This window comes from Odontesthes bonariensis, chromosome 5, assembly GCF_027942865.1.
Source record: "Odontesthes bonariensis isolate fOdoBon6 chromosome 5, fOdoBon6.hap1, whole genome shotgun sequence".
Taxonomy (NCBI): Eukaryota; Metazoa; Chordata; class Actinopteri; order Atheriniformes; family Atherinopsidae; genus Odontesthes; species Odontesthes bonariensis.
The window spans coordinates 29,630,976-29,775,154 of record NC_134510.1 but is presented as its reverse complement, the minus strand read 5'-3'; the positions used below and the strand labels follow the sequence as shown (position 1 = coordinate 29,775,154).

Below are 144,179 nucleotides of genomic sequence, written 5' to 3'. Positions count from 1 at the left end.
GCTTTTTTGCTGAGAGAGATTAATGCTTTGCTTTAACATTTTCTTCTGAACCCCCCAGAATGTTAATCAGATCCTGAGAGCAGGAGTAGGGAGATTGGTCATTAGGTGAGTTGGAACACATTGATTTTTAATTTTGACATGCAAATTTGTTTGCTATCCCATTTGTACTGTAAACTGACCTGCTTGTGTTCTTCTCAGCACTTCTGAGCTTCATGGGATTCTTTGTTTCAAAGTGGGTGGTTAGTTTACTTTCCTGTGTTAAGCTGTGTTAAGGTATTTTAGTGTTAGTTAAGCTTTCCTTTGTCAAAATTAGAAAAAAAAACATTCTGAATTTGATGTCACTTAATTCTAATTCTCCATAACATTCTCAAAAGTATGTGAAGCAAAAAGATACATCCAATTTGTTGTAATCATCATCAGTCATATTTCCCAGAAAAGAGAATTTAAGAAGTGAATATTTCACATAATTTAACAACATCTTCTACTACATCCAAAATAAATTTCCACACAGATTACAAAAACAAAATTTATTTTAAAGAGAAAAAAATTAACACAGATTAACAAACTCAACTCAGCTTTTTTTACATAACAAAACATATAATTAAGAAAAAATAAAACAGAATAAAAGATGCACAACACTTTGCAATAGCATTGAAATATTAATATAAACACTAAAATGAGGAAAGGTTCTTTAGTTTTACTCGTAATACATTCAGCATTGAAATATTGAATTCATATCACAGAAATTATGCCTTGCCTGATGATATAATCATTTACAATAGTGTATTTGGTGTAAATGATGTTAAAAGGTGTAAAATGATAAAGAAAAAAGAAAACTATTCATTTGAGTCAGTGAATAAGTGTGTTTGTACAAAGTATGAAGTTTTCCAACCTGAAATCTACAGACAGGTGTGACAAAAGCAGTAACAATAAGGAATTTTGTTTCAGAAGTATATCTTTCTGTTGTTTGCATCAAGGACTTATTCAATTTATTTTGAAAAGAGGCCCTTGGAAACTTAAAACGTGAAGACAGAGTTTTACAAACAGCTTTACAGATTTACAAATAAGAAAGACAGCTGTGGACAGCAATCAATGCAGACTAAGGAGTGTTTCTGACCTCCGGAACGACCTCCTTAACGGGACTGAGCACCAGGCCTGGAAGTGAACAGGGGTCAGGCCTCTCAGGAGAAGTATATCACTGAGAGGAATAAACAAGAGCATAGAAGTAAGAAAACACACAACGTTAGCAGTATGAAGGGAAGAAAAGGGCGGTAGGAAAAGTTGTAAGTATGAGAGTGGATTGTAGCATAGACTCCGCTCCAGTTGATCTGTTCACCTTCTATCACACCCCTGGCATAACTGCTGCTGTCTCTGAGAAAGACCTGCTCTGTAAAAGTTTTGTCTTTGACTCTCCAAAACATTCGGTTCTCATTAAGACCTGTTTGATTGACCTATGTCACTCCTACTGTCAGAGGATTATCTGAAAGGCAATGAGGTCATTGATTTTAAAGGTGAGGAGAAGGAGGAGCTTTACTTTATTCAACTCCTCCGAGCCTCCTCTGAGCCTCTGCTTGCTTCACTGCACAGCTGGAAGAGCCGTAGCAGCAGAGAAACTCTGCCTGCCACTGCGATAGTTGCTCAGAAGTGTGTTAGCCATTCCAGAGAAGCAGATAACTCATGAAACCTGCAGTCTGTCAAGGCGCGTCCCAAATTTACCTCCGCATGCAAGAGTGCCTCTGGCCCTGTCAAGCAGAATTAGAAAAAAATTAAGACATCCATCCCAGAGATACTCTGTGAAAAGACAGGAACTGAAACAGGCACCAGTAGATTGACATATTTGCCACATATCCACTTGAGCGTGTTCATGGGAGCACAAGCGGTGTCAGTGGCAGCACTTTCTCACCTCAGTGACAGTGAAAAAGGCGCTGTGATCAGTGCAGTGGAAGGCGCTGCACGGTGGAGTTGGATTAGCTATGATAATATGATGACAGTAATTGAGCTTGTCATAATTGCTCAATCACTGAGCCTTTCCCCAGGGTCTGAAAGGCAACTGTTAGCGCTGTACAAGCCTTCATTACAGGGTTGTGATATCAGGATAATTCATTTATAGTAGGACGACTGGCACTGGGATCATTTTGTGTGTTACTGGATTAGGCCACAAAATATGGAATCATTTTAATGTGATTTATGATATCAAGCCAGGTTAAACATACATTTGAAAAACAATAGATTAAACCAATAAATCGTTGTATTAAAAGTTTGCTGTATATGTTGAATTTCACCAGCTCTCATCAGATTCATATTGTACATTTGGGCATCTAAATGCTCTCAAAAGTGAGGAGTGGTGAGTGTGATGATCAGTGGATTGCACTTACTTGAATGTCTCAGTGACAATTAGGGGGCCATGAACAAGTTCATCACAGTGTCCTCAACTCTCACTGTCTATCAAAGACTATGAGGAAAGAAGGAAGACAATGAGATTTAAGTCGGGAGGGAGGGAGAGAAACATTGGGACAGAGCCGTGGAGACGACAGGACCACCTCACAGAAGAATTTACTGTCAGATTTTCTCCACTAGCTCTGGACCAAAATCCCCTTTGCCACGAACGAGAGGACGAAGAGGGGGGAAAAAGAGAGAAATTGGAAAAAACAGCTGAGGGTGTAAATAATTCATGCAGACAATATGACTTTTTTATGTAAATTCAGTGCATTAACCCTCTATTATAATGATGGACGACAGATACGGGTGATGTTTCCTTGGTAAGAGCTAATGGATGACCATCATAAATTCACTGCACATTTTATTGTGTTGCCGGGAAAATTGTGCCTGCAGGCAACGTTGTTTACTTTTATGTCAGGGAGGAGGAGAAAAATCCTGCCGTCTTTAAAGGAGAGATGGGGTAAAAGAGAATGGGGAATAAAAATAATGGGGCCCACACAGTGTGCCTTGCTCCGTACCTTCTGCTATGTTTGGAGCAAGCGATCCCCCAACTGCCTCTGTGTGGGTTCTTCCTCCTTCTCATCCCTCTGCTTCTCCTCCTCGTCTTCTTCCTCCCCTCTAGCTCTGTCTTCCTCAGAAAACAGCAGGGTCTAGTCGCATTAGTGGCGCTGCAGTCCTCCACATCTCTCCGATTACAGATAACTCGCTTTTTGCTACCACTGCTACTCTTCAAATTTGGGGAGGTAAAAGGAACATCATTTTTCATTACTGTCATCTCTGAGCAGCATAACACTTGCTGGGCAGTTTGTGTGCACATGTGCTGCAGATGACATCAGTTTCCATTGTCACTTTTGCGCACCAAACCCTGAAAAATGAATTCTTTATTCCCAATACATCATAAAACATAATGGATTATCTTAAAAAATCAAATGACACTTGATGGTGTTTAAGACTGACTTTGAACCAAATAAGTGAGCAACACAAAGATTTTCTTTTGCCACTTTAGTTTTTCACTATTTATGAAAGAAAGAAAGCTGCACATGCTTGATCAACCTCTGGTTAGCCAGTCTATCATTCCCCTCTCTGCCCTGTAGGCTGCCCTCAGGCCCTTTTCAAATCAGCACCCTGCCCTCCCTCTATTCTCTGTTTCTCAGTGTGTCTTTAGCCTCTTTTCCTTTCCTCCTCCTCTATCCCTCCTCCCTCATCTCCCTCTCCCTCAAACCTTCCCTCCATCTCTGATTTATCTTGTAATATTGGCTCCCTAATTAACACAAGAACCGTGTGTCTCATGTGTCTTGTTTTGGGTGGATTTTTAGCATAATAACCACCCCCATCTCCCAATCCTTCTTTTTTTCCCCTTGAATTTGTTTGATAGACTAGATTTGCTTGGAGCAAATGATTAACAACCAAAGGAAAAAGCTAACATACACAAGATAGCATAGCTTTCAAAGAAATTCACATCACTGTTTCTATTACAGCAAGAATAAATGACAAAAGTCTAATTTTCCCAGTTTGAAAGTAACCATTGTGCTTACATCCTTTCCTGCTCATATAGCCTCTAAAATTAGTTGAATATAACATTTATGCATCATCTATTTAACTGTGGATAATACAGAGGGGAAAAAAGATCATGAACACATGAAAAATGCACGCACTTTCAATATATTCACATTCTGGCAGTGCTGAGGAAGAGGACTAGCAGATGGTGGTAACCAGCTGTTTCGTTCGAAGCTGGCAGTGGGCACACATGGAGACACTAAAAGACTCACATGTAAACATACACACATATCTGGTCCCCTGCGCATGAAGCTCCCAGCTGGATCTTCATGGGGTCATTCTTTCACCTTCCCGAAGGGCATCAAGTTACACTCTGCAAGGCCACCTCAACCACCCTAACATCACGCTATGGGTCACACACCTGCATCACAGTCCAAGGTGCCAACTATGGCTGACTTGCCAGCACCTGCAGCAGGGAACTGTTGCCTTTCTTCAAGCAGCATCCCCCTCATTCCCCACTAACACTCACACACCACGACACAGAGCTAAATGGGCCAACTAAGTGGTTAAGGCAGAAGTCATATATGTTAGCCTGCATAAGGGTGCCTTCCTAAACACATGATGATAATTACCACCCAGCTGCCTGGTGCCACGTGCCATAATAGGTCTCGCTTCAGCACTGGGTCCTCTGAGACTTTTCTCACCAGCACATTACTAATTTCTCAATTTGTCGGCCACATTTCTTTTCCTCATTTTACCACGCTTAACCTTTCCTATTGGCTAATGTGCATCTTCCCAGCCTCTTTGTCAAATCTGGGCCAAAGTGATACCTCCTAATGATTCTCAAAGTCATTCTGTAGACTCAAATGAACAAACAGGAGCTCAAATGTCACAGGGGGATTTAATTACTAGTACCATGTACTTAAGGAATTGATAAAGTGAATGGACAATGTGCTTTGTTCAAACTGCAAACAATTATTGCCAGGTATTTAGTTGGTTTTGTTTGAGCTTAGAACTTCCATCCTGTGCCCCTGGCAAAGCAGACACTTTGTACAGTGCAGGGCACTCTTTGCAGAACCCAGCAAGTGTCTGGGGAGCCCATCTCCATTGCCATTGCTTCAGGAAAACCAAAGCTTGGCGTCGTTTTCCCTTTTTCTTTGCGGGCACTTGGAGGGTGTTTGTGTAGAAAAGAATAACAACTTGTTTTATTCATGTCGAGGATGGGAGACACCATCTCCCCTTGAGAGAGGGGGCTGATGGGTATTAGTGGAAGAAGGATAGTCCTTTTATACCGTGCTTGCAGGTTTTCTTTAGGGACGTGTGATCGTGAAGTCCAGCAGGCAATAGGCTAATACCTTGGTCTCAGATTTATGCAAACGTTTGCCCCATAAAAGAAAAAACATTTTAGAGAAGCTACTTTCAACCCATGCTTTGGGTATAATTACACAGTCTAATATGAATTATTTTGAGGAGAAGATGGGCAATACTTATATTCTTTACTGTATTTTCACCTACACAACTCTTTCAAAACCACCAAAATTAAATTGGGTGAACATATGTTTCTACAATAGCTTGTAATTGAAAAATTACGAATGAGTTGTCTACATTAGCCGTTACATCTTTGTGTTTGGCAACCGCTGCTGCTACATTGGCTGTCAGTGTGAAAAAGCTTGTGAAACATGGTGTCTGACATTTTAAATCGGTAATCATATAAAAGTAAGTCGCTGTTCTTTGTACGTCTCACTCTCTGCTCATGTGGTATTTAATCTTTTCAATTAAAATATTAATTATCTTACTATTAATTAAGAAGTTAAGTGCTGTTTGCGGTTTTATTAGTGCCACCGTTTGGTAGTATAAGTGACAACCCTAATGGGGCCACTCTCAGAAAAAGACAGTAATTGGGTTTGGCAATTCCATTTCCACCACCAACTCTCCTCTCACCCACCCGCTTGCCCATCAATAATTTATCTAATTACTGATATTGTGGCATGAGTCACTATCAATTTAGGAGACAAACATGATTATTTAATAATAATAATGCTTCTAAACATATGCAATGTCTCCTGGCCTGCCTTACTCCCCTCAATTTTTAATGACTTGTTAACGCAATGGGCAAAAGAGACCTCAAACAGCACAACAAAAGAAGTCCATCAGTGACCTTTACTGACTAAATACCAGGAGTAGAATTACAATAATACAAGCTGCAAAATTCAAAACCGTCTCTTTGAATAAGCAAATGTGTGTGTTTGTGTTTATGTTTTGAGTGTATGTTGTACTGATAAATAAAAGCTGCAGTGGGAAAGCTTTGGTTACCTTTCATGAGAGGTCCCCAGAATTCAGAACTGCAACAAAAAGGATGTAGTTGGAGGGGGCATCTGACTGCTATCCACATCCCATAATGATCTCAATAATAACCCTGACAACACTCATGGACATAAAAATAGTGTGTGATATGATGATATGAGTGCCTCTTTGTGTGTATGTGTATGCGTGTGGTTGGCTTGGATTATGAGGAGCAGTAAAACACAGAGAAACTCAGTGAATATGCTGGAGGTAAATGAAGTCCCACAGGGGTAATTTTCACCTTGCTATAATAATTCTGACTCTGTCAAAAACCAGATAGCTTTGCTGTAAGTGTGTGTGTGTTTGTGTGTGCATGAAGAGTCTGCTGAAACTAGCACACATGCTCCTCACTGCTGCATTACGAGCCAAATCTAACTTCCTGTGTTCTTTTTCTCTCTCAGTGGCAAGCTCGACAACTGGAAACTGCACCTCAGTAGTCGGCTGAGGTAAGCAGGAGGAAGTAGTCATTCATCCAGTTTGTGTCAACCACAAGTTGTCTATGAGAATGAGCAGGGAAGCAAAGCAATATCTATTTCTGTCTCGGATGAGTGGGAATGGTCAGGGAGGCAAGGAGGAGAGCACAGACTTCCCACTGAGGAAGACACTGGATTTTATTGTGAGCTCCGGGGCTATAGGAAGCAGTGATCGGAAGGATGGATTTGTTGAATATGTGTGTGCCTGTGACTGTGTCCGTGCTTGCATGATCCTCTACATCCAAATGCAATGAATGACACTCATTAGCCTCATGTTAGCCTTCCAAGCTGCAATGCCCTGTGGCAATGTGGTCACATACAAGGTCATGACTCGATTACATTGTAACACACTTGCTGACATCAGTGCGCAAGAAACACATGCCCCAGACGCCAATCTTCTAACAGCAAAAATGAACAAACATATAAAGAAAGACTCTCACTTTGGCTCTTCATCTAACAGTTTTTAGTTCTTTTTTTATTTCTGTCAGCATATGAATAAAATAAATAAAATTTCCCTTTGGTATAACTAAGTATTTCATTTATTTTGATTTTCATGTTTTGCTGTGCAGATAAGTAAATAGTCTCAGTACTACTAACACATCTACTTAGTTTGATTTTTAAAATTTCAAATCTATTTCAACATATCAATACTATGTTTAGATACTGTGCTTAACATGTAGTTACCATGTTCACCCAAAGGGGACACCTCTGAATTTCTTTTTTTTTTGTATGTGTGTGCGTCTGCGTATGTGTTTGTGTTCACATTGCACATGTGGAAATGCTCTTACTGTCACTATTAAACATTGTTGCAATTTCTGTTGCTGATGTTTTTTATTTGATTTGACGGAACACTTGAGCAATCTCTGATCATAATATTTCATTTAATTCATAAGATTTTTTTCCGACCACATTTTTTCCTCAAAAATGATGGTTTCAATACTATCCTTTCAGGTTTTCATAATTCCTAATTTAATTTTATAATAGTTCTTAGCCCAATTTTAGTAGTTTCAGCAATCTCCTTAGTTATGTTCCCACAAATTGACCCTTCTGACACGGAGTAACATTTTTCCACAACTACAGGACGTGCCTTACAGGGTGACTGTTCAAAGAATGGGAAGCTTGGGGTGGTCCGTGGCGTAGTGGGTTGAGCAGGCGCCCCATGTACAAGAGGCTATAGTCCTCGCTGCATCGGATGGCCCTGTGCTGCAGGTCGTTCCCCCTCTCTCTGCCCCCTGCTTCCTGTCTCTCTGAACTTTCCTATCCATTAAAGGCATAAAAGCTAAATGGATTTTTATGTGCATATTGTTTTTCCTTTTAAGGATAACTTCAGCAAGTTTTGTAACCAAGTTTTTATGATTTGATACTCCATTGACATTCTATTGCTTTCAGATTTAATTCTATAAAATCAAAATATGCATTTGTCCTGTGAGGCTTAAAAATGTTGATGGTGTTGAGTTTATTGATCTAGAACAAGATATCTCACCAGAACTGACCAGGTTGCAATGGAATTCATTATTGAGAGGACAATTTCTAATGTTTTGGGTGACCCATAACCTTTAAATGCACTGCTCAGGCCAACTATTCCACAGATACATCAGGAATATGTATGATATTGACTAACCACAATCATACCTTCTAGCAGATCTGTTTCTGTTCCAGTCAGTCTTTAAGCTCTCCTCAATTACCACCCTCAGGCCAAAAGTAGAATTTTTTACCAAGTACTGATAAGGCTCATAGTTAATCAAACTTTTTCTGCTGGCTGGTTTGTCCATTGTCCTTCCTTTTGTGGTATATCCACCTACTTAGAAACTTACACTATTGGCTTTGTTGATACTCCAGCACATGTGCTGTTCGGCTGGATGTAAAGTTATTTCTTTAGCTAAAACTTTTAATAGAATCAGCATCAAGCACAAGAGATTTCTGTTCTCAGTTGTCCCAAAGAAAAGCAGATGTAGAAATATAAATCCATGTGAGAGAAAATGAGAAAGCCATCACAGAGTATTAATAAGTTTCATAATAGTATTTGGTTTTTTTTCTGTACATCTTTGCATTACTGAATTTTTTGGTCTATGTGTCTTTAGGCTTTAGACTGAACTTCTAACTGTGACTGCTGGCGAAACACAGGCGAGGCTCTACCTGAAATTAGTCTCTGTGGGAAGACAAGAGGCAATGCTCAGGCCTTCTTTTTTAGCCAGCCCACAGCTGCCCAACCACTGTCACACTGAGAAGCACATGTCATTGAAAGTAGACCTTAATTGCCTTGGTGCTATGGCACAACGCTCACTAGCTGAGCTCAGGTGCACCCTTGCTGCTGCCTTGCAAATGAGATGCAGAGTGTTGGCTACAGTAGCTCCTTCTCTGGGATAATTGACCCTGGGGATCCGCCTTGCAGTCCACCCACCCTCCTACTTTCCTTGCTTTCCTCCTCCTCCTCTTCTTCACCTCCTCCTCTTCTCTTCCACCCTTTGGTGCCTTCAAGACAGCACAGGACATCTTATGACTGGTAGGTGGTCAGCAAGATGGAGTTGGCCCTTTGACCCATAGTTTCCCTTCTCTTCTTCAGCACCTTTACCTTGCTCTTCCCCTCTCAGTTAACTTTACAAGGCCATTCATTTGGTCAATGGAGACTCAAAGAGAGGAAGCTGCCTGACGCTTCTACTACCTAGATCATCACTGCAACCTCTGTATGGAAGGTGTATGCATCTCTGCCTTCTCTATTTTTTATGTGCCCCGCCCCACAAACCCACTGCTTAGTCATGCTGTTTTTGTTGTCACACGTCCAAGTTTTAATGAGGTGAGGCTCCTTGTGTACTACTTTATCACTAGCTGAGCTTTAGAAGGCTGTACTGTTTATTTAAAGCTAAAGGTCTGTGCAGCAAAACATTAATCACCCCATACATCGCTCAATCACAGGCTACGGTATGGAAAACAAAGCTCCACCTGTATACCTGTGCATAGTGGTGCTGATACCAGACACATTTGCTGTTTTTTTTCTTTCTTGTCTTTCTCTCTATTCTTTCATTATTTCTTTTTCTTTCTCCGACTCTCTTTCTAGATTGTTTATTCTGTCCTCTTTTCACTTTCTCTTTCTCTTTCTCATGCTCTTTGCTTTTCAGAGCAAGGCAAAAGCAGTTAGTGAACGCATGGTAAGCCATTTGCAAGAAGCCTGCTGTTGAGACCGCAACCCCCTGAGCACAAGGTGTGGTGGAGAATGACACTGTTAATCTTGAAGGATTACTTTCTCATGGAGCAATTTTTCATGGGAAAGTCTATATTGTTTACTTATCTACTCTGTGCATATCCTGTACTCTGTGTCTCTTTGCTGATGTACATATGCACACTTGCTTTAGTGTGGCGGTAAAATGTTTCATTTCCACTCAAATTTAAGTGAGTAGTGGGCCAGCTTATTGGATGTTTATTTTTTTGTTTTAGCAAATGTATTTACACTTGTATGTTTGCATGTGCCTGATTTCATCTTAAAACAGGCGTATGTGTTTTATCTTCAGCCTTTAACTGGTTGGAAGCCGCCTCTTTGGTGGAGAGGCCAGCTATGGCAGTAGAGGCTGTGCTTAGTGTATTTCATGCTTAATTCTGTGTCAATTAGTTGACTGCTACCTTCCCTCCAGCAAAAGAGCAGGGAGAGAAACACAAGCCCACAGAAATCCTCTGGCTTTGACAGGCGCAGTGTTCAATCATTTATCCCAAGGCCCCGGGCCACAGAGCACTGTCAACAAACATTCCATTGAAATCATATCAAGCCTCTTCTGTTCCCTCATTTTTGTACTCTCCCTACTCTGCTTCTCACTCTTTCCATCTCCCTCTGCTGCTTTATCTTGCATGTTCTTTTCCCTCTGTTTCCTCTCTCAATATGCTTTTACCCACCTTCGCTTTTCTTTCTCTCTTCCTCCTCACCCTTCACCCTCTGGGCTTTCTCGGTCTCTGTGGCTGGGGCTTTAGCACTTGTTTTAAGCCGCTCTGCCTCTTCCTCCCTCCCAGGACTTGGCAGAAGAGTGTCAATTTGTTAAGCTGTTCCCTGTTTGTGCTAGTGTTACCCGCAACTTGGCATGCAGTCAAGTTTTGATCCGACCTTAAGATGAGCACCAGATATATATCAAGATTACAGAAAATTACGTATATATTTCTGCTCAAATTTGGTTCAGAGGAGATTTTGATAAGGCAGGAGTGGATGAATAACATTTTAACACAATGACTTTAATAAAGCCCTCACAAATGCAGTTGTTTTCAATATAGGTTGAAAATTAAATATTTCATCACAGCATGAGTGAGGATCCACATTTGCCTGTCATTAGATTATTATATTATACTGCATTGAGATTTCATGTCAATGTTCTCTTTAAAAGAAAATAGAAATCAGGCTATTTGGACTACATGGGCCAATTAGCTTCACACCCTCCATGCCTTCAGTTCCCCCTTCTTTGCTTTTGGCCCTGTGGAACTCTGGGAAATATGCTGATGCAGGAGGTTCTGTAGGTAAGGTGGACAGAGGCCAAATCTGAGTTTTTTCATGGCTTCCTTTGCTCTGGGCTACAAACACTGATGCAAAGCATGAAATAGAAGGGAAAAAGGAGAGGAATCTTCCACTCCCATACCTCCCCTGAGTGCTCGTCCCGAGAGAAGCTCAACTCACCTGGGTATCTCCATGGAGAAGAGTAATAAATAAATGCATCGGGTTAATTATTAAAGACAGCCTAAATGAAGACAGATATTATCCTTTGAAGGCACGGTTGTTCCATAAGGCTAATCTTGACTCAAACGTTGTTGTTTATGTTAGTTTGCCCCACTGGTGGTCACGAGACATTCGCTATAAATCTTCATATCTCTGTTCTTTCATTTCAGACTAGTTACTTTATTTATCCTGATTTGTTGGCCCCATTTTTTCACAAACAAATTTCACATACAGAATAGTGTGCAAAGAAAAAGCCGTCTTTCACCTGCAACATTGCCTAAATGTGTTTGAAATTAACATTGAATTTGTGACAAGTCTAATAAAATGGATCAAAGAGTATAATTGAATTGGGTCTTATTTACTTCAGACTTGAGGCCTTTGAACAATTTTCAGTGGGTGCAATCTCTTGCTCAGCACATGAGCCCCCACACACGCAAAAAAATATATTTTTGCATCAATCCTCAAAAATGCAAACTTTGTGTCTATTTTCATAATAAAACCTTGTGTCTTTGTGAAACAAAGAAATATCAAAAAGAAATTTCTTTGCAAAACTGTAAAGAATGATTACTGTAGTTCTATTTATGATCACTCAATAGAATGAATGCTTTCTCTTTGCATAAGCTATCCAAACAGCTTAAGCCTTCCTTATGATATTCTGGTTTACCTCCCATAGCAGAGTGCCTCTGCCTATGACATCTAGAAAACCAGAAGACAACAACAACAACGCCCTCATATCAGTCCCTGGACAAAGCCAAATTAATATTTAAAGATGATTGCTAATGCCCTGAAGTAAAACGCACAGTCTAGGTAATTAATTGATTGAGCTGGGTGGTCCACAGAGAGATTAGACCGGATGAGTGTTGTTTATCTCTGTTGTTATTGAAGTATATGCGATTGCTTTGAGCAAATGATTTCCTATTGAATGTAAAGAAGGCGGACATGCTACTGAATGTTTGACCTGTAAGGCATACAGCGAGTTCATAGTCTTAGAGTGATTTAATCAGTTGAGGATTATTTGTCTCTCGTGCTTTTCAACAGAATACATGTAGTGCAAATCTGCAGTGCTTGTAATTTATTAGACAACACAGTTCATATTGGCGTTAAGTGGGACCTGTAGACCTGTTTTCACAAGCTTATATAACAAGTAGATGGATTTCCTCTGTTGATAATAGCAGATGCACTTGGCAAGACAATATGGTGGGTTTTATATCACTTGGCTGACTTCCTGAATAAACTGTTGGATGTGAATAGAGTGTCAACAGAGTGCTAATTGTTGTTTGCCGTTTTGATTTATCGCCGGCACGAGCCACAGAAGAACAGAGGATAATTTTCTATTTGGCAGACTGTCCCCATTCCCCAGCAGCATGCCAATGGGTCTGTTTCCTGGTAAACTTCAGTGATTCACTATAGATGCTGACTAATGTATACAAATACTCTGTGCCCACTATGTAGTGTACACACTACTTACTCGATGCTGACTGTGTAATACACTGGCCTTTAAAGATTCTGTTTATTCAAGTGCGATATTTCATTTGTATGCTTTGCTCCACTACAGTTTAAAGACATTCTGGTTTATATAATCACATTTATATGGTAACTTTTTTAAAATTGCTTTAAAGGCAAAAAATTTTTTAAAATCCCATTAAAAACACACATGAAACTCTGTAACAGATCCTTAAAGGGATGTAAAACTGTTAGAAAGTAATGAAAACTTAAGTCTGAGTAATCATTATCTAAGGTTTGCATGGAAACATATGTGTTAAATGATTAGGACATTTTTTAAGACTAACATTGTGCTGCACTGAATTGTGGAGTGTGACTGTTTTTTTTAAATTATTTTCAGTTCAGGAGTTTTGGGTTGGGTCAGAAATACCAACTCCTTGCGATAGGAAAGAATGAATTTAAGCTGACCCCTACCCTAATATGCCTGATGCTACAATGCCGTGTACTGTGTGAAAATAACAAGGAAGATCTTCTGTTGTTTCAACTTTATCTCTTAGAGATCATCCTGCTGTTACATATTGCCAAATTTACTCCACAAAAATTGTTTTTAAGCTATTTGAAAGGTGATTTTGTCAGATGATAAGATTTTATTAGAACGGAGCTACAGTCTGCAAATGCTTGAAATGACTGAGTTGACACATTCTTAAGGAGTTGATTTTCAATCAATTTCTGAAAAAATAAATAGAAAAATATGTGAATGAGATTTATTGGCACTGTTGGCATATTCATTTTTAAAAGCTTGGTGCAAAAATTCAAACTTTTGTAACATGTGCTGAGCACCTTTGTGCACTTGAATCTACTTGGTTGAATCATTCATTTTTTCATTGCCTTTGGTTGAACCTGGCACAGATGTTAGGATTTTAGGCTACACACCTACTGAGCAAACCATAGTTACAGTTACTTTAATAACTACAGTCAGTAGTTTGACTTTTTGCAGAGCCATATTGATGGAGAGCTGAGAACCACGACCAACACCTGCCTCCTCTGCTATGATCATTTTTCTTCTGGTAATTTTACAAACTCAACTGAGACAGCTAGGATTGATGTCCACCATTTAGGAGTGTTTTGTCCAGAGCTGAAAAATATTTTGCATCTGCTTTTTGTGAATTTTCATCTTAGGAGTTTGGTTTATTTGAAACAAATTCAATTTGTGCCTGAGATTTTACAATCAGCGTCATCAGAGGATACACCCGGGATTTTTTTCAGTGCAGAGAGCACTGAGCACTCAATTTATCTTCAATTACAATTCATGTCACTTAAATAAAACATGTTGCTTCTTTACTGACTTCATTTACTTTTTAAAAGTATTATTGCTTTTTTCATAAAAATAAATAAATTTAAAAAAAGGTCACGCAGACAGAACAATTTTAATGTTGTTTTGGTACATTTAAAGCATATACTACTCCCCAAACAGGGTCGAAATTCTTCTATCACTTCTTGTAAACTTAAATGTTAGAAGAGTCATAGACAAAGTTGTATAAATAATGTTTTGGGCAGCATATAGAATAAACTTTCTGAAGTTTCCCCAAATGTCCTTGACTTAGAATACATTAAAAGTAGTTTCATTCTTTTTTTTTTTAGTTTTTTTTCTTTCCCTTTTGAAAGCATCTTGGGAAAGGAGCATTCAGAAATCACCAGGTTTTTCACAAGTTTTTAGAAATGCCTGTCATGAATGAACATGGCGGCGTATTTCAGTGCCAGCTGGCAGAAGAAGCCTAACACGTCCCTGAGATGAGCGAAGGGCCAGCTGGATACCCGCCGAGAGCTTTACACACTCCTCAGCGTTACTGCAAACTCTATCAGCCTGTCCTGTTAACTGACAAAACGCAGCACTAATTGTGCATTAATCAGTGAGTTTAGTTACCCAATCCCATCAGCGTGCGGTGCATTTCAGTGGTTGTGAAAAAGAGGCCTGATATTTGTGTTTTACTGTTGGTTTGTTGTTAGGTTATGTGGTTGGTCAAGAATTTTTTCAATAGATTTTAAGGTTAGAGTTTCATATTTTATTAATGATAATTAGCAATTGTTTTACATCTCACAAACATGATTTGTTTCCTTGTTGCTTATTGTTGGTGCTTTTGAGTTTTAGTTCTGATTGAAAGCATTTATCCATATTTAGCCTAAGATGACTATACTTTCAAAACTCCCCTGAAATGTGGCAACAGCCCAGAACCAGTCAGAGGTATGTGATTTAAAGAACATACTGTGAGAAAATGTTCATGACAAACATTACTGGCTGCTTCTGTGCTTCACTCATTTTTCTGCCCGAGGCGGTAATCAATCATCAAGTCGTTTATCTCACACCGGTGCTGAGTTGCTTTTATCATCTGCCAGACTTCTTCAGCTGCACAGTAGTTCTGAGTACAGGTTTGTTGGCTCAACTTGTAAAAATTACCACTCGATAACAAGTCAAGTTCCCATAACTAGCTGCCCTGTGTTGCTATTATGAACAATTTGATCCTACTGAGAGGGACATAGGCGTTTTGTAGTAACACTGTGGTTTTTATTTAAATTAATTAACTTCCAATAAGACCACACAATACTGCAGCTATTTATTAGCAACCTGGCAAGTTGAAAAGTTATAACTAAAAGGTTATCCAAGCAAATTGAGCATATTGGTTGTTTGTCTATACCCCTAAATATGACCCATAACTGTGTTCTGGGAAGTCCCGCCCGTACAAGCTGAAGCTCAGGAAGAAGAGCAGTTGCCAATCAGAAGGTCAATTATTTGATCGGCATCCACTTGTCAAAGTGTTTTGGGGCAAGAAACTGAACCCCATGTTGCCTCTGATGCATTCATCGATGTGAGATTATGTGACAGAGAAAAATCCCTGCCTTACCTGGAACACATAAAGATTAAGAGGTGCAGTATGAATGTGTATGAGTGGGTGAATGTGTGTAAAAGCACTTTGAGTGGCCAATTCAACAAGAAAAGCGCTGTATAAATACAGTCTATTTACCATTTACAAATGGAATTATGACTCATATGAGCATTTACACATCGGAGCAGATAACATTATCAAGTGGTTCCTTTAAGGAGCTTCAAAACTTCTTTAAATGTATAGATAATTTTGGCTTGCATGAACAAACCACCAATGGGGTCGTTTTTGGGAGGAGGTCTTGTTTCTGGAAACTACTGATATTTGTCATCACTCAAGCATCACTCATAACATGCATAAATGTGTTTCTTCTTAAACAACAAACCAGTCCAGTTTGTGAGTTTGAAGAGGGGGCAATTTAATAAATCCAGAGAACCTCAGTTCGATTCCAGTGTGAGACCATTCAAATCAAACAGTTCAAGGGTCTTGCTGAGATCAAGTGACACCCCTGTAGTTTCTCCTAGAGGCGCATGCCTTCAATAGCCAGCTAGCAGTTGGTAAAGGCTGGATTTGGCCAGCAGCTCTTTTCTCAGCAAATACAGTTTTGTAGAGTAGAAATTGCCAGCACTGTTGTCATGTGTCCTCCCAATAAATGTGCCTTAATGGCATCTGAAAAGTCTTTCCATAAAGTGTACGTTCCTAGCAGTGTCAGTGTCAGCATGATAAGGTGGGAGAGACAAAAGGCTCTTTTGATTAAAAAATATTGAGCTGAATGTATCTGTGGTTTCCAGAAACAAAATACAAAAATTTTATTCTGGTGACTGCTTATTTTAGATTGTTGGGTTTCTAAGTCATTATGTCGGCCATTGACTCAGTGCTATGGCTCACCTCCTGAACATCATCCGTTGCCTTAATCTCATTACAGGAGTTAAATATCAAAACAGAGAAACACATTCTTTCAAGCCATGTCGGTGCCATAAGTCACCACCATTTTTGGCCTTTTGTGTTGTTAACTGTCAAAGTCTGGCCTCTCCTCTGTGGGTCAAAGCTGGCTGTGTCTGGGATGGTAAAGCACCAAGGAGTGTGTGTGTGTTTTTTTTAAAGGGGGAGTTGGAGTGTGGGTGCTCACAGATGGTTGACAAGCCAACCTTTCAATTAGGCTGGAAGTATAAATATCCGTGGCTGATTGGAATGTGGCGGCTGCTGGCACAAAAGGCTCCGATTGGCCAGGCTCCAAGACCCCGTCGCTCACTCACTCTCTCAGTCATGCTGGAAGCCGCCCAAGGTTACTTCGAGATTGGACACAATAATTTCAAACTGTCTGTGTTTGTTGTGACCACCCTTTATATCCCCGTTTCCGTCTTTTCTGTGCCATCTTCTGCCAGCTCCATAGCTAACTTCACATTTGAAAGCAGCCTTCAGTTGAACCTGTTTGGAGATACTTCTTCCCTTTCTTCCTTGCTGTATTTTGTGCATTTCCCTGATTTTGAAATCCCATTGCAAAATGTGTTAACTATGTTTAAAGTTTCCAATTTTTCAACAAATTTCCCTTATGTGTACTTTTGTATGTACTCATATTTTTTTTGCCCACAGCGAGTGTTTGGGTTCCAGTCCAGCTCCTAATCTTATTTAGTTAATGCTGCAGGTGAACAGTCCTTGCATCCTGCCTGGGGAGGCCCTGTATATCCTTCACAGATTATAGGGATGAGCTCCCAGACAATTTATCCCCCCCGTCCCAAAAGCCTGTCACCGTAAGCTGTCTGAGAAATTATCCACACACCCAGATACATGGTGGTGAGGGTATGAAATGACAAAGCAGAATTTTTTGGGGAGAAGGATATGTTATCACTGTCACAGAACAATTTTGAATGTTGCTTAGTGCATAGTGCACAGCCCGCAAATAGGATTGAAATTACTCCTGTTGCCAGGATGTCAGAAGCTACTATCTTTTACAGTTGATTTTGCCATAGATATTTTGGGTTCAGGAACTTTTTCAGTTATGATTTCTGGGTTGTGTGAATTGAATAAGATGACCTCTGTTGGTACATTTAAACATTGTTTTGTGTTGACCTCCAGTTTCTCATGTCCCACCAATATTATATGCCCTTTGTTAAGAAACCTTTTTTTCTCCTTTACCCCTCCTCCACTCCTCCTGTCTGTAACCCACCTACCCAAGCTGTGTCAGGGAAGCCCCCAGACTATTATGCATCTCTCTGGAATCAGGAGAGATTAAAAATTAGGGGATTAGGTTCCCCTTCTAGCCCTGTAATCCAACAAAACAATGCTTTCTAACGTTGAGCGAGAGCTCTCAAGGCGTGGGTAAGTCCTCCCCGTCAGTTATTCCTTATGGAAAGATTTCCTTGGAAAAGACGCGCGCGCCCTTTTTCTGACTACCTCCTCTGTCCCAACCCCCTCTCTTTATGAACCAGGGCTATAATGAGTCAACATGGGAGATGGGGCCTAATATCTGCTAATAGGGTCAATGGAATAAACTGTTATATAGGGGTCACTGTTGGCACAAGGACGAAGGGGCTGCTAAATGCTTGTCTCCTCTGATGCCAGCTGTAATTGTAATTTTTTTTCTTTTCTTTTTCTTTTTTACAACAATGCAGTGTCAAGCAGCAATAATGATTTTGATATAACAGAAGAGTCCTGGTGATGTAAGACCCTCGCATGCTACTAAATTAAGACCCTGTTTTAAATATATCAATGCTACGCTAAGACTGGAGCTATAGCTGGCCATGGGATGCACTCCTTTAATCTCATCGCTCTGGCAGCTTTTATTAAAACCCATTTGTCAGAAAGAGGGAGAAAACAAGGAGGATAGAAAATAGTAGTTAAGGGGGTAGACACTAAGTGTGAGAGGAGAAACAAGCTGGGGGGGGGGGCGGTAAACAGGAAGATGTAGATGTCAGAAATTGTTGTTTTAAAGATGGGTAACTTTTTATAGTTGGATGGGGGAAGCAGGGATGGGTTGCCCTCAGCTTGGGGAGCAGGTCTTATAGGTGAATAACAGGGGTGTCAAGGAGAAGCTGGAGGGTCTGAGGGGCTCAACGGGAGTGATTAATGATGAATCTGGAATACAGTGGACCAATGGGACTCCCCCTGTCTCCATCCCCAACCTTCTCATCCACATTCCCCCGGCTTCTTACCCAGTCCCAAGTCATCGCTACCCCACCTTCATACCCATTTGTAACTGTCCTGGGAGGGACCATCAAAAGTGACCATTCTCTTTCTTGAAGACAAATATGGGGAAATACATCCAGAGATGTGTCACACCCAAATCTAAATCTTTAGATTTATTTTGGAGGATGGCCATCCATTAATGTCTGACTAAAGTTTAATATTTTTTTCCTCACTTCTTACGAGAAGAGTCTCTTCAGATCTCAACATTGTTTTCACATACACACACAAGCCGCACATTTCATTCACAGTAACATCAGCATGTTTTGATGTTTCCTTAATGAAATCCAAGTAGGATTACGTCCAAACCCTTGTCTGTAATTTTGAGGGTTTGAGGAAACCGTGAGCCAAGAGAGCAAGATATTTTATGCCTATCTGAATATGTGTGTGTGTGTGTGTGTGTGTACACTAGAGTGTGTGGCAGTCACACTTTTCTCACCCTGTCAAATAGCTATGACTTGGCGTAGAGTTCTGAAATTAGCATCAAAGTGGCCCACCACCACATTTCTACCCCATCCTGTGGTCCCTTACTCCCTGTCCTCTACCTCTAAACCCACGCACCCCAGCACCTACAATCAAAAGGAGATTGAATGATTCATTATATCTTCCCGCCTTCTTCACCAAGTAAAAACATGAAAAATAAAAGACAAGAAAGCGCTTTAAGAAACACTTTTACAATGCTTTTTACATTCCCTGTTCCCCTCATTTCTCTCATTCTAACTGAATAGTGCATGATGGCACTTGATGGAGAAGAGGAGGAGGAAGAGTAAAAAAGGAAAAAACTAAAAGAGAAAGAGTGACTGAGAGAGAGAGAGAGAGAGAGAGAGAGGGGTGGAATGAAATCATGTGTGACAACATATGAATTTCAAATTTCTGAGGAGACATCAAAGTGCGCCATCCGGGGTGTCTTTTTGACAAGGACACTTTCTGATTTTTAATTCCATACCCTGATTGTATCGCTGAGGCCCTAACGAAGAACGGAGGAGCAATGCCAGAGAGTGGCATCAGGCAGCAAAAGATAGAGCAGTAAGGGAGGGAGCAGATGAGGGGCATAGAGGAAGGAAGGAGAGAGTAAGTGAGATCAGAGGGGGGTTAGAAGAAATAGATAGAGAAGGAGGAGTAAGGAGAGAAGAAAGGCGCCTCATCCAAACACAAGCGGCTGGGCCCTTTGTTGTCGAAGCGATCATAGCTCCTCTTTCATCAGACAGAGATGGAGAGGAGAGAAAGGAAAAGAGACACTGAGAGCGAGAGTGATCCACTCCTTTTTCCACTGGGGTGACAGGGACATGGATGGAAGGAGGGCAACTTTTTTCACCCTTTGCACAAACCACATCAAGGTTGTTCTTCCAAGGACTTATGTTGTGCACATTTTGAGAGCAAAATGCTATCAAGTAGACCTGTGAGTGCATGTTAACAATATACTCACTTTAACCAGAAACAATTTGTCTGTTTACACTCAGTTGCCTGAGTATGTCAGCAGGCTGTCAATACAAACTGGTAAACATTGCTAATAACTGGTCCCTTTCAGCCATCCTCTGCTTCCTCATTCAGATGGCAGCTCACTACTGCAGCAGCCTAATTGCCTGAAAGAATCTCAGCAGGAATGTGGCAGGCTTTTGGCATTGCCTTTCCTGCCAAAGCTCTGTGCCAGCATACCGCAGTGGCAGCCTGCCCTGCCCTGCATCCACGCCAGGGGCCTCATAACCCTGAAGGATCCCCCGTGGTGGGCACTCCCTACAAGGCCTCTTTGGAAACGGATGGGAAACCCCAGGGAAGAAGCAGAAAGGTTGGAAAGGTCATGCTACTGGCAGATATTTGCATGTACCGCAATCATTCTTTCTCTCTCTCCCACATGCAGACACACTTACACACAAAACAGTGCATCTGCCATTTAAGAGTAATTTATATTTACTATCCAGCTATCCAGTCTATCCAGCATATAGACTCTGGCTTTTGAACTGTGTGCAATAAGCCAGAAGTTCCCTAATTTTTTTCCAGCCAGGTGTCCAAAATGAATTTAAGATGATTGATTCAATAGATCACAGGACAGTTTTCCACCTCACCTTAGTCCATCTCGGTCCAAGGTGGTGGCATTTCTGGATCTTGTTTAGTTTTGCATGGTAAAGTTTGAACTTTCATTTGTTTGATGAAGTGACTAACTGTGTTCACTGATAATGGATTTTAGAAGTGTTCCTGAGCCCTGATACTGTGGTGATCAGTTTGTACTGCAGTGCTGCCTGTGGGCCCGAAGATCACTGCCATACAGTGTTAGTTTTCAGCCTTGTCCCATGCATGCAGAGGTTTCTCTGACCTCTCTGAATCTTTTGAACATGGTATGCATTTTAGATGAAGAAATCCCCAAACTCTGTCAATTATGATGACACACTTCATTCTAAAACAGTTTTAACTATTTTCCCACACAGCTTTCACAGTGTTGAACTCTTCACTTTGTCTTTACTCCCAGAAGACTCTCTTGCGTTCTCTTTATATAATCATCTTACTAACTTGATAGTTGATTCTTGACTATAAACCTAATTAGTTGTAGGATGATCCACAATGTGTTTTTTTAGAATTAAAAATCTTTTCCAGGCTTTTGCTGTCTCTCTGCCAACTTATTTGAAAAGTGTTGCTGCTCAAACTAAGTGCAAAAGAACCTTGTAAGATACTTCAGTTTCACCATTTGACTGATTAAAATTATCCTAGAATTCTGTCCATTTATGTTACACATTTTCCAACAAACAGGGTTGTAAAAAATCATTATTTGTTTCCTCTTACCCCGAGTCCTCAAACTAAGATTTATTGTTTCACAGTTACTTTATTCCTTAAAAAGAAAATCAAGTTCTCACTGGTATTCATAATACTTCTGATGCAGTGATGTGAGTTTTTTTTTGTACATTTTCAGTAAAAAAAATCTACTTTCTTCTGCTGTACATTATTTGTCCCTAATTTCAGATGTGATAATGCTAATATGAGCATAAAGTTGTGTACTCTGAATTAGAAACAAGAACTTGATGTTGCAAACCTCCAATAAATTGTCATGGTTGGTGCACAGTTTAAAAGCAATTATCGTCGTTTTTAAAAAGGGATCAAAACCAGTTTACCTGGAGCCATCAATCTCATGACATTAATGGCTTATGACATAAGGCCTTTGAGCTTTATATATCTGGATTCCAGTGCTCCTGGTTCACACCAGCATGGAGGGAAGGCTACAGGCACCTACAGCTACACACCTGGCATTTATAGTCATGCGAGGATCACCTGCCATATTTAACTCAATAGTCAAAAGGGATCCGAAATACATGTGACACACTGAATATTTACCTATATGAATGTTTGTTATACTTTTTACTTCTGTCTGACTTTTCTAATAAAAATGCAGAAAATACTCAAGAAAGTCTGAAATCTCATACGAGATCTTACCAAGAGTGCTGACGAGGAAGATTCTCCCTGAAGTTTAGAAAAGTAATTTTGACTGCTAGCATTTAAAAATGATGAAGTATAAAAAATCTTGACATATTCAGCAATAAAACAATGCAAACACGCTTTTGACTCACTGGTAACATTCTGCTGTTTTAACAGCTCAGAGAATTACGACAGAAGGTCAAGCAAACCCCTGCCATACAAACTACATCGCCCTAACACATAGACACACACACTTAGACACACTCATAGGGGCCCCTCCTTGGTTATGGAGAGGGGTGCGTGGTGAAGCAGCTGGGAGACGTAGAGCCACAATGGCCCTTTAGGGCGAGACGGCCCTAATCCGTCCTGCGTCCGACAGCGCCAGTGAAAGGAGGCCTGTCAATCATAGCATGGCACCCTCGGGTCTCAGAGATGGGCTCGCTCAGATGTAGGATTTACTGTACCCCCTCTTTTCTATCTTATTAAAATCTCTTTGCAGACAGACTGAGATACATGTATGCACGTGGGTGCATGCGGACACACACACACACAAACAGCTTGCTGCCCCTCGTCTGTCACAGCTGAATACAATAGGATTGGGTACAAGCTAATGTGTGTGTTTATGTTTGTGACATAGAACAACAAACATAAATATGTTCTGAATTATGAAGTGACATATTTTACCTTAAGATCATAGCATGTCTTTATATTTCAGGAAACATGGCCAGATGTCTAAAAACTCCACATCAGACAGAATTTAATTCACATTTTTATTTATATTATTGTACTTACTCATTACACAGTTAAATTATCTTTCATTAGCTTGAATATATGGTAAGGACATTGTCAATTAATGTGAGCAGTTGTACATCAAGGAATCACATTACATGCTGTCTGTGTTAATGATGGAGACAGCCATGTAGAAGCTGGGAATGGGTGATCATTTTGGATACATTTCATAGGCTTACTGCTGCCTGACATTCACATATGTGCACACACACACACACACACACACATACACAGTCATGGATGGAGAGGCAGCCATAGAGGCAAATAAAATGCAATGGCAAATACACACGCACAGATACACACCCATACACACACACAGAGTAAACACTTATTTAGAGGTGTCAGACACTGCATGTAATATCCTCTGGCACAGTGGCTGTATGTGTGCATGTGTGCGTGTTGCAATGAGCCGTCAGCTGAGCTGAGCTGTGCGCTGTCCGTTGCAGTTGGGTGATGGTGATCAAATCTAACAGACAGTGAGGACCAGAGCACGCTCACTGCCTCAGAGACATGGAGGGAGAGAGAGGGAGTGCACCAAGACCGCCTCTGGCCACCATTATCTCTTCAGTGCATGACTGTGTCCATGTGAGTGTGACAGTGTGAAAAATAGTGTTTGTTTACTTACTGCATGTGTCTGTGTTTGTGTATGTGTGTCAGCGTTTGCTTGTTCATGTGTGTGTCTGTCAGTGGATGCAACTGAGTGTGTGTTCATATTTGCTGTTGAGTATGCTGAAGCCCATATAACTGACTGGGGGATAACTACTGAGCCAGATGACAAAGTGGGAAGATACTTCTTTTCTGGCCCTAATTCAGACCTTCCAGCCAGGGTTAAAGCTGTTTAAACTTTACCCTTTTTCTGTCATGGACAATAGGTTCATTCGTTATAATTGTGAACAAACTTCTCTGCAGAAATACATACAAAACAAGTTAAAACACCTGCTTGGGGAGGAGAGGGGAAGTTAAAACTTAGAAACAGCTGAATGCAAGTTGAAAATCATAAGTAAATTTGGGATCAACTTCTGAAATGTATCAATACTTATGATGCACCAGCACCAAGAAAAGTTTGGCTGTCTCAAACTGGATTATGTTTTGGACATGTGAGCATTTAACTGCTGTTGTCGTTGTCTTTGTCTCTGTTTTGTGCTTGCACTCAGCAGTTATGTTGTTACTTCAGAGTAAAATGTGGCAAATTTCTGTTTTTCCAGGTTTGTCTCTTCGTCTTGGGTATTTATGAATAAAAATTTGGGGATTTCGCTCATATATTTAGATAATATCAGCATCATTACTTAAACTGTTAAAACAAACCAAAGGAGAAAAAAAAAAGATCATCGGACTAAGAGATCTGAACACATCACACCAGTTTTAAAATCTTTACACTGGCTTCCAGTCTGTCACAGAATAGATTTTAAAAGCCTGCTGATGGTTTACAAATCCCAGAACGGTTTAGGCCCAAAATACATCTGTGATCTGTTCAGAGAATATAAACCCAGCAGAGCTCTTAGATCCAAGGACTCAGGTCAGCTGGTCCAGTCCAGAGTCCAGACTAAACATGGAGAAGCAGCATTTAGCTGTTATGCTGCAAATAAGTGGAACAAACTGCCAGTGGAGATCAAACTTTCACCAAATGTAGACATTTTTAAATCCAGGTTAAAGACATTTCTGTTCTCATGTGTCTATGCATGAAATATCTTTTAACTTATCTAGACTGTTGCTTGTTTTTAAATTCATTTAAATGATTTTATTTGTTTCTCTTTATATTATTTTATGTATTTTTAATGCTTCTTGCACTCCCTGCTGCAATGCTTTTATTTTATGTAAAGCACTTTGAACTGTTTGTACATGAAATGTGCTATACAAATAAATTTGATTTGATTTTGATTTGATCGTTTGCATTTTGCTGATCCGGCACTCCCAGTAGTTTGATGTAGACACAATATTTCTATCTTTTTATTTGTTAATGTATACCCCAATTTTCATATACATCAAATGAATGGATTACCAACAGGTCTGGCACATTGTGTGAAAAGAAATGTCTAATGGGGATTTAAAAAATCCTCCTAACTGAATTGCCGCAAGTTACGACATGACCAGAGCTTCCTGTATGTGTAGTTTGTTGTAGGCTGTTGAAAAAAAAATCTGATGCTATAATATATCCAACAAAACTGTGAGCAGTAACTCGTTAAGACAAGTTAAACTGAACTTCAACGATAATTCATGGAGAAGAAATAAACCAATGAAGCCAGCTTTCCAGTGATTACATTTGAAAGAAAAGCAGAAATTTACTTTAGCAGATTGACAAATTCAAATTCTGTAGACATGACTAATGCAGGTAGTTTACATCCTGGTCCATCAACTACAAGATTTATGACTTTTTTATCTCATGTATTTAATGTATGCTGTCTATTTTTCATTTCACAGATCTATTTTTATTTATCATTGTGTCTGTGTAAATTATTTTTGTCTTTTGGGACAACACAGTTATCCAAACTAAAATTTCTAAAGCTGTGATCAGTCCACTCTGGGATGGTGCTACCAGAACACAGCCCAGAGCTGGGCTGGCCTGGAGACCCAAATCCTTTAACATACTGCCAACAGCACCTTGCCTCCGCTGCTGGACCCCACACACTCCATCTACACATCAGTCACTGCTCGCTGTGTGTGTGTGTGGTGTGTGTGTGCATGTGTGTGTGTGCATGTGTTTGAGGACGAAACAGAGATGGATGATGGTCTAATCACTCACACAATGCAGAAAGGCTCTATAACAAAAACTGCTGATAAGAAAAATTTACATAAAACCAAAGTGGTACAAAACAAGACAGTGGACGTAAATAAAGAGGTTTTATGCACTATAAATCTCAACTAAAAACATAAACATATAAGACACACAAACGTAACTGACTGAACTCCTCGTTTTAGGCTGGAAAAAAGACCCTAAAGCATATCTGCTTCATCCTCATTTTTGCTTTTTTGCTAGTTCCCGCAGAGCTGGGTCCTCCACACATAGCACGGTGCAGCAACTTTTAATGGTAAATCAACAAAGGGCCGACATGAAAGAAAGGCTAGCTTTCCAGTTTGCAGGGTGAAGAATTATTCATCAGCACTGTAGTGTTGCACTGCAGGCGAAAATCCTGCAGCAGCGCTCCATTTTAATTGCCAGAAAATGACTGTAAATGATACAGAGAGAGAGGGAGAATGAGGCAAAAAATTAGACAGAGGGAGAGAGAAAGGAAAAAGAGAGTTGGAATCAGAGGTATAAAGAGCTGGAAGAAAAAAAAGGACACCCCCACTACCAACAGCTGCCCCCAAAATTGAAGGCCATGGTGATAAAAAGCTATGTGGCAATCAGAGAACAGTGCCCCCCCCCCCCCCCCAGCCTAAAAGAGAGATAGTGGAGGGAGAAAAGAGGAGAGGAGGGCGATGGGGAGTGCCATCAAAAAAGGAGTTGTGGGATTAGGTCTGAGAGAGAGTTTACTACGCTCTTTTTGTGCGCCGAACCTGCAGGATTAGAGATAACAAATGTTAGCCGAGGACGGGCACCTGCTGTGAGCTGAGAAGAGGAGGATGAGGAGAGGTGGAGAAGAGGGGAGGAGAGGATGGAAGAGCTAACCCGCTAAAACAGCAGAATGGGCTTTTGTCACCCCGTACAGAATTAGAGGAAAGGGCGCTGAAGGGGGGGGTGAAGCGGGAGGGAGAAGAGGGCAAAGAATAGGATGGAACTGGTACAAAGTAAATTTGTAATTGTCAAACAGATGAAGGAGCAGAGATTCTGTGGAGGAGTAAACATGGACCTTGCAAATCTGTGGTTCTCAATGCCCGCTCTGCTCGCAGCAACTTTTATGCCTTCACCAATAAATGTTTCTGTTTGCTTGAATCGTGCAGCCCAATATCAAACTTCATACCAGAAAAAGTATGAATTACAAACCAATTTTACAACTTCCCAGTATCTTTTAGCTCTTCATCCTCTTTGCTATGTCTTAACTACCTTTCTGTCTTCATCTCCATCTCTTTTTACCCGTCCACACCACGTATATGCCAAGTTTGCTGCTGGGGCCTGGGGACCTCGCCGTCTGTTCTCTGCAATGACCCCAACCTAGGAAGCACTCAGACTGGTCAATCAACAATTAAAAGCCTGTCTGTAGCCACTAATTCAATTCAACCACTCAGCTTAGTGCTCTGTTAGAGTCGAGGCACCCAGACAGAACTGAGACGGGCTCAACAGCATTGACCTCTGCACTCCTCTCACACACACACCTACACAGTTGTCCAAACTGGTGTGGTCACTCCTACACAGCCTTACCAATGTTTGAACCTCAAGGGGGATGCTTCAAACACATGCCTTCTTAGGTAAACACCAATGGAAGCACACGTGACAAGATGCAGGGGTGATTTACCTCGAGGCCTGGCACGGACAGAAAGCTCTTATTCTCTCTTGGTAGCTGCACCTCAACCTGAGGGCTTAACCCTGCTTAGCGTTCAATACTGAGTTTGACCTTTTCTTTGGTTTGACTAAAGGCATTTACTGTCGTGGATTGTGGGTCAGTGTGGGTCAAGTAATTCAAAATTTCACACATACAGACAGCACAACCCCTTAAGTGAGGGGAATATAAACATATGGATGCTGACTTTCACTCTGAAAACATACACACGCTTCATTCACCCCATATGTTTCTCATTTTTACTGTTTCATCATTCACTCACTGACTGCAAAAAGACTTGAAAATGTAATATAAAAACAAAAGCCAGAGAATAACTGCAGGGGCTGGTAAACGAAGCATAAAGACCCCGAGTGACCGAGGGGAATTATTTGGCTCCATTAAGCAGGCATTAACATGAATTACTATCTAATTAAAATTAAACAGCTCATTAATAACTTTGCGGTGGGGCCTTAGTGTGGAAGTTCTCTGGAGCGCGCGTGTCTGCAGTGCATGTGGGTGTGTATGTGTGTGTGAAGAAGAGGAGCTGTGTTGTGTCGTGGCCAAGAGAGCAATCAAGTGGGATAAAACTAAGCAGCTGCCCCAAAGGAAAGTCGAGGCCTGAGAGGGCATACATGTTGAAGAAGACTGCCCTGAAAAAAAAGGTGTTCCTCTCCAAATACAGTTAACTTTTTCACTGTTTGATTTTGCATTAGATTAAACTATCATCAGAGAATAAGGTGCCAACTGAGAACCTGACTGCTGCTTGTTGCGTGATAATCCACATTTTTTTTTGTTTTGTATAATTTCACGACTGTAAGTTCCTTTTTTTTAATACTTCAAAATAGTGGAGAGATCCCTTTAAACTTTAAATTTTTACATCCAAAAGTTCTCAAAGTGTGTAGCACAGTGTGGTTTTGTCAGGTGGAAAGTTGTTAGAACTTATATAAACTACTTTTTGCTAAGTGAACATGCACAAGCGAATTACACACAAGCACACACTGGAGATCGTGACATCAAAAGGAAGGGGCATGCACAGAAAAGCGATGCAATGCTTGAATGGATCCAGTGGAGTCACAAGCTTTAGGCTTTAGGTATTTGCACATTCGCACATACATATACATTGCAACAATATACGTGTGAGACACGTTGACTCACTCCAGCTGTGTCCATTTGGGGTCATGGCAATCGTGTTGGCAAGCTGTACGGTATTGCAGGGTCTGTCTGGAGAAAAGAAGACAGAAGGGAGGGAGGGAGGAAGAAAGAGAAGTGATCTGAATCTTAGATCATTATATTGCACATCTTGTCATTAGATAGACGAAAAGGGGAGAAGAGACCCAACAGTTGTAGGTGTTGAAAGGTTGTTATGTGCTCAGTGAAAATGGGATATTGATCACTGTTGTCACAATTAGAAGTTACATCTCTCTCTGTATACTGAAAAACAATTCTATCTGTTAACTTTAATCTACACTGATTTTGCTGCTAGTAAAAATATGGCCTCTGAGCCTGAAATCAGGACTCCAAACCCAACACCTCACATGCGTTGATAATGGAACCTCATCATCCAAATCCAGAAGATTGTCCAAAGCAAAACTCCACAAAGAAATAATGTCAGATAGTCCTCAAAGATGCTGAATGAATGACAGAAGAGAGGGATATGGAGTTAGGCCCCAAATGTATGCCAGTGCATGCATCAACTACCCTCCCTCCACCTCCCACCCCGTCTTCCTTCTGTTGGCCAGGAGCTGTTTACCTCTCTATCAGTGGTGCTCTCTGAAAGCAGGGACCCCATCCATATTCACCGGCCTCAAATTCCTCTGCTTATCTCCCCCCAACCCTTGAAAAACCTCCTCGTGTTCCCCTCTGCACATACATACATACATAAACACGTCTTTATGGAGGCAAGAGGCAAACGCGCTGGGCCAGGAGGGGGTCGGGGATAAGAATCACCTTGAATTCAAAGCAGAGGATTGTGGGTCCTAGGCGGGCAGACGGACAGGCAACCAGACACATGGGCTAAGGCGGCACACACTGGAATGACACACAAGTCAGTAAACAGGTAGATGGAGGCTTTAGTCAGTGGGTCCAGATGTGTGCACCAGGGGCCATTAGTAATTCAGAGGATTTTGGACAGTGAGATGCGTGTTGTCAGATGATCTGCCTCATTAGATGGTGGTCGCATGTGCAGATTTATGTGTCAGTTACTGCTTTAAGCATATAGTTTAGGAGTGAATTTTCTGTCAGTCTTTTAAAATTGATTTTATCTTTTGTTCATGTGTCAAAAAGTGAATCCAAAGAACTCCAAAAGCTCTTCTCACATAATAAGAATTGGTTTAGCCAACCTCCGTGGTAATTGACAAATCTAATTGGATTAGCTGTTAGTCCCAACATGGACATTTATATGAAGTGGTCAAATCACTTATGATGGTGGCTGCTTTGAAGGGGAGCAGAGAAAGTACAAGTTAGGGCTCAAAGAGTGCTTCAGCAGACGCAGAGACACATGGAGCAGGGGGGACCGCTACCCCGTTCCTCCGCAAGCTGCCTTGTTTGGGAATTGAAGTTGGGAACTCTCTCCTCTACTAATTGCACGCCGGTGCTTTTCATGAATATTCATTCTGGCATGTTCAGACCCCGCCTAATTAGCCAAGAGATAGAGGAAGAAACTCGCACCTTTTACCCCAAGAGAAACGTTTCTCCCCCCTGTCGCATTCTCAGGGGGATGCTGGCAGAATAGCCCAAGTTCATTAGCCAAAAACGAAAGGGAAAAAAGTTACCTGAAAAGCACGGGACGACTTGGTCTTCAAAATGTGTGGGCAAACAGAATTTTTGCGATTGCATATTTAGTGCCTATTACGCATGTCTATCAAAAAAAAAAAAAAAAAAAAAGAAGTGGAAACGAAATACAATTATCTGATTGAATGGGTTGGTGCATATTATTCCACTCTCTGTAGTTGCATGCATTTTAAATTCTAAACACACTCCTATCGAAATGTTCCCCCTGGAATTGATGAAGACCTGTATTAAACATCTGATATAAGTCCGTTTTAAGGATATGTCTTATTTGAGGAATACTTGTGGGGACAGACACAGATTGAAATGTTACTTCGGAAGCTATGTGCGCATATTTATAGCCTTGGAATGAGGAAGAAAATAACCTGCTCTAAAGTCTCAGAGTTTACTTTTAAAACCACTGAATTCAGGATTTGAGATCGGATTCTCTTATATGTTATTGTTGGTTTCTTTTTATATTATTTCTATCATATTAGATGCGGTGACCAAGTCTCTTCCTATTATATTTTGTCTTCCCGGTGCACTGTACTGACACCGAGGCACAGTGGAAAATAAGTCGGGGACTTCGTTAATTGAAGGGTCGATGGGGTCCTATTGGTTGACTCGCGTCCTGACAATAACTGCTGCATATAAAGCAGAGTGCATGGAGAAAGGTTTAACACGTGACTGACTGAAAAGACAAAAGGCTTTTAATCCGAATAAATAACCCCCTGAATTACAGGGATGCAGGAATACACTCCCTGCTTTACTGTAAGTTTGTTCAACAAAAGTGCAGAGTTTATTTTGTTTCCTGATTAAACTAAATTTTCTAAGTTTGAACTTGTCAGTTTCTGCACATTTTGTCAAGCTATGCTACAGTTGTATCTAAGCACAAAATGGGCAAGAAATTAAATAATAAGTCAGATAATTGTGATCTCATGGTCATACAAAAGAGGCTTCTCTCTCGTAAACGAGGTCGCCCAACTTCCTCAACACTCATCTCTGCGGTACATACTCAGCGTGCTTCGTAATTTAATCCTTTTGGTCCTTCTGTTTTAAAAATCCATCATATCGTATTCATTTCCAGCATCTGTTCCTGTGCGGCCTGTCGTTCACCACTAACTTCTGTGTGATCCCTTTCATCGAGCGCACCATGGAAACCTAGTGCGTCTTGGCAAAAATGCACCTCAGCGCACACAAGGCCACGTTCTTTACAAAAGGGCCAAAGCATCTGGATCTTTCTTTTCCAGCAGCTCGTCACTGGCATGGCAAAGCACAAGACTGCGTCTGTGTGGCAGAAACCGCTGCTTTTTATAGACTGGGGGACAAGAATGACTGAATGGCAAACGCGTCTTCATTAACTGAGAGCCTCGTGGAGCTTCGGTCCCTTACAGCGGTGACACTGGAGTCTCTCAGGCTGGCTGGGATTTCTCCAGAGGATCAGTGTCCATAATTGTCATACCACTTATTTTTATTTATTCATTTTCTGCTTCATATTAACGATTGATAACACTGGATAAGCTTTACCTTCATTAAAGCATTTGGAAACAATTTTAGATACAGAGCAGTCTGTTCCATGAAGGAAAAAAAAACAAGAAATCATGCAAATGAGCGTTGTTTTTTTTTTAACATGTATATAAAGTTTGACATATCCATAGGAGAAGGTGTTTCTTCAAAAGATTCAGATTCACATCGCCACGCAAAATGAAATGAAATGATGAAAAAAAAAATATATATATATATTTATATACACAATATATCTTGAAATCGGAGTTTGCCACCGAAAAATTATCTGAAATAACACACAGAAAACTCTGTGGAGGACTGTCTCCCACTCACCCCAAAATAAATATATAAAGGACGGGTGGACAAAAACCACGCCTTTCAAGAGATGATGACGAGCACCTGTGACCCGGACAACATTTTCCACGCACACACTCGCTACATTGTTAACGCCGGAGACAAGAGTACAGCAAGGACGAAGCCACAGCAGAAATGAGACAACTTACCTTTTAGTCATGTAGTCCCGGATTAAAATGAAGAGTAGAGCTGAGTCCTCCTGTAAATAGAAAGAGAATAGTCGCATGGGGAGGATGACAACAAACATACACGCGGCAGAGATAAAAGGCAAAACATTGCTTTCAGGTAAATGATTAAAATGGGACTGTTGCGCCTGAAACACCTTCCAAAAAGCTCCAGTTTTAAAAGGAGCGGGACATGCGCCTGATTGCAGAGTTTTAGGCGAATGGAACGGGAGAGATGTAAGATTTGTTTAAAGCCCCGCATTTCCATTTAAGAACGTGATTGTGTTTGCAAAGATCCCTTTCAATCTTCGCATCCCCCCCACCTCCTCTATCTACCCCTCAGCGTCTCTGAGGCTGCTTTGCAATTCATAGAATTGGTAATTTGCTATTGGGACAAAACGTGAAGGGAAAAATAATCAGATCAACCGGGAGAGGTAGTGTGGAAGGAGCCGGGAGGAAGAAACACAAGGTTTCTCTCTTCAAGTTGCTGCTTAGTAAAATGCTTCTAGAGGTAAATCATGGAAAAATGTTGCCTGTTTTGTTCAATCAACATTTCCAAATTTGGGAAAAGCTACTAAAACGACTTAAAGAGCTTGTAGTGGGCATGGTGTCATATGGAAATTGATTTAGATTGTTTTATAATATAGATAATAATTACCAGGTAGTTTCCCTTTAAAAGATCCATAATTGAACTTTTAGGACTCAAAATAAGGTGCAGAATAATGTGTATAAACGGTGTGTGTCACCTGTGTCACCTGCACTCTGCAGAGTGAGAGGAAGTTCAAGGGGGAGAAGGAGCCTAAGATCCCATCTTGGCCTATCATAACTAAGTGGGTGGTGATGATGAGATCATACAACATTGAAAATTACCCGAGACAATACAAATAAATGACAGACGCGGAGGCTTTGAAATTGAGCAAATGCTCTCAGATTTGTCACACATTTTCAGAGGCATTCACAGACACATCACATCGGCTTATTTACACGCTTCTCGTTGTGTGGGTGGCTGCTGCGCCTTATAATCTATTTGAAATGAGGAGCGCTATAATCATCAGTGACCTATTATAAAGGTGCACGGGTGTGTGTCTGTAAGTGCGTATGTGTGAGTCGGAGGCAGACGGGGGGGCACACCTTCAAAAAGATCTCCGTACTCCCCCACGTGGTTATTTGCAAAACAACCGATTCGACCTGAGGAAACCTAATCAAACCCCGCTGCTATTGAGAGAGTTGGATAACACACACACACACACACACACACACACATATATATATATATATATATATATATATATATATATGTGTGTGTGTGTGTGTACATAATAAATTGACAGGATCTGTGAACAGGTGCATGAAACAAGAGCTGTACTGTTAAAAACTCAAAGAGACATTTTATAAATAGAACATATGTTTTTTAACATGTAAGATCGGACTTCTATCCATCGTGTGCGAAAAATGCGCTGCACCATGCTCTGAAACCCTGCGCCTATTGAATGTGTCCCCAGTGGGCTTGAATCGGAAAGGAGCCAATACAAGCAGAGGGGAGGCGTGTCTTCGCGCTTCCCAAAGACCTCCCAGAGCAGGTTGTTGCGTTTTGGCTCTAAAGCCTGGAGACCTCCGAAGTACTCGTCAGTTTTCGAAGTCGGAGCCATGGCGACAACAGCTCAGTATATTCCGAGGAATAACTCCTTACCGTCTAACCCGCTCATGCATCCGGATTCGGATAGGATGCATCAGGGGACGACCTACAGAGAGGTGCAGAAAATGATGCACCACGAGTACTTGCAAGGGCTTGCGGCTACCAACACGGGGCACCCGATGAGCCTGACGCACCACCAGTGGCTGCCCACCTCCAACACCGACTGGTCCAGCGGCACCCACATCGGACAGCAGGAGCACAAAGCCAGCGTGCAGGCGACCAGGGACGATCTGAGCAGCGGCTTCCACCACAGATCTCACCTGGTGCACCAGCAAACGCAGAGTGCGCACCATGGCTCATGGGCGCCTGCCACAACACACCACTTATCCCCGCTGTCTCCAGCATCCAACGGACACCAGTCACTTGTCTACTCCCAGCCTGGATACACAAACCTCAACGCAATGCTGAGTCCCCAGCCCGGCTCCCTGCACCATGGCATGCGAGATCCACTCCACGACGATACGGGCAGCCATGACAACCAGATGGAGTCGCCCCAACAGGCTTTCAGCCACCACCAGGACCACTCGGACGAGGACGCGCCCAGCTCTGATGACCTGGAGCAGTTCGCCAAGCAGTTCAAGCAGCGGCGGATCAAACTGGGCTTTACGCAGGCGGACGTGGGCTTGGCCTTGGGCACCCTGTATGGAAACGTCTTTTCTCAGACCACAATCTGTAGGTTTGAGGCGCTGCAGCTCAGCTTCAAGAACATGTGCAAACTTAAGCCGCTCCTTAACAAGTGGCTGGAGGAGACAGACTCAAACACGGGCAGTCCCACCAATTTAGACAAGATTGCTGCGCAGGGCAGGAAACGAAAGAAGAGGACCTCCATTGAAGTGGGGGTGAAAGGGGCGCTGGAAAATCATTTCTTAAAATGCCCAAAGCCATCTGCTCATGAAATCAGCACTTTAGCCGGGACTCTGCAGTTGGAAAAAGAGGTTGTCCGTGTTTGGTTTTGCAACAGAAGACAAAAAGAGAAAAGAATGACACCAGTGGGGGTCCCTCACCCGAATATGGAGGACGTATATTCCCAAGCAGAGACCCCTCCTCTACACCGCACACTACAGAGTCCTGTGCAGTGACTGTTTTCATGAACAATTCAAGTATTTCTGCGGGAGGATAGAAAAGGAAAAGGGACTACGGAGTTTACAGTATTTAAGTTGGGCTTTTGTTGTCCTGAGAGAAAAGAGACATGGGAAAGTTGAACAGATCAGTTTTGCCTTTAGTATTCGGAGATCATCCAACAAATAGATGGCAGGAGGGAACATGTTAAGAAAAAAAAGAAAAAACGAAAAACGAAAAAAAAAAATCACTTTTACTGATTCCGCGCGCATTTAAAGTGAAACAGAGATCTTTATTTACCAAAATTATATGGAGGAGACATGCATATAAAGCAAAATTGGTTGCTCTAAATGGGGAGCAGCGTGAAAAAAGTGGCAACTTAGCCCATCTCCTCCCGATGTTTCATGAACTGTTGGCGCTCACCAGAATGAGGTGGTTGCCAAAAAAAACAAAAAAAAACCATCAACACTGGAGCTGAATACACTGAATGAACATTTTTTGCTTTTTCGGGCTCAAACTGATTAACCAGATTTCTGAATATTAGTGTATACTTTCTTTGATATATTAAGTGTGATGTTTTGGTTTGGAAATACTTTAACTTCAGTGTCTCTCTTTCTGAGGAGTGTCTTTGATTTCCTTCATTATTTGCTATAGGTACTGTAACTCATCTGAGCAGCCTCTAATTTTATTTTTATTTTTTATTTTTCCTGTTTACTTGGTGGGAGTGGATGGTGGGGAAGTGATGGGAATTGTGACACCCTAAAAACACTGATAAAAATGTCAAACACACCAGTAAAAAAAAAGTCCAGTGCAACAGGACGTCTAAGTTCTGACTGCATGCCTTAAAATATGAAAAGCTTTGCAGCTGACCACGTCGAAATTTGCAGGCAGCACCAGACTCTAAAAGACGAATTTTCTTGTTTCCTTTGGGGGAGTTGATTGTTTTCAAATTATTATTTCCTTTGCATGGAGCACTTATTCTTTCCTTAATATTATTATTGTTATTATTATTATTATTACAATTTTATGTCTGTTAATAAAATTGTGAGTGTAGCTGATCTCATTAGGCTTGAACACAAAAGCCTAACTCCCATGTTTACACGTTCCTTGTTGTCACCACTGAGCGCTGTCAGCTCACACTGCTTACTGCCTGATAATCTGTTGTATTCCAAACATTTCAAGAGAGATTGGTTAAATGAAAAGTAATGATTACTCAGGTAACTCAGTGCCCCATGTCGGAATATCACGCCTGTACATGATTTGAGTTGCTCTGTGTTTTAAAAATGTTCGACTCTGGTTCAGACACCGTTTCCTTTGTCTCACAGATTCATTGTATTATATCAAAACGCTGGAATCGGAGAAAAGAAAATAATAGTTGCTTAAGGATAAGCGATGAAGGGGTTTACTTTAGATATATTTATTTTTTTTCCCGACCTGTAAGGAAAATCTGAAAATCTTATGCGTTGTGTGTCATTTCTCAATGTTGGACCAGTCCAAACGCCTACAGCAGTGTTGTTCAATACAGACGAGGGAAACTTTTTTTTTTCAAGAAAAAATAATGAGAAGAAGAAAAAAAAAAAAAAAAAGATTTTAGAGAAAATGTTGCCAGGATTATTTCCGATCTGTAAATATGTCCAATATGTAAACTTGTATTTGTTCTGAGATATTGTTTTGTTTTTGTTTCTTTCCGGGCAGTTTTGTACACTTACTAATTCCAAGAAGATATTTTAATATGATTTCATTTATGAATCTGACCATTTATATATATATATTTATTTCTTAAAAGTGTTTGGAGCTTTTTGTTTAGCTCTGTCAATGGTTATGTTGCAGTGGATTTCAGTATGTTTTTCCTTTTGTTTACTACATTGGTTGTATGTTGATTGCTAAATGTAGACTGCAAAGTCACATTTATATTTATGTTATAGTAATATTTTATTACTTACATAAAACATATATACAAGAAATGGTCTTTTGTCTTCATTAAGATCCAAATCACTTGTCCCTCGTTGCTGTCTTAGCATCACCAGGCAAACAAAACCTGGTGATGAAGTTCAATTCTCTTCATGGTGCTGATCACCGGGAAGCAGAGAGCCCACCGAGTGTTCCTGTTAAAATGCACCGATTCGTTATGTAACAGGGGATCATATAAAAGCAGCTGTGTACATGTGCTGTTAAGGGGAATTGACAACAGTATTTTACCTCAGGCATTCCCTGCTAACTTCACAGTCTGTGACGTTCACATCTTTGTGTAATGGCAGTATTAAATTGTGCAATATTAATACGAAATCTGTCTTTTCATTGCCTCCTTATTAGTGGAATAATAATCTCTTTATATTATTTAAGAAGTTGTTTTGTCACATAGAATGGCCAAAATAGATAATTGGAGCTATGGCCCTTCTAGAAACCATCACTTGACGTGTTTGAGACATTGATAAAAAGCGAACTGTGACGTATCTTTGATCTGAGTTTAAGTGCCTGCAGGCAAAAATCTTCCTCTTTTCCAAACGTAGAGAGATATAAGTACATATAGGATCAATATTAAATGGGGCTCTATAGTTTTATACAGTTGAGATGGGCCTCCACTCACAGGTAACATGCTTAAGTTGTTTTTACTTTTTTCTTCTAGATGATAGAATAATAAGAATGAAGTGTCATTATTTGGCCTCTCTGTCCTCTTGTTTAAATCACAGGCCAAAGCGGCAGCATTTCTGTATTTCCATTTGCTCAGAAGAAAAAAATAAACAAAAACAACACATTACGAAAAACACTGCAGGCGCTAGTCGCAAAATTTTCTCTACAGCAAATTTGGAAAATTGAATTTGTAGATTTTAAAATCACCGTGAAATTTAAAGTGGAAAGAGTACTGCAACAGTGATATTCTGCTGAACATTTCAGATGTGTAATGTTCAACTCCCTGTGTAGCTTACTTAAGAAATAATAACATTATCAGATGAAGTTCTGTCAAATCTGTAAAGAACTGCACATCTATATTTCAGAGGCTGCTCTTTAAGTAAAAGAGCTTCGTGATCAAGTCCGAAAACGCTACACAAAGTTTGAGGGTGCTCTTAATTTGTGGAGAAAACTCAAGTGATTTTTTTTTTTTTAATGGTCTTAAACTCAATTGTTAATAATTTCTAAGCAGTTTATCCTGCTTTGCATTCAACGAAGCCTCGTTCCCGCGAATATATATCTTCAGTTCGCGTAATTATGTTTTTTTTTTTCCAACATGAATTTATATGCATCAATTGTGCAGCGTGGAAACAACACATTAAGTAATGGGAAACAGTAAAGCCTCAACCGGCCTTTTGTACCGCTGTGGTGCAAGTGTAAAAAGTGGTTCAGCGGTGTCTGAGGTGGTCAAACGGTGGGAGATGAGGCCACATGGAGGTGCAAACCAGTGGACACATAACGGCGAACCACATGCGCCCCCTGCTGGCAATTTAGGGGTACTGCAACATTGTAGCCTTATCTCAAAGTTAAAAATGCACATCAAGGCATCATCAGCAGCAACATAATGTCACCTTAGTTTGACTTTGAGTTTGTCTGTTGTATTTCTTTTTTTGTGAACTAAAACAATAATAAGAAACACTCTTGAGCCTTGGCGTACGAAATGATGGACGTGTGTGAATGTTCACAAGCAGCCATGTGCGACTTTACTGACAACAAATCCTCTATCTTTGATTATTTCTTTACACATGAATTGTTAAGTTTGAAAGTGACTGTTGGAAATGAAACATCAGTCACTGCACTGTGAGGACAGACTCTCAAACCTCTCAGAGCTTCTCGTGACTAGCAGCAACGCAGAGCAGGTCACAAAGGCCCACAGAATGGACATAGATGGTGTAACAGAAAGAGTCCACAGTTAACCAGACGAGAGACTGTGGTGACTCAAGCCAACTGTAATTTTCTGGTGATATGCAATTTTTATTCTGCTCCGTATGGTGGGACACAACCTCCATTATGCTGTTAAATCAATAATACATGAGAAGAACTCATCATAAAACAGCGAAACACAACAATTTAACCCCAAAGTCACCAGAGTTCATTCTCTCCTCTCAGCAGTTTGCTCTTCTGCACCGAGTGGGCCCTCGGCTGCTCTTCCCGAGGCGCTCCAGCCTCAGCAGACACCAATTCCTACTTCATCAGGGAAGTATCGTCACACACACAAGATGTGGATTAGTGATGATTAGCAGGGATTATGGCTGGTTAATGGTGGGAAAATACATTAGGAACCATCGGCTCTGGGAGGGGGAGGGGATTTCACTCACGCTAGCGGATTTGCATTGATCCACAGCAAATGAATGAGGATTAGCAGCATCAAGCTATCTGCCAACAGATATATAACATTAAGCATATTATACGCCAACGCCTGTTATTAATGACATTACAAACACCACTACAATGCTGGCAATTATGGATATAATAGGAGCGGCTGAATAATGTTCTTGGTTGGGATTTTTTAGGATTCCAGATCATCCTCATGTAAAGATGGGGATGATCCTGGAGTCATGCTACTTTCTGATACTGTAGTTCTGGGAACCACTTTCTATTTGGGCATATTTAAAGGGGTTTATATTACATAAGTGCTTTGATTTTTAATAAATGATTTAACACTGCTTATTAGTTCAAGCTTACCCGGCTGAGAAAATCATTGTGGTCGTCATGCATTCTTCCTCTGAATAACTTGTATTTATGCGTGACTTTATCCGTAAAAGTAATGAGGCCCTACACCGCAAACAAGGAACTTATTAACGTGTACAAATTCAGACCTATTAAGTTATTGTAGTTGGAAAGCATTTTTTAATTATTCAACCACTCCTCAATAATCCAACAGGTGAGAGAGCCAGTAGCTTCCTGTCTCTATACTGCCTCTTCCTCCCGCCGAGCTCCCCTCTCCTCTTCTTACCGTTTATGTAATAAATAGTCCTCTCCCGTGGTGAGCGGCAGTAAAGGGGGGTTGGAGATTGGAAAAAGAACAGAATAATGCATTTTTTCATCAAAAATTCCTTCTCTTCTTCTACCTCAAGGTTTCCTCCTCTGAGCCACTTGAAAGATGGGCAACAATGTGGCCACACAGTGAACACCTAGTTACCATATGAAACACTCCGGCAGTGGAGTGAAGGAGACGGGGAAGGGAGAGGAGAAGTCTTGTGTTATTTATGATACTGGACCTTGTAGCTATATGGGTTCCCCCTTCATGTCGACTCCGAGGTATGGCCCCCATATGCGAAGGGGTATAAGTGCAGCTTCAGAAAGTGACTCTTCCCTCCCCACTGTATCTCTTTGCTCCGCACTCTGAGGTTTTGAAGAAGAGAAGTAGCCCGTCTCCCTCTTTCATGTCTTTGAGGGACATTTTATATCGCCTCAGGTGTCTGTCAGTGTGACTAACAGTTCTGAGAGTGGAGAACTAATATCTCAGGAACTTGCCTAAAGGCAACTGCACATAGATGTTACTGTTGGTGGTCCACAATGAGAAAAAAGCCATATTTAAGAGACATTCAGGGAAAGCAATTACTACTGATTCAGTGAGCTTGTTGGTATTAAACAATGGCTGTGACAACTTTAGTAGTTGAATAAAACACAGCAGGAAAGGTAAGATAAATCCAATAGTCTGCACTGCACAAACGGCTTTCATTTTTGTAGGAAGCAAAGGTTTTGGTCAAATTCACAAACCAAACAAGCCATTCAAACAATGTTTTTCAGCAGCAGCTTTTTAAAGACCTCGTGACACATGTGAAGTCACACTGTACAGGAGGCCTTTAAGGCTACTGCACAAGGTTGCAAAGTTAATTGTTGTGCCTAAAAGGACATGACAGTCACATGGTAAAGGTTGTCCCTACTCTTCGCCTTCAAGTCAGTCTTTTGTCAAGAGTGGCAAAGGCATTGCAACGCCTCTTGACGTCAATATCAAGGTTTAATACGGAGAGGAGAAGAAAAGCCACAGCCTTGCAGTGAGGAGACACACACCAGTTAAAAAAAAAAAAGGAAGGTCATCTAACCCCAGAGCACACAGAAATGTTCAGGGCCTTCCTCCAATCAAATGTATTCAAAAATAAAGAAAAACAATCTATTCAGAAATGTATAGGGACAGCAGTTGAATGATCATCTTTTTGCAAATACTGAGCAGCTCTGTTTTCTTAAGAAGACATATGGACAATCTAAGAGAGGTTCGTGAAAAAAAAATCTCAATTAAGAAGCTCCATCTTTGCTCTACACTGTATGCCAGCTCTAAATTCCAACAATATCCTTTGCTGTTGTCCTTTACTGATCGTCGATGCTTTCTGCTATGCATGATGTTATATTTTGAACTCCTGCAAATTGGAGTTGGACAATAAACAGATTATCAGAGATGATCCTGCTACCCCAGACAGTCAGCTGTGCCCGGCAATGCCGAGTTCAAAGGACGTAGATCGGTGGGCAAATGAGGTCTGTTGCTCAGCCCAGAGTCGACCAGAACAACAACAAAGATAAGGTTGGTGGAAATAAATAAATAAGTATTTGGGAGAAGGGAAGAAATGAGGCAAGTGGGCGGGGATAGACACAGCGCAGAGATGAAATGGAGGCCTGCCACTGGGCTCAAGGACACCGCATGCCACCATGTAATTAGAAATGTACACAGATGATTTGGATGCAGCGATATGATTAGGCAAAGCAGTCCCCAGTCTTAGGCCTAATCAGCTCACTTCTGAGAGATACTCCACGACTGCTGATGTGTGTGCGTGTGTGTGTAATGGAAGCAGAGGGGGCTTACACACTGATACTCACTACAAGCTCAGAAAGGATACACCAGAGAAACTTGCATTCGGGCACTTAAGACTTTGACATGCAGAGATGGGGGTAGCACACAGGGGAAGGGGTGTGAGTAAACATATAACGTGAATATGCAAGCACATACCCAAGATCTGTTAATGATGAAAATTTGGGCCACCACTGGATAGAAGCTATAGCAGTATCAGAAGTCTTGCATCTAAGCCTGAGTTAAACGGTAGTATGATGAAGGTTAAGACTAACAACGGAATGAAAGAAGTAACAGCCAGAACACGTAAGTTTGCAGGAGCCTTCGTCATCTAGTTTTTCTGACATAACAAAATATTTGAATAAAAGTAGGACTCAAGAATTACATTAAAGAAAATGTTTTATCCTCCTTCTCCAAATTAAGAGTTTAGGATAGTCACTGATAAGCATCACATTCAGAGTAGCATTTAACAAAAAACCCAAACACATATGTGACCTGAAGATGAGGGCGGGGACAGGAACAAAAGAAACGAGTGTGTACAAAGACTCAAGTAATGAGCAGAGGCCAATTAAAAAGAGCTGCTCCCTCCGCCTCCTGTTCTCCTCCTCACTCTGTCCGTCCTTCTGTCTTTCCTCCTTCAGCGGCTTGTTATTGATCACCTTTAACCCCGCCTCTCAGTGGTGTCAAAACTACCATTTAGGCTCATCCCCAGGGCTAAGTGAGTGTCGATCGCACGCTGCCCAATAAATCATTACTTGGAGGAGGATTTGGGAGGTTTGGCCTGCCTGAAGCACAGAGGGAAGGCTGGACTTCCAGAAGAATATTGCAGCAGAGCTCAACCCCATGCCCCCGTGGGTCAAGGGTCATCCATGCTCTCATGGATTAGTACTCCAACAACCCCCGTCAGCCCTGGTTTCTCCAGTCAGTCCACCTCCATTCCCCCATGGACCCAGAAGTGCCACCCTTTTGATTTTTAAGTAAGACAAAAGGTCAGTCCTGGTCCTGCCCTGTCTTCACAGTGATCTCCTTTCCTGTACATGACAGTTCTTCTTTAGTCATGCTGGATCCTAATTTCTACCTTGTTGCTGCAAGCTGAATGAACGATGAGCAAAGTTTTACCTGTAGGTAAGATGTTAGGGAAGTTCACAGAGTCTGTGAACTATTGTCAGTGTGTATCTCTTTGGCTCTCTGTGTCTCTCACAAACTCCTTTACCTCCTCCTGGGCTGGAGGCGCCTCTTTGTCTTAGTACACGTCTGCACATCAGCCAGATGCTGCACCACTCACGGCGCCCCTCTTCTCTTGCAAACTCACTGCTCCTTTTTCTCCACATGTAATGAGGCAAATATCCAGGTTGTTTCCCCTCTAATCTGGCTCCGTTTCTGCATGTCTGTCTGTCTCTCCATCCACCTGCTGCTCTCACTGCAGTGGTCAGACAGGGTAAGGCTTTCCTCTGTGGTCACAATGAGGACATGATGGGACATGACATATCCTTTGTTGGGGTAAAGACTTGGGACCCTGGGGTAAGCAGGCAAGAAGTGAGAAAATCTATCACTCATTTCTAATCCCCAAAAAATTGCAATGAATGTTTGACAGATACATTTTGTCCCTTTTTTGTGTTCCTAATCAGTGGCAAATTGGAACTAAATGCATTTGCGCAGATTATGCTCTAGTACAATTATCTTATATTTTTAGTTGAGTGTTTTCCATGTTTTGCTAGTATTTGCATTTAATAAAAAATACAAAAAGAAAACATATTTCATTCCATCAAAGTTTGAGATTAATTTGCAAAAATTATATATATCCTGTAAAGTATAAAAGTAATAAACTGAACCACCGACTACAAGTTTATACTATGATGATAATGTAATATTTTAACATTATATTTTAACACACAACAGAGGCTTTTACTTTTTCTACTTGAAGCAGATGACAGTAATTCTGTATTACACTTACATACTTAAGATTTTGTTCACAGGGACCGACTCTAACCTGAAGGCAATGCTACTTGTACTTACATATAAAATCTTCATACATTTCTCAAGGATTTTATATTTACATCAGTCAGATGTTGAAAGGGGGATGGTGGGACATGGAGCAGAGGGTATGGATTTGGTACCCACTGTTGGAAGAGGGCTCCACATGTGCTTCTCCACCCACTTCTCCCCTGGGGGATGCCCCTGCCAGGGGGTGCAGGCGTGGGACAGGACACTTTGCCACCAAGGAGATTAATTGGCATGGCACCTCTTTGGTGCACATGGTCAATGCAATTAAATAGTGGCCTAAAGGCCATCAGTTTGCTATAATTAAACCAGTGACAAAGAAGCAAATTGGGTCTTTTTCTACTTGTGCCCACATGAGTCCACATGCAGATAAGATTAAACAAATTCTGCATGTGTCTACAGGAGTCGTTTTCTGGGGTATGAATAAATGGCAAAAGGACTGCAGGTGTGGCAGCATGAGGAAGATGAATGATGGAGAGTGAAGATGTGGAAGTTTGTGCTCTGTGCATATGTTTGCTTATGTGTGTTATTTTTTCTGTATGGCCATTTGAATGTATATGTGCACAGTGTAAGCAAGGTCTGGTGGCTCTCTTATACCTCCCATTCTAACTCCCACTCCCTGCAGCCGTCAATTAGTGAGCCCGGGTGTGTGAAGGCCTTGTGCTCTTTCACACAAGTCTTTGTTGCTTCTCTCTCCCTCTCCCTCACTCTGTCTACCCCGTGTTTGAAGATAGAGAAAAGACACAAGGCAGGTTACTGTAGCTTCTCTCTGGGGTGTTGGTTGCTGTCTGCCTCTCTTTAAGCCTGCCTGTGCACAGAGTCCACAGAGCCTTCAAACACAGCAGGGAAATGCAGGCCTGGTCATAGTGAGCCAGCCTCCATCAGAAAAGAATGACTGCATCTGATCAACTCTTCTAGAAAACTACATCTATGTATATTTTGTGAACAAACAGAACATGGTTTGTGGTATATGTGTATGATGCAGCGTGTAAGATATCGTTGGACGAAAAAATGAAAGAAATCTATGGACCAAAAAGAAGAGGGCCGAGAAATGTGGGATGAGGGTAGAGATATGGACAGGAAGAAAAATAACAATTAGGGATTCAAAGAAAAAGATTAATAATGGGTAGAAGGATAATAAAGGAAAATTAGAGAAGACAGAAAATTAAAGGAGTGAAAAGAAAGTAGAGAGAACAACAAAAGTGCAAATGAATATGATAAGAAGATTAATTATAGTTTTCTTCTTTTATTTTTGCCTCTGCTTGGCCCCCTTTATACTTCAAATCAGGCGTTTTTCCAATGCAAAGCTTTTATCAGACATCTGGGGAAAAACACACACACACGAAAAAAAAATTCTATGCAGTAAGGGAGCTTCCTTGGTATTGTAACAAAGCAAAGACCCTAAGTACAATCTGCAAATTCAACCATTTAAGAAAATTACACGATATATAACAATAAATGTAACAAAATGCCCTCTTTATTCTCAATCAAATGCAATCCCATCCCTAAAAAAGTTGGTATACTGTGTAAAATGTGAATAAAAACATATTCCACAGATTTACATTTAAATCCTAAATTGAATTGAACATGGTGCAAAGACAACATACAAAGGGTTTAAAAAGAGTTATTTTAAGCTAATTTTAGATTGAATTCTAACAACGACATTTCAATTTTAATTCATGCAAAACTTGCAGTCATTTCAAAACTTTTACATTGCTGCAAAGTCCATCCATTCAAACCAAAATTGTAGTTTACAGTGGATGTGGTTTTTGTGAACCAGTTCAGCACATGGCTGTTTTTCTTACCTCTTTCCTTGGAAGTGGATTCAGCGTCTTGTGATAAGATCCCTTTTCTCTCTTTTTTCCCTTCTCCACCAAATGTAACCAGTTTGACCCTTTGTTTTTCAAGCTAAAAAAACTAACCAAGTTACAACAGTAGCCAAGATATGTTGGCTTCCTATCCCAATATGCAACACAGCATGATGTATGTTCACATTCTCTATCGTTTTCAGAAGTGATTTCCATGACTCAAACACACAACCCTTGTGTCTTTCTTTAAACAATTTTACTAAAATTCAAACATGTATTCTTAAATTGCTGAATGAAACAGCCTTTTATAGAGTGGTGAAACCCTCATCATCTTCACTTCTCAAAGACTGAGCATCTCCAGATGACTCTGGAAGAAGTTTCTATACCCAAATGTGTTCTTGACCTCTAAATGTGTTTTTGGCATTAACTTCAAAATAAACAGGAACGTTAACATTAAAAGGAAACAAAACTTGGTTTCAACTTCAAGATAATTTGCAAATCATCACTGTCAGCTTCACTAAGCACCACAACCTTTTTGGAGAGGATTATAAATGTATCAGTTATTTTGTAGTTTAAAGGTTCTAAGCAGAAGCAAAACCAAAATAAAGCTAAAAAAGGTCCAATTCTGAATTTCTGCCAAAGAAAATTCAACTGGTTTGGCAAATAGGGATTTCTCTATTTAATATAGTTTAGCTGAGGAAGAACCATTGTCTAAGTTTTTATTTTCCAGAGCAGGCAACCTTTGTCTAACAAAACTAGCTGTGTTAACCCCCAGCAGCCCAGCTGTTCAGCTCAGATCTCCAGACAGGAGAAAGGCGGGGCCCAGACTGCTAACCATCCATCACATCCATCTGACTCGCCCTGCAGTGTTGAAAAGACCACGGTTATCACTCACCCCTGACACCACCATCGATGTCTGCCCTTAGAAGTGCACACATGTACACACAAGAGACACCAAAGCAGCACACGTGTTCACTAAGTCCAAAATGTCTTGTCACATCTAGTCTTTACCTCCATTGAACTCTCATCAACATCTATCAACCCTTATCATTCACAAAAATGCCAACATGCTCAACAGATGGCTCTAAAACAATAAGACCATGAAAAATGCTAGGTAAGTCCCATAAGGGCTGTTATTCTGCACTCTCAACAAGGAAACAAGTTATTTCCAGCCCTGGAAAACAGTTATGCAAAGCCAGTGTCAGCTTCGATCCAGACTGGTGGGGGTCTTTGTGCTGATCTGAGTTGGAGCGGTTACAATGGCTTGTATTGTCCAACTGCCTCTCAGCTTTATTACATATGTATGTGTTGATTGCAGCAAAACAACAATGGTGGTGCATGGCATTAAGCAGTAACAATAACAGTGATGCTTCCTGCTCCTACTCAGCGTTGGATGTTTATCCAACAAACCTCTGTGTTGACACCCAGCACTCAATAGTGTGAAATACCAGGAGCAGAGCCAGTTTAGGATTATCATGAATGGGAAGTTTATGGCTTTTTCATTATTAGGACGTAGTTGAGTGACGTTAAGTCTACAAGCTAGCAACAACTACACATCATGGATGATTGACTTGTTGATTTATTACTCTTCAAACTGTGAAAAGAAACAGACAAAATCAACAACTTATAATGTCAGTTGTGTCCAGATGGCTTGGTATTGAGCCTGAACACTAAGCTTTGTATAGGAACCCAGTGAGATCCATACTGTGTATTTGTTTGAAATTGATACAAGCACAATGGTCACATATAGAAAGATCCATAGGCTCAAAGGTCACCTGGCCCACCCACGTCACTGTGGTGCAACAAGTCCGTCCGGAATGCGAAATCTTGGGTTTGTCACCCGCCCTACCCTCCAAGCATTGTGACACACCCGAGCGGGCAAAGCTATGTGCCACCCCCGCGGGCACCCTGTTGTATCAGAGACCCCCCCACCACCGCGTCCCATTCACACAAAACCACACATAGGCGTATGCAGACAACAGCCATCTCTGATGCCCTTCTGATTCTCTCTGTGCTGGCATTTAGCTGGAGAAGTTCAGTGCGTGTGCGCATACGTGCAACGGCGTATGTGTGTGTGTTTGTTTCAGCGGGGCAGTGAGCAGCAGGGAAGAGGGGCTGAGGTGACAAGAGTTGTGGTGCAGATGTCCCAACAGCTAGTGGAGCCTCATGAATGGCAACTGTTGTGATGGTGATGGGGAAACGCGTTGGAGGCCTGTCCTACGCACTTCAGTCATCTGAATGGTTGGAATTCAACATGGTCGAAAGAAAAGCTCATGCATGCAGATTGGGAACAATGACTTCTTTATTACTTTTTCTCTCTGTCACTGTCACTCTTTCTTCTTTTACTTTTAATCATTCCCTTTCTGAAAATGTAGCTGAATTTTTCATTGTGTTCATAGTGTCACTGTGTCAAATGCGCACAATAAAAAAAAAAGATATTATCCAAACAACTTTGTATGTATACATAAGAGTAAGAGAGAAAAGGGGAAAAGCTAAGTAATTACTCCTTAATAATACACAAAATGTTGGTAGTAATTCTAAAAGAATAAGGAGCAGTCTATTAAAACCAAGGTCCAAAGATGGATAGGAAGTCACAGAGTAATTGATTTGAAGTGGAAATGTTATGATTGATCTATTGATTAGCTGTCTGGTGCCTCAGTCCTTCTTAACAGCAGACATACGGCTTTACTCAGGGGACCATGAAGCAAGGGCCTCGGAAGAACACAGACACACTATGGGTTCATCTATTTACCACGTGACTATCAGGACTATGAGACAAAGGAAAGACAAGAGGCTGCCTCCTTGAGCTCTGTCCTATTAAACATCTGTTCAGCCGATCTTGGAAGCCGATCCTTGGTCAGACACATTTTGTGACTCCGAGGGTGTTTAGATCTTTTTATTTGCTGTAATACATTTATATTTTTCAGCTGTAATAAAGGGACTTGCTATCCTTTGATAAAAGACAGAAGGTGAAAGTCTATGTATGTTGAAAACACATTTTTCAGTGAAAAGAACATGTTTGTTGCCATCAGTTGGCTCTATATTTGCTTTCTCTACATATACATATGCTTTATACTAATTCAGTTCTTAGAATATTATATCTATTTAAAGTAAACTACTGAAACATCAAAATTATGTGATAATTCATACTTGTATTGCACAGCTGTGCTCTGATGCATCCCTCTTCTTCTTGTGGTCTTCTTTGAGATGCTTCCAAAGATTCACTGGAGTTCACTTGCACCTTATTGACTTTAACTAACATAAGTGAAAAAGCACACATTATTCTATAGAAGGTATCAGGCTTCATGGTTTATTTCAAACTGAAAAACAGGACATAAGGGCAAGAGAACTGTTTGCAGACTTCCGAGACAGGACTGTATCAAGGCACAGATCTGGGGAAGGATGCAAGAAATACTGCACGTTTTAGAGCCCAAAAGTAGAATGATCTCCATTGTTCTAAAAGTTTGGAACTACCTACAGACTTCCTAGATCTGGTCTTCACCAGACAGGAAACTAAAAAACAAAATAGTTATTATTATTATTATTATTAATGAAGATGGGAGAATCTTACCTTATAGCTATCATCACAGTAACACTCTGAAGGTCTTTAGGTAGTCCAACAAACTATTTATCACTGCAAGGGACATGGTAGTCTGCTTGGAATTTGTCTAAAGAAATCCAAATGACTGTCAGACCATGAAAAGTCAAATCTTCTGTTAAAGCAAAGATTGAACATTGAGCTACAATACCCAACCAGCAAGACATACAGTCAGAAATACAGCATCACCTCAATGATGAAAAAGGCAACATCATTCTGTGGGGATGTATTTCTGTAAAAAGGACTAGCAGACCACACAGGACAGAGGAGAACATTGATGCAGAAAAGTGCAGAGGAATATAAGATATTAATGTAAAGAGTCATGCCTCATTCAGTCCCGTCATGCCAAAATTCTGAAATTTGGTTTTTTATACAATCTGGTTTGCAAATACACACTTATTTCCTTTCAGTAAGCATTATACTGCATGTCATTTAGCTATAAGGGATAAGGGATAAGGGATTTTGTCTGATGACGCTGTAGTCATAAAATCAAGATTTTTTGTTTGAACAGAGTGACAGTCTGGTTATGCTTTCAGTGATCGACAGTTGACACACAGTCTAACTGAACTGACTGCTTTTCAGTCACAATCTCTGACAGATGTAACTATCTGACAAAAGATAAAAGAATAATATAGGAATGAGAACAGCTTTATTGTAAATTTGTCTGTATTGATATACAGGCTTTTCTGTTTTTACAGAAAGATGCAAGTTATCCCGTGTGGTTATTCATTGTCGTTACCGGCTTCACCTTCCGTGTACTAAGCAAGAAGCAGAGTGCCGAGGCCAGTTTGAGTCTAGTTGAGTGCAAGCATGCAGGAAATATAAGACTTCTGGCTGTGTTAGCCCGGCTTAGAGAAAATAAATTTTGGATGATCGCTAGGGGTGGGACGATATGCTTTGGTCACGTTTCGATTGTATCACGATTCTAAGGTGCCGATTCGATTTGTATCATCAGTCTGTGTCAGTCAGTCCAGCAGCTGACATTTATTTCAACTAAGACAAAAAGAGGCATTTTTTAAAGTTTACAGTTACAAAATTAATTGAAATGTCCACACAGCACAAATGTGGGCTAGTTTTAACATAACTTAAAGGCAGGGTAGGGGATCTTTTTCTGGAACATTTTTTTACATATTGCTTGAAATACTCTTCACACCCCCATTGCAACCAATTAATTAAAAGTTTTGACACAAATATGAAAAGTTTTAGTGGCCTCTAGAACGTACAGTCTAGGAAAAACAGTATCCAATCATTGTGAACGGACCGTTCACAATGATTGGATTCTGATGCCGTCTATCAAACTGCAATCTGCTCCTCCCTCCCCCTCCTCCCCCTCCCCCTCCTCCCCCTCCTTCCCCCTGTGCACGTACCCTGCTCCGTGAACGAAGCTTGGTAGGAAGCTAAACTAGAGCCAGCTTGGCTAGCACCTAGCATTATTAAACGTATAGTTAGCATAAACTAAATACTAAATACTAAATACGGCAACGATCGATGCTTGCTGTCAGAACAGCGCTCGTGCACCTTCGTGCTCGTGCGCGTTCATGTACTCTAGAGGCGTGCCTTCGGGGGGAAAGTGAAGAAAAGGGTTGGGACTTTTTACCTGTGTATTTTCAAAATGCAGCTTCGCTGGACTCAAAATCCAGGATCTCCTACCCTACCTTTAATGTGATGAATTGATGAAGTTTATCTGGACACGGATATGATGTAATATAATCGATAAAGCTTCCCTTGGCATAGCAAATGTGTTTAGCATAAACAGTATTCAGATTACAATTCTGCTGCCATAATGCTGGACAGGACAAGGGTTAAAAAAAAAAAAAAAAAAAAAAAATCGATTCAGGGGAGAAAAATCGATTTTTAAAATCATCCCATAAAAAAATTGCGATATGTACATGAATCGATTTTTTCGCCCACCCCTAATGATCGCAGTGTATTTTAAAAGTCCACTTTTGGTCAGATTAGCAGAATAAATGTTTTTTTTTTCTAGTGTCATGTAAATGTATTCAGTGAAACAAAGCATGCTCATAAGTGGAAAAACTGAAACATACTATTTAAAGTAAGCAAAGAGTATTATTGGATTAGTATTTACTTGAAACTTGTTCTTGTTCTCCAATAAATGAACAGTTCAGGTCTTAAACATGACGTATCAACACCTTAGTTCCAGTCGAGGTACACAAAGCTCCCTAATATTACTGCGAAGTGGACAGCCAGACTACAGTGAAGTCCTTTATCCTGACTGATAAACAGATACATCACACAGAGGAGAGATACACAGTAAAAATCTGACAAGAAGGACTGAGAAAAGGATTCTTGTTTGAAGCAGGAAAGGGTTATTGTTCACTAGATGCCAGGGCGTGGGCATCCAGGAACAGATTAGCAACAGGGAAACATTATCTCTCTGGGCCAGTTTACAAGACCCAGTATGGTCAGGCCTGGCACAGTGTGTCCATCTAGGTACTTTATGTTCTGAGTGGCTCTTGTCTCTCATAAGAACAAAGTGAGGGCTTGTCAGAGAAACCCGAGGGGTGAGTCCCTGCTTTCCTCCCACCTCCTCTCCTCCCCTCTGGCCCCCAGACCAACTGCAAAGCTGCTGGAGTTCAAGCCTGGCCACGTGCTGGCCATTACACTCCCACAATGACCTTGTTGAGCTCAACATTTAGAGTCCCATAAAAAACATTATTGTCCGACTCCTGGGATCATTTGTCCACTACCACAAAGGCTCAGAGAAAACCAAAATGTTAACCCCCCGAGGGTTTTGCAGAGTCACATTTTTCAGATTCTGCCCCTTCTCTACCCAACCGCCCTCCTGGTACCGCATTGCACCCACATTGACGTACTTCTCTGTGGTGCCCACAGGCTACTCCTACACCAGCACAATCAGATGCGAAGAAGGCTGCATGATCAAATGCTGCCCCAGAAAACAGCCATTTTGTGTATTACAAATCCAGATAAGCAAACTAACAATAAAATCCATTCTCTCTTGCATACATCACCCTTTTCTTCTTTTCCTCTTGGCTCATTTTATTGACTTTTGCCCACAAATGTTCCTGTTTGTCATCTATTCATCTGTCCTTCCATCTAGCCTTTCCTTTTTTCACATGTACAACTATGGACCCATAACAGCTAAAAGTCCCTAATGGTCATTCAGTCTCTAAATATGTCCATTTCCCATCAGCTGGGTTCATGTACCTGCTCAGTGAATGGGGAAGGTCGTGCCAGTCTATTAAACATATTAAAAAACAACCCATTATGATAATTGCTGAGGTCTAATGCATGTACAGGTTGCTTAGCGCCCATGTATTAACTCTGATAGATGACTCAGTGATTAGCATTGAAAGGTACATTGTACTACAGTTCTGCTGCTTGCCCCTAAACTCGGCGTCCTCTGATCCCGTCTCTCAGTGTAACGACCTCTTCTGTAAACTCTAGTCAGTTATGCATGACCAAATGTCGGTACTTGGAGTCAGAATGACTGCTTTTACTGAACATTCATTTTCACAGTGGCAATGACCTAGACACAACTTAGAAAAGTATTCTTGAATACAATTTTGCCAAGAGGATATGACTGTGATCAGAGATAGTGTAAGGCACATGTTGATTTAGGCTCATTACTGTATTGGCTAAGGAATCAGCAGCCAGTGGATTCAATCAATAAAAAGAATCAAGATCAACAGACCAATAGGATAGATTCAAAAGGGGTCAGTCAGGAGAGCAGGTTTCCATATAGAAAGAGACATAGGAAAGGTCTAGGTAAAAACTAAAAGATAGAAGAAACGGGATGAGAGCTAAATATTGAGCTTAAGGGTTGAAAGACCTGACATTGATGAATCAGCTAACAGTGGGTAAAGCTTGGTATACAATGTATTATTTTGTACTGTTCTGATGTAAGTAACTCTATATTTTACACAAGTACACACAATGAGAACATATTTATGAATATGTTATTGTATAATAGTTCGCTCTAACAGCAGGGTTAATATTTAACTACAAGTTTTTAATTTAGATAACCATGAGGGAAATGCTTTGCCTTGAGTATCCAAATCACATTTCTTTCAATTTTAACACAAGTGCTGAACCACCAGCACCCACCCTAATCCTTGTCTTACTCCCAATCCAGAGCTCCCACTCCAGCTCTGTGAGCAGCCCGGACTTGATCTCTCAGGGAAGGGAGCACATTCTCCTTTCATCCCCTCTTAGAGGACAAACATCAGTCCCATCTTGCTGCCCATCCATATTCATGAGCCGCTTATAAATATCTGATAGCAGCCTTGCTGCAGCTGCTTAGCTGGTAGAGCAGCGTAAGGCCACTCAAACACACACAAAATACTTGTGTGTGCATTCATGTGCACACACTTAAACATGTAGTGTATGCCAACAACTGGATGTTTGTGTGATTTACATACATACATGCACTGGTCTGAGGCCAGATCTCTAGCTCATCTCCTACTGGTTTTACCTGTCTGACCCCTGATAGCATCAGCTCATTGCAGGGCTATCGCTCTCTCTTGTTCTCTCTCTGGGCTTTAATTAAAGTGTAAGAGTGACCACGGAATGAGAGGAGAATCCTTAAGTGCTGCATTTACCTTCCACTTGACAGTGTTCATGTTTATCAGTGGGGCTAGAGCTTTGGAGCAAGGGACTTCTCAAAGTTCCTGTCTCTTGGCAGAAGACTAAGAAGAGTAATCACATGGGTTTTCTCTACCCCAACAAAAACATACACTTGCTTTCTCAGTCAGAGCATCACCTGACTTACTATTTACTCCCTGTTAATATGATTAAGGATTCAAATTATTCAAACTCGGCTGAACAGTATAGTGGGGTGGCTAGAATTGTCACCTCACAGAAAATAGGTTCTCGGTTCATATCTCAGCTGGGGCCTTTCTGTGTGGAGTTTGCATGTTCTGCTTGTGCTCCAGCAGCCCCGCAACCATAGACGTTATAAAGAGTATATAGTAAATGATTGAACTATACAAACTTATTCTCATCTATTGTAGAACTTAAAATCATTTGATAAACTTGAAGTACAAAGACTTCATCTATATCAGTATTCATAACACCTCATTAAGAAAATAGTCTGCTGTCAAAGAGCAGCATCTACTCATGCCAGTTATTCCTCTTAATTCCAAACTAATTATTTGTACTGGTGGTAGTACATTAGAGCTGTTTTTATACCTTTGCAGAGGTATCTGTCTGCGGCGCTGAATAGTTAAACTCAGATCTTCTGGACAAAGGACCCATACGGTCACATAATTTGTTTGCTGGTCTAAAAATTACACACTTCATAAGCCTGGGTACATAGTTACGGCTCATTTCTGCTCCTCATATTCTTAGTCTGGTGTGCTGTTTTTCTGAACGCCACATGCGTAGTTACCGTGCTTACAAGTGGTGGGCCCAAGACGGAACCAGCAGACATTTAATACTGGTGAGGATGACTAAACCTATGCCAAAAAAGGCCTTGTGGCAGCAGAAACTGAATAGACCTCATGGTATTTATGTATGTTGACAAAGAAATAGTTAAGAAATGTGACCGTATGTTTTATTTTAGCTCAATTCAAAGACCAGTCAGTCAATGACTGATCTGTTTGCTATAAACGTCCCTTGTTTTTTTCTTTTCTTTTTTGGTCCAGACTTTCTGTAGCCCTCTGTTAACAGTGTTGAAGTCAACCTGTTTCTTTGCATTCAACACACATACATGAAAATTACATCAATATTTTCATTTGTGTCGCTGCTGTGTAATTCACTAAAATGTTGAACTATCTCTTTAAAATCCCATTTTTTCTGTTTTCTCTTATTTTTTCATGAAAAAGCCTCCCCACATGTTTCCAAATATGAAGACAAGTTACCTTACAGGCATTTACAATGTATAATCTCCAGGACAGGAATACAGAAGGTGGCTTTTTTTTCCCTGGGGTTCCAGATTAGAGCAGTGATACGAACACCTCCCTATCATCGTGTGCTCGTGGCTTCCTAATCACATCCCAGCGACTGATACTGAGACACAGAAACTGAATGTGAGAGAGCAAGTGAGGAAGAAGAGAAGAGTGAGATAGAAAGCGCAGGGGAGAGAAAGACAGCTAAAGGCACAATCTTGGAAATCAAATACCACAATCCACCATGAGCCCAGTATGGCACTGATAAAGCGGCAATATTCAAAGGTGACATTGCAATTAGCAGACAGCGCTGGCACAAGTTTATTGCATTTCTAGGGCAACGGAAGCCAAACATTGCATGGCTGAGCAACTTTTCTAGTGTTTATGTTCTTGTATGATTCCTTTTTCTTATTTACTGATACCTAGCCGCTTCCAGTACCCCCTCTTCCCCTCCAACTCATTAGAAACATTAGAATTGCTGATGCCAGCAAGAAAACACATTTTGCTTCGGTCTGAAGAATATCTTTGTTCTGTTTCCAATACAAATAGAAGGAGATTTGAATATTGCTCCTCAGGAGTGTGCCTGTGTGGCTCTGCAAGAAGGAGGCAGAAAGTCTGTGCATCTGATGCTGAGCCACGGTTGGTTGTGCATACGAAAGGATGAGATATTGTGTGAGCGTGTATGTATGTGTGGGACTGTATGCATGTTCCCAGAGGGTATTTCTGTTCCTTGTGGGGAGTACGGTTAAAGTGAACAATAGACAGTGCTGCTCTGCATCCTGTGTTGCACGATACTACAGAATATAAACAAAAGGCAGACTCCTGCTTTGTAGATGAATCTGGAATCCTGCTTGGTCAAATAAATTGCCAAAAATATAAGTTTTTGTTTTGTCATCAAGGTCATATGACACTCAGAAAAAACATATTCGAAGTAAAAACAAAGTGAAGAATAGAATATCATGACCGCAGAGAAGGAGCACATTAAAAAAGCTATAGAGCGCTGAAATCTACAAAAATGAAGAAGAAATGTCAGTAAATAAAAGGTGAGATTTGAAAACAGAAAATGAATACTGAATCCAGCAAGCTTTCCTCATTAGCCATGCAGAGCATCTTGGCTCCTCTCCCACACCTCCCGGCTCATCATCGCCTCGGCCATGGCTGCCAGCGCACCCCCACTTCCATGAACCATCCCTCCTGCCTCATCTTCCCAATCCCTCCCTCCCTCCCCTTCCAGCCCCTATAATCACACCCGCAATCACAGTCCCTAATTAGGTTAATTAATTTGTATCAGCCCTTGTAGGGACTTGGCTGATGAGGCAGCCATAATGGCGTCAGCAACCCCATCCCACAAAAGTGTGGGGTGGGGGTCTGATGCAACTCTGTCTGTGATAAGACACCACAATAAACCACAGGGTCACATTTTTTTTTATCCCCCACCCCCAAACTGCTCTTTCGGCTACGTCTTTCCTCCCCTCTAACCCCAACACATTGCTTCCCCCTGCTCTTGTTATTCAATAGGGTTGACACTGACACCCAAACAGTGATTTATAACCCATCATGTGACAATGTGTCATTGTACCCAATGGAATGAAAACATTTAGTGTAATAATTGAGTCTGCATCTTGCTAGTGACATACTACCCTGCATTTAGAAGTGTGGTGTGTTGCTTGTTTGTTTACACTTTGGCGGCCTGTCATGGTGTTCAAGAAGGGGAACAAAAAAAAAAAAAGAAAAAAAAACACTGAATGATAATGATTCTCTTGGTGGTTTGTCTGTGTAGTCGTCAGCGACACCGATCGAAGCATCGCATTACAATCAGCAGTCCTCATCGCCCCTCATCAGGCCACTGACGAACAAACTCTGATTAACACCCCCATCTGATTACTGCAATCACCCAGGCTAACCACGCACGAGCACTGTCCCCCACCAGTGCACGCACACACTCATCTCAACACCTCTGTGTCAGTAGGAGTAGATATAAAGCAGATGTGAATGCACAAAGTAGCTTTCATCATGCATTGTCACACAGACACCATTAGAGCAATGATGTGAGAGAAACGCACGAGCAACTTTGAGAAACAAAAAAGTCCTCAACAAGAAAAGTGTGTGTTTGTGTGAATGAAAGAGATGAGATGGATTAATATGCTGAGAATATTAGAATCAAGCGAAAATGGGTATGGCTATTTAATTATTGGTTACAACAAACTCACAGCTTGGTATCAAACTGTCCAGTTTGGATATTGACAGAATATTACTCAGTTTGAAAACACACAAATACCCTTGTATACTTGAACTTGGAACACTCAATTGTGATGCGACCAGACACATGCATAAATATACATACATGCAATCTCAGACAGACAACGACACAAGGAGGCTGCGAGACAAGGACAGATCCGGTAGTTAAAGCGTAATGAACACGTCCCCAAGGCACGCGCTTGGCATTCCCTTGAATGATGGACTGACAGTAATACCGGGGCAGATGGGTGCGCTCCACGCCCTGTTCAACACCACACCACACACACACACACACACCCACAAACATGTACACACATCCTTCCCCGATATATCCTGGCCCTCTCTCTTGCAAGAGATACCCCCTGTAGGTCTTCTGAGGAGGTGGGGGTGTAGCAGGGGTGCCATGTATGTATGTGTGTGTGTGTGCACCTCGAGGTGGGGTGCACAAGTATGAGGCCCCTGTCATGATTTAGGCTTCCATGCAAATTTAATCAATTCGAGTACCTCTCGCCAGCCAGGGCTCATTAGCAGCAATCTAAAAAGGACGCTCTTGTGATCCCCACCTCATTGCAAGAGCCAGATTTTCAACTTGGGCACACGTGTATACTCACACAAACATACCCAGATATCCAAATACTTGCACACAAATACACAAAAAAAGGCATGCAGATTGGGCAATGTCAAGTCTGCAAAAATTTGCCTTCAGACAGCTTCCCCCTGGCATGGTGAAAGACACTGCCTGCGCACCAGCCCACCCTTCCTCGCTTCCTCTGTCCCGCCTCTCTTTCCACAAAAGCCCCATGAAACCCGGCTTCAAGTTAAAGGAGAGGGGGATACACAGATAAAGACAACCTCTCATCCCCCTAACCCTCACATTTGGAGATACCCTCCCAACACTCAAACCCCAGGCTACCTCTCTCTTCTCCCCACCTCTCACTCTCCAGCTCTCCGTAATTGGGAGATTGATTATCACCGTTCTTAACCAAACTTAACCCCAGATCTGTATGCAGGGCAAGTAGGTGAATGAGGTGAGTGGAGATGCTGCATTTGTGGTTTTTGTAAAAAATCAAGTACGAGGCTAAAAATCACATAGGGAGGTGGCTAATTTGTATCCCGCATCAGCTAATAACAAGAAAATGTAAATACAGAATAACCAGCAAGTTACTTATGAGTTAAGTTTTTATGATGAAAAAACAAACAAAAGATAAAATAAGCAAGCAACATAGAAGATATTTAGTGTACTCCTTTTGTTGCTTTGAGTCTGAAATCTTATGGATGAGCAAATCATCATCAAACAAATTATAAATATGGACATGGGTCAATGACAGATGCCTGAGTGAGAAAATATGATCAAACTGCTCAGCAAAAAAGAAATTTCTTGTTTCAAGTATGTATAGAATAAACAGGGTGGAAAATTTAAACTAATATTAAATGTGCTTCTTTTTAACAGATTTTTTCCCACAATAAGTCAGATAACTAAACTTAGAGAACAAAGATCTTTTGTGTTGTCGTCCCTCTTAACCAGGCTACACTTTCACTCTTGAGCTGTTTCTATATATCAGGGTCAATGTCATACCCTGCAGCTGTGTGACTGCCACCCAGCTCCATTTCTACCCCCCATTCCAAAAGTGACTATTCGTTAACAAACCTCAAGGGTCATTAACTTTAGAGATGGCATATGGGGGGCAGGGGGGAGGCAGGATGGCCTGTGCGAATAGTCCAATGAATTATGAGGCTTTTGACAATAGAGGAATGCCTGTCTATATCTTTAAAATCAGAAGGTCACCCACTGCCCACCCCTGAGCTCTGCCCCCAGTGTAAGAGTCCCGTTGCTGGGGGGAATGAAAGGAAACCTTGAGGAGGAACAGTGGCTCGTCTGTGCTGGGGTCGTATAGTCAGATAGGGGTCCCGGAACTGCGCACACAGTGTTTTGACCCCTGGGCTCTCCTCGACGACCTTCATCCCCTCCGCTTATGGACAGTGGGCCTCAGGGTCCCGGTTCACGCACGCTCTCTCAGCATCATGACGCAGTAACAGAGGGCAGGGAGGGTGAGAGGAAGGCGAAAGAAGGGAGGGAGAGCTGGCCGAGGATGTAATTCAGTGGTGTACACAGGATACAACACAGCTGTGACATGAATGGTCAAACAATGAAATGCCAGAGGGGTATGCTTTTGACTTTAGTAAAATCCATTCATTTCACTATACAAGTTTACTTTACACTTATATAGTAATTGATCTGTTTAAAAACAAATAAATCAGCATGTCATATAAACACAATATTTGTTGTGATTTAAAGCTGGTAGCTTTAATGAATTTCAAATGAGAGCACCTAAAGCAGTATTAGTCTTTTCCTGTTTTGGCTCATTCTGAGCCGTTGGCTCACCTTTGCTCTGTCAGCAGTGTTTGAGCCAAGGCCTCTGGTCCCTCTCCTGCAGCCCTTCAACCTCTCACTGCGCCTGTTGACACATTCATCTGGTTCCTACTCCTTTCCTCCCCTTCGGTGTCTCCCAGAAGAAGCTGATGGATGGGCTCTGTTTATGAAGCTGCTGCCACCCCAATGATCAATCAAATCTGGGTCGGTGTGATCCGTTGGTGGGCGCCAGTTCTCCAGTCTATTCACACTTTCACTTTGGTTACACTTGTGACGTGCACATACATGACCACACAGAGGCTGGGACATGATGGAGGGCCATAGAGTTAGGGAATTTTGATTTAAGTGAGCTAATAATAAAGGAATTATGTCATTATCAATGCTCGCTAATGGTCATCCAAGTCCTACTTAATTTAGTCAGCTTCAGGCGTGTCTGCCCTGCTGTGACATGTGAAAATGGCGAGTTAGAGGTCTTCATCAGCAAACTGGTCCTTCAGAAGCTTGCCGACTCAGCTGAATCTGACTTAGAATAGTCCAGCTGTACTGTTTAACAGCAAATGAGCAAAAATTAAATAAATTAAATGTATATATATATATATATATATCAAACAAAACATTAAAAGCAGATTATTTTTTCTGACTTTTGAGGTTGAGTAAAACCTGGATATTAAGTGGTGCGACTCGTATATAATTCACTGAAGAAAAAGAAAGATGGCAAGATGTGTCGTAAAAATCCCAAAAGAATATAAATTCTCTGGCTATATCGGAATGAGCTCTGAAATGGAGCATCACTGTCTGTTCTGACAGGTTTAAAAGTCAGATTTAGGGTCAAACACCACACTCTCTCCTTTATTGAATCAGCGACCTGTTACACTGAAAGAGTGGGTAAAAACATACATTGAGAACTGAAAATAAAATTTTAGTAACTGCATTTTAAACTTTAAGTCTAAAAGGTAAATCACGCTTTTAACTATTAGGATCCATATTAGCCAACCAAAATTGCTGTGTTTTAGTGTCCTCTGTAATTATTATTTTTTTCCCCTGTATCAAAGATTACCAATGCCCCCTAGTGGACAAAATAAAGCCTACTGCTACAATTCTAACAGCTCAGTTTAGGCAGCACAACATCCTCCGAGGAGGCTACAGACTAAATTTGAACAAATATCATCCCCTTGTCCTTCTCATTTCAGCAAAAAGCGTTTCGCAAAGTTAATAACCACCCCAGTTATCTTCATGTCAAGAAACCACATCAACTTGTATGTTTGCTTTGTGTTTATTTGAAAGAAACTAGAAGTATTTGATAAATATGTACAAAACTGCATAGCTGCAACAATAATGAAGGAATGAATATAATTCCACATCCCTGTTAGAATCAAGGCTGTGTAGGTATTCACAGTAGAAGTCCATTATGTTGCAACTATCCCATCACAAAGAGTGACCGTTTCTCTGCCTGCCGAGTGGTCCTGTCTCAGCGTTTCCTCCTGGCCTCAAACTTGTAAATAGCTGCAGCATTTGGCGTTTCCTTTTTTACCTTCACTTTCTTGGTCTTATCCTAGAATATGAGGAAACATTACCAAATCAGAACACTGTGGACAGTCATAATGCACTGGCATCAAAATACTTGGTGTCTAGGAATTCTCACCTGTAGGTCCTTACGGGTCTGAATTTTCTGGCTGATGACAAACATTTTCTTCTCTCTGTCAATCCTCTGGGAAAGGATCTTATACTGATGCTTCCTTTGCCTGGCCAGCTTCTAAATGTACAACAAAAATACATGACGCTCCCATCAGTGGGCTGAGCCAAAGAGCCTTAAGCCAATAACCATTATTTTTTCTAAAAGTTACATTTTTTGTATTTTTTCAGAACAGAGCTGTCAGTAAAATTTCAGATGTACAATATCAAAACTAAAGGAATGTGTACAATCCATACTCATAAAAAAAATATATATAATAAAAAAAAAAACATCACAGACCTTTATACTGCGAGGCTCCACAGCTCCCTGGATGCTCTTTGTCTCCAGGGTTTTCAGAGTTGGTCTATTGTACACTCTGTCCACTAGCTCTGGGGCCGTGTCGAGGTGGCTCGCCAGGTCAAATTTCTGCACTGAGAGCACAAAAGGTAAAAAAGATGGCAACTTCTCTCAGGATCTCAGGTTAGCCACTCAAAGGGATTGTCTCTATACTAGGTCTCTGCGTTCATTATGCAGCAAACATTTGTACTTACCATCCTGCTTGGAATCCACAAAAAAAGTGTGTTTGTTTTTTTGTTTGCTTTCCGCATCCAGAAGATGGAGCTCCCCTTTCAATCTCTCAATTTTCTGAAAGGCACATTAAATGCAGAGAAACATTACAGGACATGCTGAAAAGGACATCCTCAGAGAGGCTGATAATATGTACACGGAACCCTTAAACTTCTGGACATGTCTAGACAACAGTGCCAGAAGAGTCATTACGGCACGTGTACTGTAAGCGCGTTTGTGATTTTTGAGTAAATGACTCACTATTGTCGACCTGTGTCAACCAATCAGTCACAACATTAAAGCCTCCTGCCTTAAAATGAGCACTAAAACAGCTTAAACTGGTCATTTGGCCATTGCCAGAATGTTGGCAGCACAGTCTTGTGCTGGAGCCTGACTGAACCTGGCTTGTTCCCGTACGCCTACGGGTTTACAGAATGGGTGCCTTGTCGTGCTCCTCCAACCGCTCCGGAGTAGTCAAACCCTTTGTCCACAAGTAGTTGGTGGCCGTTTAAGGGACGCCACATAAAAAGTTATCGTCAGTGTTGTTGGGGTGGTGAAGTGAAGTGAGCCACCCTAAATCAGCTCAAGTGTGGCGCAAAGGAGGTATTGCTGACCTGAATGTTTTTGTTATGTCACGCAGTCACTGAGTGCTGCAATGACCAAACATAGTTGCGCCAACAGTCAGTAAACATGTTTCTGTGAAGAAGGGAACTGTGGCCATTCTTGTAGACCTGAAGGCAGCACACTCATTAAAAAATACTGTGTGCATTTGGTGTTGTGTTCCTATCACAGTCCCTATCATTCAGAGCTGGAAAAAAACAAAAAAACAAAAAAAGCTTGTTGTTGGGAATGAATGCCAATCAAGCACTTTCACATTGTCTTGCAAATTAGTAAATCTGACTGCGCCTTCCTGAATAAATTAAGTCCAACAGCCTACAAGAGATGAGCTCTGGCCTTTGGTATCTCATGTAAGAGTTTTTGAAAATACTGCTATTTAATCTGAACAACTTTCAATAATACAGCCCTGTTAATGCCTGGTATTACTATACGTCTTGAGTAATCCGATCATATAGTGACATCTGAACCCTAACAGATATGATCAAATCTGACATGTTTCACATCTGCCTCGGTCCCACTAACAACGGTATTTTCATATTATTCAAACAGATGTGATATGAGAAAGAAGTTACATAACAAAATCCTCGAGAAAACTCTGCAAGCACACCGTTGCTGACTAAAGATGGTTTGAACAGAGCAGAGCCTAAACTTTGCCACTGTGCTCTGCTCACAGATCACTTTTGCAGCTGGACTTAACAGATGTGGCACAGTATGTTTATCGTTTGATGCATTGTGTACACAGAGCTGTCCAGTTGGGATCGCACCTTAACATACATGATAATGCTGGACGTGTTGATCGGGTAGGATTTTAAACAAACTGAGCATTGAACAAAGTTATATCTTTTTTAGATCATGAACCCAGTTCAGGAAGTTGCATAGTCTTAAAATTGGTAGTTCAGGAACATACATGAACAAAAGTTTAAGTGTAAAGGCGTTGCATTGGACAGTTGAGTCCTGGAGACATTTAACGTACCTTTGCCTCTGCAACCCTTTTCATCTCCACATATCTGATATCCTGCGTCCTCATCACTTTCTTCTGTTCCTCTGTTATCTCCACCTCCTCCTTGGATTTCTTCATCACGTGAACTCCCTCCTGTCAACAGGTCACAAAATAAACAAATTAAATACTCAGGTAAGACCCCCATATAACTGAATCTAAGGCGATGATCTGATAAAGATGCTGACAATCACCTCCAGTTGAGAGTTGATCATGTTGAAGTAAAACTCATCTGGGTTCTTCTCCAGAGCTTTCTTTCGCAGAGCAGCGAGGGTGTTTTGTTTCTTGTGATAGTCACTATAACAAAAGAAATTGCAAAGTTAAACACAAATAAATATTCAACATTAAGAATTTGAACTAATTAAAACGTTAAGTGTCCAACTTACTCTGCACGGAGTTTGTAGTCTTTCTTCTTTTCCAGCAATCCGAAATTTTTCCTGAAACCAGGCTGGTGGGACAAGACATTTTATCATGAGTATTCATTTCTGCCTGCGTCATGAAAACACAGCCTCACATTTATAAGTCTGGTTACAGTTTGTGGCCATATTTCATGTGCCTTAGTGAGCAGATTAGCTAACAAGCTAACCTACAAAACACTGAAATGCTCACCTGAGATCTTTCATGGTGGTTTCTCTGTCGGGACTTCAGTGCTTTCCTGAACGACGACATGATTTAAAACTGTCCCTAAGCTTAGTAACTACCAAACAGAGTCCTAATAAAAATATATGAAGCTTTCCTAGTAAACAGAGCTACTGAATCCGCCCCGTTGCTCTTCAGGTCTGGTGCTTCCCTGAGAGCTGAACACGTGGGTTCCTGGCGTCCTCACAGCGCTGCGCTTTATTTCACTTCCGCAGATTCGCAACTTAATACTCACTGAAAACTTTACACATAATAAGTCCATAGGATCGCGTTGACAAGAGGATGTTATTAATTATTATTTATTGGATACTTGAAGAATAAGTAAAGCCTTTAAAATGGCGTTTTCCATAAATGAAAATGCATTAAATTTGGTTCCGCGGACTGTAGATGTGTGTATAAACACTAGAGGGCACTGTTTTGTTGAAAATGCTTTCTTTCTTTCTTTCTTTCTTTCTTTCTTTCTTTCTTTCTTTCTTTCTTTCTTTCTTTCTTTCTTTCTTTCTTTCTTTCTTTCTTTCTTTCTTTCAAATTAAATTAGTAAACAGTCTATTTGGAGATGTTAGACAACATTATCTTTAATGAAGTAGCTGTCGATTACCTGATAAATGAATTTATAGATTGTGGAGTCATAAATGTGGTGTTCTACAGATGTGGTATTTGAGTATTTCCACTTATTGTTTCCACTACCAGTGGCAGATGAAGTACCAACATACAAGTCAAAGTTCTAATACCACACCGTGAAAATTTTCGAAAAAAAGTTATCAGTGCCATGTAAGTGTTTTCATTATAGATTAACCTGCTGAGTATTTTCTTCTGGAACCATTTGATACTTCTGTTAGAGAAAGAGAAAAGAATGAAAATACAGGAAAACTTGATTGATTTATCCCAACTGTTTCAACTGTTTATGTTGTATTAACTGTTTTGTACTTTGAACAGTCCATCATTTGTTTTATGTGTAAAGAATTTGTGAAGTCAAGTTTAAAGTGCAAAGTTGTGAGTTACATATTTCCTTTTGAGGTGTAGTGGAGCTGAGGTAAAAGGTATCATAAAATGTAAGCACCAGCGTAAAATACTGAGACACATTCGGTTTAGTTCCTGTCAATTTGGTCAATTTAGAAAACAATAATTCATGCAAGCATAACGGCATGCATAACTGTCTAGTTACACATTTTCAGGAGCATTCTGCCAGTTATGATGCCCATGTATTCCCATGTTTTCTGATAAGAATCCAGAAGTTTTACCTTCATTCACATGGAATAAAGTATTTCAATATTGAATTAGAGCTTTTTTTAAAGTTTCAACACTTCCTCTATCACTGGTGTTATGAATTGTTCAGAAATGAGTAAATGAGTGGAAATACATTTCACTACATTTACATCAAAGTAACCAAGTTTCCTTATGAATCATTTAGTTTCTAAGCCCTTTATTTGGCTTTAAGTACCCAATACAAAAGTTGCACGGTATGGCTCACTAGCAAAGGCAAATGGGATTAGCCATATTTATCCAATTAGAGGATCATGGCAGTTTGTGTTTGCCATTCTCCAGCTGTATACACCACAGGCCTGGCACAAGAAAGACCTAAAACAAGCGTGCGTCAACACAAGAGTGCTGCTGACTTAGTATGTATTGGCTGCACTTTTCAGACACTAAATTATTTTGGTCATTATAATGAGGGATTGCATTTGCCAGAGTGCAGAGTTAACACTAATTGGTAACAAGTTTATTTTTTTCCAACATGAAAATGGTTTAGTAGGGATTCCAAATTCTCAGTTTGATTTATGTCCAGACCAAGATACCTAAAATAAATTTCAAGAAAGCCCTGTAATGTCTCTTAAAAACACACTTTCTCAAAGAGGAAACACACAGCAACTCCCCATTTAAATTCAAAACATTTTTAAAGTGAATCCCACAGATGCTGCATAACCAACATATTATGATTTCATGCACATTGTTTTTTTTCTTTCCATTTGGAAAGTGCAGCAGGAACTGAGAAGATGAGGGAGTCACTGCTCTGGCTTTACCCCGGGAGAAAACACTGTCCGCTTCCTGACGGGATATTTTGGGGCGAGGAGAGACAAAGACAAAGCCGCGGCGGCACCAGTCCCCTAATCTCACCCAGACTTGCAATTCTTTGTGGATGTGAGAAGAGACCAGTGAGACATTGTGATATTCCACTAAACAACCATTTTTCCCCCATGAAAGCTCACTATCCCCCGCCAACCACAAGGAATTTGTTTTATACGTGTGAGATTTGCCTGGCATGCAGAATGTTTTGTGGGCGATGAGACCTATGAATGGGATCAGTGTTTCCACATTATGTCACAGGCTTGTTTATCAGTCTGATGGCTAATGGCCCTGATTCCTGTGAGGGTTTCAGCCCAAGGCCTGACTGATCCACTCACCCACTAACACATGTTTAGCTAAGCAAACATAGACTTCAGCCAGTATTTACGGGTTAAATATCCACTCTGACTTACAGGGCTTCGTGCTGTTTAATTCATATGAGTATTTATCATTACAAGTGAAATGCCTGGTGAGCCACAGCAAGGGTAAATACTACTTTGGAAATCAGGGGCTCGTAACAAGCTGATGCAAGAGCGGGAGCACAGGAGCTTGTGGGTTTGTTCAGGGTCAGCAGTGGAGGAATGCCCTTGTGGAGCAGATGCAGAGCCATTCGGTTTGCTAATATGACCCTGTAAAAATAACACTGCTGACATATTGGAAGACTTCTGCACTTGGGCTGAGCTCAGGACTTTGGTATGTCTCCCCAAACCATGGTTGGTCCTCATCTTGAGAGAACCGGCAAGACGGCCCTTTAAAAAATGCAGGAGCCAGAAGTTGGTTCTTTAGCTGCCTCTCCTTTACGTGGTTGTGGTGGAAACTAGTAAAAGAACTAAAGTCATGAGGTGCTTGTAATATACATTTTTTGGTATCTTAATACTTGTATTCCACTTTCAGAGGAAAACACTTTTAATATTCTCTCCTATAAGATTTTAAAGTGGCCTTATTCTTCTTTGGGGGGGTTTCCCCTCTCCCTCATCGTGCTGAAGCTTTTTTGCACGCTACACCGAAGGGTTTTAATCTCTCCCACAGAGGACACTGCCTCTAAACTACCTGGAACGCCTTATTTGTAGTCGATGCCTTTACTTAATGACATCACCATGAAACATATTTACATGATGCCTGCCTGGCACACCTCAAGCAATGAATGAGCAGCTGCTTCACACTTTGGCATATGTTTCTGACGAATCGGTATACCATTCAGAGCAGACTGGACCTTTCCCTTGCATAGCCCCTTAAAAGGAGCTTTTCAGACAAAGGGTGATAAGAGATGTGATAGAAATATACAGTATCTGAAAAATTACATGCTTTTTTCGTCTTATATTAAAGTAGGTAAACATATCATTGTATGTTCAGGCAAGCAGTTTGGCAGTTCCCAAATCACAAATCGTTGTCAGTCACCTCCAACTTTATACTGTTCCCCACAGTTTCTATACTTTATAACTGCTAGATTCATTCACAATTTTATCTCTGCACCTTCTTAGTCTTTTCTTTCATTAATAATCTTTCTAATGTCCAGACTGTTTTCATTCATGAGCATCACATGAGACAGCTGAAAACAAATGAATATCGTGGCAGATCACACGCAGTGTTCGGAATTAGAGAGATTCCACCACTATGTTCCAATTTCTTTGTCTCATGATCTCATATGTTTTGATGAGACCCCTTTTGACCTCTGAGATTTTTTTGGTGTAAATGTAATCTTATATATTGTATACATTTTTTGGGTTATTCTAATAATGCAGTTTACCATACTAATTTATGTTACTTACGTTGTGCTAGTGTGACACACTTTATAGGATTTTAGGACTTCACAAAATGTATTTTTTCAGGGCTGCTGATCAGTTTCACAGTTTATGAAATATTACAATTTTGCAATACATTATAGAGGTGTGTTCTCCCCGTGTATGCGTGGTTCTCTCCGGGTACTCCGGCTTCCTCCCACTGTCCAAAAACATGCATGTTAGGTTAATTGGTGACTCTAAAATTGTCCTTAGGAGTGAGTGTGAGCGTGCATGGTTGTTTGTCTCGTTTGTCTCTGTGTGGCCCTGCGATGGACTGGCGGCCTGTCCAGGGTGTACCCCACCTCTCGCCCATTGACTGCTGGGATAGGCTCCAGCCCCTCCGCGACCCGACCGACGGATTCAGCAGTATAGAAAATGGATGGATGGATTATAGAGGTGAAGGGCTGCACGGTGGTGCGGTGGTTACCGCTGTCCCCTTATAGCTATAGGGTTTCTGGTTTGAATCAGCAGGCTCCTCCTCCTCCTGGACATTTTGTGTGTATTTGTGGATGTAGGTCCATGCACTTTTGAACTGTAGGCTTAGCTCATGCTGTATCTACAATGGACGAACCTGGTTAGTACATACCTTCATTGACTCAATTTGATCTCTGAGTACAAGTCAAACAGCAGCAGTCTCACAGGAGTTTAAGGACATTTTGCAAAATTGTCACTAAATGAGTGATTAACCGATGAAAAGGTTAAAAAAAAGTCCATGAGGAAGCTAGAGGCCATTGGCGATGACTACCCATCTTATTGTTTCTTGTACAGCCAAGTATTTTCTATAAGTACTTGCCCTTGTTTTACTCTTTTCTTTTGTTTTCAGTTGCTGTTGACTTTTGCTTTAACTTGCATTTTGGTTTTGTTTAGGCATTAAACACAAGATGGTTGTTTATAAGGAATAAATACTGGTTTGGTTAGATTTAGGACATCATCATGGCTTGTTTCAAAATAGATAATTTCAGACTACAGCATATTGCAAAGTTCCTTTTCCTGGCTTATGAGTTTGATGTTAACCCACACAACAATATTGATCTTTTTGTTTTGTACATATTTCACATACAATACACTGTACTGGTACTGGACTGGACTGGACTGCCATGTAAATGTGACATGGTGGCCCATTTCTCACCAACAGTCCAGAGTATGAAAAAATGCTACCTACTAAAAAAAATAAGTTTTCTATACAATTAACAAAGCAGGAGAAATAATCTCACATTTTATCAGTTTGATTTGAAATTTATTCTATAGTAGGAACCCACTATTAAAAGGTGCCCCACCTGAATTTGCTACAGCAGTAAAATGTTACTTTCAGGTCGATGCATCAGGGGTAACACTATAATCATGTAAAATATGTTCATATAGTGTGACACCAACAGAGGCCATTAATACGGCCTGTGATCAGGTTGTTGATTCCATACAGTATGGGTGCACTGCTCGGTGAGATATTCAACATAGTTCCTTGAAACAAGCTAATGTAAAACAAAACTGTCCGCAACTAAATCCCAATATGGTGTTTATTTTCTGTACTTGATTTCAAGACTGCACCTTGTGCCACAACAGGGTTTATAGTGGAAATAAACACAATGACAAAGTGATGAGAGGCAGATGTTTTGTTTTATTTTGTTTTTTCAGATAATGCTGGTCTACCGGAATATGTTCATGTGTGAAAAAAAAACCCATCTTTGCTGATTTTCTGAAAAGCTTTTGTAGTTGATGGTAATTTGATTGTTCATTAAAAGCACATCTTTTCAAACCAGCAAGTAATTCCTTGTGCTCTTGTATTGGAAGCAAATTAATTTTCTGTGTAAAATATCCTCTGCTTGGGTGATGGTTTGTGCTTCATATCTCTCTGTATGATAAATGTTTTTGGCCCATCATTCCAAAGTTTTTTCATCATGTATGTGATGAAAACAGACTCATATTGTAAAAAGCCATACCCACATCTCTTAAATGCAGCACTTAACAGCATAATCACCTCGTTAGTCTTGTGCTCAGGGGCATGATGCTCATTAGAGCTAATTTCACTCAGGTGTTTCAAACCACAGAGCTCAAAGAGTTTGAAGCTTATAGTCTATCACTAAATTCAATTCCACTGTAACTCTTTTAGCTTGTTTTTCAGAGATCAAATCAGAGATATGTTTCATATTCACCTTAAGGTAAGAGGAGCTACTCTTGACCTTTTTTATAAAAGAAAGACACAGTGTAGGAATCATCGTGCCATTTTTACCTCAATGAATTGACAGGCCTGTAACCTTTAATTTGTTCCACACAGTCTGACAGGACCACGCCTCGGAGTGTAAAATTAGAATTTATAATTAGGGAGTTGTGGGGAATTGAGGGGTCAAACCAGTGTAGATCACATTCCCTAAGTTGTCACAGGACCATGAAAACCAGAGTCACAAGTTTTAACTGTAATGTTTGTAATGACCTCTTTCATGTGTAAAATTGTTCATTTTCTTTGGTATTTACAAAAAAATGTAAATAAAATGAGGCCAAATCAATAAAAGATAACATTCACATAGTATTGTTTAATGCTTTTAATATTTAGCAAGGCCTCACATGATTTACTCTAAAAGGTTTAATCCAACAACAGTGATTGGTAATAACACAAAAATCTTTTCTTTCTAAAACTTTCCATGATGGATTTTCTCAGAAATATCTTACTTGAGTAAAATGCCAGTTGCTACATCTCTGTTCTTGTCAGCTGTATATTTATGATGGATTATTATGCAGCTGTTTGAATTTGTTATCCGGATATCACAGCAACAAATATTCATAATTCATTCTTACTCCCAACCCATCTCCTGTGTAGGAACATCTCTACCGAGTATGGATTGGAAGTAGGAGACTCTCAGATGGACAGAAGTAAGATCCTGTGGGTCTTCCTCATCCAGACTGACAGAACGGTGATGACTAACCAACCAGACCTTATTGTGGTCAACTAACTGCAGAAGAAGGCAGTGGTGGTAGATGTAGCAATCCCAAGCGACAGAGACACTGAGAAGAAAGAACACATAAAGCTTGAGAAATACCAAAGGCTGAAAGAGGAAGTTGAAAAGATGTGGGAAGTGAAGGCAGCAGTGGTTCTAGTGGTAATTGGAGTACTTGGGCCGTGACCCCCAAACTGAGAGAGTGGCTCCTACAGATCCCAGGAGCAACATCAGAGATCTCCTCCCAGAGGAGCACAGTCCACGGAACAGTTAAGACACTGCATATAACCCTCCTGGTGTTTTTATTTTTCTTTCTTTTGGGAAGAATTCTGCATCAAGATATGGCAGATGTGTTTTGAGTTCATTATAAAGTATTGAATATACTATATTCTGATATTCTGAGTATTGATTTTGAACCTTTCTTCCAAACACAACCTCTCCAGATGTTTGTAACATGTACAACACAATTGCTTTTGAAACTCTAAATTCTTGTAATTTCCCAGTAAAGAACATCACAAGGCAGCTTCGGTTTTCTATGAGTAATCAGTGTCTAAGTATAATGCCAGACTTTAGTCTCGCTAACTCAGATAAGACAGAGAGCATGAAAAATACAAGGTGCAGTATGTGGTGACTGGTCAGCTGCATATTACTTCTTGATGTGATGACACAAACAAGAACAATGCTGTCCATCATAAAAGCTGGCGCTTTAGTGTTTTAATGTATAACTGATTAAGTGTAATGACAGAGGTGATGAGAAGTAATGATCCTTATATGTGTGACAAAACAACAGCAGGGTGAACATCGCTCCCACTTGTTGAGTCATGACAAAAATGAACCATTAGGACTGGAGACACAGTAAAAGGGAAGTATGACTTGGGTTGTTCCTTGGCCCGTTTGGTCATATTAGGATATAAAAAGATCAAGAAACGTCACTTAGTGAAAGTGATTACTTTGGCTGTTTGCTGCTGTTCACTCACAAATATTCATTTGTGAATACTTCTTCTCCAAATTTTTGTTTTCTGAAAATGAGAAGAGACAAAACACACACTGAGTCCCTCAAACAGTGTTCATTCATGATGAGCCACCATAACTGACACACAGTTGAAACCTGATTATGTATTTATTTAACTGATTCATTCATTAATTGATAAATGAAAAGTTCAACTCAAAGAAGCTAAAAGAAAAATAAGCTAGCCAATACCCTACACACCCTCATATCTCATGATATGCAGGCTTTACAAATTCAGCCCATAAACCCAAAAGAAAAAATAAAGCTATACAATTCTATTATAACTGTCTAAAATAAACTCTACCCAAGACAAAGAGCCCTGTAGGAATCTACCCTCATGCTTGAACTTCTCTCTGCTTTCGTTTGAAGTCGCAGAAAAGAGGGAGGGAGGGAGGGACGAATGCTTTTTTTGGGGGGCGGGATCTTGTGACTTACCAGCAACTTCCTCAGTAGTAGGACAAAAGTAGCCGGCAAGCTGCATCCCTCTTCGCCACAGAGCTTTGATTCGAGTCAGAAGGGACAAAGAAAGTTTTACAGCTGGAGAGCGACGCTCCTTAACCGTCCGTGTAGTGATCTGTGAACAGATCCCAGACCTGATCTGAACGGGTGTCTGCTGGCATAAAGAGGGAGGAGGGTTTCCACTGTCAAGTTGGAAAGGTGCGTCCACACTCCAGACGTTATTCCTGGTAAGACTAAGAAAAAAAATTAATACAGCAACATCGCTTCTTTTTTTTTTTTTTTTCTTTTTTTTTTTAGGGTCGAGCGATTATCAAACATCTAGAAACTGTTCGAATTGTTTTAGACCATTTAATTGAAAACAAACTCGCAATTTAAAATGCATCATTAAGCCAGATGTGTTCAGCTGAAGATATTACAAAGAATCAATGAAATCTGAACCTCGGAGATATTCGAGATTATAAGTAATAACATTACTATGTCTAAAAAAAAAAAAAGCAAAATGGTGGGCACCAGGGTGGGCAAATTTAAAGATTTAAAACCAATCCAATTTATGGATGTTTTTATTTGTGATCACTATTTGTAATGATAGAAGTGGTTGAACAGGTGGTCGACCCATAACCATTATTTGCACAGTAATCCCGATCCATTAACACCTTCAGGTCATTTTTACTCCATGCCTTTCATTCAAAGAGGCATGGAGTAAAGTCCAGTGTTTTACTGGACTTCAGCTGTCCAGTAAAACACTGTGAGCAGACAGATGAGAGATGGCCTGGGCTTGACATTATGACACATTAGTTATACTCAAGGGGACCCAGGAGATTAGGCTGCAAAGTACAAGCAGAAGACAAGAGAGGATGTCATCCCAATTTTTCCTTCCACCTATGTTTGTTTCCATTTACGTACATATTTTTCTCACTATCTTCACCTCTCACCTACACTTGTTTCCCCATGTATTAGAAATTCAAGGAAAAAAAAATTCAAGGAAAAAAAATAAACATGTATATGTAAGAGGAAAAACAACATCCCCTCAGAGGAGAAATAGACTCTATTAGTTTGTGTGACCCACTGAACTGTGTGTAGGAAGGATTAGGGAGCAACTGTTGTATCACAGAAGCTCCCAGCTGAGCAATGAAGGCTTCACAGAGCAAAGTCCCTCAGGCTAAACATGTCTTTTCTCCGGCAAGAGGAAGTGGGATATGGCAGAGTGTGTCTGTAATGGGTGTGTCTGTGCTGCAGCCTCTGGAGCTGGGTTGGGCGTACATCAATACTTCGTAGTACATAGTGTATTGTCATCATCATGACGGCTGTTTGGCACACCTGTTGCGTCATGTGGGTGCAGTGGGCATGGTGGGAGGGCAAAGTGTTCAGGCTTGCCAGTGTTTGAAATATTAGACTAAAGAATGGAGAAGCTGCTTTTTCAATCAACTCCATCAGTCCGCACAGATAAACCGTTGTTTTGTCTTGGCTCTTGTTGGAAAGACTTGAAGAACCTTTAGGAATAGGAAACCCCTTTGCTCCTTACGTTGACAACACATTTAGCCTCAGGATCTTAACAATTGACGTCTCAAGCTTTTATTCTTATTCTTAAACTGATAATCTGTAATTAATCTTCAACATACTGAGATACAGTCTGGTGGAGAGGTCCTAAACTAAATGTTTCACGTATAAAAAGATGCCTGGATTCCTTTAACCTGTTACAACTGAGTTTTAGATTCACTTTGTGGCATAAGAAACAAACTTTAAGGATAACACTGACTTTCATCACCATAAACAGTTGATACCATAAACTAACAATTGCCTATTTACACATCCAGCAGGCTAGAAGCTACATATGACCGTGATAATGGCCTTCCTATATCTATTCTCCACTAGCTACTAAAATTTGCTTCTCTGGTTGATAAATGTTCTCCACTGGAGTGTACCTTATTTTACCAGTGCATGTATCAGAGGTTTCTGGTGAAAATGTCTCCCTGCTATAGCTTGAAACAGATCAGATGAGATCAGAGGTACCTAACAGTACAATAAAGTAGTGTGCTGTATCAAAATAATGAATTAAAAATTGTTGAATGGACCCTACAGAGTTGAAATTTCTCTCAGGGTTCTTCATTTTAAGTAATCTCTTTCTCCTATAAAGTCACTTGATCAACCATCAAGATAAGATTATTTGATTTACTTTGATTTATAATGAGGAATTGATTTTAAAATGTAATGATTTAAGTTAGAAAACCTCATGCTTTAATAAACCCGCTGTATATCTTAGTCTACTGAAGTCTTTAATAATGGATATATGAACTTGAGGACAAGAAATCCTCACAATCACAACTGCAGAAGTCGATCCACCACCTTTCTTTTGTGTGTTGTGGCATCATTTTTAGCCTAAGGAGATTTGGTCTCTGAGGAATCCTGCTGTGCTCACACTGCTGACAGGTTATTTTTACAAACTCTTTGTCACAGTAACGAGCAGAAATGATGCCCTAGCAGCTAAAAAACAGTAATTCTGTCCCCTTTACCATCTGGGAAGTTTGCCTTGACAGAGCCCACGGGCTGTATAATGTATTTGTTTGCTTTTTTTCCTCTTCCTCCCTCCCTCTCTGTTTCATTGACCATGGTCACATTCTTTGGAGGTCTCAGTGTTTTCCAAAGGTTAGCCCCGCATGGTGTTTGGACCCCGGCCAGTTCTAAACTACAGTGGGACTGCAGTTAAATGACTTGGACTGGTTGTGGCTGGTTTTATGTGCTGGCACCGTTTGAAACCAGGCCAACGCTAATGATGGAGGAATCGGCGGTCAAGTGTTTGCAGGTGGTTTGGGAGCAGAATATAGATTTGTGTGAAGTAGTTCTCTTTTGACCTTGTGCAGCAGTCTGTTCCTCTGTGGTGTTCAGAGGGCACTGGGCATAGTTTGTGCTTGTGTAATTGCTTTGTGCCACATAATCCCAAAGGCTACTCTCAAACAGCAGGTTTTCACAATCATATTTGCTAAGTTTAACTCAGATCAGGATGCTGCTCAGACTTGTTTCAAATTAAATTAGTCAAGGAATGTGTTGTCAGATTTTAAAATATGTCTGTGTCTCTCTGATCAAATTGTATTTGATCAAGTTCTTTGCTCCGCCCTTTATACTTATAGCTCCACTCAAAATGTTAGATACAGCTCAACCCAGGTTTCATGTCTTTCAAGTGATTAATGAAATCACATTTATATTGCATAAAAGAACCAAAAAAAGCTTTAGTGTTAATAGAATCAAACTCAGTGGATCAAGTCAGTGGGAAATCATGTAGTGTTTTATAATTTAGAAATTCTACATGTTTTTTTTTTTCGTAAGTTGTTATAGTAGTCAGTTCCCGACTCAAGGATATGGGGGCACATGGCTCCCAGTAGTACTGTGTCTGCATTCTCTGAAGAGGGGGAAGTGACTTCAGATTTCCTGTGTGAGGATAGCCAGGTGCTGTGGTGTTATTGTGAGGGTCGCAAGACTTCCTCCATGGATGCTTTGTTGGTAAACGTCTGAAACTTGATCTCTTCAGTCAGGGCCCCTGTGGGAGGTAATATATGCCCCCCTCACAATCCAGTCATCTTGCCTCACTTGCTTTCCCCCTCTTCTTTCTCTGCACTTTCTGCCACAGTGCTCAGTCCAAGCTGGATTTTATGTAAAGAGAACATAAACTTTATACAGCCAGCTAAAGAGTGTGAAAGGTAACTGACTCTCTGCTAATGGGGTAATTATGTTTCTCGAGGGATACAATTACAGGTCTATACCTAGTACTTACCTACTACACTCAAAGAAAATGCTGTTTTAGAGGAAATACCAAATTGTGAGCAAAGAAGTGCAGATGGCCCTTAACTACACAGTTTAATACAGACTAATTACATGCCATGGAAGAATGGGGCTATCTTTTGCCTCGCTCCACCTCTCACTCTGTCTACTCTATGTTATCATATCTGTCTGTTATATTTAATACATGCTGAATTCATGGGGCATGTTTCTACTTTATCAGTGTTTCCTCCAAAAGTTCTCACATGTAACAGATGTTGTTTGGGTGCAGAAATCCTGTCGATTCACTGCTGCATCATCACATTCTGTCCTGCACTTGAGAAAATTGTGAGTCAGGCATGACTGTTTTTCTGCACCTTCGCCTAAAGGGAGAATGATAGGGCGACGTGACAAAAGTCCATGACACATACAGATTAATAAGAGCTGCTGAAAGAAATGCTTTGCAGAGCTGCAGCAGTTACCAACTCCTACACCATGTGCCTAAATTGTCTCGTTTTCTTACTTGGAACAGGATCCCAGATAAACCTGTCTGTTTTTCCATGTAACTCCTTCACCTCTGCTCTGGGTTGATCACATCTTTGTTAAAAATGAAAGTGTTCAAATCTCTTTAGGATTGCGTAATGTCCTAATTTGCTCAATGCGCTGGCACTGATCGAGGGGAACAAATGTTGCATGTCACATCAAGAAACAGAGAAAGGGGAGGACTGAAGGGGAAGCACACATTTCATGTCCTCAGACAAATTGCAGCGGTTTTATACAACTGCTAATGCAGTGTGTTTTATAAATTTATAAAATGAAAGGTTATGTTGGGCCTGTGGCTAAATCATAGGATAACCTATGGTTAATGGAGACACTCGAGGAGAAGAATGTTCAATGAGGTGAATTCCTCCTGAACACAAGGTAATAAGATGTTATTCCATCCTTATATATCTCTGCTCTGCTGAGTGAGATGACAAATTAAAGAGCCAAAGCTTACCCTTCTGATTTTGACCACATATATTCATATGTGAGATACATGAGAAATCTTCATTTGGAGGAATTTGTGGCCCTCTGACCTGTAATTATCATGGCATCCGTCAGAGGTATGTCGCATGCTTAGTAAAGAATTTAATACCAAATGTTTAAGGCTGATTGCTACCCCCACTCACCATTGTATCTTTGAATTAGTACTTGAAATAAAAATTGTCCTTAATATGAGCATATCTGCAATTATCTAGCAGCAACCAATAAAGATGACAAAGTGGTTTTGTTTCTATGGAAGCAAGAATGTTGTCATGTTTCCCCCCCCGATTGTTCTTGAACAGTGAGTTTATTGGGCAATAATATGAGAGCATTTGGCAAGCAGTCCTTAACCATGCAATGGTACACAGCAGGCATCAAACAAGGCAGCAATGCCTGATGATCAAAATGCCACCTTCAGTACACTGTAACTCCCTTAGAGAGTGGGCTATTTATCCACATCTACATGTTCGCAGGACTCTACTTTCATAGCAGATGTATTGGAGGTAATTAACTTTAGCTTTGTACACACACAGTGTTTGTTCCACCACGCCACTTCTGTATCCCCAACCTCTCCCCCTGCTGATGGGGTAGTTGTGTCTTTATATGGCTTGTAACTTCAGTTTGATGCAATGCCAACTGCTCTGGTGTTGATTGCTTCCCAAACACTTAATAGCTCTGAATCCCACATCTGCAAAGAATGAACTTAGACCATGACATTACAAAACAGGAAGTGTAGTCATGAGAGTTAGGGTGTTTAGCGTGTTTAAATTTCATCTTAATGTGCATTAATGTCTTATACGTTGCACAACTGTCTTCCAGGAATGAACCACAATACTGTGACTTATTGGATAGTATGAAAAGCTGTTACTTGTTGAGATTAGAAGTGTATTAGCTTGTCTATGATAAATACAACAGTGTTTATTTGGAGTGCAGCTGTTAGACACAGCTTTCCCCTCTCTGAAAGTAAACACGGTAAAATGCCTGCTCTGCATGATGGAACTAGCAAATGAACAAGAATGTGACTCTTTACCCCGAATGTCTTGCACCATCTCTCCTCATCATCTGTCTTTTATATCTTTTGCTCACTTGTCTTTACAAGCATACATACATGCATACTGTGCTCCAAGTCTCGTCTTCATGGCTCTGTGGCAGAAACAATAGTCTCCACAGTGCAGACAGGCTGAGACAAGCCAGAGCTAGATACACTGAGGTGTGGATTTATACTTTTTACTTAATTGAACTATGACAGTTGTGTGCACTCCAAATACACAGAGGAGAGTGCACTTGGCACTGCTTGGGCAACCATCGGTGCTGTTTTCCAAAGCTGTCAAAGATTTACTGAAAAGGAATAGGAAGTGGATAGGATGTTTGTTGGCCAACTTTGCCTCCCTGTTTTCTGTCACCTTCATTGGATGTTTACCGACCTCCATGCAGCACTTTAAAGGAGCCATAAATGGTAGAAAGTGTCCCTCATGTGGCTATAAAAGGACGTCAGCTCATCCATGAGAAGAAGCATGGCAGGGATATGTATCAAAGAGCTAAGAAGGGATTCTTGGTCTTCTTCAGGCTGTAGTTTTTTTTATACCAACTCTCCATCTTAGTTTCTGTTACATTTCAGCAACTATTTACACCTATGACAACGAGCACACACAAGAGATGTCATATTGTCTGTTGTCATGTCTCATTCACCTTATGTAAATAAAGTCCATAAAAATGGGGCAGTCAGTGAGACGCTACAATGATATACTGCTTTGCTTGACAGGATTTTCACTACTAGTCGATTCTATTGAGCTATAGAGAGTATCACTCAGTGCGGAGGGAGTTCCAGAGTTACTAAATGATTCATAAACATTCAACTCCAGATAATACTGTTGATGTTTTTCTGTGAATAGTATGATAATCTACTTATGTAGAGTTTACTTATGTAAACTTCTAATAGTCAATGGAAATCAAAAAGGCTCATGGGAGCATAAATTCAGAAAACAGTTGTTTTTAAATAATTTGCATTTTCAGATATGATTTATCGTACTTTTATGTTGCCTATACAATAAATGCAGTCTTTGTGGTGCAATCATTCTCTTCCAAACAACATAATATGTATAATCACATTGCATAGATGGGCAGACAGAGCTTGTCGCTCATTAATATACGCACAAATGACAAAGTGAAACTGAAGAAAAGTAAGTCTGCGTGCTTTTGTAGTAATTCAATTTGATTTGAATGAAATTACAGCTATCTGGACCTCAATGTCATCAGCCTTAAAGATATGTGATATTGATGTGATATATTACTATGTCTGTGAAAATATCTTTCTTCCTGTGAAATGGAACCTTCTGTCTTCTGGAATATTGCCAAAAACACCAGATATTTGCCTTTTATAAATCCTCTGTGAGCTGTGTATATCACTTCTTACAGTGTGAACATTGTATTATCTCAGCATTAAGTGTGATTGTGCAGCTCTGTTGATGCGGTGTATATGTCTTGGGTATTCAGCCAAAACCGTTTGCCGAGATCAAGATGGCGCTTAACTGCATTAGCACCAGCAAAATACAAATTGAACACACCTCTGCCAATACAGATGCTATAGATGTTAACATAAACAATCAAAATACAAATGTGAACCAATATCTGACATGTAGCAGTGAAGTTGGAGATAGCAACTACTATCTTGCAACATGCCTCTACAGTGGTAGGCTTTATCATGTGTTATGATAAAAAACAATTTCCATCTGGAAAGCCCCCCAGTGTAATTTTTGTTTTCAGTCTTCACCTATCCTGAATTTGCCTAACCTCTTCGTGTTTTTGCATGTTTGACAAGGTTGATGTATTTTGTTCCTGTATTTGGTAATAAATATGTCCCTCCATTTCTCAAATGAGTTCCCTCAAACATCTCACATAACAGCACTGACAGCCACTAATTCTTCCAGTGTCTTCCTCTTCGTCATCACCTGTACTCTCCTTCTACGTGCCTTTTGTGGTGGTAAAATGGCTGTTCTTTCATGTTAAAGGGCCACCTACAAAATAGATGTTGAATAGTTCATTTGGAAAAGCAGTTAAACACAAGTGTTTTATGTATACTATATATTTATTCTCATGTCTGATATTGTTATTCACTGTAATTTAAAGCCTCCTCTGCTAAAAATGAAGTTTTTAACAATACCAACATGTGTAAAAGATAATTTTTATGTTACAAAGCTAATTTATAATGACGTAAAAAGCCATTGAAAGTGAATACATTACTATTCTGATACTTCATCTTGCATGTGACCATATATAGTTTAGCGCCCTCTTCTTTATAATCATTTTTTGGTTCAAACAATAATTACCCCAACATTAGAAATTGCCAAACAGAGCATATAGTAAACAGAGTCAGAGTAAATAGGGAAGGTCATCCTAAACTGCTGGTGGGTGGAGATGTGGGCAGGGTTGATTAGCATATGCACAGATCCAATTCCTTTCATTGAATGAGGAAAAAGATGAAGAGCCAGGTTCAAACCATTTAAAATTAGTTTAAATGTATTTTTTTTTATTCCAGGGATTAATAATTGCCGGAGAAGCACTTTAAAATACTCATACGACAACAGAACCTGCTCAAACCAGTTGCGGCCTTCTCATATGTAATTAAATGGATATCTCAATTCAGAATATCTCATGTTATGATTATAATCTTGTCAATAAAAAAAAAATCAAATTTGTTCATATTTAAGGACAATCACTAATTCAAACCAGCACATGACATGGATGGAAGAAGCTTGTTACATCAGGTATGCACAATAGCTGTACATTTTACTACTCCACTAAATGCCAATCAAAACTGTACATTTTGTAACTCCAGTCCTCTTAGAATTTGGTAGACATCTTTCAGTTGTTTTCTTCTTTATTTTTCTTTAGGTTCACCATAAGCTTGCAATTTTTTCAGGGCTTTATTGGGCTCAAACATTCAGCTTCAAACAACACTGCATCCAATGTTGGCAATGGAAATGAGATCAATGGGTAAAATGCAGGCCAGACGGTGAGCAAAGTACTGCAGAGGTCCAGTGACACAAGTACCATGACTTCATGGTAAAAGTATTCAACCCCCCTTAAAATCCCCCATCCTTCATCCCGTCTCATGCTTTCTCAACACTGGTGAGTGGAAACTGTTTAAGGTTTAATACTTGGTGAAAGGAAATGGAGGAAAACATGTCCTATAGTATGAGATGTCATGCATGATAATGATCAACGGCAACATCATGTCTTGTGGTGGCCATCAGTCAGGATATTATTACAGTCCTCTCCATCATGTGCCATGTAGTTGTTAACGTTTTCTGCTTGTGGATCCTGCTGGTCCAACAATCAAGACAGAGCCATATAACTTGCTAATGTACTTGTGCATGATTTACATCTACACTTCATTTGATTGATGAAGACTCTGTGGAGTCATGGCAAGACGCTTGTGGCTTCAGCAAGCCTCTCACTTTGCTCGAGTCTGTTTTGTGTTCAGTGCTGTTCAAAAATCCATCTAAGCCAGGAATTCTACTATATAGGCAAGAGGAGCAGGATAAAAACAGAACGAGCTCAGGAAGGGTTGTGGTTAATAGATGGAAAGAGATAGACAAGTCTGCATTTGGAAGCAACATAATTCAGCCACGCTATCAGTGTTTACCAAACTACCCATTTTCACGGTGTCTCTATTTAACAACGGCAGCTGCGACTTTGCATTTTATCACCGATAACGAATTAGGTTTGGAAGATGAATGGTGTTTTGCATGGGTGCATGATAAAAAAGATCGCAGCGTGAGACACTCTAAGATAAGGAGCTGACAAATTGCAGCTTTCTTCTGGCAAAGTCAAGAAACTAGCTATAGGATTTCTGAACTTGAAGCTCGCCTTGATATCTAAAAAACAAACCTCCGATAATTTGACTGAGATTCATTGTTCATTGAAGGAGTAGTGTTTTTTTTTTTTATGTCAGAGCTAATCAGTTTTTGTTCAGCACATGTTTATATCACTCCTCTGCTCCCTGTTCTTCTGTTACGACTGCTTTAACATGACATGCTCACTGCTAGGCCACGACACAATTAAATTCCTGTTCTTATCCTACGCTGGCTCTGGGGATGAATGCAAAAGCTCAAAACACAAATGGCTAGCAAGTACTAGTAATGCACAAAGTGGCAGAGAAAAGAAAAAAAGGGTGGATGGGTTGGTGACAGGGGGACGTGGGGAGCTGAGGGCGGAGGCAGTGCTGGAAGTATGGCAGCATGATTTATGGACACCTTTAAAGTGAGCTCATTGCAGCCTGCCTGCTGCGTTTCAGAGCCGAGACATTCTCCTGGCAGTGTGGTGAGGAGGATAAACCTTTAGGTCACTAACCTCCATCGGTGTATAACTTGCATATACACTTCCTGACTTTGTAGCAATTCATCAGAGTGCATTTAGTTTCCATCAAGCAAAAATGTGATTTCAGGATTTCCAATGCGCACAGGACTAGCTCTTCATCAATGTGTTTGAAGGTCAAAGAAAATAGAGACTGACAAAAAGGAAAATTAGTTTCTGAGTCCTTTCTGAATTAGACAAATTAGGTCATGAGAGATGTGTATAAGCCCAGTTGTTTTTTTTTTGCATCAGACTGCAGAATTATTAAGGGAAAGTTTGATTATGTAAGGCTTACACTTTCTGGGCTACAGGGAAGATTGAAAACAAAGGACTTTGTCTTGGTAGTAGTCAGTCCCAGCTCCTAATTCTGGTTTGAATTCATCATCTACTCACCATGTTTTTATTGCTATTACCATGATCTTCCCACTGTGTTTGAAACTCATTTCCTAAATCCATCAGATTGTTTGATCTTATCAGCTTCATTTATACGAGCAGAAAGGCAGAGGATCATGTCTATGAAAGGTAATCACACTTGACAGGAAGTCCCCACAAAGAGACTCAAACAAACTCTGAGAGTGTATATGCAGCTGCTCATTGTGTGTGCTTTTCATGCACATGTCGCTCAAGCCCCCTGTTTATTTTTTGTTTGATCCCTCTACCTACCCTCAGCCTTGCATGTTTATGTGTATGCGCACGCATAGACATGAGACAGCTTCTGCAACCACCTGCAGGTGTATCACTGACGTTGTCCTTCTGCAGGACTGTGTCAGTGTGTTTAGACATTATATGCCTGTTTTTCATTGTGACTGTATGTTTGTGTGTGACCGACTTGCTGAGAAGTCCCAGAGATGGTTCTGTTTGGGGTAACAGGAAATAGCACAGTGTGAGTGCATACTACCTTGGACATTGTTATCAACCCCATGCTGGTGCTCTGGGTCATTGCCCAGCAGGAAACGAATATGCATTTGGTTCTTAGAACTAATACCCAAGTAAAGGAAGTTGGTTTTATGCTGTTTGATTTTACAGTTTTAAAATTTGTAATACATTTGTAATAGCTTGCATTTTGCTTCACTGCTGAATTATCTGATTTATTTTAGGCAAGTTTGACCTGCTTTTCCACATGTTTATTACAGACTGTACTTTAGAAATTGTTAGAAAGTCTAAAATCTCCCTTAGTTTGGGATGTAATACCTACTGTAAGTTCCCTGATGGTTGCAAAATTCTACAGTATAGCGTATCAGTTTTTGTATTGCCACAGTGTCCCCAATAAAACGCTGGGTTGTGCCCTCTATCAGGGCTGTACAGGATGAATTAAGAGCTAAACATCACTGCCAAAGCTTTATAGACTTGTGGAATGATGGCACTGTTTATTAGTTGCCATAGAGATGTGTCCGAGAAAGGAAAAACGACTACATATACTGGAAATGACTTCTGAGATATTCATCCCAGCCGACTCATACTTGGCAGATCCCCCTCAATTTTCTAAGCCAACGTAATGCTTTTTTAGATATGAACCCGTCTTCACAGGGTTACAGAGTCAAAGCGGGAGAGAGCTAAGTATTTTGGTCTGCTGTGGAGGCGGAATATAATTTGTGCAGCTGTTGTCAAGAATGTGGATTGTTCTTACTACTTATAATGTTGTTATACCTACGAAATCTCCCCTGGACAGAATGAAAGGAAATATCCACCTGCTGCTTGTAACAACACGCTGAATATTCTCTTTGGATGTTGGGATGTGTGATTACACTGAGGGAAAAAAAAAAAATTCAGGGTCAGGTGCCATCATTGCAGCCATGAGCCACAAGTTTGAATAAGTTATAAATAACCACTTGCAGTTGTGGCTGTGTGCCGCACAAGTGTGGCATGCTTATATTGCTGAGTGTGCGGCCTTTGGAACCATAGGCTGGTTCCTTTCATGTCGTGTCCAGTTAGTTGACTCACTAGAAGACCACCTGGGAATGACCAGGAGTCTGCAGGAGCTACTTTGTGTTGTTCGGTTCAAAGTAAGACTTGGTGTGTAGTCCAGATGTATGATGAGGATCCTTGTGTAATAGCCACAAAGCTGATGTGTGAACAGCAGCGGTCAGAATGGGTTTAGGTCAGGATGCAGTTGTTGTTTTAATGCTTACTGGGCAGTCTCACTGTTTCTGGATGTGTTTATCAAGTATATTCAAAATTACATAGATTTACTATTCTATACAACTGCATGATTACATGATTGAACTGGTTGGAATTTAAAATGATAGTGGATCATTTTGTTCTCAAGATAGAGATAAACAGTTGTTTACAGTCAGAGTTGTTTTCTCTTCTATTCCATGGGTTCCTCTACATGTATCTAGGCCCTGTAAGGTTACATTATTCTTTTTAAGATTTTCCTTTACCTAAACTCTAACTCTAAACACTTTTTACAAGGTCTACAAATTTACAAAGGCCCATGTCTACAACCAAAAGAGTTAATTTGTCCAATGGAATACATTGCTCATGAATTTTTCTTTTCTTTTTTACTTTTTTTTTATTTTTACACAACAAGGGCCCACAGTGGGTATTTTTTTACAACTCAAACAAAGAAAGAGCAGTATTTCTTCACACTGCCACTTCATTACCAATCAGAATTGGAATTTTCATAATAGGGCACTTCAGGAGAAAACAATGAAAACAGCACATTTCAGTGAGAACATGAAATGAGGTGCGGTTGGACTATGCAGTTTGAAAAAAAAATAACATGTCTTAAAATTTAAAATAATCAAGTAAACCTCATCCTGAAGAACCCCAGAGACTTAGCTATGAACTTGTGAATAACCAATATGGGTAGACTTGAACTGTGATAAGGGTGAAACTGTGTGGAAAACAAAAAGATCTCAAACTGGAGTTAAATTCTAGTTTGCCTGTTGAATTGGATAAGTAACGTTATATTAAGAGGTTAAGGAATGCACAATGTCTGCAAGTGTCCTCTCAAAAGACAGAAGTGCAAATACACATACGTGTCTATGTGTGTACATCTTTGACTTTGTTAGTTTATTTTGGCTATACTTTTTTAATTCATGTTTCAGAAAGAGCAGCTGAACAAATACTATTACAAGAGTTCAACAAAAAAGACATAACTATAGCAGGAGGGCAGGAATAAGAACAATCCTAAACTATAGCTGTTTGTCATAAACATGTGCCTGAAATTGTCTGACGTGTAAATTGAGGGAGTTTGCCAAATTTGCCCCTAAATCTTTTGGTTCTGACTATTCGGAGGAGTTGGCTTTACTTGACATTTGACTTGAGAGATATTTTCTGATTCTGCCTGGCTCTGAAGTAGATGTAAAAAGACAGAAAAAATTATATTTCTGTTTTGTCACTGAAGATATTGCATCAGAACAGCTTTCTCTTCCCCCTCTGGTCTTATGAACTGGTCTTATGAACACTACATTCTCTCCTGCAAACCAGTAACTGAATCACCCAGCTTGCAAGTGGAAGCGCAGCGACCTCACAAAAGCATGCTTCCCATTCAACTGAGATCTGAATGGAGACCGAGCCGTGTCACATACCGATACCGATATACTAAATAAAGCAGGCCTTTTTAAAAAGTACATACATTTATTTGATATGTGGAGGTCTGAGCAAAAAAAAGCAGACGTTCAAATTCAAAAGAGTGCTCTGACAATTGGGGAGTCCTCGAATTTCAAAGGGATTCCCTATCCTTTGAATCACAGGGTTAGTATGACAGGGAGGATCTGAAGATAGCAGGGCAGCAACTTCAAATCACACAAATCTGCCATAGGAAACTTTGGAGTTTGGATTATTGGCAATGTTTATTCAAAGGGAAATGACGTACAAAATTATCATTCACGGGAAGTAGAACAACCTAATTAAACTTATTTAGTCTAAAGCCAGCAACCATCTCAAATCTCACAGTGGGACCCCCAGAAAATAAGCCTTTTTGGCATGCCTTTCAAGCCAGGACTGATGCACCTCTGTTGTGCATTGATGTCATTTGTGAAAGTAAAGAGGTAGGATCGAACCATTACTGAAATGCCTCTGAGCCGGCAGAAGTGAAACAGTCTGTGTGTGTCAGGGCAAGTCACCATCACGGAACAGTCCACTCAAACCAACAATGCAGTCGTCACTCAGCTGATTCTACAACACTGGCTTGATGTGGGGCTGATCTACCTTTGCCCTGCATGTGTGAATGACCAGAGTTGAACAGTGATGGGTTAATGAGGACTTCTTTTTTTCTGTGTTAATAAGCCGAAACTGATTTGTGGCTTATGATTGTTACTCTGAGATCTTTCAGCATATTTCTTTTTACTATCGAAGATATGCTTATTTTTGTGACTGGGCCATTGTTTCTCTGAGAGCACGAACTTTGAATTGCTCGTTGAATTCTTTAATCATTTATCTTCCGCTCCATTGTTACTGCAATCCCTACCTCCATCTTCTCTCACCACACTGTTTACCGCCTCAATGTGTATCCAAAGATCAACTAGCAAACTGTCAAGATTTTTTTTTCCTCTTCAAGGTTTGCTTTCTCCTTTCTCACTCTTTCTCAGCTTTTCCCTCTGCCATCTAAACATTTACCGGCAAATACCAGCGAAGAAAGGGAGGAAAAAAGACAAACTTTCTTGCATTCTCGAGGCTGTGACTCTCCAAAACCCCCATTGGCACACAGGAGTTAACTGCATAGTTTCCCCAATGCAAACCAGATGTGAAGCAGTAATGTATGGCAGCATTTTTTCCTTCAAAGGAAGACAAATGTAGGCCGAAAATTTAGTCTTTTGACCATCCGCTCATGATGATATAGAAAAGAATTCCGAGTAATTTTATTCCAAACTTTCCCTCATGGTGGTTGGGTCAGTACTGTATGATTTACAGTAATTGCAATGTTATTGTTTGGCGTTGGTGGACTATTGTGGAACACTGGTATGGGGACGGGCTTATGGAAAAGGAGAGATGACACGAGACAGTTGGATTTTCAGCTTAGCTTCACTTCAGAAAGTTTTGCACAAGGACTCCTCTTTAGCATGTCCTCAGGTCTAAGTTTTCCAAGAAGCTGTCACATTATGACAAATTTATGTTTTGAATATAACTAAATAAACGTCAGTGCAATGTGTGCCAGGCTTTTGTTTATCTTTGTACTCATTTAAATCTCAGTATCCAGTCTTTTTGATAAATGAGACCAGAAGGTTTAAGGTAAATTCTCTCCAAACCAGCTTATATTAACATGCAACTTGCCTCTGATGCTGCACCACAACAGAATTAAGGCTAATATTAAAAGACATCAAGTCATATCCCCACACTAGTATGGTCATTAAAAGTTGCCAAGAGAGAACAAATTACAAAGACCATGGTGACATTTTCTCCTGCAGGTAGTCATTTTCCTCCTTTATGTTTATGTTGTTGGCTTTGATTTGAACCTTCTGTCGCCTCCCACACCACACCAAGCAGTGTTTAAATGCTCAGGGACAATAACAGGTTACTGCTCTGGTGTCTGGTCCTCCAGCCTATACTCTGTCGTCTCGTCTGAACCTGGCTCCCATAGTGGAGTAGTCTCAGATGTGCCTGAAACAACCATCACCCTCGTCTCCAAATCCTAACTTTTAGCTCTCTGGCTGTAGGAGTCTGATGTAGGAATCATGTGGGGGGCCCTATTTTTACTCAACTGCAAGACATTGACAGTACAAAAATTACAACATGCATAGTAGATCATTGGTTATTTACCAATAACATCTCAACAGTGGCTGAGTGCCGACCCCATTTGATGACCGCAGATTGCTCAAGCCTTTAAATGTTATGAGCTTAATTGTAGTTTTGGTTTTCTGGCTCAGAATCTGTGTCGCATCTACGCTAAACAGCCTGAAGTTGAACTAAACTGGGAGTGTATTGTGAAAGATTTTCTTTTTAACGTTTGTGTAAGCACAATTCTTGCTCAACTTTAGAGTTGAGATGTTTTTTTGTATTTCCAAAATCAGCGCTTGTAAGCTTGTTTAAACAAGCACATGTGTCTGTGAACGAGGCTGCAACATTATCTTTCCTTCATGAGCAATTTCCTTCTCTTCCTGCGATAAGATTTATTGCCTCAGTGCCTCCTTTCGATTAGTGGCCTTCATTTATCTGATCCAGCAAAAGCCAAGAGGACCAGTGCACCGAACCTTTGACTCATTTATGACAAAAATATTTTGAGTGTGAAACTCCAATGTTGTCTTATTGTGACCTGAATAAGCCTGACTGCTTTTCATGCAAACAATTAGTCACATTGATGTGATTAGTTTGTGGTGTGAATCGACTCCAAGAATATGTGCATCTGGAAACTTCCTCCAAGTTTTTTTTTTCAAAAAAGAAGAATAAAAACAAGAATACAATTCCCCAGGCATTTTGTCGTAACTTAAGCTCGGAACCATTAAACATCCTTGTTGTGCGTTTCATGCCTTTTCCTGCATTATTCACTAAAATGTTATTCTTGCATGGTCATGAGGTGCTGGAAAGATCAGATGAGATCTCCATCAGGATCTTTTTAAGTGGCCACTGGACTAAGAAACAAATTTTATCAAGTTTTATGAAGTGTGCTTTTGAAATTGTGTTATATTTTTGATATGCTCAACCAGAGTCCAAAATGATATACAGAAGTGTCCAGGGATGTCCCATTTCAAAGCCAAAAGTGGAGCTTTACTGTGTCTGGGAGATGTCCAGGCACCATACAGGACACAATGTGATTATATGTGTTTATCCAAATGCAGCTGTTTCACTTTTACTCTAATTTGATTTAAGACTTATCATAAAATTAAGATCCTGCTCTAGCATGCATTTTCCCTTAAATGTCACCTTCTTCTCCCCACCCCCCTCATTTTGGCTTTATCTGGGACCTTTATAGAAGGAAACTTGCACTTGAAGGTGACCTGTTGCAACAACACACTCCTTTCTCTGGTTTGTGAGTCCATTTGCTGCCAAAAGTTCCTGACAGTTAAAGGTGATAGAGTGGCTTTTGTAGCTGGTACTTTGTAAAGTAAATCATACCTTACTGTGCACAGTAAAATCTACACTTACTGAAGTATCCACTTCAAGTAAAAAGCACATCAATCATGATGGACCTATAAAACACACACCTTACAGATACAGAAGTTACCTTTGTACTGAAATGGTTTCTTCTTTACTTTAATGTGTTCAGATCTCGTATGACAGTACAGTCTCAACTTGTCTGCAATTTTCACAGTTGATATTAAACTTTTCTAGACTGGCCACACTGACTTATCGTGGTGGTACAGTTTCATCACATTGTACCACTCTCTTTTCATCTTTGAGATATGGCATTCCCACATTAACTGTGCAGTTTCATAGCAAATTAAATGTTTCCTTTTGTTTTTGTTGTGGTAAAGAAGAAAAAACTAAATTGTTGTTCATCATTAAGATGCTGTCCCCAACTAACAAACTAAGTAGCTTTTTTAGTCACTTTATAGTTGTAGGAAAATCCTTAGTATTCATCCACTAGACTAATGATTAAAAATTGAAAAGCCATCCATTCTGAAACTGAAAAGAGCCTGTTATTCCTAGTCTGTTTTTGTCATGGTCCTCTGCTATTTGCTCGTTTCTTTTGCCTATCTGTACTTTGCTTTTGAGTTTGTGGGTTGTCACTTGTTCTGTATTCCAGTGTGTTCCTGCTCACTTCATCTTAGTGTTGACCTTGTTTTTTAGGATTTTCATGTTTAGGATTCTACTCTTGGTTTCCTTGTACATCCATGTTTTATGTTAAACTCCTGTTTGATGTTCACTTCCTGTTTTGTATTGAAATCCTTTCTGACATTTGCATTTCATTTACTCTTGCTTCCTGTCTGTTTCACACATGGGTTTGCCTCACCTGCATCTAGTCTATAAGCACGTTTACACGGCACTATTGATACCAATCAAGCTGCTCTCATTCACATACTGTATTTCCTCAAATTCAGTCCAAGGCCTTTATTTTTACTTAAACCCATAGGCCAGGAATATACTTGCTTTTTAATCACATATTCACGCTAGTAACTTACTTGCCTGTGTACTGCACCTGGCACATCAGATGATTCAGACCAGAAAAAACACTCCATATGTACCATCATAACCTATAACCCTACATCCGGTCAAATACAGCTAGGGATGTGCAAAAAAACGCTCGAAGAAACATGATAAACATGCGTACTTGTAAGTCAAAGAAAGTATTTTCTTGGCTTTAGAGTACCCGAACTATATAAATACAATGTCTTTAGCCTTTATTTCAAATTCTCAATGTTATTAGGAAGACTTTTCATATTTTTCTTCACAGCCTTATTTGATTGGCACAAAATTACACCTGTGTGTCATTTCCAAATACAAGTGTTTTTATATGTCAGTAAACCGGAAGTCCATTCATTTCTATGTAAAGCCGTAATCTCCAAACGCAAGCCCAAAACTCTACTGTCACTTTTTTTCCCCTCTAGAATTCCCCTCAAGTTTTTTGAAAAAATGTAATTTATCAATGAATTGTAGAGAGAGCTCGCACAGTGTGACACAGAGTTCAATAAACAATTAAATGTAGCAAACAGGTAAATTAACTATTAATTTGATAAGCTGTGATTATACACTACACTTCCTGCGCCATATCAAGTTAAATTCCCCTCAGAATTTTATGAGGGAGAAAGTCTTAACAGGGTTTGTATTGTGAATATGTGTTCATTCGTACTGTATGCAACAGGTAATCGGACTGATTCGAAATGGTTTGAAAATTTGTTCATGTCAACTCCTTCCCCAGCCATTATAAGAGGGCCAACTAAAATTGAATCCTGGTTATTATGTCGGAAATTGTGACTGAAAAGTAGCTCAGTAAGAATGTGTCAACTCGTGTTCACTTAAAGCATTTTTGAGACTGTCACCCTGCTCTAATAAATTCCTGATTTTACAACCACAGCGTCAGCTGACAAAATCTCCATGTGACACAATTGTTTGTAGTGATAGTTGGTGATATAGCTGCTCATGCAGTACACAGCTATCTGCTTGCTGCTGTCAGGATGATCTCTCTATGTTGGTGTAACATGATGTCAAGTGCTTTGTCTAGCATAAGCAAAACAGATACTTTACAAACTTATTTTATTTATGGGAAGCAGAGAAGGAAGGAAACTAGAAGATATTTCCCAAAGGGCTGTTGAGATTTTTCATTTGGAATTAAGCAGAGCGTAAGCAAAGTTTGGGCTGGGGATTAACAGGCCCGCCTGTGGGAATGGACTGGACTTGGTAGCAGTTGCCCTTCAGTAACCAAAAGTGACTATGTTTCCCAGCAACAGCTTCATAGTCGGCTTGTTTGCTTTGGTCTCCTGTTCTGTGAGGTCTCACGGTTGGCCCTGAGTTTGACCTCCTTATGCCAATCAGGGAGTGTAGTGATGACTAGTAGAATATAGCCATGGCATTCCTTCACTATCTTATATCCGAATATGTGAAAACAAGTGAAAGGGTTTCATGTAGTTCCTGAAAACAGTCAAGTTGTCTTTGTACTGGGACCAAAAATGTTTGTGTTAAAGGAAAGTGAAGTACTCACTAAGTCCTTGTGGGTATGTTTATAACCAGTTTTACAGATTATCAGGTGTGACCACATACCATATATGACCATGCATTAACTGGATTTTGAGAAACATTTGTGAAAATGGGATTTAAGTCCTGATGATGTTGGGTTGCAGAGGCAAAAATAATCATCTTTTGAGATGCATAAATGCTTACTGAAAAGTTTATCTTTTAACAAAACTTACCTATAAACAAATTAATTACTATTCAGCAACATCACTGCTGTTTGTCAATAGCAAATATGACAGAGACATTCCAGTAGAGTCATTCTCACTGATTGATGTTGCTAAAAATGAATATAGTACTATTGTAAACTTTTAGCGCATGCTACTCTTGATCCAGACACTGTAACTTAATGTATGCAGTATTAAAAGAGAGATCCCTACTTTGGCCGGGAATACTGGAATAAAAACTCAGGATGATATTTGTGTAGCATTGTTCTCTCTGAGTACAGTGGGGATTTCTTTGAAAGGCCCACACTTTTTCCCAGGGGGCTGAATTCAGTCATAGCTCTGGTATTTGGGAACATTATTAACCCAGAGTAGGGTTCTTAGTCACTGGGTACTGGACATGAAGGAGATGGACCTCTGCTGAGATGCAAGCATATACAAGCAATTAATCTCTTCTCTTCTCTTCTTGTTTAGTTGGTTTTGGGTCAGCAAATTCTACATACAGTCCCATCTTAGTTCATCACCCCAGAGATCAGTTCACTGACGTCATGCCCCTCTCTGTGAGACTATGTGCCATCAGAAGTTCATTACAGGCTTTGCTTTGGCCAGTTAAACACTCGTATTTAAAGTCTCTGCAATGAAAACACAGCAAGATTTGGGAGTGAAAACAAGCTTTTTTGAGTTTTTTCCTGCCTGGTATTTAATCTTAACCTGATTGCTGGCTCACTCTTTGCTCAGACTCACATCTCAGAAGACAACACTTATGGAGGGGGAAACTAACCAAAGCTGCATGGTATTTTTAATGTCATAAATCTTAGGTATAGGGGCATATACTGTATTTCTACCTATTTGAAAAGTTTCTGGTACCACTTTTGCAGTTTTAATGGTTCAATGATGTGTTGATAATACAATGATATAACATATGTGGAGAAGGCAATGAATACTGTAGCTGCCTGATTTGCTTTGGAAATTATATCTGACATCAGACGTCATAGCACTGGCTTTCTGCCTTTCTGAGTCATGCCTCATCTCGTTCCCTTACCTGGCAGGCAAAGACAGCACATTCTGTACCTACTTACAAGGCACAGTAGAGAACTATAAAGTAACAGTGCTCCTTGTCAGCTGTACTATGCTTTATTGATCTAATCTACATTTTGGAGTTATGTGGGTTGATGATTGCAACATTGCTGGGATTTTCTGATGGATGGTTTGTCAAATGTTTGCACATTTTTTGTCAAAACAGAAACATGCCAGTTCAACTCCTTCCTTTATATTGCGCAGTCAAAACACAGCTGCTCACTTTGACATATTTGCCATAAAATCCAGATGGATATTATATAAGTGAGTCATCAGCTTTTCAGAAGTATCCAATCAGTTATAAAATGAAGAGATGATGCAGTCTAGTATAGTGGGGCCCCATACTGCAAACACATGACCACAGAGCTGTCAAGGATTTACCCTTTATAATTTATGTTGTAAGGTCGGTGAAGGTGGTGAAAGTGCCTCTTGGGAAGCAGTGTTACGCCATAGCGACATGCCTGTCATTGGGTTATTTATGAGGATTGTGAGCAGGTGAGGTTTGTTGGATCTTGACTTTCTCACCCTGACTCATTAAGACCTTTTGTCTTGTATGGAGACACCTGAAATTTAAGAACCATAGACTCGTGTTTTCTTTGATGATAACTAGAGCTCTTTATCTCATATGTAACACTGTTCCCTTTATTGGTGTCACAGGGTTTTTGTGTGGTGTGTTTACAGGATTCTTGTATGCTTTCTGTGTATTGTGCTTGCACGCTTGCATTTGTTTGTGGTTGTAAGACAGGCAGCACAGGCCCAGCTTGAAGTTTTATTGATTGTTATATCAGTGATGATTATTGATACTTGGAGGTGGGAATGAATAGCCAATGGTGCACCCTTCCAGAGGATTACATCACTTATCACTGGGCCATCCTCCAACCATGTTGTAATACTTTGTTAACCTCATATTGTTGCAATAATGCTCTCACAGTATTATTCTGTCCCTTTGTTGTGCTCTCACTCATGATCAAGGGGCTTGATGCACATAGGAAACAATGTTCTGAGACTGTACACCCCCTTCATTTGTATATGCCCATGCTGAATTTGCATCATTATCCTGAAAGAAATCCATGTGCTCAGGAGTCATGTTCAGACAGCTTCAGTTCTCTGAACTTTTCACACACACCCACATTCACACTCTCAAACACATAATAAGGTATCTGTATCCACTGGTGGTCCATGCTTTAATCACAAATAGATTACTGCCTCGTAAATATTTCTAGGTTTGTTTGATGTGTTTATTTTAAGTGCAAAGATGTTGTTTGGTTTGTATTGGCACTTTTGTCTTTAGGCTGCTTGTTTTGAGCTGTTTACAATGTCAGGAAGGTGTGCTATTAAGAAAGCAACGTTTAGCACACTTTCTTCACACGGCAATAAAAGTTACTTACAATTTGTACTGCATCTATCACTTCTTTTGTTATTTGTATTTCTTTTTCCACTTGCTCACACTTGCACTAGGTTGCTTGGGCTCAGCTCCATTGCTGGTGCACGCCAAAGTATTTACAACATAAATATTGGCAGTAAAGCCTTTTGTCCAAATGCTACAATGAAAAAGGTGACTGAATCTTTTGTTCAGACTCCCCATCATTTACTCCCACACCCATTTGTGCTCTCCTCTTTTCTTTTGTCCTAATCTATTGTCGTAATTTGAAAAATCTTCTACTCTTTCTTTGAAACACTGCTGACCTGAGTATCTTCTCTCTGTGTTGTAGAAAAATCACAATGGCTGACCAATTCGACTGTGACAATTGCAAAGAATCTCTGTATGGACGCAAGTACATCCAATCCGATGACAGGCCCTACTGCATTCCCTGTTATGACAGCCTGTTTTCAAATACATGCGATGAATGCAAAGAGCTGATCGGCCACGATGCAAGGGTAAGGCATCTATCTTGATATGACCATATGACAGAAACAATCAGAATACACCCAGAACTGCAAATGAAAAGATCCATTAGTTTTGATTTAAAAAAAGAAAAGAAAGATAATTTTCTTTAAATCATTTTTTCACTGTGATGAATCCCAGTTGTGTTTTTAGTCTTTCCGTACTGTGCACACCCATCATCAGGTGATAAAATCAAGCACATCAAAGAAGTGCTTTAATTAGCTTTAAGCCATTTTTATAGTGTTTTGACGTGGCTTTGGATTGCTAAAACAGAAGTTATGTCATGTTAATGATGCATAATTCATAGTAAATGAGGCATGTTCTATATATTTTGTGTGGCAAGACGCTGTAAAGGCTAATTTAACTTGCAATTATGCAGGCAATTTCCTCTAAGTCCACATAAGCCAACAGACTAATTTTGTCTAAGACTATAAAAATGCAGTATGAGGGAACGTCTCCCTCTTCACCACAATCAAGTTAAAATCCAATCATCCCTTAATGGAAAACACTAACATAAGTGGATCATTTAAAACCAACATGTGCTCCTTTTTTAGAATTTGGAGAGTGGGGCATGCTACAGTTCCTGGTAGTTTGTTTGGTTAAAGAGGCCAGTGACTTATCAGCACCCTCATGTGTGTTGAACAATAAATAAAGACAGCAATTTCTTGACTCAGTGCCCTATAGACAATCAAATCATTGTCATGCTTGTAAGACCTTTTAAAACAAAAGCAAGCACATAAGTGTGCTTTCTGTCACTCACGTGTTACTGTGAATGCAGACATGCTTGTGTCAGCTTGACCCTGACCAATCCAACAGTCCTGTCCGCTCCTATTGTAAACAGGCCTATGTTGACGTTCAGTCTTCCTGTCCTCTCCCTAGTTATCCTCTTTAGTTCATAAATGTTGTGGAAGAAACACATCAGAGTTGATGTTACTTTATCTCTCAGTATCCTTGCTCACTCTTCTTGTTCTGGTGCCAGGAGCTCTTCTACGAGGACAGACATTACCATGAGCACTGCTTCCGCTGTTTCCGCTGCGATCGCTCACTGGCAGATGAGCCATTCACCAGCCAGGATGATGCACTGCTCTGCAATGACTGTTACTGTAATGAATTCTCTTCCAAGTGTGTAGCTTGCGACAAGATTGTCATGCCAGGTAAATGTGGAGATGGCGCTGCAAGGTTTTTATGCACAAAAGCGTTTATCTTTGCAGGATAATGTCTCCTCAATTTGTGAACAGAATTGCACCAGTTCTATTTTTTGTGTTTACAGAATATTCTTTCAATGCACAATAGAGAAGAGGAGTGCTGGAGAGAGTCAGATTATGAATATCTTGTGTATAATATATTTTACAGTGCTTTACACAATGGCACTTTTCTCACCCATAAAGCCTAAGCCTCATTGTTCTTCAGTTTTATTTCCATGTAGTATACAAATTCTAATGATAAAAGGCAAATTACCTTGGAAAATGATTATATGGTCAAAACCAGGAAGGAGGGACGGATGCAAATGAAATAAGCGAGCGAGCAGAAAGACAAAGAAAGGGTTTAGAAAAAAAAGAGGTGAAATCGAGGGTCTTCGATTGAACAGCAGCCAGGGGTGAATGTGACAGAGTAATTGCCCTTCTGCTTGACTTGTTGTCTGTAAGCTAAATCCCTAGGGCTGGCAGCCTGCCAGCAGAGCTGATGATAACAAAAGATAAGCAATTCAGTTATCCAGGAACCCCCTGCAACAGCTTCAACAGCCCTCATCATGACTCCAGGAAGGGTACAAATTCCGCTTTTATTCTTAATGCACTTAATGTCATAGAATGTCTCACATATGAGATAGAGTTTAGAGTATGTTATGCTCTAGTGAAAAGGACAACTGTTTAGAGAGTGAGCAGATAAGAAGCATCTCACCATTTGGCGACGACATGTCACAGGATTTCTGTTTTATAAAGTACAATCAATTCTGAAATAAAGCTGTTTATAAGTGTCATGGGAGACAAATTTATGATGTCTTCTTAATCCAGTATTGATAAATTTATTATACGTAAAACTAACATTTCACTGACATATAACTTAGAAACCTAAGCGCCTCCTCCCAAAACACACACACACGGACACTTACACACTTAACTTTGTGTAATATCTGGATATTTTGCTCAGAATTTTGTGCTGCTGACATGAAAGAAAAAGTAACTTCACACTAAAGCTATGGAACCATAATCTCCAGGAGCTGTTTTGGTTAATGATGTTGCTCTGACAACACTACTAAAACTGCCTCATTGTCAGGATTGGTCACCCAGATGTTCGATTGCTGTACACATGCAGACAATGCTGCTGTTGTTCACTCTGTTTATCCTGCTGGAAAACCCTTTGACACAGGCAGCACTTGTTTTTCTGTCACTCTTCAGTGCAGCTAGCCATCTTTGTTGAGCTTTATTTTGATCATTTTTTTTAAAAGGAACAAACGGTATTTCAAAAAATAACATTAGTCTACATGCAGAAAACATGTAAGATTTGCTTCCAAGTGTAAAACCAGTAGTTGCAGTAAAAAGGCTGAGGTTCTAAAACTTGTAAATGAGCTCAATGAAGTGCTGGCTGAGCATAATAAAAAATAATTTTCACAAATGCTTTTTTTTTTGTGCTGAGAGTTTTTGCTTTGTAGGCACCTTACTGAAACTCTTTAAACTTGTTGGAATGCTTGTAGAACTGCACACCCCCCTCCTTATTCCACTCAAGAAAAAAAAATGCAGCTTGTTAACTATTATTAATTTTGTCAATTGCACATGCCTCCAGCAACAGCTAATAATATCTATCCCGAGCCTCACGGAGTCATATCATCTTTTAATCTGACAAATTTTGCAGGGAATTTTGTGTTTTGATGAGAGAGCAGTGCAGCACACAGCCTGAAGCAGTGAAACGCAAGCAATCTGCAGAAATGTCGGCCCCACACAAACCACTGTATCCCTGTATAATAAACCAACCAGTATAATAAACTCAACAGCCAAGGGATATAAGATAGAGTGGTTAGTGCGAGGGGAAAATGGCATTATCCCTTTTCTTTAAAGCCTGCCGCCATTTTCCAGCAAATGGAAATAAGTGAGGCGTTTGTGATATTAATATCTAAATAAAGTAAATTTTTGTGAAAGAAAATGAATTTTATATGCATTCATGCAGTTCAAGTGTTTTATTTCCTAGTTCAATAAAAACACCAAGAATACCAAAACAATCTGATTAAAACCTGTGTATTTTTTTCCATCCTCCTATTTCTGTCCCATTACTCTTCCCCTCTGTAGGCACAAGAAAATTGGAGTATGGAGGCTCTACATGGCACGAGGCCTGCTTCATCTGTCACAGCTGCGAACAGCCGATTGGCTCGAAATCCTTCATTCCTGACAAGGATGAGCACTACTGTGTGACCTGCTATGAGGAAAAGTTTGCTCCACGGTGCACACGTTGTAAAAAGGTCAGAAACTCTGTCAAATAACCAAATTTATAAAAAAATGGCATTATTATATTAAGGTTTGAAAATATGCCTACTACTGTTCTGCAAACAAGAAAAAGAGTGGGATGACTTTTTCGTTTAAGGCTCTGGCTAAAGGTGGTGTGACCTATCGGGATGAGCCATGGCATAAGGAGTGTTTTGTGTGCACCAGCTGTAAGACACAGCTGGCGGGTCAACACTTCACCTCCAGAGAGGACAGCCCTTACTGCCTCAAGTGCTTTGGCAGCCTTTATGCCAAGAAGTGTGAGGCCTGCAACAAACCAATCACAGGCAAGATTACATCATTGTAAACAATACTGTTATAATGATTTGTAAATGTGTGCTACTTTTTTAAAAGTCTATAAGGCCATGGATATATCTGAGTCTCTATGAATTAAACAGGATATGAAGTCACGGTTGATGACAGTTGATGTGACAAAACTGATGACAATACTCCCACATCCACTCTGATGAAGCAGATTTAAGTTTTTAAAGGATTATTATGGGAATTTTTTCAACTAATATCCCTTGTGTTTGGATGTAAGATATTGACAGACACAAATAAGGTTTTATTCGTTCCCAGACTGGCTGAGAACAATATGACCATCTGTTAAACAGCTACAATGCGTTTTTCACAAGTCAGCCAGAAGCGCCAACTAACAGGCTCAGATTGTTACTGGAGAGTGACAACATAACTGAAACAAACTCTGCAGAAATGGACATTTTTGTTTACATTTCTGTTCTTCTGCTCTCAAATGTATTGTCCCTTTCAGTGCCTGCGTTATTTCTGCAGGTTTCAGGGGGAGAAGTCATGCTGATTCCAATCAGACCTGACTGTTTATGTTAGAGATCATAACTTCAGATATACAGTGGAACTAATAGACTTCATTTCCAGATGTCACGGCACAACGTTGAGCTACTTTTTGACTCTTTTGATGGGGCATTTGAATTTGATGGCCATCTGTGTTTATTTAATTGACTGCATACAGAAAAAATAAGTTATTGAGAAGATGAGGCAAGTCACAAGAGGGAATAGCAACAGTTACAGGAGGGTGAGCGATAGTGAGTGAATTTATCTCCATAGTCTACAATAGATATCTTCTCTTGAAACATCTTTCCTTGGTATTTTCTTGTTTGACTTTCAGGAGTCATCCCAGTCAAAATGTTCACTGCAAATATGATGTTCTGCAAAACAAACTGAAGCTAAAATGAGGATAAGAAAAGTTTTCTGAGTTAGACCCATCTGATTCCATTCTAAAAGTAAACAACATGAGGTCAAATTGGTATATAAGGCTGCAGACAGGTGCTTAAAAAATGTAATCTATGTAGGAAATGTAGGCATGCATATTTTTAGTTTCCAAAATCTAAAATGGCAATGTATTTTGATGGTTATAGGAATATAACAATGGTAGTTGCCAGTTTGGCAACTTTTTGTACTTCACTTAACTGCACAATAACTCCAGTTATCGGTGAATCAGCGATGTCAAATACCTTTTTCACCCACTTTAAAACTTCCAAAAAATGCAATTGCAACACACACAAAAAAAAACTCCCCTGGGAGTTGCATGGGAAATTATATTTGTTTGTATAAAGGTATTTTTTTACAACCACATTTTTCTGGTGATTGGAATGTGGTCTGTTGGGAAATTTAATAAACATGGAATTAAGTATACTGTATGCTGCATGCTGAAACATAAACTTTCCAGGACATCTTAAATGTGCCAGTTAAATACATAAATGTAAAATGACTGAATGAATAACTGAGCTCATGCGCAAGCATCTTTTAGTCAGGAGCTTTTCTTCGATCAATTAATGATACAAATGTATAGTTGTGTTAAATCTAAAGGGGGTTTTACTCAAAGCATCAAAAAACACATTTTAGGAGTTACAACTCCAATTTTGACATGGTGATTACGTAGCCCAGCAGGTCCCAAAGGCTCCTTGAATGATTCAGATCTTGGGTTTGATCCTCTCTACCCATTACAGTAAAATGTGGGTCAAATGTGAATGTTCAACAAATTCATGTAAAACAGTAAAAAAAGATCACTGGATTCTGTGAGATCTATTCTTCCCTGAAGAAACTTTTTTCCAGCATTAATATCTGTGTTGTATAACTGTATTAGTGTGGTGAAGTGTTCCAGATTTTACTGGGCTTTACAGTTTTTTAAATGCATTTCAAAAACGTTTTCTTACATGATTTGCGACTTCAGTGAATTCAAAGTCAGCCAACATACTCTCAAAATAAACATACTAGTTTTCATTATTTTTCTGTCCCAGGTTTTGGAGGTGGAAAGTACATCTCATTTGAAGATCGCCAGTGGCATCAGCCATGTTTCACTTGCTCCCAGTGCTCCGCCTCACTTGTGGGCGCTGGCTTTTTCCCTGATGCTGAGAGGATCCTGTGCCGTGACTGCCACAACAACTTATAGAGCACCAATCAGCCGAAATCATTACCAAGAAAGGCAACACAGGCTAACAAATGCTGCCTCAGGTCATTTTCATAGAAAGGCATCAGCTCCTCAGTGGTCCTGTTTCATCAAGAGGCTACAGTAGTGCACAAAATCCTGTTGATGCTGCACAGTTTGCAAGAACCACCACAAAGATTTCCTCCTTATCTAGAGGTTTAATTATTTTGTCGTTGGAGTGCTTTTTTAACAACATTATTTGTAAGTATCTGTATGTTATGTACTGTTAAAGCAAAGAAACTCAAAATGCTTGCCAAAGATTTGTTAATTTTTTTTCTTTTCTTTTTTCATAAAAGTAAAATGTCAATTCAGGTAAAAGTCAGGCTCTGAGGAGAAGACAAAGAACACTGATACAGTATAGTATATAAACCTGACAGTCTGTATTTTATATGTATGGTGGAGTTACTGTTTTAATGCTCTTATAACTGCAGTTTTATGCATTTTGAATGTTGCTTTTCATCAGATGTCAATTATCTTTCTATAATCTGTCTTATTCTATGCATCTTGGATAAGTTACTGTATACAATGACATAGAAGGAGGTGAGACACTTTTGTAAAAAGTGGATTGATTAAAAGATTAGATTGATTTTCATAAATTGAAATGTAAAAGTGAAAATGAGAAGAAAACCAGACTTACTGAGGTTAGTTTTTGGTTCTCAGTACAATTCATTTGCACTTTGGGAAAGATGTTCTTTTTCTACCATGTATCGTGCACATAAAAACACAACTCAAAGACATGGCACAAGACATAGACCACTTTTTTGTCATGTATCTGCCTGTTTTGAACTTTGCAATGACACTTATTTTCATAAACTTTTATCTTATTCCTTATTTTTCAACTCTTCTATCTTCTTATCATCAGTGTGCAAAGAGCCAGAGTTTATACCCCAAAAGAACCTGAAATAAACGCATTACTATTGTTCATCGCAGAAATATGCATGTCTTCACCTGCCCTGATTTGCCTTAGGAATTATTTTGTTTTTGTTAATGTTTTGTGTTTTGTTGTCATGTATGTTAAATATATATATATATTAAAAATACCAATTATAATTAGATTATTTCAGCTTTGATGCTGGTGAGTCAAAGTTAGCAAAAATACATTTTAAGATGGAAAATACACCATCAAGATAACCATATGAATTTACTGTAAATCAGATGAGGACTGATATGGCTGAATGGTCATTTTTATTTTGAGGCCTTATTAAATAAATTGTCACTGATCTTTGAGCAGTTTTTACATTCTTTGTGTCTTTGTGGTTAAAGTGAAACATCTATTGCCAATTTAAGAACGCGTGGTTTTCTGTGGACTTGTGTCTATGGTCTAAGCCAGAGAAAACCACAACGGTGTAAGAAATTTATTTTGAGCGAAGATTAGTGTGTGTATGTGCGTGTAACTCCACAAGAAAAGTGCATGAAAGTGTGAGGGGAAAGCATGCATGTGTAATGAGAGTATAAAGTGAGCGTGTCTGCAGATTTGGGATATTTCTTTGTGTGTGTGAGGGACAAACAGTAAACTGAGAGTGAGCATCTGTGAGCATGTCCCTGAATGGGTATACATATACTCCTGTTTATGCTGAGCCGACTGTTTCATTGCCTTGATGAAGCGTACATACACAGACCACCAGATCCACTCTCCTGTCGGTGTTGGTGAAAATCCTCCTCCCTGCCTCTGTTTCAGATTTTTTCACCAAAAAAGGAGATGGAAAACTCGTAGCTGCATGGGGGAGGGCGGTGATGGAAGTGGGAGAGAAATGAGTGTGGGAGACAGAGAGGGGAGAGACAGGGAGGGAGGATGTTCACATCTGGAGTTGCTCCACAGCACTTTCACTGTGAGGGTCAGCTAACATTCGGTTGGATTTATTAAAAGAAGACGACAGGCGGGGAGTTGATGGCTAGCAAGAAGGGTCAGAGGCAGACACTTAACTGTGTCATATGGTACACGCACTTTACGATTAACTAAATCATGTGCTGTTAATGGAAGTGAGAGGAAAGAGAAGTGGTTATTAATCTGAAAGACTAATTGTATGTTTCTTGTTTTGCTTGAAAAGATTGTTACTCAAAATCAAATAAACCCAAACGAAAGTGCAGCCTTTTGTTGCTGGGTTCTTACATGCCGGTCATTTGCACAAAAAATCTTACACTCACAGTTTTGCAAGCTACACCTAACGAGTCTGTCCTAAATGTAGGGTTTAAACATAGTAGACATCCCAAAAACTACACTTGGGCTCAGTTTACATTTTATCAAAACGGCACATACAAGTGTATGTTTAACATCAAATCTTGAAGAGGAACTTTTCTGCTGTAGAACCAAGCTGAGATTCCGTAAGTAATACATACCCTAAAAAATGCACACTTAATCAAAATCAGTAAATATTCAGTGTCCTTTTGTGCAACTTCACCTAAATTCTCTTGTGAGCTGATCAGACACTGTTAAGAATGTCCACATATGTTCACGGATTTCCAGTCAAATACAAAATGCAATGAACTCTTGTGGTCATTTGACATCTTTGTATGTAGAGTGAGTGCACAGAACAAACAAAATGTAAACTGTACATCACTGTATGAAAACTCCTGTACAAAATCTATGATTCTGCAACTAGTCTTCCAGCTGAAGTGGTCTTATAAGGCTCATAACCTGTAAAGTACCACCCCTACATGTAACAAATATAACTCATGTAAGTGTTTCCACACTGATGGAGTCATTCTCAAGTCTTTTGTTTAAGAAGCCACAGATTTCTCATAACTGTGAGGGAGGGGTGGTTGGATGGAAACCGCTAAGTGCAGCATTTTTACCCATGCCTGGGTCTTTGTGTGAGGTGAGATCACAACCAACATACCTTCTGTCAATAACACTTTATCACAACAATCATGGTTACGTCTAAAATACAATCTTTTTACAACACTGCCACCACTTTCATGAGTGTCATTTTATTGGTTGCCCTAGTTACAAAAACATTATAAAAAGCATTCTTTTTTACAATGTAACCATATTGTCATGGATGCCATTTTTATCATTTCACAAGCAGTTGCTCTCACGATCGCTAGAGGTTGGCTTCTCTTTGAATATGTTACATCTAGTTACGTCTGCCTTCATTAACGGACGACACATGGGCACGTTTCAAGAAGGACGGCAGCCTCCATCAACAAGCCTTTTAAAGGATTTGAGAGAGATTCCAGTATAGCATGAACCATTGCCTTCAAGTCAGAGCTGCGAGGAGTGAGAGGAGTGATGCTGAATCAATCATGTTATTGCAGGCTGAAAAATTAAAAGATTTGCAGAAAACAACCCCACAGAATAAAAGAAATCCTCAGAAACAAATCTGTTTTGAAACCATCTGTTAACTAAGGTAACGCTTTGAGTCATTTTCATTATCTACATTAAAAAAAAGTTACATAAAAAAATACATTTTCTCTATTCAATTCCCAAAACCCCTATTACTTTATCATAGTTTCCACGAGAATTCTTGCACTTGGAAGGCATCACAGATCAAAACAAATAATTAATCATTTCTTTGAGCAAAACTACACTTCTGATGCATTTCCACCCATCTATCCATCCGTTTTCTATGCCCGCTGTATCCGTCGGTCGGGTCGCAGGGGGCCTGGAGCCTGTCCCAGCGGTCATCGGGCACATGACCGACAGGACACCCTGGACAGGCCACCAGTCCATCACAAGGCCACACAGAGACAAACGAGACAAACAACCGCACACGCTCTCACACTCACTCCCAAGGACAAATTTTAGAGACACCAATTAACCAAACATGCATGCATGTTCCGGGAGTACCCGGAGAGAACCCACGCATACACGGGGAGAACATGCAAACTCCACACAGAAAGGCCCCAGCCAGGAGTTTTTCTGATGCATTTGAAAAGATTATTTATTACTCAAAATACCACAACATTAACCTCTAATATCAAGGTTGTAGCACGTTGCAGTTTTCTCATTATAGCTTTTCCAACAACTTGTTTACTGTGTTACATGACTAATCAGATTTGTCTAAATCTCAAAGGTTCTAATCTTTACATGATGGGGTTAAATCAAATTAACATTAAAGTGTTACATTATTATTGAGTTATATTGACCAAAGGTTAAGACGTTTATCTGGGAAACAAAATCTAATTCGATTGCTTTCAGCTTGCATCAAACTGTGTGGAGCCTTGCTGATGTGATATGAAAGGAGAAGTGCATGTCGTGCTTTGTTCATTACATGGCTGAATTAGAGAAACTGTGTCCAAGGGTAAATAAGGCCAATTCTTGCAATATGGCAGGAAAGAGCAGATGAGGTCTGTGAGTTTGAAACTGAACATTTGGTGAGACATCTCGGGTCATATTAGATAGTCTCAGAACACAAATTCTTCTTCCCCAGGTGGACCATCGCTAACAAGCTGTGATTATTCATGTATGTGTTGAAAAGGTGTTTGAGCAAATGACACTTAAAAGGCCTGCAATAATAATTTAAACGTGAATGAATGTAAAAAGTCAGGCTTTGTTTTTTCTATATTTGCATATTTTTCTCCCTGATTTGTTTGGCAGTTGAAATGTAAATATTAGGATGAGACAGTATAGTTTGCACCTCTTCATTTCTTATTAGCTTTTCTAAGCTCAGGTTATTATAGCTATAGTTTCACCCAAAAACAAAGTGAACACAGCCAAGATGGAGATTGGAAATGCCTAAAGTGTGTGTAGAGCCTTTCAAGTTCCATTGTGTGACATTTAAGCTCTGTCAGATTTAATGCAAGCCATGACATTTTCCTAACCCCGACGAGTAGATTTTAGTAAAACAACAATGAAACATCGAGTGGAAGCACAAGGAAACACTGACTGAATGCAACACTCTTAGAACAAGCTTTTTATATCCAAATATGATGTGGCTCATAGTATAATTTGAAATATATTGTTGTCATAGGCTGCTCATACTCACAGCCCCAGCCCTCATATTTACCTAAATAAATTCTAATTAGTGTGATTGCAGGCTAAAATCTAGTGTCACTTTGAATATTGCAGTGGGAAAGAATTGTGAGACGGCATAATGTTCTTTCCTTTCATAAAATTTGGTCTTCAAAGTTGACATTTATTAAGATAAAAAGTTCTGCATTAATTGTGTCCAAACTTTTGGCCACTTTTATATATATATATCCCGGACTCCATGACCCATATACACACGCAAAAATTCACATAATGGAGGGAGGACCAACTTCTTGTGTTTTTTATCCAAAAGTTCAAGACAGGCATGAACAGAAAAACAAGCTTAAACCAGCAGCAGTGAGTGTGTGGTTCCTTGAGGTCACATCCTGTACAAGGTTTAGACATGCACATCATAGTATGCATCATTTGTACAGGATTACTGTTCATACTGTTAGCTGTGTTCCATGTGGCTGATACTTCTCCTTTTAATTTATTAGGCATTGTTTCCCTGCAGTAATACGATCCTCCAGTTTATTTTTCTGCTTTATTGGCTGCAACTGACACACCTGGTTCAGGGATTGTGTCATGTCTCACCTGCTGATTACTGATCGGAAAAAACACACTTGTGGTGAGTGATGAGGTGAGAAGTACTTAAAGATGAGACATTCTCCTAAAGAAAAACAGCTTTGAATTTTCTACACACAAACTGTATTTCGGCTGCTTGCTATCCTAGATATTGTTTTTAGTCATCTTTCTAGTCTTTGTTGTGGCATTAGAGCTGCTGAAAGGTTAAACTTTCATACAGTTAATGCCTAGGTTCTGTTTAAACACTTCATTTTTGGCTGATTTTTAAATGTTTTTATTGTTTTATTGTTTTACAAAGAAGCCAACATGCTATATAATGTATACATCATTTCACTAGTAATGCATGTGATTAAGTCCAACATAATTAGATGACTAAAAAAAGATGAACTTTTTTGTGACATTCTACAAAGGAAACATTATCTTTTTTCACAATAGAGCGCACCAAGAAGGTACTTAACTACTACTTCCCTTAAACTCATCCATCCATAAGTCCCTTAAACCAGAGACTCATCGATCCATCCATCAATTTTCTATACTCACCTTATTCAGTTCAGGGTCAGGGTCAGGGTCAAGGGAGTTGGGGGGGTGGCTTGCCCCTGCTACCATTGGCAGAGGTGAGAGAGGCAGGTTACAGAGACACACAACACACAAAAAAACAATGTATGCACACGGCCACTCTTAGGGTCAATTTAGAATTGCCAATTAACCTGACATGCATGTTTTTTTTATAGTGAGAGGAAGCCAGAGGACCAATGCATACATGAGGAGAACATCCAAACTCCAACCAGCGAGGCACCAACTGGGATTCAAACCAAGAACCCACTTGCTGTGAGGCAACAGTGCTAACCACCACACCACTGCGCAGCCCTGCCAGCTACTCGGATAAACTTGTTATCAGTCCAACTGTAGTGTAACAGGAAACGTGTGTGAGTCTTCCATATCCTTATCAGAAATGACTCAACAAAAGTTGAAAAATATACAAAGAAGGAAGGCGAGGTCTCTCCTTTCACACAAGACTTATCAGTGTGCTTCTGTTGTGTATGTGAGTGAGTTATTTCATAACTGACCAGGTTTATGCTTGTGTGAATCAAAAATTGTGTTTATTTTTTTTATCAACGTTTTTACAGCAGTTTGACAGAAGTGACTTGAATAATAAATATGGAAGAAGCATGGATTTGCTGAAGAAAGCAACAACCTGAGGAAGTAGCTTTGGCCAAAATATTCAGGGTATCAAGAATTTTCTGATTTAAACTCATCAGTAAGGCCATATATTTTGTATTTCCTGTATTTTTACAAAAAAAAATACTGTTTTTCCTAATAGAACATGGACGATACTGCACAAAACAGAACACACAATCATACATCCTCATGGTTTACTCCTGCTTTCTACTGGTCTGCGTATTATTCACTTTACTGTTTGGTGTCCACTTGACAAAATGCACTGGCCAACTGTATTATGTCACCTCAGCAAACATGGATTAACTTAAAACATCTCAGATATACTCTTGTTATCAATTTAGTATATTCAGTATCTGTTAAAGTGCACGTTGGCTAATTAAGATGTTATGGAATGAAGTGGAACAGAATCAGTTTACAGTTGAACTGAAATACCAGAAAAATTCATTTTTGATAAGCTCAGGAAAAATGAGTTCTCAACACAAGTTTTACACTGATAACTTATTGCAGGCCAGTGCATGCTCACCTGTACATTTGTGTGGTGCCTTCTCAGAGAAATACCACTTTTTCTTAAATTATATCTCTTTGCTACGGAGCCCCTTGAGTCTTAAGGTGAAATATATTGGGGTGTCGAGAAAGCGTGCACCCGTTTTAAAAAGCGCGCTCTCATTTAACCAAACCGTGCTCTCCTTAAAATATAGCAAGCGCACGTTTACCTAAATCGTGCGCTCGAATTACTAATGTCGTGTACTCGCTGTAATACAGTCGTACTCACGTTATATCCCTCGTGAGCACAATTTACTGAAACGTGTCTTCACTTTGCAAAGTGCGCTCTCATTTAACCAAAACGTGCTCTCGTTGTAGTAACAAAGTTATATACCTCGTGACCACAATTTACTAAAGCGTGGTCATGATTCACAAAACGTGTTAACGTTATTTAAGAAATGTATAGCCTAATTAAAAATGGCACAAGTAAGCAAAGCGTGGCCACGATTCCACACTCTCATAACATCATGAGCCAAATTTACCAGCAGGATATGATTCTTCACCATTTTGAAATGGACTTAATCAGGGTTTACCATGGGCTAGGTATGGAATACAAGAATATTCTTTCAACCTTGGCGTCCAGTCATGGCATCATCATGAGCCTAGTTGACTCAAAGTACTTCACACACCCTCACCTGTTCTCAAGGCTGCCTTGTAAGGCGCCCAAGTCAGGGCTGTAGCCAAATGAAAATCCTAAAATATTTATTTGCATTCGTTAATTTTTTTCCCCAGGATGAATTGAACAGCATCCAAGACACATGGAATGCACATCGCATCCGTCCGTCCAGAAACCCAGGTGTTCCGGCTGGAATACCGGATATAATGCACCTGGCTCCGCATCTGTGGGGGGCTGAAGATCATCTCTTTTCTCTCGATGAAGCCAATCTGACCGTCTGCAAGTGGAAATGCACCTTCCTCGACTCCATACCATGCGACATCGATGTATTTGATTTTTGCACAGGCATAATGCAAGAACGAGGGTTACAGTTGACAAACAGTCCAGACCAAGCACTTGAATTATACATTACATTAAGGGACACTGTTCGTCCCATAATACTTGCTTAGGCATACATTCGCCATAGCACAATGTACTTACTGTTCCATTCCAAGCAACTTCCAAATATATTAAAAAGGTGAGATGCTCACACTGTAATGGAAACATATTTCGTGGCCACAATTAATACAACGTGCGAACGTTTCAAGCAATTTGGATTTATTGTTGCCATACAGAATGTCGTGGGCACGTCTTACAGATCGTGGGCACACTTTTGTTTATTGTGCTCACAAGGTATATAATGTGGGCACGACTGAGGGGCAGTGAGCGCACGGTTTTAATAAGACGAGCGCACGGTTTATGTATACGCGCGCACGCTTTATTTAGACGAGCGCACGATTTAATAAAGCGAGGGCACACTTTGAAAAGTGAGAGAACGCTTTCTTGAAACCCCCTGAAAAAGATATTGTTTGATCTCCACCGGGCTCCGTACTTTGCTGTTAAATGTAGTTCAGACCTTCTTTTCTCACTAAAGATGCACTCTAACGAGTTTATTGATCCACTCATTTTTCTTTTAGCACCATTATCAGGTCCCATGTTACCAGCTAATGTTAGCATGCTAACACGTTAAAGAAATTCGACATGGAAACATAATACCTGTTTAACATCAACAGGCATTTTTATACTAAGTATAAGAGTTTGCGGGCAAAGAGCAGGTGAAGGTCCCATTGGATGACTCCCAAAATAGACAAAGAGAGAAAGACAGACATTTCTCTCTTGGGTCTATATTTATTTCTGAATGTATTTTTCTTCCCCCTTTGGCTAAAGTGCCACTAGAGGACATCATGCTCCACAGCAGCTGTGGTGGCTCACAGTGTAACGAAGGCCTGTTAGAGAAGGGTAAGTGAGAGAGGGAGAGAAAGAGAGAGAGTTAAAAAATACAACTGTGTCCCAAGTTGACACTCACAAGGATGGTGCTCATTGGCGAGGTTTGGAGTCAGCCAATGTGGCTTGGCCCAGGCTTTCTTCCTCTCCATTCTCTCCACTCACTCCCATCTGAGGTCAAAGAGTTGTGCTTGCTTGTGGGAAGCTCCTTAAACTCTTGTAATGAGTGCTCTCAGCAGGAAAACAAGGCCTTGCTTTTTCAGAGTTCAGGGTTAAACACGTCTGCTGCTCTGATCAGACCTGACTTAAAGCCCTTCTTCTCCGGAGGGTGACCGTGCGCAACTCTTACTATGGATGGTTCTGTTGTCAGTGTACTGTTTAATATTCTAAATAGACCCCCTACACTTGACTGTATATACAAAAATTAAAAGAGAGACTAGAAGAACTGAGAATTGAGTTACCTCGTACTGATAAATGTTCAGTAAATGTTATGTAGATGGTCAGCTTCTATTCATTTGTATTTCACGCCCATACTTCATTTCACACATTCGCTGCAAAATGTGTCAGCGCACACAGTTTGTTTGTTCTGCTACCATTAACTCTTTCCACATACATTTTCAATGGTTTTAAGTGGTTTTGGAACAAAAATTGTCTGTGATGTGGGAGTGGGAGGTATTCAGATGTGAACATCAACTCTCTGACTGCGGTTTTGAACATAGTTCTGCTTTGTATTTGGTTTGTTGAAAACCAGAAGAAATAAATTGTAAAATATGCTGTTTGTAATAAAAGCTTTCTCCTTGCTGCTGATGAGGAAAGCACTCTTTTTTTTTTTTTTTTTTGCAGATTTCAAGCTTGGGTTACATATTTTTATTTCATTTTCAGATTTAAGAGATGGATAACCTATTTGCTTGTGATGCATTTTGAAGCTGATTTGGAAGCAAAGCTTGGAGCCTCTAGACAAAGCAGCAGTGAAGGCAATATTCGAAAAGTGACATTAATGGAAATATATGGCTTGACTACAACATCTGCCACTTTTCATGCTTTTTGAAAGTTTGTTTTTTGCCATTCACCTGACATTTTCTTTGAGTGTTGTCTAAGGAACAATCAGTTCATCTGTAATGGCTGAAGATTTTTGGACTATAATAAAAAGGATCGAAAACCAAGTGTAACGAGCACTAACAGGGTTCAAGAAAACAATGATGTGCGTGTTACAGTTCAGTGATTGTTTAGAAAAGATTCACAGTCAAACGCAGGACAACGGTGAACAAAATGAGGAAGACAGTGTAGGATGGACCAAATAAGCCAAAGTTGTTAACAGGAAATGAAGACCCTCTTGATTACTGTTCTTCTTCAGTCGGATTGAAGTTTGTCAACAAAAACATTTCTACTGAAGGATGTAGTATCTACGTGGGTTTATGAAACAGAGGTGAATTAAGGGCAAAGAGTAAAAATAGAAGCATGCTGAGCATGCTTTTCTTTAACTGGTGTCAGATGTATTTTGCACTCCATCTTGGAGCAGTCCGTTCTTGCTGGCAGTTGGACAGCTGAATTGGAGCAGTTGTTTGGAGATAAGATGTTTGGAATGCCAAAAGTTTGAGGAATGGATTGACCATGGTCAATTGTAATTCAAATGTCAGATAGATTTAATGCTGAAAAGAATAACAGGGATGGTCTTCAGTTCTTTGTATTTGAATGATCTTATCCATGTCTTAGCTCAGGGAACAAAAAGACAGATTTTGAATGAGAATGTGCTAACGTACAAAATCTACAGCTGTGATTATCTGCAAGATTTATCTATTAGTCCTACAAGAGAATTTATTCAGAAAGGCAACTCAGATGATGTGACATATTTTAAGCGATTAGGATCAAACTGGATAATGAATACCTTTAATAAATTAATTCCTATTCAATCTTCTATTAATTCTCTGCGATCTTTATCTCTATTTTCTATTTTTTCTCCATCCTCACACACTGCAAGTGCTTACTGTTGCTTAGTTTTCGCTCATCTTTTTCTCATGTTTTTGCCAATAATCCTATGTTTTGTTGTTCAGTGTAATGCAGCTTGAGTTTACATGTCATGGAATGTGCTATTCCGACCGATAAACATCATCAGTGAAACACGCAGACAGACTTTTGAAAGAATTTAAAATGAAAGGTTAAGGACAGAAAATGAAAGTCACACTTCTATCAGGGTTAAGCAGGGACACAAGAAGGCATTTGTCTCAGTGCACAGAGGTAAAAACATATCAGCGTAAAGTACAGTGATAGATTTATGCAGTACGTGATAGATTTTGACTATTCTTGTTAAATTTACTTGAAGGGAGGGGAAAATTGTATATTTAAACATTAGTTGCTCATATATTGCCAGTTGCATCATGAAAATTGTTCACATTGAGTAAGACACATCTAGCTGCATTTAGCTGCAAAGACTGAATTTAAACTAATTACCATCCACTTATTGTTTTCCTCTTAGCTTTTGGTTCGTGGCTCTGACAAATATATGAATAAACAATAATTTTCTGATTTTCATTTGTATTAGGAGATTTTTATGCAGGCTTTACTGTTTTCTCACAACTCACCAACCCTGGTATCAATTATAGCTAATAATGCTGAACAGCTCATTTGTGCTCCTTGTGTTTATGGGTCTCTCTTGTGGTAAATTTATGTCATTGCAGCCACATAACTTGTGACCCAAAAGAGCTTAAAATGTAAGATGTGTATCAAATTTTCGCAATAAGCATAAAATCGTTATATAACCCTTTCATCCATATCTCCCCCTAGGACAAACGCCCACTGTCTGTTTACATCTAGATCGCTCTCCAAACCACTGAAAAGTAATTCTGTCAAAATCCCTGCTGTTTTAGGCCCAGCCATAATATTGGGCCAACCTTTCTATTTGGCATTCTGGTAGTTTAAGTAGTGGTTCCTAACCTCCCTGTCCATGGCTAGACAGCCATTATACAATGAGGACTGTCCCAGGACAACTGTTAGGGCTGAGAAGGTGAATTGAGATTAAGCCTTATGGTCATGATCTCTGGGTTCAGATCATCCAACAGCCCTGAAAGTCCTCTGAGAGGAGAAACACGTGCTGACCATAAAAAGAGGCATTGTGATCAAACCAAACTAAGGCACAGTGTTTGCATTAATTTTTGCATGTGTGCAAAGCATCAGCTTACTTTCAGCTGCTTTTTGCTATTAGGTTTCTTTTAGAAAATATAGATAATAACTGTAGCTGAAGCTGCTTTAGTAGATTGTTTTGTTCTAGGTTTTCAGTGACTCTAGGTCTATCAGTACACACCAAAGGACCACAACCTTTTTTTTTTTTTTTTTGAGTAGACAATTGCATGGGATTCAGCTGTATTAGATACTAAATATAATGTAATATTGATTAGATCCAAAAGGGGGCAGTACATGTCAAGCATCATGCAGTCCTAGAAGCAAAAAACTGTTCACCTCCCATAGCAAAAGAAGCATTAGGGTTGAATCATGTTTAAGAGGAATGAACCCTTGTTGAAAAATGATCATTACATATTTCCTGACTGTAGCAAATCATTGTCCTGCTTCTTTCTGCAATTTGACTTGAGGAGAGTTAGATATACACCAGAAACAATTCTTGGAATGGCAGTGAACATTTGGCATTAAAGAGCAGTATCTACTGACCTGACCACTCAGATCTTGCAGTTTTTGACTTCCATTTAAAATGACATCTGTTATTTGAATTTTATCAGGTTCAGCTTCTTTTATTCTATTCTACTTTTTTTTTATACAAATAGAGCTGGCTTACCCATAGCATGAAATAGTTCTGTTATGATTTAGCAGCGCTGCTTTTACAGATATCTGGTGCTGATCAAACACGCCGGGCTGTCAGTGCTGATGTACAAGTCTTTTGAATATTTTCGGATTGGTAAGGACGTTTTCTCTTTGTAGATTTCCAGAATCAACCTCTCAGATCTTGAGCCACAAAGAGAGGACGTTTGTGGGGCTTTAAAGATGGAAATGATCACGGATCAGTGGGATTTTTGACGGGACATCTGCAAAGGCTAATCTTTAAAGAGTTGGAAGCAAGAGGAGGGTCCAGTGTAAAGGTATCACTGGTGATTCAGTTGGTGGCCCAAATCTATTATTCGGCATCCTGATATCAAAACCTTTAGAAATGTTTCCACATACTACATATATGGAAGAATAGTATAATATAATATAATATAAGCCTTTCTTAAACTTAAATCAATAAAAAATTTTGACGATAATATGCTCGAGACCTATTTCAGTAACCTTAGACAGCTCTCAGACCTTACTGTGTGTGGATTATCCTCAAAAAGTGATATATCAGCTCTGAATAAGGGACTCAGATTAACTTCAACATCTTTTATAAAATTTTCCTCCCATAGTTTGTGGGTAAAAAGTATGGAAATTAATTATTTTTATCCCCTGGACCGTGTGACAAAATGACTCAAGTTTTACTTTCTAACTTTTTTCAACCACATCTTACAACCTTCACTGATGAACACCATCGGATGCAGGTGAGCACCAATAACTGAACCTCAAAAATAAATGATTTAGAAATTAAACAGTAATATTAATATCTTTATAAATGCGATTTAAGGATTTGCTGTCGTGATGTTACCCTTTTGTGCATGTTCAAGTCAAGTGCAAAATGACAGGGTGCTCCCTACTGCACTTCCTGGGGCCAAGTTTGAAAGCCAAACTAAAGTAATGAAGTAATTCTGCATTAAGGATTTTGGCAAATCAAGGGCACCCAATACTCAAAACATTTACCATTCATTTCTCTTGGAAAAGACTGAAGTGAGAAAGAGGAGCAAAAAATATATAGAGTGGGAGAGCTCTGTCCAATGGGGCCAGGGCAAGAATTTATGGTCAGGAAGAGCGATGAATGTGTAATTTACGGTGCATACTCTACCATTCCCCTTGCCCTCCCCTTTGGTAATGAGAAACAGCTGTTTTGTTGTGGGGCCAATACATGGTACACCCCCCTCCCATCTGGCTATGACACACCATTAGGTTTTATTTCTGTCTCTGCTTTTATGACCCCTGCACAGGCGCCAGCATTTGGCCGGTGATGTTGACTATCCCATCACACCATCTAAGCTCTTCCACCTCCCAAGATGGCTTCCTGTAGCTTAAGGAAAACCATGCCATAACTGCAGATAGCTGTTTTTAATTGGATACTTGGAACAACAAATCCCCAGAGGATTTTTTTTCCCTATTCTCTGGGGTTTTGATGAAATTCAAAAAGTAAAAAAATAAGATGTGTGACTGGAATTTTCAAAAGTGACCAAGACTGACCTTTTTCTTCATAGATTTGCTTAGTCTGTAAAATAAAAGTATAATTTGTGTTTTTGTTAAGATGAAAATAGCAGTCTTGATCTATTGATGCTGTAAGATATTTGAGAACAAGGCAGTATAGTGAGAATAAAGGTTGATAATGTTGCAGAAATGTACCCAAATTTGGTATGTTATTGGTATGACATCAACATAGCCAGATCATCTGCCATTTACTGTAATTGGAGGCAAAATTTAATATTAAATCCAACTAAAATTTGGGCGGTACTTCCGCATTGTCTAATGTGTGTGTGTGAGACCATAGATTACAAAGTTGTTATTTAGGTTTAGATTTCTCTTTCCTGGTCAAAGTAAATCTCAAATCATTTGAAATTTTAAGTCAAATACAAGAATCATACATTTTTGTAAAACGTGTAACTATCAGTCATGTACACATGTGCAAATTCAGTGTGTGACTGAAACACCATCAGCTTCATCTGAGCTTTATTTAGTCCTTCACAGAATAAGCTACACATAATGATACTAATACTGATAAACACAGCTTGACATATTCAGTATCACAATCTATAGTATGAAAGAATATTGTGGCGTGCAACTTCTCCAGAAACTGATATCTTGTTTAAAACAGACCCACATAAAACTTTCTTAGAAAAAAAAAAAAAAAAACACATTCCCACTGTATATACGAAGTCATTAAGCCAGCTTTTGAAAAATACATTTGCAAAATGCTATGATTGCTCTGAAATATGTGCTGTAGGAAACATAATAGTTGTGCAAAATCTTCAGATCCTTTTGCAAACATACTGATTACTCAAAAGCTGATGATTCGATGGCTTATGTTATAATCAGTGTAATTGTATTTAATGCATATATGATATATCACTGTGCATTTACATGTCCTTCTTCTTTTTTTCCAGACTTTATTCCTTCAGTCTATAAGACCAGTATTAACACATACTGTATGTGCAAACGTCAACAAACATGTACAAACAACACTAACTCGAATCCGTGCAGAAATGCATATAAAGTACGCAAACACCCAAACTTCAGGTAGACAAACCGACTCATGCATGCACTTGCACACACATGCAACCTTGTATCATGCAAATACTCATTTCTGTCCAGATATTTTTTCATATACAAGACATCAACATTTCGTTTGAAACAAGCACAAAGTGATAAAATGGCAAGTTTTTGTGAAGAAATCAGAAGGATATGAATTGTGCTCCCAGCAATCCTCCTATGCATCATCTCTTAGGCTAGTTTTGTAACAGATCCCATCCATAAAATAATATTCTAAAGACTTTCAATCCTCAACAACCCCAAATCATTTCCAGTGCCTCTGTACTGTAGACTTTATACTATTCAATGTTCTTACATAATGCACCATGACTGTTGAGGAGTTCCACCTGCCATCTTTTCAAGAACACAAAAACAAATGAAATACAGATTGTGGTTAAGATCAGAAGACACCATCGACCTAATTAGCCTTCAAAGACCATCGTATCAACCCATTACTAATGCTGCATTTGAAACACAGAATCTGTCCAAGAGTTACATAGTCAGTCCATGACCCAACCAAATCCAAACAGTCTTCGATGTCACTTCGCTTTCCAGCAGTGATTTCAACTGCAAATCAGCAAGTCTTTCAAAGTGAGTCTCCAGATATGTTCACAGATTCTAAAAGTTTCAGGAAACATCTTGGGTTGCAGCAGTCCTCCAGTTCTCCTTGCATCTTCTACAATGCAGTGTAGCAGCAGTAATCCATTCTTTCAACACTTCTCTGTCTGTGGTTGGTGCTGCTGGGTGAGGTATTGTCCCAGTTTCTCTCTCAGCCTCATCCAGCATGCCTTTGAGTTTAGGTGATAGAGCTGGTAGTGATGTTGGGAGCAGCTGTGGTCCTGCTCTGGCCTTTTCTCCGCTTCCCCCCTCCTCCTCCTCCTCCTCCTCCTCTTCCATCTTTGCCTTCTCGTCCTCGCCCACGTGCATTCTCCCTCTCCCCCCTGTTTGTATCATCCTGTCTGTCATCCTTAGTCTTTCTGTCTGAAATGAGAATGCACAGAAAATATAATCACTGTATTCTATTCTCAATGTTCTTGCAAGTTATTTGTCATCAGCTGATGTTTGGTATAGTAGTGCCCCAGATTGGTTTAAGAAAACAGAAACATGGATTGTTAAGGGGAAGAGAGGGAATGAATGCTGCATGAAAGGTTGTGCTTAAAGGGTTTTTAAGACAAGCATAACAAACATGTATTGTGAGCCCAGTCTCTACAGAGAATGTGGGATAAGTAATTTTTTTCACACCTCTGAAACATAGCAAAATATAGGGTCCAGGGTCAGAAATCATGAGATGACAATATGTCAGTAGTGTGCTGTTTTTTGTTGGATAGTTCCCAGGTGACATGAAGAGAAATTCAATTCATCAATGGTAAAATATTTAAGGCCTGTCACGCCCAGGGACTCGTTTTTAGTTTTCATGTTTTAGGTTATGTTTTTGTGTTCAGTCCATGTTTAGTTTTTTGTCATGCCTTAGTTTCCCTGCACTCTGTTTATTAGTTCACTCACTTCACCTGTGTTTTTTCCCTCAGCTGCACTCACTCTCACTCCCTATTTAGTTTCCTGCCTCCCCTGTCAGTTTGACGGATCTTTGTTGAATGTCATGTTTGTATCCCATGTTAAGATTCCTGCGTCCCATGATTTCCACGGTTTTTGAAAGCTAAGTATTTATTCCATGCCATGTCCTTTTGTTTTGTTTATAGCTACGTTTTTCTCCGGCTCTGCCGCGTTTTATGCTGACACTTTGTTTTTGTTTAATAAAACAAGCCTTTTTTTTTATTGAAAGTCCGCATCCGTGTCCTTCCCTACACCACAACTCTGACAAGGCCTTATTGTGAATAATTTCATATACATAAGCATTTAATTTGTGACATTTAAACCCAACTTTGTACATAAAGCATGTATATTTATCATTTAACACTTGTAATTTACGAATGAGAGGAAAGTATAACAGTGAAAGGACTACGGAAATGTGTGGGGATGGTTAATGAACTAGTTGGAAGTGCATGTCCCAACATCTCCCACCATCCCCTCTTTAATCTTGATAAGCATTTATGGCCAAACTAACATTGTCAGATCTGTAGACTGTGATTGACGTAGCGAGATGTTCAGTGTTCATCTCATCATGTAGTGAGATGTAAGCTGCAAGTCTGTAGGGAACAGACTAAGGACAATTTTTGTCATTATACAATTTTTGAGTCTTTATTGCATATAGCAGATAATTTAAGCTTTATGTAAAATTCCAGTGCTGTTTCTTTGTTGCAACTTGTACATGCGCTGTAAAGCAATGAGTATTTCTTATGGTTCTCATTTTTAATTTTTAGAAATGTAACCATCAGTCAAAATTGTTTTATCCTCTCTCCACTCTGTTTCTGCTAGAATGGGGAATTTAAGATAAAATCCTCTGATAAAGTATTTTGTAGTTTGTTTTTAACACTAACCATGTTTTCCAAACTATAACCAAACTATAACCCAGGGAGCTGTGAAAAGTCTTAAGGCTAGATACAAACACAATCACTCTGCTTGGGAATGACGTGTCTATGCACCCTCCTACCTTCCACTTTTCTTACAACGGCCGTGATAAGCCTTACTTGTTACCCATGATAACCTTATTAATGTCTTCCTGTTGCAGTTTACTAGCTTATGCATCACTCAATGCCCAGAAGCTTAGGAGTAGGGCTCCTGACCAAGCGTCGAGAATTGTATGTGACAAGTTGGCTTGCCCCCGATTCTCACGGTCGCTCTTTGAGCCAGGGATGCAGACCCACGTCTAATTGCTGCCTTTGCAAAAAGCAACCAATATTTGCTGCATAGTCTGGCTTTAACGACAGCAGATTAGATAGTTTTTTGAAGCGTGCTCACAGGCAGACATTAAGATTAGCAAAGCACTGCAGTACTTGAGCACATGGGGTCATTCTGGCTGTGGGCTCACAGTCTGTTTAATTTCTGTTTCAACAGATGCTCACTCCCCTGCTTCACTTGACACACTCTCAAACCTCCTCCACTCTCCTCTCTGCTTAGGCTCTTGCATTCTAATTCACACCTGTCAGACAGTTTAAGAGTATAATTGCTCTCTAAATACAAACATTCATCACTGTGTGGCTAATTTCCACTCATTCCTCTTTAGGAAAGAGACAGACTTAGATCTACTGCTAATTTTGTATTGCAGTTCACACAGCCTGTGAGAGCACTGACAGTGAAGTGTCAATTTTCTGTCAAATAAATCACCTCAAAATGACTTCAGCCATAATGAGTTAAACATTGTCAAGGGCCTATTAATGGCCTTTGACAACATGAAGAGCTGTCGCAAAGTGGAAATGGAAGTTCTGTCTAGTTTCAGATGGCTTTTAGTTAAGCCGCAGTAAAAAGTATTCGATTTTGTGTATCTGAGGGAGGGTAGTTACGCTGGAGGATGCTTGATAAGCACCAAGAGTGTCTGCATAGCCTAAAAATGAGTGAACATTTGCCAAATTGTGTTTACTACACAGCTGACAGCGGAAGAGCTTTGTCTACTGCTGTTGTTGCAATTTTTCATACACATTTTTGATAAAAGAGTCAACTGAAAAAACAGAGGCTTAAATGTAGGCCTGTGCAATCACTAAAACGTCAATAAAACACATCAATATAAACAGCCACATAGTAGAGCACAAACAAAAAAAGCTCATCTTTTTGGAATCGTTTGTGCCAAAATCTTTAAGACATCAGTAAACACTCACTTGTTGAGCTGGCTTAAATCATGCAAGATTCTGTCCAGTATGCTCTTCATTAATGTCCAACATCAATAAACACCTTTCTGAGTTTTTAGAGCAACTATTTAAACACACACTGAGCATTAAGAGTTTAAATCAATGAGGCATGATGAACAAGAGTGGAGCCTGACTGAAGAGGCCTCAAACGAACACTGATGTATCTGAGCTGAATCGTTCACTGTGTGAGGACTTAATTACTCCTCTAACAAATCACTAAAGCAGGCAAGAGGGGGACTCCCTCAGTTTATGACAGCCCTGATTGCACCTCCAGTCCATCCAAGCCAAACAGTTTTGCTTGACAAATGCAATAACACATCCAGAAAATTCTGGTTTCGCATGAGATCTTTTTTGCAGAGCTCCAGGAAAGGGCGGTAGGGGAAGTGTCTTTGTCCTTGTGGGGGTGGGGGGTGGGGGGGATTTGCAGCGAAATCAACACAAAGCATAAGATCTTCAGACCACTATATCACTAATGTTATACAAGGTCTGCCCCCTGTGTTTTATATAGTCTGCCAGCCAGCTCCCACAGATGAATCCACAGCTGTGCTCATTTCCCCATATGAACTTGTTCACTAAAGTCATGGTGCCATCACCTATGAATTACCTCACAGAGGAAAATTAATTCCTGTGCATTTTGGCAGCAATATGCGCTTTATTCTCATACAAGTATTTAGCAGAGGAAGAGACGAAAAACATTACTACAAAGCTCCCTTAACATCAACAGTGGGCTATTACACAATCCACAAAGCTTCTATGACTCATAACTTGTCAGAACCTCACATATCATCCTTTCTTTGTTATAAATATCAGCTACCTCTGCACACAGTTTAGAAAGAACAGTTTATAATATTTCACGTTAATTATTCTTTTTGGGCCCACAGCTGAAATTTTTTTCCAAGGTGGAAGCATCAGACAAGGTACTTTTCTTTCTTTTTTTTTTTCACTCTTCAGTTTGTGCTATCGCAGCCTGTCCCGTGATGCCTCTTCATCACTGAATAACTCCAAGCCTCTTTCCTTTCAGACATGACCGCAGATCTGTACAGGACAATATCAGATGATGTTCTGTTGTTTAGACTTAGAACCCTGAGGGAACTTTCCAAGTTTAGAGAATGGCAACAGAATCCTCAAACCTTCACCCTGTTTACTCATATACGGTATATCGGGGAAGATCTTCTGTTTTATGTTGCAACGTCTGTACTATTGCCAACACTGCACAAATATTGTTACGTAATATTGCTGCTGTTGCCCAAATCCCCAAAGCGTGCCACTGTTCAATAAAGTTCTCTTAGGTCTTGTAAATAAATTTAGGTTTCTAGTACTTGTGAAAATTCACACATTAAGCTGTATAAAAGAGATCGAGTTGCTGGGCATTATGAGAGAAAGTAATTTGCTAATGACTCTTAATTAGCTATAATCTTACTGCGGTTCAGGAGAACTAATCATATGAATTAACGGGGTTAAACAGATCCTCTGTTTTTCCAGAGTTTTTATAAGGTTTATCATTTGGGCACCACTGCTTATAAATGTTTTACTCCTTCGGCCAAGAGCGACTAATAAACTATTAAAGTTAAAGTTAATAATGGCCACTGTCTGGTGAGAATGACTGTTAACCTGCCGGAGAGCCTGCTGCTGTGTGGATGAAAAGAGCCCAAGCAAACATGTCATGGCCGTGTAAACCCCGCGCTTCAGTGCTCTTCAAAACAAATAGCTCTTTCTAGTTCTGATCCTGGTCCAGCCTAGCAGCGCGTAATGTCCCCCCTTCATCTGCTTGACTGGTTGATGAAGTTTATTGTTTACATGCGGTAACGTCAAGAGATTCTGTATCCTTCTGTGCGGTCTGCCAAACTAAACGCAATCAATACACTGTGGGTCACAGACACATTGCTGGGAACGCAGGCCTTTGAATATTGAGTAATGGGTCCATCAGTCATCATATTAACGTCAGACGCATTTCACAAAACACATGTAGCTTACTGTTCACTCATCTGAGTAGAGTCATCTGATTACAAAGCTTAAAACTATGAGCTTTTTTAATAAGGACATGAGGATGTAAAATATGATGCCCTCTTTTATAAATGTGTTTTGTTGTATGCATTCGTTTTACCTCTCGGACAAGGCATCTTGGTCACAACGCACTTCCTTCTCTGCGTCTCTGGAGCGCAGGTCTGCGAGGATACAAAGGCAGGGGAGGTATCCGGACTGTGAATCTGTGGAAGGGGTACACGAACCCGAGACTGTGAGCCTTTCTTAAATCCACATGTTTTGTTCTTTTTCATACAGGAACTCCATGGGCTCCACTCTCCCAGTTCACACTCTGAAGCAGGCTGACCTGTAACAAAAAAAATAAATAGACAAACAATTGAGGTGCTGAGTGAATGGGTCGTAGCTTCAACATCTAACATTTGCTCCACTGAAGCTTTTGCATCTGCTTTTCAAATCCCTGCAAGTTTAAACAATTCAATTCAATTCATTTTTATTTATATAGCGCCAAATACAACAAATGTCATCTCAAGGCACTTAGATAGTAAGTCCAATTCAAGCCAATTGGAATTCAATTAATTAATAATAATCATAATTCATAAAATAATCCAATTCGTTCATATAGGGCCAATTCAAAAACAATTTCCTAGCTAAGAAAACCAACAGATCTATGGACGAAAACAATTTGCGCACTTTTTTGATAGATTTGTAAAAGGGGAGAGTTTTACTGTTAATGCTGTTGTTTCTAATGATGACAGAATAAGAAATACATGAACAGAAAAGAAACTCCATTCAACTAATTTTCACAGAAAGGTTAAAGATCACTTACCGACACACTCCATAGTGTCATTAGCAGTTTGCTGTCCTGCAGGGCAGCTGACGTAACATCGGCCACTGTGTGAATACAAGCCCTCCTTACATTTTGTGCAAAAATTGCGATTGAAACACGCTTCACAATTGTCTATTTTACATTCTGAAAAATACAAAATACAGGAGAGACAAAAAGAGAGGGATCAGTTCAGCGTTAAGGAACATTTTAAGTCTATAAGTTGATGTTTTCCCTTTTACCTCGATATTATTATTTATTTTTGGGAAATGTTCTGCCACTAACACAGAATTAAGGACTGTTGTAATGGGATATTCCCTCTCAAAATTCCCAGTTCTCAATAGAAAGATCCTAGAAGCTTAACTTTTATTTCTTCTGAGAAATTTATTGGTGATTAAAGAAGGTTTATTTCGAGGGGAGTCACCGTCGTCTTTTAAAAACACATGCTGCACAGTTTTTCGAATGGCAAGTTTGAACGAGTACAGCTAGGACTTCCTGCTGCTTTAGTGGATTTCTCAAGAAAGGGTTTCTCCACACCTCAGACTCATTAAAGCTCTGAATATAATCATAAACTTCTTAAAAATCTGGACAATAAAAAAAACAATAAAGGGGGAAAAAAATAAACAAGTTTTAGGCTCCATCATTAAAAACACTTCCTTATTCACATAGTTAATTTCATCTTTCAAAATGAGAAGTGGGAATCTGTGAACTTGTGTTTGTGCTTTGCTATGGTAAATGTTTTCAGACTTGCAATTTTCATGTGTGCTAAACTTGAGAATGTCACTTCTCCGACTGGTCTGATGCCAAGATCAGAAATCCTCTAACACTGAATTCTTCACTGGGATCCTTATGTTCTGTGACAGTTAAATTTGACAGCACTGATATTTGCAGAACTAAAATGTAAGACAAATGTTGCTAACAAGACATTCTGGGATGACATTTATGAAGTGAGATGATTGGATAATGGTTAGCCACTGAGGGCCTCTGAAAAGAATTTGTAGGGTAAATTCAGCCTTCTTTGTAACAATTAAGAATAAGAGTGACTGCATTAAGAATGAAAAAAATTATAATACTTAATAATAATAATTTATACTAATGCAACAAATTTTGAAAACTCATAATATTTAAATATATATATAAAGGATCTAACAATATCACATCTGTTGTTGAATTGAGTAAAGATTATGTTGCCTGCCTTCAAATGCAGCTCCTGTTTCAAAATTTGAAATCCCAAATTTGAAAATATGTATTCATTTAATCCAGGGTTGTAAGTTTGATCTGGCATGGCCTAGAAAACATCATTTAGTTGACCAACATCTTTCAGATGGCACAGTGGAAAACCAAATCAATGGACACCTAAAATTAGAAAGAAGTAGTGAATCTCATTATAAGACATGTGGTCAAAACTTTTTTTAAATTTCATAACTACTCAGAACTTCAGTTATTTGGAAATACAGGCGGGGTTCATTAGAAAACACTATATGTGTGAAAGTGAAGGAACAACTAACATGGACTGTGCCCTGATGTGAACCCTGTACATAGAGGCCAAATGAAAAACACAGACACCCTTTTAAAAAAAACAGACAAACAACAAGGCATTAGAAATGTTTTTGTTGGGATTTTGGTCCAATCCGTATTTCTGCCCACACATAAGAGAAAACAGACAACAGACTTAGTTGCTGGCACTCCTCCCTGAAAAGCACAGGACTAGTGCCACCAGAAGAAAAACAAAGTAAGTTTGTTAAGTGCTGTGAGTGTGGTCACTGCTTTGCCTGCCATCCAGATGAGCCAAACCTGCTAACCACAATGAATACCATTTCAGTGCTTACCCTGCAGTTAAGATTTGTTTTTCTTTTATAAGTAACAACAGCTTAACAGTTTCATAATCATCAAGTGATTACCTAGATCTGTGCATAACTGGCATTTTCCTTCTAGTTGTGCATTAAGAGTAATAAGGGAGAAGATCTTACTCGGTGAGAATAAATAAGAGCAATGCTGTTATTAGTGAAACGAAGAAACATACAATCACATAGGAAAATGAATTGTGCAGCAAATAGGAAACATCAATTAAGACAGAATCTCTCCTTTTCTTCATTACTCAAATAGTGATGCAGCACTCCTAAATACCTGCATAAACAGGCTAGTCAAAGATAAACTGCAGGCTTGATTTGACATCAGCTATGAGGGGTTTTACAGAGCGATGAGCTGGCTGAGGCTTCCATGTTTTCAGAGGATTCCAAGTGTGTATCTACAAGTTTAACATACCCACTCACATCCTGTTGATGTACCACTAACACCTGCCGTGTTGATTGCAAGAGTCGAAAAACTCACGGGTGCATCGGTTATTTCCTTCTGGGTTCCTCATGCCAAAGTATCCCATGGGACAGGAAGCAAGGCACACCCCTATCTGACGAATGTCATTGCGCTCCAGGAAGATGAAGAGCTTGGGCTTACATTTAATGCATCCATTGTACTCAGAGCATCGGTCACAGCCTTTTGGGCAAGATGGTGGCCCTTCAGTACTAACTGTGGAAAGACAAGGTAAACAGAGAGAAGGAAACAGCCACGATGAGGTAGGTAACAGAACAACAGAGTGTACCATCACATAAAAAATCAAATTGTTTCCAGCTGCTTATGAATTTGTAAGAGGAAAAAAAAAGAAGGGTATTTGTTCACATGCTGCCCAGGGAGATCAGGTAACTGCAATATTCTACTCCCATCTACGCTGAAAGATGTCAAAATAATGCCAACTCTCAAACAAGCAGGGGGTTTTATATGCAATATAATCTCGCTGAAGATGCTTAACAGATTTTCAAAAGTTTTGGATGAGATAACTACAATGCTGACTGACACGAATGCAAGCAGAATGGAGACAGTGCTTTAATGTAGAGGTACAAACCAACAAATATCCCCTGATCAAAAAAGCACGACAGATGCATTTGCTCTTCCTTTTCTAAATCCCAGGCACAGACATGAATCAAATTCCCTCATTCTCAAAACAAGTAAAGACAAGATTCACACAAGCACTCATCTAAATCATTTTCTATGAAATGTTTTAAAGTGGATCTTTTTTCTAGGAACCGTTCTGAGACAAAACAACAGTCATCTGAGTTAATCTGCTCCATCAGCTCTGCATACACTCATAGTGCCTCCTAGTGATAAGTTACAGGGTAAAATCATTAAAAGGATTCTTCCATGAACAAATTGCTCAATGTCTGCGTAATGGTAACCAGAAGTAATTGGGGTTAAGTTTTACTGCTCACCAAATGATGATAAATGTGATAATGGCTCTGGTAATGAGAGAATATTTACCATCACATAATATGTGATTCTGTTTGAAAGAGTTTGTGCTTTCTGAAGGAAAAGGCCCAGCATGTCCTCTCTCCTCTTTGACTATTTCAGACTAATCTTTGGTTGAAACTTAATTTTGTTCTGAGAAGGAACCCAGAAAGACACTAAAGTAAGAGAATAAAATCTTCTGTCCTCAGCTATTTACCTACCAGGAGTTATGGTATTACAGATGTAAAATCTGTAAATCAGAAGTTTAAATTGCAAACATCTTCTATATCTGGAAAGCAAAAGCTTCAAGTAACTGTGACATTGTAGAGGGGACTCATGTGTAAATGGTTAGTGACCCTAATTTTTCTCTCTTTAATACTATGCCTCAAAATTAAATACGATGGCATCATTGTGCATACATATATGTGTGTATGCTATACACTGTAAAAATAGTGGATTTTTATGGCTTTTCCTTTCCAGTATGCGTGATTGTATCAGCACCACATCTGTTACTGTGGCCAGCGGTGGTATTATATGAATCCTGGCTCCAAGAGGTTGAGGCGAGCTTGGCATTGACTGAAAGCTCTTTGTGTGTAAAGGAGGAATTATTTCAGAGCTGAAAGAAACACAAGCACAGAGGCTTTGCGGCCAGAGATAAACTACAAGTCGAACCGAGTACTGTTTTTGTGGTTTGCGTGAGGTCAGAAAAAATGCTTACAACAATATCAATAGCATGAGCCAAGTGTGAGCTTAGAACTGTCAGGTACTCACTCCATGATGTGCCTACAGTCAGACACGAAAAGAGCAATGGCTTTGAGAGTGAAGACATAAAAAAAAAAAAAAAAAACTCTATAAACAGCTCTAAGACCCATACAGGTTTTACATAAACTAAAAGAGAAATGATCTTAAAAAAAGAGCAGGAAAGATGAGCCATTCAGGAGAAACTCTAAACCTAACATTACCCACCTTGGAAAAACAAATATCAATGAGGGGAAAATAAACAAAATGTTATCTTTATTTTCCTTGTTAAATGTTTATAAGACATCCACCGCAATGACTCAGACCACAGAAATGAAAAGCAGCCTTGCTGCTGTGGAAGAAGAAAATACACAAATAAGAGAAACTGACAAGGTGAGAACTTACCCCGTCTCTGCCTTCTTGCTTTGGAGAGCTTGAGAACATCGCTGTGACTCATGGAGCTGAGAAAGATCATTGCCATCGCCACCAGTCCCAGCTGCATAGTCTCTGTTGCCTTCCAGGCTATGCAAGGTCCCCCCCTGCAACCAGATGGATCAGGTAGGGGGGGTCCCCTTCCTCTGTGGGACAGGTGGATCCCTCTGCTGTGGATACTGATGATCCTTCTTCTCTCTCAGAGCACAGCTCGTCCTCGTTCTTTCTATCCCTCCCCCGAGTCCCTTTGTGTCTTTCACTTTACTCGCTGATATATCCACAAGTCTGAGAAATGGAGTGTGATGCTGTGATTGCACGTCCAAACAAGCCCGAGGCACAACAAGCCATCACACTGGCTGTGGCTCAAGTGGAGCGAGTAAACAGACCGGTGCGGTAGGAGGGGGGAGGCTGGTGTCACAGGGTTGTGCAGAGGATGAAGAAGAGCATGTTGAAGTTGTTGCGGGTCAACCCATGAAGCTTAGGGAGAGGTGGAAGGGAGCAGCCTGCTGTATGATGTAGAATTGTTGTCAGTGAGAGCCTGAGCTCACGAGGACGTGCCGCGTTAAGAGTAATGGTTTGCAAGTTAATAAAAGATAGCCGCAGGTTTCTGTCCATGTGTGACAGTGCATTTATTTGAATCAGGACCTGCTGATAAAGACAGGGAAAAGGAAATGGGCTTATTTATTTTTTTAGCTGAGAGTAAAATATGTTAATTGTCATCTCGGGCCATTTAAGAAATATGAATCTAAAGCTTAAGATCAATTTATTAGTTTAAAAAAAACACTGGAACCAAAGGAAGTAAATATTCTGGCTCCAAACAAAGGTGATAAGGTCTCCCTGATAGCATTACTTAAGCTAAAGCTCACTCATTAGCACAGTACTTCTTGCTTAATCACTACAAAATAGTCTTGTTAAATTTACAAGTTAAAGATTTATTGGCTATTTACTGGCAAGGTGTAGTAACTCCCTTGGGTCTAGGCTCGTTGCCTAATATCAAACAGTTATAAAAAGTCTCCAGCATTACACTGCTTAGCCAAAAAATAAATAAATAAGAAGAAAAGAAAAGCTCCCAGTTTCATCCCTCATAAAAGTACAAAGACAGTTATATTCCCTTAAGTGTCTCTGCTAGGCTCAATTAGTTAGAAGATGGCTGTATCTTTGTATTTACAGTTCAGAGACCAGAGTGATATCACTTTTCCAATCTAAATGTAATCAAGAAAGAGAATAAACCAACATTTTAGTTTGGAACATAAACATAAATATTTTTTTCCAATTGCTCGAAGATATTATCATTGTGCTGTCCACACATTTAACCAGTGACATTCAATTCTAACCAGATGTAAAAAAAAAAAGATGTGTAATTTGGCCTAAACTGCATTCATTGTGGTATGCCCTTTAACATTTGAAGTCTCAGTAATCTGACTCATGACTGGCTTAATGAAATGATAAGTCACAAAATGAGGAAACCAAACACCAAAAATACAGAGTTCATGGCATTTCAAGCTGTATCAGGCCCTGAATGACTATTTGGGCATGTTTATCCTTTGGAAATACAGCAACGTCTCTGAGAAATACAACACAAGCTCAGACTGAAGGCCTTTGTCATATTTGGTGTTGAGATCTTTTTTAGATAGTGTCATGCGCCGCCTGTATTTACAGCTCCTGTGTGAAGAGGACACACAGAACATGTTAGTATCTGAGCAATGGGAGGTCCTCCCTCGCAGCTCAATAAAGAAAAATAGGACCATATTTGGATGTTGAGTTGCTTGTGGCTCTGAATCACACTAAGGACAATGCCATTTGGTGTGTCTAAACATTCCAGCAGGCAACGTCACATTCTGTGCTAAAGTATAAATCAAAGGGGACAAAATCATTTCTGATTTCCAGAACCCAGAATGCACATAATAACCGACACCAAAAAGACTAAATGTGATCTTTCAATTTCTAAAAATTATATTAATTTTTTTTCTATTTCATTTGAGTCCCAGTCTATATAATAAGAAAATGCTGGACTCTGGCACGAACCAATAGAGTGTCAATGAACCAAAATGCCATATCATTGCAAAAATCGGGGTTACCCAACTCAATGTATTGGAGCTAAATTAAGTTAAGTATGACATCTGTTGAAGCCTGAAAAATAGAAATACATTTTTTTTTAAAACTCACATGAACTCATAACCATGAAGAATTTCTGAATACTAAACATAAGAAGGAAAGCCAATTTCTTTTCTTTTCTAATATTTAATATTTTTTATAAACCTAACATTGGGGTGGATTACTTGAATGGTTTTCAAATTAAGAAAACTGTTCAGACTGTCTTGGTTCATTTACTTCTCAACACCTAATGACTCACAATCTGACTAACACTTCTGGGCTAAAATCATATTTACAAAAAACAGCCAAGGGTGGCACAGTCAGTCTACTATAACATCTGTTTGTTTCTTTAACAAATGGTGATTCTCTTACGGGACATAAAGTCTCTGGATTAGTTAGAGCTCAACATTTCCAGCACTAAGTAACTCAAGACATGTGCCAGAGCCTCTTTCATAACCTAAAATTCCTAGAGTTCTGTGATACCTACCAAAAGCCCAACTCAGCTCATCCATATCTGTTCTATAGAGATAGGAATGAAGTACAGAAATCAGACAATAGTTGTCAGCTCTTAGTCTATCTGCAATACAAATGTTTTTTTTGTATGTTTTTTTTAATGGTCATCATTTCACAGGTCAACTGTGGCACCTGTAAGTTTGAGAACTTCTCCGTTTCTGCTCCCTCATGCATTAAACTTTGTCTTTCCTCCCCAATGAGCCTCATTCAGCAGAGCCCACTGAAACTAAGCCGGGCTCATCAAATAATCAAGAGATTAAATTGCCTCCTTTGTAGGTCCTAAGTTTGATCTATCAATTATTCAGACACTGAAAAAGAGCTCCCACTCTGGGAATTTGTTGAACATGAGAAGGTGCCACAACTCTGAGCTCAGAGTTGCAAATGCCTGTCGGTGAACTTTATTCTTGTAACTCAACCTACTGGTCAGCTAAAAGCTGATAAAAGACTATTTATGTATATATATCTTAGATATACCTAAAGTTCATGAGAAGGTTATGGAAAAAAGATGATAGAATTTTTTTTTAGAATTACTCAGGAGTTTGAGACTCAGAAGACACAGATATGAGATTATTCAAGTGATGATACCTATTTCGCACATAGGAATGACCAAATAGTTGGAGGCAACATTTCCCTTGTTCCTTTGCAAACTTATGATAACCTAAATCTTCATGCTTTTTAGATAAAATATTTTTGCAAGTAGCAAAGTACACTTAGCTTTTCAAATGAGCCAATTTTGCTTGAAAATTTGCTAATTAAATGCTGATTTGCTAAATCCCTGATTTTCACATTCAAGCCATATAGATTTGAATTTATCGATGCAAAAATAAAGAAACAAAGAAAGGAACATAAAGATGAAAGAGAAAATGGAAAACCTGGTGTTGACTAAAGAATTTTAAGAAAATCATATCAATATCTCATCACTCTTTGACATTTACATAAAACCAAAAGCCCTTTGTCAAATTCTTTGAATGTTCATTATCTGCACAGATAGTGGAGAAACACCTTGCTGCACTAGCAGCAGCCACTGAAATCTCAGCTATTTTGATGCTTACTCCGTCTGCTGTGGCTGAAGGAGTTCAGGTAATAAGAGGTCATATGTGCAGCAATTGTAAGATGTCACAAAGGCAACTAGCAACTTACTCCAATGACAATCTTTCTTTGGAAGTTTTCTTATAAGACTCAGCAGTCGTTGGCTGACGCTGCACAGGTCAGGTGAGTACAGGTTAGCTTTCCTCTAGAAGTTGTCACACCATGCTGGATTACAGCAAATTGCATCACACTCCTCTTCTGGGTGAAGAAAAATCAAGCACAAATTTTCCACCTGACCACAGTCAAGCATCTCTGCTGTCCACACTGTACTTCTTTCTAAATCTCTTCCCTGACATTTATGTTGCTCCAGAAGATGACATAGAGCATATGCTTGTGCAATAATGAAACATTCAATACTTTTAACCCAATCTTTATACAGGTTTCTCATTCTATTTCTGCATACAGTTGTGCCAAAATTAATTCTCACTCTATGGAACAGTTCAATGAAACATAAGGATTCGTAAAAAACTTGGGTGTATGGACATCCAATTTTAAAGAAGGAAAAAAAAAAAGATCCACATCAGCACCATCTGTAATAATAACAATAATAACCATAATTTCATTGTGTTAAGCTGCCTAAAACCATTTTCTGTCTCTTATGACAAAGTATGAACCAAAATTTGGAAATGTTCGACATCAAGTCCTCCACTCACCTGTTCATCGGAGAATAAAGCTGATCAATGAACGGTCGGGGCTCAGTTTCCTTTTTTATAAGGGAAAATCCGTTGCTTGTTTGGTCACAAAGAACTCCTCCTACAGGATACCCCCATGCAACCTTTTTCTTCTCATGTTTTAAACATCTGATTTTTGTGATCGGCCCACAATAACGCGACAACTCCTTCTTCCTCAATTTCAAGGATGCACAAGGTAGAAAATGTGCAAAGGATAAAAAATGAATTCGTCCGACAAAGATGACACGCTGTATAAAGAGATTAATAAGTGTATGATTTTTCGCTGGGAGAGGTCACTCTCACTTCTTTTCGTCCTCCTCAAGTCGAGGCGCCTGTTTGCACTGAATCTACTGCGAGGTGCGCGTTTTAAATCCACTTTGGGGCTCGGACTGTATCCAACTCAGACAAGTAGTTGCAAAGCCGTGATGTTTGCATCCAAACCCCAGTATTGCCAGAGGGCATTACAGGCCCCACCCCTTAGGCTACATTTTCACTGAGAGATGAAAAACCTGCGGTGGACTTCTGTGTAATCAAGTTTTTAAATAGTACATTTACACCTTTTCCCTCATTTTCTAGAAAAAGAGTCCTTATTAACAGAATCTTCATCCCGGTGAGAAAACTTACGTATAACGTAAAGAAACTACATTTAGGACAGCTCCATGCCTTAAAATGACATCTTTTTATAATCATATTGTGAGACCAACACTGATGAACCTCTTATGTCTTTGGTTTTTTTTAGTTCGGCAAGTGTCTAACTTCTGATTTAACAAAACTTTTATTTTAATCAGGTAAACTCCTCGGAGCTGCTGCAAAATATATGGAACATAATAGAAAAGAAAATACAATAAAATATTTTTAACAATTTTATATAAAACAGGGAGTACAATGAAATATACAAACAAATCTGTTTATTATGTCTGCACCTCTCAGTTTCATTCCAGCATTTTCTATCACACTCATTTTGAAACATTTAAAGTTAATCAGCCCAGACTGTGTCTCACTGGCTATGATTTACATTTGGATTTTGACACAGGTGAAACCCTGAGAAGAAAAAAAGAACCACAAATCTTTTTATCCTTAAAAAAACAAGCGCTTGAAATAATTTTGCTGATTAAAAGAAAATCACAATCAGCATACTAACACAAAGCCTAATAAATAGAGAGCTGAACACAATAAAAATCAAATGCTAGAACAGTTCACATTACCTTGTTATCCAACAGGGGGCCATAAACAACAGTTCATGGAGATCATACAGAGCAGCATTCCTTCTTTTGAGATTGGGCCATTCATGAGACATTTATCAACTACATTACGATGAGAAGGACTACTGGATAAACACATCGAGTTACTGAAGGATTTATCATGAGTTACGCTTCAGTGCAGGCTGTTTGTTTTTTCCACCAGTCGCCAAGAGATGAACAGAGCCAGGAACATTAAAAAAAGCCCATCCCTTCACGTTTATGACGGCTAGTGATGCAGTCATAGCCTGTGACGTGAAAGAAATACAGGAATGATAGGAGAAAGGTAAACTGATTCAGTGGTTTATGCAAGATATACCCCCGTACCTTAAAATACTAGCTGTTACATCCAATTATCATTTATTCTTGAGGCATTTTTCAATCACTCTGGCTGCCCAATAAGTCACAAGGACAACCACTTACTGCCAAGAGACAGTCCAGGGGAGCCCTAAAACAGAGCCAGACAGTATTTTGTATCGGTTCAAAATGCTTATGCATGCAAATATTGTAAAGTGAACTTTATTGAGGTAATAATTTCTGTCATAGCCTAAAAGCCAAGGGTAGTTATGGGCGTTGTAATACCTCCAGGGTAGACCGCAGAGCACAAAGTTTTAAGAGAGTCATGGGGATTAAATGATGACTAATGATAGGTTTATGACCCTACTCTGTGACTGTGCAGAACTCAGAGAATGTCAGAAAAAGATAAAAAGACTTGTTCAGCAAAGGCTTTCCTATATTCTTTATACCTATTTATTTAAAAAAGAAATAAATGGAAAGCTAAAATACTGAGACATTTCTTCATGTTAATTGGAGTTTGGACACAGTTTCTTTAGCAGTAGGATTAAGGAAACTGATCAAGGTTAACGTAAAGCTGAACAAGGAAAAGATAAACATATACCATTAAGGAGTACCCACTTCGGAGACTCCAGGACTGACACATGGCTGACTGCTTAGCTTCCAAACGGACAATGACCAAGAGCATGAAGCCAAGATAATACAAGAGTGGCTGAAGGGAATCTGTAAATGTCTTTGAGTTCTCCAGCCGGAGCAAGAAACCAGTTGCACATATCTACATATAGATACAAATGTGATGACTTGCGTGGGTTAGGACATCTCTAATACTTTCGGTCTTTGGGGTGTTCCAGTATACAGTAGCTAGTATCTATCAAGAGTGGTCCATGGAAGCGCAAATATTGAAAAGGCCATTCATGCCCCTGGCTAACTGAGATGGAAGCAGGATGCGCTGTGGAAAGAAGGTAAATCCTGCAGAGGCAGATGCTTCACATTCATGTGGATAAGACTAGTACTTGGACCACCTCAAAAACACTGTTAAAGACAACACACATTCTATTGTAACAGCCTGTTTTCTTTGGTGGCCTCTTTACAAAGAATAGTTTGCTCTACCACTAAGTAAATATTGTTAAAGAGTGGTTTGAGGAACATGTCAAAAGTTCCTGGTGCTAACTGTGCTAACCTCCAAGTTACCCAGGTCTGAATCTGATCAAGTATTCATGGATGTGATGGAGAAAAAACAATGATACCCCAACCTCAGGACTTAAAGGATCTCTCGCTGACGTCTTGGCACCCGATATTTCAGGATAAGAGCTGTGTTTGCAACACAGTGGGTGCCCACATATTTTTAGGCGAATACATCTGAACTATCTCCTTTTATATAATGGCATTATGAATAAGATGCCCAATATGAATGCATAAAAAAATAAGGTTCAGTCAGTTTCGACAAATCCCTTTCTGAGTATATGACTGTGTTTTTATACATGTGCGTTATGGTATGGCGTTATTTGATTAGTTCTGCTCTGAAGCCATAATTTTCTTCCAACATGTGTTCTTCATATTCGGTGAAAAATTTTTTTCAGATTTGGCAGTTGTTACAGGATCTGTCAAGAGTAAAATACAACATTTGTTACAATATTTATATCTGTAACTCCTCTAAGACTTGCAGGTATCTCTCAAGTCATCAGTGCAGAAATCTGTATGACCCCAGGCTATTTTTCTCCAAAGTACACACAATTATGGCTCCATTACCCTACACACATGCACACAGGCCGGCCTCTTATGAACTGTGATCCAATGCTTTATCTTATTTCATTATTGGTCGTAATGGTAAATTTAGCAATCATGCAGCAATAAAGGCAGAATAACAAGCAAAGTGACTGGCAGGAACTCCAAAATATGATATATGTCCATTCAAATGTATCATTCATCATCAAAAACAAGCTTTTCATCACCATTTCATACCTTTGTAAGCTTAGAATTTGTACCTTGTTATCCACTGTCATCAATTACTTCAATTCATCAAAATGACAATCTGAATTGATTAGCACATGCACAGGAGTGGTCCTTTCTATTTTTAAAGAAAAAAACAACAGACACTATTTTAAGGGTGAGATATGGGTTTGGACTGTTTCCTTACAGCATGACCGTTCCTGGTTTTGAAACTCAAGAAGATCCTGACTGATGGAGTCTCCATGTGCATGTGCATATCTATATGACTTGAGACTCTGAATCATTTATGTATCAATTACTGAGCAAATGCTGGTCACAGCTGTGCACAAGACGGATTCATTTCTATTTCTGCTGGCTATTCTTTACAACACAAAACAGCCATGTCGAAAAGTGAGAGCTGAAAAGCCACGATTTACTAATCAGATTAATCCACTAAAAGTGCTTTTGTGAGCCTGGAAGAACAACAATGGGATTCAGAGTCAAAACATACAGATTAAAAAAGAAAAAAGAAATGTGTTTGGGGCTGTTGTCTGTTGCTCTGACAATGCCTCCAGTATAACATGCCCACTTTATTAGACTGTTAGAAGTATGAAAATAAACATTCAGGGGTTCAGAATTTCTCTACTTAACACACAGCAGAAGACAGAACACCCTGATAACAGAATTTCCAAATAAGAGGGGTAATGTTCTGCACCCCTTTTATAGCTTATAAGTAAACAAAGAACGACATCCTGAGCTGATGTCTGTTGTTTATTGTAACACCCGTCTTTGTGTCTACTTTGTCCTGGTGAAGTGCAGACACAATAGTCTCTCTTGAGAGAACACAGAGGGCTTGTGTTGACAGATGTAGGGCTAAATACTGTAACCCTAGATCTGCAAAGACAGCAGTGTTTGCGGATCTAGAGCTCATGTGTGAATTCATCTCACCTTTACATGGGGAAGACCAGATGAAAAAATTGCCATACTGATATATAACAGGGATGTGGAAAGAAGTTAGCAGTGTTCGTCATTTAGGGAAGATTGTTACCCACCAAAGACAAATACAGATGTGCCTATGCATGATTCCCCTTTTTAACTCAGAAAAAGCCAGAAAAAAATCCTTTTACAAAAGCCTTTTTGTAAAAAAACAAACAAAAAAAACCCTTCATCCGTTTTCTATTTACATTTCTTTTAAAAGAACAACCCTAATTACAAGAAAGTTGGAACACTGTGTAGAATGCAAATAAAAACAAATTGCAATTATTGCCAATCTCACAAGTGAGACATTTCATTATTTAGAAAAAAATATATATTGGCTTATCTTGAATTTGATGACTGCAACATATCCCAACTTGTTTTATACAGTGCAGCATCCACTCTTCTTTTAACGAAACTCTGTAAACATCTGAGGAGACCAGCTGATGGACCGTTTGGAGAAGGATGTTGTCCCATTCCTGTCTGATACAGGATTCTAGCTGTCCTCGGTCTTCTTTGTCTTAGTTTGTGTTTCACGATGCTCCAAATGTTTTTAATTGATGAAAAGTCTGGACTGCAGACAGGTCACTCTTCTACTACGAAGCCATGCTGTTGCAACAGATGCGGTATGTGGTTTAGCATTGTCTTGTTGAAGACATAGTGCTTTCCTTGAAAAAGATTTCATCTGGATGGGATGATATGTTGTTCCAAAACCTGTTCATACCAATCAGCATTGATGGTGTTACCAGCTCCATAGATACTGACGCACTCATGTATCATCAGAGATGCAGGCTTATGAATTAAGTGCTGACAACAAGCCAGATGGCCCTTTTTCTCTAGAGCTTGTCCATGATTGACCGTAGAACAGTTGTCCAGTTTGCCTTAGTCCATTTAGAATAAGCTTTGGGCTAGAAAAGGCAGCAAAGTTTCTGGATCATATTTAAATATGGTTTCCGCTTTGCATGATAAAGCTTTAACTTGCATTTACGGATGATACCGTGAACTGTGTTCACACACAATCATTTATGGAAGCCATGGGCGCAGATAGGATTTTGGAACTGGGGGGGACAAAGCTGCCAGCAGCTCGACATGAGTTTTCAATAAATGGCCTCAAATGCAAATAGATTAAGTGAAGGATCCAAAAACCTCTCTCCTCCGATCCTTGCCCCGAATAAACTGTTGGGCAATGTCTTTCCTGTTCAGATTGTCCAGCCTTTCTTGATGGATGTGGCACACTGCCATTCCATTCAGCCTTTTTTGGGTCATGGTGGACCGCAACCACGTTTTAAGCCTCCGCAAGCCACAGAAACTTTGTTCTGACAGGACATTTTCAAATGCGAAATACCCCTCGACATTAAGACTATGTTTTTCGGACACATACCTGAGGGATGGCTGAAAAGAGATAAGCACCTCATAAATATCCTGCTAATGGCTTGCAAAAAGAATATTACCAGGAAATGGTTATCACAAGAGAGCCCAACTGTCAACATCTGGATGGACATCACAATGGACATATATAAAATGGAGAGAATAACAGCATTTGTTAATCTTAAACTGGAGAAATTCACCTCATACTGGGAAAACTGGGTCAACTATGTCACGCCCCATAGGCCTGATTTCATTTTTACAAATCAATGACTATGCCATATAAAAAGGATCACTCCCCACTTTGTACATATTGTTGTGTGTTTTTGTTGTTGTTTGGTTCTTTCTTTTTTTTTCTATCGTTTAGACATAAAACAAAAATATCACTTTGGCATTTAGGACAGACAAGAGATGCAAGATATATGCATATGTAGCCTACCGGATGTGAATGTTTGTTTCTGAATGTCAATTAAAAAAAATTTAAAAAAAGAAACTTCGTTCTGCCTCAGCAGACGATGCGGGCACTACCATTAACAACACGAACTTCAACGTGCATTGCTTTTAAGATCTGTGCAGCATCTGCAGTGGTTTCGAAACTGTAGGCTACCTGTTCTTGAACATGGCTAACTGAATTTTCAAATCTTGCCACTGCAGCTCAGGGTAACGTATGGCACAGTTTACTTACAGTTGATGCTTTTTGAAAAAAGGATGCAACAGTTTTCTGCTTTTTCGGTCTGGCTGGCCTCATCATGCATGCCGTGTTGGTAGGTTATGGGGTCCTGAACTAGGAGCTGTCCCACTGATGCCTGTCATACGCGTTCTGGGTAACTATGGCAACCAGGCTCGAGACGACGACGTAGCCTGCCCAGCTCAACAACCGAATATTAATATCTGTCTTTGTTTGGTTTTATGTGAGTTGTTGTAAAGCATGCACTGACATGCAATAAACCTAATGTTAATTTATCTTTTGATTTCCCCGTGAGGTTTGCCTTAAGCAAAGAAAGAAAGCAGAGGTTGTTTTTTTTTTTTTTTAAGGTGAGGGGGACGGATCGAAGGGGAAGCCAGTTCTGGCTGGATGCAATTGAATACAGGAGTGTAATACCGTTTCTCGCCACATAGCCCATATGCGTCCGGGGAGGCGCTATTTCGCACATTGCAAAATGCGAAGAAAGAAAGCAGAGATGTGTTTCTCCATAAAAGTGAGGGGGACGGATCCAAGTGAATCAAAATCTGGGTGTGTCGAGACACACCCGTCCCACCCTCTATCTGCGCGCTCAGGTGCGCTTCCATTGGAAGCGCACCTGAGCCCATGCAGTGATTTCTACAGCGAATGATGCCTTTTTAAGGCAGTGCCACCTTAAGTCCTGAAGAACATGGACATCCTATATTGATTTTCAGCCTTGTCACTTGCTCACAGATATCTCCAGATTCTCAGAATTTTTAAGTGATATTATATACTGTACATGATAGAAAATGCAAAGAGTTTTCAATTCTAAGTTGAGTTTACATTATTCTGGTATTCTCCCAAATGTGTTGTATCAGTCTTTTGCAGACTGCTGAACCTTTGTCCATCTTATAATATGAGAGACTGATACCACTTAATTTTCCAGCCTTTTATAGAAATAGAAATAGAAAAGAATAGAAAAATACTTTATTCAGTATTAATTCTTTATTTATTTATTGCCCCAGTCCCAACTTTTTGAGATGTGTTGGTGCATCTAATTCAAAATGAGTTTTTTCATTAAATTGTAAAATGTCCCTCTTTGAAATTTGATATGTCATCTGTTTTCTCTTCTGAATGAAATATTCATTCACAAATGATTGTGATTGAATTTTATTTACATTTCCCAAAGCATTCCAACTATTTTTTTGGAAATGGGGGTGACATTTAATACAGCAGAGACAGGGTAAAGTATCCAACTCATCTGCACAGTAATTTTATCTCTATACTTTAAATCCACTTTAGTATTTTTAGAACTGTTTGAAAGTTTATGGGGAAGAGACTGATGAAATCAATAAATCTAGTCTATCTATTTTTGGATCAATTGGATACTGCATTATTCATTTAAAGACGAAATGCCTTTCTAATGTAGCTTTAAAATCTTTGCTATCTCAATCATATTTTGACTCACTTAAACAACTGTTTGTAGTATTTAAATATCAGTCTTTTCTAAAAGTTACGTCTGAAGCTCTATCAAAGCTATGTTTACTGAAGAAAGGGCCTTGTCTTTATTTCTAGATCTGCAAAACATTTAAGCCATCTATACATCATGTGTGTAGCTATTTATCAACTCAATTTATTCAACATCAACAATATGATTAAGAATACTGAAATAAAAGCCATTCTGTCAAGTGAATGGAAGATGTATGTGTATCTCAAATGTTATGGGAAGCTTTTCCTTTGAAACTCTTCCCATAACTTGAAACTAGAGATTGATCACTCTTCAAACAACGTGCCCGGAGAGTTAAGTGCTGCCAACATGTGTTTGCCATATTGGTCCTCAAATGAGCAACCGGAATATCACCTTATTTTTGAACACGCAAGCCATGTGGTTCCTTTCAGAGGATGTGCAATGCCAATCAGGCCTTGGTCTTTACAGGATAGCCTGCATACTGTACATACTTGAATCTTTTTTCAAAACCAACAAATGTTGAAACAAAAATCTTCCATTTTCATCAATAGGTTTATCAATCAATAGAATTAACAGGGTGAAATTTGAAATAAGAAAAATGCTATTTATATCACAGGTTTTGCAACTGATGACTGTCGCCATATTCACGCAAAGCAACAAGATTCAACGCTAATATGCAAAATGCACAAAAATGCAATTGTGCTGTTTAATTTAGAAAAAATAAGACTATGAAGTAATTGACCCTTTCAGTATTTTACAAAATAAATTCTCCATATTTAAGTTTTTTCCTTTGGAATATCTTCTCAGATGACACAAACATGTTGCATAATTCTCGGACAATTTGAACCAGGTGAGTTGCATGCTTTAAGATTTCAACTGAGAGAAAAGTCCCAAAGTAAACAAATTGAATTAACTCTACAAAGGATTCATGTGCAGTCTGATCTTGGCCCATATGATTTGAATTGCAATACAGATAAGTTTTATTTTCGGGGCATTAGCTAATTTTGAAGATGGTCTCATGTCATGAAGATTTCCAGCACAACATCACTGAGCCAGGGAGTAAAAGAGCCCTGCAAATGCATGAGGCAAAAAACATAACTGTAACAGATGTTTCAAAGATCCAGATATGAAACTCAAGATCTGTCGATGCTTTTTATTTTTCAACACCACCGTCTCTTTCTACTGTACATCCTGGTAAACTAATTGATAATCTGATTTTCACTATTTTCAGTCGTGACTAGTGAACAGTGAAGTAGTGTACTGCGCTTGTGTTCTGTCAACACTGTCATTTATATAATTCAAACAGCTGTCGACCCAGAACTAAAATAAAATAAAAATGTGATTATGATTTTGCACAGGGCAAGACTCAGTGGATGCAGGCATTTACATGATGCGGATGAAAACATCTGATCCCAAGTACTGTGTGGGACAAAACTGTTGGCTGTATGCTTTATTCTGCCATATTAAAACAACATGACATGACAAATACTTTCAGCCCACGGTTTGTTTAGGCGAGCTGTAAACGGTGTCCCAACTTGTTCTTCTCTGATAGCAGTTTGAGGTTTGTTTGCTGCCCCTGGAGTCTCTTTATGTAAAACTCTGAGACCTGCTATTTGAAAACACTTGGCATTACAAGCACTAACCAGAGTTGCTCGCAAATTAACAAGGAATGTTTATCTTTAAAGATACAGCAATCAATGCTTTTGCATTAACAATTCATTAAATTACGTTTGAAGTGAAAGGGATTCCTCGTCCTGAGAAGCAGCCATTTTCTCACCTAAGGTCCAGGTCAGTTTCTGGCTAAAGCACTCTTTCTTTTTAGGATCCTAGGTAGATGTTGTGAAACAGCATCAAATAATGTACAAATAACTCAACAAGTCATGACACATGTCATGAAAACACACTTTGCCTTAAACGGGTGTCACTGCATGCAATATACTGTCAAGAGATGAGGCCCTGGTGTCATGAAATAGCTTAGTTATAAGACACTGAGTCATGTTGGGGGTTATACACGCCTGTGCTGATTTGTTTGTGGCATTTTACACTATGTACAGTGCCAGGGTGACACCCTGTGCTATACCACCTGCAGTGTTTCCTTGGTATAGAACAGCTGCATGTATCTCATAGCACCAATGACAAAGAACAGCATGTGTGTTTTAGAGAGACACTACTGGCCTTGACAAAAGGGCAGTACTTGATGGCAAGGGAATAAAAATGGGTTGGCTTCTTCGTTTAAAAAATATAATAGAATGGTGTTATACTTATTTCTTTGAAAACATTATCAGTACTATGAAAACTGTATCAGCTTTATCAAGTGTTACTATGTTAACTAGGTAATTAACACTGCTTCTCACTGGTTTTGAGATCAAAACTATAGAATCATGTGGCTTTGTGTGATGTAGTACATAAAAATACAGAAGTTTAATTGCCTGCTGTCCTGTCTGTTGTACCTAACATCTTTTTGCTTTGCATAATGCACCTAAAGAAATTCCACAACGGCTGACAAAGACTTTCAGCGACAGAAAACATTTTATCAGTTATTTGCTTTCATCTACAACAGGAATACAGTGAATAAAGTAGTGTAAGCAAAAACTCAACCGCATCAGGGGCCGACTGACTCATCTGAAACCAAAGCAGAGGTATTTTAAGGTGAGCTTGGTCATTGAGCTCAGTCCCGTAAATCTGTTCTAGTGCTTTGGCAGGTACACATGAAGATGAATTATATTAGCCAGAGGAACATAAAACAATAGTTCTCAAAGATTTTATACACAATTGTTAAAGGCACAGCTAATCAGCAGTTATCATTTTACTCCACTGATCATAAAGAGAAACATGTGAACTTGACTGCTGGCAGTTGCTGAGATTCCAGACGGTCTCGTTTCACTAAATCTTGTTTCACTTTCATGCCATCAAGAAACCAGCTTGAGACTATCCACTGAGAAATTGTATAAAGAAAATGTTTATGTTTTTATTCTTCACTTTATCATTTGGACTCATCTGAAAGTTAAATGTATGATGTCATTTTTATTCTTCTAAAAACAAAGAGCTTGGGTGTCATTGAAGCTTCTTTAAGGACAGCCTCACATTGGTGATCAAATTCCTGTTGTGTTCATCTGAGATCATTTACACGCACTGATGCTAAGAAGTGGAATACATTTGGTCAGATGGCCAGATTCTTCAGTAAATGTGGCTTTGAATTGACCCAGGGCTGCCTCCAATGAAATCATTTGCCAAGATTTGATCAAATTTTATAACGATAAATAACTGATTCAACATAACTATAAAACAACATGTCAGAAGAAATATGAGGCTGAAATAGGCATATTGGATGGAGTTGTAACAATGTCAACAAATGTCCGTGCAATCACCATCCAAGTTTAGTTTTGACCGCATTTAGAGAGGATCAGACTGGGAATGCTGACATCTGTTCTGTCAAGAGGAAAAACAAATAATTTGATCCAATAATTTTTAGGTTAATGATCCAATCACTTCCAATTTTTCAGATTGATGTTGTTTCAATTTGGTTGTAGATATAACTGGAGATTGGTTTTCCTTCATTTGCGCTGTTGTATGTTACAACTTGATATAATTTGGAGGAAAGTGGTAATAGACTATGCTGGATCACGCATGTGATGTTTTTGGATTTGAAAGATTTTATGTTGCAAAAGATTAGACAAGCTTCCAAGTTTGTTCCCCATTGTTCCCTTGTGAAACCGCATTTAATAACTGTCCACATCCTAGTTTTGCAAATGTGAAATTGAGAAATGGAAAATATACTCAAGTTTGATTTAATAGCACATATCAGCATCAAACATTTTTTTGTTTTCAAACTGGATTTGGTTACATAAAAGCAGCACTGTCAGTGAACACATAAAAACTCTATAATCTCAACTAAATTTTCAGCTCATTGATAGAATTCTGATAAAATGTCATTTGTTGCATTGCAGCGCACTGACATAATATGCATAGCTTTTCAAACTAATTTCACTGTAATGGACTCAGAGCTTGTAAATTTAGTAAATTTTGACAAAAATATTTCTTCCAGATCCACAACATGTTCCCTCTGTCTATCAGCTCTGAATAATCCGAATCCTTGAACACAAACCTGGCTCTGTGCATGCAGAAAAAAACACAAAGTGACTTGAATCGAACCACACAACCAACCAGCAACAGTTTGGTAGTCATGCATTGTGTACAAGGCAGTCCTATGAATCCCAACACATTTTTTGTGTAAGATCG

General features: G+C 39.7%; 4 protein-coding genes across 6 annotated transcripts; 2 read left to right on the top strand and 2 right to left on the bottom strand.

Moving 5' to 3' along the window:
- Positions 1–33,951: 33,951 nt before the first annotated feature.
- Positions 33,952–37,327, top strand: pou3f1 (POU class 3 homeobox 1). The gene has a single exon (XM_075466744.1). The coding sequence runs from the start codon at positions 33,988–33,990 to the stop codon at positions 35,113–35,115; it is 1,128 nt and encodes a 375-aa protein (XP_075322859.1). The 5' UTR covers positions 33,952–33,987; the 3' UTR covers positions 35,116–37,327.
- A 23,630-nt stretch (positions 37,328–60,957) lies between these two features.
- On the bottom strand, positions 60,958–64,360 carry utp11 (UTP11 small subunit processome component). The gene is made up of 8 exons (XM_075466743.1): positions 64,178–64,360; positions 63,955–64,016; positions 63,763–63,865; positions 63,545–63,664; positions 61,938–62,031; positions 61,687–61,817; positions 61,357–61,467; positions 60,958–61,266 (listed from the first exon to the last, which is right to left on the bottom strand). The coding sequence occupies exons 1-8, from the start codon at positions 64,235–64,237 to the stop codon at positions 61,183–61,185; spliced, it is 765 nt and encodes a 254-aa protein (XP_075322858.1). The 5' UTR covers positions 64,238–64,360; the 3' UTR covers positions 60,958–61,182.
- Positions 64,361–72,455: 8,095 nt separating this feature from the next.
- On the top strand, positions 72,456–102,414 carry fhl3a (four and a half LIM domains 3a). 3 transcript variants are annotated; one of them, XM_075466030.1, is made up of 6 exons: positions 72,456–72,648; positions 95,081–95,246; positions 96,233–96,407; positions 98,535–98,704; positions 98,827–99,013; positions 101,000–102,414. In XM_075466030.1, the coding sequence occupies exons 2-6, from the start codon at positions 95,091–95,093 to the stop codon at positions 101,149–101,151; spliced, it is 840 nt and encodes a 279-aa protein (XP_075322145.1). In that variant the 5' UTR covers positions 72,456–72,648; positions 95,081–95,090; the 3' UTR covers positions 101,152–102,414. The 3 variants fall into 3 exon arrangements, with proteins under 3 accessions (XP_075322145.1, XP_075322144.1, XP_075322146.1); XM_075466029.1 differs by having other exon boundaries at positions 72,456–72,677; XM_075466031.1 differs by lacking the exons at positions 72,456–72,648; positions 95,081–95,246; positions 96,233–96,407 and adding an exon at positions 96,436–97,018.
- Positions 102,415–116,067: 13,653 nt separating this feature from the next.
- Positions 116,068–132,391, bottom strand: rspo1 (R-spondin 1). The gene is made up of 6 exons (XM_075466027.1): positions 131,990–132,391; positions 127,614–128,288; positions 125,523–125,717; positions 123,195–123,338; positions 122,490–122,714; positions 116,068–117,626 (listed from the first exon to the last, which is right to left on the bottom strand). The coding sequence occupies exons 2-6, from the start codon at positions 127,708–127,710 to the stop codon at positions 117,442–117,444; spliced, it is 846 nt and encodes a 281-aa protein (XP_075322142.1). The 5' UTR covers positions 127,711–128,288; positions 131,990–132,391; the 3' UTR covers positions 116,068–117,441.
- Positions 132,392–144,179: the final 11,788 nt, after the last annotated feature.

Coding starts and splice junctions, on each gene's coding strand:
- utp11 (XM_075466743.1), bottom strand. CDS start 64,237: ATGTCGTCGTTCAGGAAAGCACTGAAGTCCCGACAGAGAAACCACCAT. Junction 63,665..63,762: donor TGATCAACTCTCAACTGGAG/GTGATTGTCAGC, acceptor ACCTGTTGACAG/GAGGGAGTTCACGTGATGAA. Junction 62,032..63,544: donor AAAGGGTTGCAGAGGCAAAG/GTACGTTAAATG, acceptor TGTGCCTTTCAG/AAAATTGAGAGATTGAAAGG.
- pou3f1 (XM_075466744.1), top strand. CDS start 33,988: ATGGCGACAACAGCTCAGTATATTCCGAGGAATAACTCCTTACCGTCT.
- rspo1 (XM_075466027.1), bottom strand. CDS start 127,710: ATGCAGCTGGGACTGGTGGCGATGGCAATGATCTTTCTCAGCTCCATG. Junction 123,339..125,522: donor AGGAAATAACCGATGCACCC/GTGAGTTTTTCG, acceptor TGTATTTTTCAG/AATGTAAAATAGACAATTGT. Junction 117,627..122,489: donor CAAGATGCCTTGTCCGAGAG/GTAAAACGAATG, acceptor TTCTCATTTCAG/ACAGAAAGACTAAGGATGAC.
- fhl3a (XM_075466030.1), top strand. CDS start 95,091: ATGGCTGACCAATTCGACTGTGACAATTGCAAAGAATCTCTGTATGGA. Junction 96,408..98,534: donor CGACAAGATTGTCATGCCAG/GTAAATGTGGAG, acceptor TCCCCTCTGTAG/GCACAAGAAAATTGGAGTAT. Junction 99,014..100,999: donor CTGCAACAAACCAATCACAG/GCAAGATTACAT, acceptor TTTCTGTCCCAG/GTTTTGGAGGTGGAAAGTAC.